Source organism: Eptesicus fuscus, chromosome 6 (assembly GCF_027574615.1).
Source record: "Eptesicus fuscus isolate TK198812 chromosome 6, DD_ASM_mEF_20220401, whole genome shotgun sequence".
Taxonomy (NCBI): domain Eukaryota; kingdom Metazoa; phylum Chordata; class Mammalia; order Chiroptera; family Vespertilionidae; genus Eptesicus; species Eptesicus fuscus.
In genome coordinates this window covers 28,288,890-28,406,737 of record NC_072478.1, presented here as the reverse complement: position 1 = coordinate 28,406,737, position 117,848 = coordinate 28,288,890, and the positions used below count along the sequence as shown (strand labels likewise).

Genomic DNA, 117,848 nt, shown 5'->3' with positions numbered 1-117,848 from the left:
GAGTAGGACTTGGCTCAGTGTCCTTCCTTGCTGCAGTTGAGGCATGGGCCCGGAGGAGGCTTAGCCCTTGACTTACCCTCGGTTGGAGGACCGGCACTCCGTTTGGGGTTTGTGAGAGTGGTGGCTAGGAGCTGGAAGGCCTCCTAATGGGCCTCAGTCTTGGCCTGATCTCGACTTTGATTTTGGATTTGGGTCTCCTTGTCTCTATTATTAAAGACCTTAAAGGTTAGGTTAACGAGGTCTTTTTGAGGGGTTTGTGGACCTGCAGTTGTGGCATATGTCGGGGAGTAAAAATGGTCAGGTCAGTGGGAAAGGAAACCTGAGATGCCTCTCAATCTGTGAGGCTGGACATAGAGAATGGGACGTGGATTCAGAATATGCCCTCAGTTCCTGCTGCCTTCCTCAGGGGTAGAGTGGACGCGAGAGTAGAAGAAGCTGTTGAGGAAGGCAGTCTTTGGGCCTGAGAATGAGTGTTAGATGGAAAGGCTGTTTTGGAGCTCAGGTTCTCAGGATTTGGGCTCAGGGACTGGGGAGAAGGCGGCTGCTGGTTCAGAGGGTCTGAAGAGAAAGAGTCTAGACGTTTTTCAATTTGAGAAAGGTCAGAGAGTGAGAAGGGAAATGGCCAGCCACCTGTGAATTCGTTTGCTGGAGGCCACGGGAGCGGAGATAAGGCGGAGAACACAGGGAAGGGGGGGGGGGGGGTTTTAGAATTCTCAGAGGTAGAAATGCCCCATCCTGCCTCCCAAAATGAGGGCGGGACCAGGAGGGACGTTTCAGGGAGACTGAAGCTCAGGAAGCCAACACCCTGAGGGAGAGGAAGGGCCTGTACATGCAGCCGCTGCCGCTGGTCAGTGGGTGGGACCAGTGTGTGCAAAGGAAAAAAAAGTTAAACGTACGCCTGGAGTCCTCCAAGGACTCCTGCACTCTGGCGTTGACCTGGGAAAAAGAGTGCTTAGTCAGAGAGGGGCAGGTTTAGGATTGTAAGGAGGTGGCGAGATTAAGACACGTGGAGAGAAACGATCCGCTGGGTTGAAAGAGTCAGAAGACAGAGAAAGGGGTTTGAGAGGACAAAGAGGACTTCCAGAGGAGGATCTGATGGGTGGAACCTGAGTAAAGCAAGTGGGGAGAAAGCCTGTTTGTAGGAATCTCGAATGCTTCCCAATCCGGTGGCAAAAATTATCTAGATCTCGGAGGAAATTGGAATTTTCAGGCCACAGAGAGACATTGTCGAGTTTATATTGTGGCCAGGTAGAGCTTCTTTGAAGTTACGAGAGGGTTTGGATTGAGAGGTTCCCTTGACCGGAGGGAAAGGCCACCGAGAAGTTGGGGAAGGAATAAGAAGCGTCCTTCTTTTCCCTCTGCCAACCTGTAGAAAAAAGGACGGGAGAAGGTTGCAAGGTCGTCACCCTGAACCTTTCCCGTGGAGTAGAACAGAGTTTTCCCGGCCAGGTACCTGGGCTTTCGTAGAAAGTAGAAAGTAGAACGTAGAACGTAGAACGTAGAACGTAGAACGTAGAACGTAGAACGTAGAACGTAGAACGTAGAACGTAGAACGTAGAGCCGTGTACGGGAAACTCTGAGGCCTTTCCAGGTCAAGGGAACCAGGGGTGGGGGTGGTTGGGAAAATCCCTGAAGCCTACCGGTTAGAAGGAAGCGATGAGATTCCCACGTGTCCTGGTACGGCAGGGTTTGAGGAGTGTTCTGAGCAGGCCAATCGACTCAGAACCATGCCGCCGAGCAGAGCCAGAGCAGGAGTCAGAAGCTCGGGGCTAGGTTCGAGGATAGTCCATGCTCACCCAGGTTCAGCACCATGATGAAAGATGAAACAGAGGGCCGGAGACCATGGGATACCAGGACACAGGCTTTATTGGCGATCACCCTGCCGGCCGCCTTCCAGAGGGGAAAGGGAAGAGAGAGAGAGAGAGAGCTTGAGAGAGAGAGTACCTTTTAAGGGGAGGAAAAGAGGGGACGGGGCTTAGGGCATTCAGCACACGCTGATTGGTGGTTTCATGTAAGGCACATGATTAGGGGCCTAGGGATTTAGGAATTGGGGGCTTAGGGTACATGGCAGGTGCTGATTGGTGGTTCAATGTACAGTCCATATAAGGTGTTCAGGAATGTCCGGCTGCAGGTGGAGTTTACGTCATACTCTGTCCATCAGTTGGGGGAAGGGAGGATCTATCAAGCACCGAGCTTGAATTAAACTCATTCAATCCTTTCCACGACCTCATGAAGGTAGTTACTGTCCCACTTCACGGAAGGGCAAACTGAGGCACGGAAAGTTTTGATAAGTTGCTCAAGCCACACAGCTAGGGTTCAGGGCTACCTCCCTGAGCGTCTGAGGGTCCAGCAGCTACAGGGGTGCCCTCTCCTCAGATGCTTGAGACCCCTGTCCCTACACCCTTTTGTTCCAGCAGCTATTACCCCCCTGCTTCCCTTTTGCATTCTCAGCCTTTCAACCCCATTAAAATGATCCCCTGTATTGAATCCACTCTGTGATCAAGCCCGGGAGGGCTGGGGTGTCCTGGAAGCACCGCTCACACCCTGACTCTTCCTGGGGATGGAGAAGAGTTGAGTCACCCCAGGTTAGCAAATGAGCATTAAAAATGGGCCCGGCCTGCGTGTCTCAGTGATTGAGCATCGACCTATGAAACAGGCAGGCAAGGTTCAATTTCCAGTCAGGGCACATTACCCGGGTTGTGGCCCGATCCCCATTGTGGATCATCCAAGAGGCAGCCGATCAATGATTCTCTCTCATCATTGATGTTTCTATCTCTCCCTCTCTCTCATCTTCTTCTCTGAAATCAATAAAAATATATTTTAAAAAAATCAAATAGGAAGGGCTACAACCCATCAATTTCATGACTTCTGCCTACCCTGGCAAAGCCGTCTCTGAGCCTCAGACAGCAGGTTGGAGATGTTCGGAGCTGGGGCTGTTACACTGGGAAGGACCCTAACGTGGATCAGCCAGGACTGGCTAGCAGGCGGTGGTCCGGTCCCTCCGTGGAATGTTTCACAGCATCAGAGGGACTGAGGCACCTAACCGATACAGGCAATGGAGAAAGGCTGCGGGTGGAATCAGCAGATCTGCAGGCTGATGTTTACAGCACGAGGGCAGCGTGGTCACAAAAGCAAGATCTAATTCAGTTTTTATAGGAACGAACACACACACACACACACACACGCACGCGCGCGCGCGCGCGTATGCATGTGTTGTGCTTTGTAGTGTGTCCCCTAAAATTAATATGAGGAAGTGCCAACCCCCAGGACCTCAGATTATGACCTTATTTGGAAACAGGTGGTTGCAGATGGCATCAGTTGTGACACTGGAGTAGGCTGGGCCCCAGAACAGTATGACTGATGTCCTTACTCAAAGGGGGAATTTGGACACAGGCTCACACGCACAGGGGAGAACGTCATGCGTCATGTGCTGACTGAGGCAGAGATGAGGTGATGTTTCTACAAGCCAAGGAACGCCAGAGATTGCCAGCAACCACTGCTTTCAGCAGGAACAGATCCAGACCAAGTCCTTGATCTTGGAATTCCAGCCCCAGATCTGCAAGACAATACATTCCTGTAGTTTAAGCCACCCACTTGTGGTGCTTTGTTCCAGCAGCCCTCGGAAGCTAACGTGCTGCGTGTGTGTGTGTGTGTGTGTGTGTGTGTGTGTGTGTGTGTGTGAGAGAGAGAGAGAGAGAGAGAGAGAGAGAGAGAGAGAGAGAGAATGTTTTACTAAGAACTATAAATGTAACAAGTTGATAATGGGGAATATGGTGGCCTTAATACACTAATCTTGTACAAATAAAATAGATTTGGGCAATATTTGCATAAAAACATTAAATTCAAAAACAAAAAGTTTAAGACATCCTGAATGGATCTCATATTTCTAGTATTTCTAGGGCTACAAATTGGAATATTTTTCCTGATTTGATACTATAAAAATTTCCAAATGAAGCATAGAAATGGATGCAAAGAAACTAACATGAGATCCTATGCCTTCAAAAAATCATAGGGCTACTGGTTGTACTGAAAGCTAGGAATTGAGAGAACTTCATGCCACCATGAAAAACCAATTTATAATTTGGGGACAAAAGGATATGCTTTTAGCCCTAACTGGTTCTGCTCAGTGGTTAGAGCATCAGCCTTTGGACTGAAGGGTCCCAGGTTCAATTCCGGTCAAGGGCATGTACCTTGGTTGTGGGCACACCCCCAGGAGCAGGTGTGCAGGAGGCAGCTGATCGATGTTTCTCTCTCATCGATGTTTCAAGCTCTCTATCCCTCTCCCTTCCTCTCTGTAAAAAATCAATAAATATATTTAAAAAACACACACACAAAAAAAAAAAACACAACAACCCAAAAGAATATGCTTTTAGATAAATGTATGAAGGATGTAAATGCATGAATGCTGCTTGGGGGTTGGGCTGTGTATGAATAGCACTAATTGGACTGAATACACTATTATTTTTTCTAGGAAATGTAGGAAGGCATTTTTTCCTCCAGAAAAAGTACAGGGTGGAGTGAAAGTAGGTTTTCAGTTGTGAATACTCGAAACACAGAGTTTATTCTTGAAGTATTATTTATTAATTATTGTATTATTTCCCATATGAACAACTGTAAACCTACTTTTGCCCCACCCTGTATTTATCTTTATTTGATGAATTTCTGTCATTAAGACATTGTTAGAATGAAAAGGAGAAGTGCTTTTTTTTCCCAATTACAATTTACATGCCATGTTATTTTGTATTAGCCTCAGGTGTACAGCATGGTGGCTAGACAATCATATACTTTACAAGTGATCCCCTGATATTTCCAGTCCCCACCTGGCACCACACATTGTTATTACAATATTATTGACTATATTCCCTCTGCTGCACTTTACATCCCCGTGACTATGTTGTAAGTACCAATTTATACTTTTCAATACCTTCACTTTTTTCACCCAGTCCCCTCACCTCTGGCAACCCTGTCTGTTCTTTGGATCTGTGGGTCCATTTCTGTTTTGTTTGTTTGTAGTGAAATCATATGGTCTGTGCTGTTCTCTGACTGACTTATTTCCCTTAATACTCTCTAGGACCACCCATGCTGTTGCAAATGGTAAGATTTCATTCTCCTTCTTTTTTTTCAATCCTCTCCCGAGGCTATATTTCCATTGATCTTTAGAGACAGTGGAAGAGGGAGGGAAAGACAGAGAGAAATATCGATGGGAGAGAAACACACCGATTGGTTACCTCCTGCAACCCAGGAAGGAGCCTGCAACCGAGGTACATGCCCTCAACTACAACAGAACCCAGGATCCTCAACTACAATAGAACCCAGAACCCTGACGCTCTATCTACTGAGGGAAACGAGCTAGGGCAGATTTCATTCTTTTTTATGGCCGAGTAATATTTCATTGTATTTATGTACCACTGCCTTTTTAAAAAATATATACTTTATTGATTTTTTACAGAGAGGAAGGGAGAGGGAGAGAGAGTTAGAAACATCAATGAGAGAGAAATATCAATCAGCTGCCTCCTGCACACCCCCCACTGGTGGGGATGTGCCCGCAACCTCGGTACATGCCCCCAGCCGGAATCGAACCCGGGACCCCTGAGTCCACAGGCCGCCGCTCTATCCACTGAGCCAAACCAGTTAGGGCTACCACTGCCTTTTCTATCCATTCCTCTATTGATGGGCACTTGGGTTGCTTGCATAGCTTGGCTATTGTAAAAAAAAAAAAAAAAAAAAAGACACCTCAATGAACATATATTCTTTCAAATTAATGTTTTGGGTTTCTTTGGCTATATACCCAGAATTGGAACCACTGGGTCATAAGGCAGTTCCACTTTTAATTTTTTGAGACCCTCCATACTGTTATCCATAGTGGCTGCCCCAATCTGCATTCCCACCAGCAGTGCACCAGGGTTCCCTTTGCTCCCCAACACTTGTTGTTTTCTTGATGACAGCCATTCTCACAGATGCAAGGCATTATCCCCCTGAGGACATGTTAATGGTTTTAGAGAGAGAGAGGAAGAGAGAGAGAGAGAAGGAAGAGAGAGAGGAGAGAAAGATAGATGGGTTGCCTTCCGGATGAACTCCAACCAGGGATTGAACCGGAAACCTAGGTATGTGCCCTGACAGGGAATCCAACCTGAAACGTTTTTGATGTCTGGGTGACTCACACTCCAACCAACTGAGCCAACTGGCGGGGGTGCAAAGCTCTTTCCTTGATGCCAAGGAGCTACAGACTGTTTTTCAAAACTGCTCTCAGAACCATTCATTTCTTTTGGATGTGCAGGAAGAGCCCTGAATTGCTTGTGTGGTACATTGGGAGTGGAAAAATTGTTTCTATGGCAACATCAGACTGTCAATCAAGCAAAAGAGGTGGGGCTCAGAGGGCGGATCTTTCCCTGTTTTCCAGCTTGCAAGTCTTACCTAGAATTTTTTTTAATATGCTGATTTATACTTTCAACATTTTTGTTAATCCTCACCCGAGGATATTTTTCCATTGCTTTTTAGAGAGAGGAAGGGAGGGAGGGGGAGAGAGAGAGAGAGAAATATCAATGTGAGAGCGACACATCAGTTGGTTGCCTCCCCAGTGCACCCGAGGCTCTACTTGCAACCCAGGTACGTGCCCTGGACCAGGAATCAAACTTGCGACCCTTCCATGTGTGGCTGGACGCTCTAACCACTGAGCAACACCAGCCAGAGCTGGCTTGCTGTTGTTTTTTTTTTAATATATTGTATTGATTTTTTACAGAGAAGAAGAGAGAGGGATAGAGAGTTGGAAACATCGATGAGAGAGAAACATCGATCAGCTGCCTCTTGCACACCCCCTACTGGGGATGTGTCCACAACCAAGGTACATGCCCTTGACCGGAATGGAACCTGGGACCCTTGAGTCCGCAGGCCGACACTCTATCCACTAAGCCAAACTGGTTTCGGCCTGTTTTTTTATGTCACATGTATCTCTCTGGTCATGAGTACAAAGGAAAAAGAAAGTGGCTTATGATAAGTGAACAAAATGAAATATGTACACTCATCACTGGGAATTTTCACCTGGTTCATATTTGAAAATGAAATGAAAACTTTAGTGAGAACATAAAAAGGAATACTATAGCCCTGCTAGGTGATTCAGTCTGTTGGAGTATCATCCTGTATACCAAAAAAGTTGCTGGTTCATTTCCTGCTCAGGGCACTAGGTTGTGGGTTCAATCCCCAGTCGGAGCGTGTATGAGAGGCAAGCCTTCGATGTTTCTCTCTGTCTTTCCCTCTCTCTTACACTCTCTCTAAAATCAATGGAAAATATCCTCAGATGAGAATTCAAAAAAAAGAAGAAGAATGTAATTAGAAATTTTGAATAGTTGTCTTTGCCCTCAGTGTTACCAATATTGTCTTTGACCGAAGCAGAGAGAGGCATGAAAGAACACACAGCTGAGAAACAACCAAACAGGACTCTGGGTTGGTCAAGACTCCAGGGCACACTCATCTTTTTGCCAGATTTAAACCACATAGCATATAATGCACCCATTTAAAGTGTGTGATTCTGTGGTGTTTAGTATATCTACAGAGTTACACAGCCATCACCACAGTCTAATTTTAGAACATTTTGATCTCCCAGAAAGAAACCTCATCCATCAGCAGTCACGCCTGTTCCCCTCCCCATTAATTCTTTTTCTTTTTTGGTACCAAAACCTGTGAAAGAACCACCATTCATACTTTATCCCCAGGCAACCATGAGTCGGCTTTCTGTCTCTCTGAATTTGCCTGTTCTGGATATTTAATATAAATGAAATCATACACTATGTGGCCTTTTGTGACTGGCATCTTTTTGTTGTTGTTGTTAATCCTCACCCGAGGATATTTTTCCACTGATTTTTAGAGAGAGTGGAAGGAAGGGAGGGAGAGAGGGAGAGTTAGGGTTAGTCGAGCCAACGCTCTAACCACTGAGCACTCCAGCCAGGGCAGGACTAGTATCTTTTCCTGAGCACCATGTTTCAAAATTCACCACTGTTGTAGCATAAGTCAGCAAATTTTTCCTTTTTATGGCCAATGACACTCTAGTGTTTCACATGACATTCTGTTGGACTACATTTTGGTCATCTAGTAATCAATGGATGGGCATTTGGGTTGTTTTTTACTTTTTGGCTCTTGTCAGTTCTGCTGCTGTGAACATTCTTGCATAGGTTTTTGTGTGGACAAGTGTTTTCAGTTGTCTTGGTGGATACCTAGGAGTGGAATTGCTGGGTTGCATGGTAACTCCATGTTTAGCTGCACCTGTGTGCTTAGAAAAGTTCAGGATTCATTCACTTAAGTCAATGAAAATGTATTAAGCAGCTCCTGTGGGCACTGTTGTATGTGCTAGGAATACAGCAACAAACAAACAAGCAGGTCACCACGTAGGCCAGGTGGCTCAGTTGGTTACAGCATCGTCCGGATATGCCAAGGTTGCAGGTTCCATTTCCGGTCAGGGCACATACAAGAAGCAACCAATGAATCATAAATAAGTAGAACAACAAATCGAAGTTTCTCTCTCTTCCCCTCTCTCTCAAACCAATAAAAAAATAATAATAATAAACAAGCAAGCAGCTCATATGGAGGAAAAGGGCATATGGAGAGAAAAAATAAGACGGGGTGTATGAAGTGGGGTACAAGCCAGAGAAAGCCTCACTCAGAAGGTGACCTTTGAGCAAAGGCCTGAAGGAGGGCAAGCCGTGAGCCAGGCAGACAGTCGCAGGGTAGGCCACCCAGGTGGGGGGAACAGAGAGTGCAAAGACGCAGAGGTGGGAATGAATGAAATGGATGTATTTGGAGAACATGGAGGAGCGGGAGAGTGGAGGGAGATGAGGGCAGGAGGCGATGTCTCACAGATTGTTTAGGGACAAATGGGCTCATCGTGAGCATCCAGAGACTGCTACTGGCATTCTGGGAGCAGAGGCAGCCTCCGCCCAGACCAGGAGAAGACCAGGCTATGCCTGGCCTCCTCCCTCCCCCCCCCCCCCGTCACCCCCCCCCCGCACACACACACACACACACATCCAAGGGCAGAACCTTCTGCCCCTCCAGCTTCACGAGGTCCTAGCAGCCTTCCAGTCGCACCACCTTTTCCCAAATGCTTCCAGCCCAGTTCCTCACCCCAGCCCCAGCCTGACCAGCCTCTTGGTCTTAGCCTCACAGCATCCCGGCCTCCCGGTCCTGGACATCGTCCATGTCCTCATTGCACCGGAGGGAGCGCAGTTTCTGCCGGGTCTCAGAGCAGGACAAGGCACAGAGGCGTGTCCGGGGCCCTAAATCCCGTCAGTAAACGGGGAAACTTTTCCACCGGGTTTGCAGGATGCTAAGAACTTGGTGCACCTCGCCCTGAGGCAAGGGGCTGCCCAGATGGTCCTTAACCCCTTCCTTAGCAACCTGCCCCCGTCCCCATGACAACTGGGGCGGGGCCGAAGCCGGTCGGGCCGGAGCGGGGAATCTCTCCCTCGGCGGAGGAGGAGTCGGTGCCGTGCCTACTGGCCCTTTAAGAGGCTCCGCCAGGCGAGGCCTCAAAGCGCCCCGATTAGCCCCGGAGCGGCCGAGCGCAGCCCAACTTGACGCACCGCCCGCAGCCTCCCTCTCCGCCTCCCACGCGGCTCAGTGGCCGCCCCAGCCAATCGCGGACCGGCGCGCCGACCCTCATCTGCATGGTCACGCCCCAGGGAAAGGGCGCGACCCAATCCCACCGCGCGGGGAGGCCGCCATCAGCTTGCCGGGGGCGGGGCGGGCGGCAGGGGCGGGCTCCGGGCGGTTGGTTGGCGAGGCGCCGCAGCCGAGAGGTCCGGGAAAGTTTCTTTGGAGGTGAAAACAGCTGCGGAACTCAGGGCCCTGCGAGGGGCCGGCGGTGCGGGGGTCTCGGGACGGGGACGGGGCTGCTTGCCGGCCAGGTGGGGAGGACCAGGGCCTCGCGGGGGCCGATCGCCCAACAAAGGATCCCTGGGGCGCCCGCCCTGGAGGCCTTGCCAGCCCCGGGATCCGGCCCCCCCAAGTGCCGCGGGCCCGGTGGTGTCGGTGGCTCGGGCGCCCCTTACCCAGCCACGCGTCTGCGTTCCAGGTGCGGCCATGTCCCACGGCCCGAAGCAGCCCGGCGCGGCCGTCGCGTGAGTGCGACTCCCCTTCCACAGCCCACGGGGGCGCAGCTCAGCCCCGCCCACCTTGTTGGAGCTCCACGACCCCGGCCCCAGGGTCTTGACTCCCCGCCACCCGGGAAGTCCCTCCCTTAGCGCCCCCACGGGCTTCTCCCCACGTCCGGGCTCCAGTCTCTCCCAGGGGTCCCCACTGCCCCCCTAACAGGGATCGGGTCCCTTCGTGCTGCCCTGTCTGCCGTCGGGGGTGATGAATGGGTGTGACCCTGGAGTCCTGTGGCTTAAGCCTCCCCCGGGGGTCCTTACTGGCTCCTGATCCGACCTCGGGACCCTGCCCCGCCCCCAGAGACCCCTGCTCCCAGGACTCAGGCCCCCCCTCTCTGCCAGCCCCACCGTCGGGGTGGGAGTGGGGGTGACTGGCGTTCCCGTGACTCCAGGCCGGCGGGCGGCAAGGCTCCTGCGCAGCATGGGGGCTTCGTGGTGGCTGTCAAGCAAGAGCGCGGCGAGGGCCCGCGAGCCAGTGAGAAGGGGTCCCACGAGGAGGAGGTGAGAGTCCCCGAATTGTGCTGGGGGAGGCTCCGGGTCTCCGAGCCTCACCTCAGACTAGATTTGAATTCGCTGTGGCTTCGCCCACTGCCCAGATGTCCCTCTGGACGTTGAGACCCCGCCCCAAATTAGATGCCACGCCTCACAAGGTCCGCTGCCACTCTAAGTCCAGGCCCCGCCCACTGCTTGCCTCCCAGGGGTCATGTGGGTCCTTCCTCCGGTGCAAACCAAGTCTGTATTACTGAGGCCACGCCCACAACAGAAACCAGCCTGTTCCCAGCACCTCTGATACCCCTCACTTCTATCCAGGGTTCCTCGAACCCCCTTCACAATCCTATCCCCTGACCAGGCCACACCTCCAGGCCTTCTGGGTTCTACCTGCTGGCTGGCTGCCTCACCTCTAGCCTCGCCCACGTCTTCCAAGGCTCCGCCCCGTCCCCCTCTGGGCCCCCCCCCAAGCCCCTCCCAACGGCACTGCTGGTTCTGCAGCCTGTGAAGAAGCGAGGGTGGCCCAAGGGAAAGAAGCGAAAGAAGATCCTGCCAAATGGCCCCAAAGCACCTGTCACTGGCTACGTGCGCTTCCTGAATGAGCGGCGAGAGCAGATCCGCACGCGCCACCCGGACCTGCCCTTCCCTGAGATCACTAAGATGCTGGGTGCCGAGTGGAGCAAACTGCAGCCCACAGAGAAGCAGGTGGACGGCAGGGGGCGGCAGATGGGGCCAGCCCGGGACCACTGACCTCCCCCTACCCATTCAGGCCCCCGCAGCCATATCCTGAAAGGTGTGGAGGGTTCTTCCTCCTGGAGAACTGACCGCCCATGAGGCCTCCCCAGTTTATGGGGGGTGGGTGGGTGGGGAGGGAGGGTAGCAATAGGGGAGACTAGACATAAAACTTAACCGGTGTGGTCACCCAACGTCTAAAAGAAGTAGGGGTGGGAGCTAGATTTTTATGTGAAATCCGATTTTCAAATCCTAGTAACTTAAAAACTGCATAAACATCAAGAAAAGGTAACAAAACCCATCACTGGCTTGTACCCTCATAAGAGGGATTTCAACAGGTAAAACGGGTGCTGGAGGGCAGCCTGGAAGTAGGAGTCTATAGTCAGACACCATAGAGTGGTGTGTAAAGGCTGGTGATGGGGTGGGAAGCTAGGAGGTACCCTGAGCAGCAGGCTAAGGGGCCAGGTTTTGTTTGGAGGGGAATAAGGAGCTCTGGGAATGTCCAGCACACTGAGATGAGTGATGGAAATGGGGGCCTGGCCTTGGAGGCCTCCTCTGCCCTGGGGCTGGGTCAAGCCTTCTCATGCTGCCCTGCCAGCGGTACCTGGATGAGGCCGAGCGGGAGAAGCAGCAGTACATGAAGGAGCTGCGTGCTTACCAGCAGTCAGAAGCGTACAAGATGTGCACCGAGAAGATCCAGGAAAAGAAGATCAAGAAAGGTGAGAAGAGCCCAGCCCCAGGCAGCTGAGTGCCTGCTCTGAGGGGTGAGCCTGGAGACCCCTCACCTCCCTGGGGTTCACATGGAGGTAGGGGAAGGCGGGCGTTCCAGGCAGGGGGAGCAGCATATGCAAAGCAAAGCAGAGTCAGAGGAGATTTGGGAGGCTGACCCTGCCCTCCTCCTTCCCCCACCAGAGGACTCGGGCTCCGGGCTCATGAATACCCTCTTGAATGGACACAAGGTAAGTGCCCTCCTCCAAGAAGAGCACCTAGGTGAGAAAGGTCTGGAAGTCTTTAGGCCCCTGGGTGAGGCCCGAGTGAGCCCGGACCAAGGCTCGTGGGAAGTGAATGGCCCTGCCCATCCTGTGTAAGTAGGGCAGCCACCCCCTGGGAGTGTTCAACAGACTCGGACCTCAGTGGCTCAAGGAGACCCCCCAGGCTTGGGGGATGTCCCAGAGAGCACTTGGATGCCCCTCACAATAAACATTGCCACTTGTCTTGTCCCAGGGCGGGGACTGCGACGGCTTCTCCACCTTTGATGTCCCCATTTTCACTGAAGAGTTCTTGGACCAAAACAAAGGTGAGCACCAACTAGGGCTCTTGGGGAACAGGTGTTAGGGGAGAGGGTGGGCCCAAAGAGGGCTCCAAGGCAAGAGGTAGGGAGTGCGAGTATTTACCCCTAAAGCCAAGCCATCTTCCTCCCCTGCCCCGTAGGCCCGGGAGCTAAAGGATGGGGCTGGGGCAGAGCAATGCCCTAAGGCCTGGTGCAGGGCACAGCTCGGGCACAGGCCTGGCAGAGGGGAGGGGAGGAAGTGCCAGCGCTGACCTGGCTCCCGCTGCAGCTCGGGAGGCGGAGCTGCGGCGCCTGCGGAAGATGAACGTGGCCTTCGAGGAGCAGAATGCGGTGCTGCAGCGGCACACCCAGAACATGAGCAGCGCGCGCGAGCGCCTGGAGCAGGAGCTGGCGCTGGAGGAGCGGCGGACGCTGGCACTGCAGCAGCAGCTCCAGGCTGTGCGCCAGGCGCTCACCGCCAGCTTCGCCTCGCTACCCGTCCCCGGTGCGGAAGCCCCGCCCCCACCCCCCGGAGTCCTGTCCCCGCTAACCCTGCCCTTCCTCAGACCCCACCGGGTCACCGCTAGTCATGTTCCTGGTGGCTCCGCCTCCTTGCCCAGCCAGCCCTTACCCCACTGACCCGCTCCGTATGACCACCTCCCTACCCCAAGCATTGCGCGCACCCGCCACTCCCCACCCCCACCCCCGTCCCACTGCTGCCGCGACCACCCCCGCCCCGCCCCACTCCTGTCAGCGCTGCTGCCCCGCCCTCACTGGCCCATGCCCAAGCCAGCCCCTCTCTCACTGACCCCATCCGTCCCGCCTTTAGTTGTTGTCTTTGGCTGATTTTGACTAATTTTCTCTCCCGGAGTAGACCCCTATACCTCCCACCACAACCTGTCCATGGCCAACCAACATCTTCTGACCCACCTTCTCACAACTGACCTTGACTCTCAGGTCCAGACGCCCTGACCCCTCACTCGACCCCCACGGACACGCGCCCAGGGCCCCCTCCCCAGGACTCCTCCCTTAAAGACCCCAATTCCCTGGAGCCCCAACCACAGCTACTCCAACACTGGGCTCGGCTGACCAGTCCCCTGCCACCCCCAGGCACCGGCGAGACGCCCACACTCAGCACGCTGGACTTCTACATGACCCAGCTTCACGGAGCCATCGAGCGGGACCCCGCCCAGCACGAGAAGCTCGTGGTCCGCATCAAGGAGATCCTGGCCCAGGTCGCCAGGTGTGCGCCGGGGCCTGCCCCTGGCTCAGCCCTGGTGGGGTGGCCCTGAATGGGGGACTGCCTCAGGCTAGACCTACCTTGGCCTGCACTTCCCCTTCGGTGGGATTCTGGAAATCCGTGGGCACTGCAGGGTGGGACCCAGCAGCCGGATCTTGTTCTGAGGGTCCCGCCCACTTGGGATTTACCAGGTGGGACTTATTTGGTGCTTGCGGCCGGAGGCTAATGGCGGAACCACGAGCAGCGGTACTGTGTTAATGCTGCTGGGTGGGCTCCACCTGCCAGCCCCTCTTGGCCAGTTGGACTCACTTAGGGCAGTGGTCGGCAAACTCATTAGTCAACAGAGCCAAATATCAACAGTGCAACGATTGAAATTTCTTTTGAGAGCCAAATTTTTTAAACTTAAACTATATAGGTAGGTACATTATTATTAACTTAATTAGGGTACTCTGAAGCTGGCCTTTGCTAAAAACTCAAGGGGCCAAAGAGCCGCATGTGGCTCTCGAGCTGCAATTTGCCAACCACTGACTTAGGGGGACTAGAACTTCTCCAAAGCTTCTTGGCAATTTATTCTGGGTGTTTTCTGGCTCCCCAGGTTAGATGGGGTCAACTCCGGGCCCCTACCCTGACATCTGTTTGGAGCTATTAAGGAAGGTGGCCTCTGGTGTCCCCTAGGATGGTGGTGGGGACTGAGATGACGGAGTCCCCAGTCATGACTCCCCTCCTCTCTCCTGTTGCAGTGAGCACCTATGAAGGTGTTGGTCAGCTCGTGGGGATCCAGAGAAGACCAAGCTCTGCTCGTGGCCCCCACCCCATGGAGGAGGGATGGGGGTCCACCTTTTGGGGCCAGGCCCAATCCTGCACCTTGGGAGCTCAGCCCCCTAACATTATTCTACACCATCCCCTAGCTTTCAACCTCCCCAGTACCCCAAATCCAGAAAAGTCACCCAACAGGCACAACACACATAGAACCCCATGGCCTCATAGAGCATGTCATACTACAGGGATGTGGGAACACCACACATGGGCAGCATGACCCAGGACACAAGGGGACCAACAGCAACTCTCAACACTGGTGTAGGGAGGGTGACACCGGCTCCAGTGGCTCCAGGGACCTGCCCCAGGACACAGGGCAGGGAAAACCCATACCTGACACACAGGGAGGGACTCCCCGAAGGTGCTGACCACAGTGCCCCATGCAAGCAGGCACACTGCGGGACATGCTCTCCTGCTTGGGTGAGAGCCTCTGCCTGTGTCCCTCGACTTCCTGCACCTCGGAATGGAGTAACTGGTACTGATCCCCTGCCCTCCTTCAGCTAACGGACGTCATGAAGGTGGCCCCTTTGCCACTGCTTAATCTGGACTTTTAAATTAAAAAAAAAAATAAAGTGGAATTTGAATTTCAAGCTTGTGAGTGTGTGTTTTTGTAGGGGGTTGGGCCAGAAGATGTGCCCAGGACTACCCAAGATGCTCCCAGGCCTGCCCTCCCCCAGCCCCTGGCAACCAGGAATCTACTTTCTGTCTCTGCATTTGCCTGTTCTGGACATTCCACATGGGGTTACACACTCTGACCTTTTGTGTCTGGCTTCTCTCACGGCATCTTTTTTCAAGGCCCATTCACATAGCAAGTGTCAGTGCTTCACTCCTTTTCTTTTCTTTTTTTTTAATATATTTATTGATTTTTTTACAGAGAGGAAGAGAGAGGGACAGAGAGTTAGAAACATCGATGAGAGAGAAACATCGATCAGCTGCCTCCTGCACACCCCCCACCGGGGATGCGCCTGCAACCAAGGCACATGCCCCTTGACCGGAATCGAACCCGGGACCCTTGAGTCCGCAGGCCGACGCTCTATCCACTGAGCCAAACCGGTTCCGGCAACTTCACTCCTTTTCTGAGTAGTATTCCGGAGTGTGGGTGGACACACTGTGTTTATTCGCTGATGGACATTTGGGCTTGGCCATTGTGAATTGTGCTGCTGTGAACGTTGTACAGGTTTTTATTTGAGTTCCTGTTTTCAATTCTCTTGGGTCCATCACCAGGAGTGGAATTGCTGGGTCATCTAGTAATTCCATGCTTAACTTATTGAGGAAACTCTGAGACTTCAGTGTTTAATGGAATATTTAAAACATTCTAGCCCTAGCTGGTTTGGCTCAGTGGATAGAGCATGGGCCTGTGGACTGAAGGGTCTGGGTTCCTGATTCTGGTCAGGGCCATGGAACCCAATTTCGGGCTAGATCCCCCAGTAGGGGGCGTGCAGGAGGCAGCCAATCAATGATTCTCATCCTTGATGTTTCCTTTTTCTTTTTTTTCTTTTTTTTTATTTTATTGATTTTTTACAGAGAGGAAGGGAGAGGGATAGAGAGTTAGAAACATCGATGAGAGAGAAACATCGATCAGCTGCCTCTTGCACACCCCCTACTGGGGATGTGCCTGCAACCAAGGAATCGAACCTGGGACCCTTGAGTCCGCAGGCCGACGCTCTATCCACTGAGCCAAACCGGTTTCGGCAATCATCGTTGATGTTTCTATCCCTCTCCTTTCCTCTCTGAAATCAATAAAAATAAATAAATAAATAAAACATTCTAAAACTTTTGGAGACTAATTTGACCAATACCCATGCTTCAGATTTAATTACATCCCCTCAAAAGATATGTCACAGTCCTTGCCCCAGGACCTCGGAATGTGACCTTATTTGGAAATAGGGTCATTGCAGATATAATTAATTAAAAGATGAGGTCATTGTAGAGTAGAGTGGGCCTGATCCAATATGACTGGTGTCCTTATAAGAAGATGAAAATTTGGACACAGACACAGAAAGGAGACAGCTGTGTGATGACAAAGGCAGACATTCGAATACCGCAAGCTGCTGAGGAATGCCAGGGATTGCTGGCCACCACCAACTTCTCCAGAAGTTAGGAGAGGCAAGGAAGGATCCTGCCCAGGGTCTGGGAGAGCTGATAACTTGATTTTAGACTTCTGGCCTCCAGAACTGTAAATAATAAATCTGTCTTAACCCACCGGTTTGTGGTACTTTGTTATGACAACCCTTGGAGACTGATAAAACTGGATATTGTCAACTCCCGTCCCAGGTGTGAGCTCCCTGGCACAGGTATCTCCATCCCAAATTTGGAGTTTATCATTCCTGGGCAGGTCTTTTTCATCCTTTTAGCACATGAATATGTCTTCCTTAAGGGGGCCATTTTGATCGTTTTGGGTTTTCATTTTTTAAAGGTTTTAATGTGTACAATTCTGTGGTTTCCAGTGTACTCACAAAGTTGTGCAACCATTGGCACAATCTAATTCCAGAACATTCCATCACTCCAAAAAAGAAGCCCTGTTGCGTTAAGCCTGTGGTCGGCTAACTGCGGCTCGCGAGCTACCTGCGGCTCTTTGGCCCCTTGAGTGTGGCTCTTCCACAAAATACCACGGCCTGGGCGAGTCTATTTTGAAGAAGTGGCGTTAGAAGAAGCTTAAGTTTAAAAAATTTGGCTCTGTTGACTAATGAGTTTGCCGACCACTGCCCTAAGCAGTCACCCCCAGTCCCTCTCTCCACGAATCCACTCACTGTGTGAGCATTTGCCTGTTCTGGACATTTCACATACATAGAACCACACACTGTGTGCCTTTTGTGTCTGGCTCCTCTCAGTGAGCGTCATGTGTTCAAGGCTCCTCATGTTGTGGTGTGTGTCGTGTTTTGTAGGCTTTAGAAATTTACGTACATTTTCTTACACCGCCCAAGGCCTTTCCCCATCCCTGTCTGGATTCGGAGATTCCTCCAGGGCGGGAGGCCCCTCGTTCACACTGGGTACAGCCTTCCACCACTGCTCACTGAGCCCGATTTCCCGATGCCTAGGGTGGTACTCCCAGGGGATTCTTACAGAGGCCTCCCGGTGCCGGAGCCTCCTTCCTCATCGGTAACCTGGGGCTCCATTTGTTCCCTCATCAAATATTGCCGAGTGCCGGCTCACTGTGTGCCTGGCCCCGGGCCCCCTTATACAGGAGGGGAACAGGAGACCAGAACCCCTGCCCGCCTGGAGCTGACGTTCGCGTTGGGAAGACAGGACACAAGAAGGATATGTAACAGTAACCTGGTTTGTCAGTGATGCTCAGTGCTAGGGAGAAAAAAAGAAAGCTGGGAAGAGAAATCGAGGTAGTTAGAGGAGGTGACATTTGAGCAAAGAGCTGAAGGAAGTGAGGGAAGAAACCACCTGGAGATCTGGGAGAAGAGGTCCCGGGTGGGGCAGAGGGTATCGTACAAGCAAAGGCCCTGGGGCAGGACTGTGCCCGGGGAGTAGAGGAACAGCTGAAGCCCGTGTGGGCGAGGAGGAGAGAGTGAGGACAGGGATGGAATGGGGGCAGGTCGTGCAAGGCCATATGGGCTGAGGGGAAAATCCCACTTTTACGGTGAAGGAGGTGAGCTCTGGAGGGTGGCGGGCAGAAGGACGGATGTGTCTCAGGTTATACCAGGGTAACCTTCTTCCACCGCTTGGGGCTGTTGCAGGGATTAAATGAGCGCGCTTGCAGAGTGCACTCAGCTGTCCCACTCCTTTTTTGTGATCCGTTTTTCCCGCTCTACAATCCAGCCCCCCGCAGACCGCCCAGCCTCCTTGGGGAGCGCGCAGCTGGCCCTGGCAGGGCCTGGACACCTGGGGCCGGGCCCCCCTCTCGGCACCCCGCGGTGTCGCCTTCCTGGGCGGCTCGGGTTCCTGGATCCCCTTACCCGGGCAGCTCGGCTGTCGCGCCCTGGGCCGGGGGAGGGGAGGCGGCAGGAAGCAGCGGATCCGGCGGTGGCGGAGGCGGTGGCCCGGGTCGCCTAGCTCCTCCGGCCATGGAGAGCGCAGCGGCCCGCGAGGCCCGAGGGGCCGAGGCCCCGCGCCAGCCCGCGCCCTCGCCCGCGCCCTCCGAGCCCCCCGCTGCGCCCCGCGCCCGCCCGCGCCTCGTCTTCCGCACGCAGCTGGCTCATGGCAGCCCCACAGGCAAGATCGAGGGTTTCACCAACGTCCGAGAGCTCTACGCCAAGATCGCCGAGGCCTTCGGGATCGCGCCCACCGAGGTGAGGACCGCGGACCCCCAGCGCCCGAGGCCCACCGGGCTGACCCAGGGTAAGGGTGGAGCTTGGACCGCTGGACTCGGGGCCCGGGATCTCCGAGACGCACCACTCAGATCCAATGGTGCCCATACACTGGGGACGCCCCGTTTGCGCGGCCTGCACCAAAGATGAGCAGGTCTAAGGGGTTAGTGAGACCCTAGATCGTCCGGAAACTCACTCCACCCACCCAGCTAAGGTGGATGCCAGCCCTCGGGGGAGCGCATCTGTGGCTCCTGGGCGCGGCTGGAGGCTGGGGTTCCAGACAGCACCTTTCCCGGCGGTACGTCGGAGGCAGCCTGGGTTACAGGCTGGGCTGCAGAGCGGTGCGCCTTGCAGCCGCCAGGGGGCGCCAGCGGATGCAGAATGGCCGGGAAAAGATGGTGGGGGAGGGGGATCAGGGCACCAAGGGGTTGGAACTGGACGTCTTGGGGTGGGGAAGGAGGTTTCTTCCTACTCATCCTGCTCCTCATTCTGGGGGCCTGTCTCCTCACCCCCGACCCCTGAAGATCCTGTGGGCTGGGCTCCTAGGCACCAGGTGACTGGGCCAGTGTCGGTGCTTTTTGCGCCTCGGTTTCCCTGTCAGGCCCATGAGCCCACCCCCCCGCCCCCCGTGGTTCTGCGCAGACAGTGGGGCGTGAGCGCTGTCATTAATTCTAAGCTCCCCCGCCCCTTGGGCAGATCTTATTCTGCACCCTGAACAGCCACAAAGTGGACATGCAGAAGCTCCTGGGCGGCCAGATAGGGCTGGAGGACTTCATCTTCGCGCACGTGCGCGGCGAGACCAAGGAGGTGGAGGTCACGAAGACGGAGGATGCGCTGGGGCTGACGATCACGGACAACGGGGCGGGCTACGCCTTCATCAAGGTGCGCACGGTGTGGGGGGCGACTTAGCCACTGCCCCTCTCTGGTCTAAGTGGGTTCTGCGGGGGTGGCCCCTGGAGTGACTCTGGGTCCCTGCAGAGGATCAAGGAGGGCAGCATCATCAACAGGATCGAAGCCGTGTGTGTGGGCGACAGCATCGAGGCCATCAACGACCACTCCATCGTCGGCTGCCGCCACTACGAGGTCGCCAAGATGCTCCGTGAGCTGCCCAAGGCCCAGCCCTTCACCCTGCGCCTGGTGCAGCCCAAGAGAGCCTTCGGTGAGGGCCACCTGTGGCCGTGGGGGCAGGCGGCGCGGGGCGCTCTTGGGGAAGTGGGTTCTCTGGATGCGGGGACAGTGGAGGATGGGGGGATGGGGTAGGATGGAAGGTTCTAGATGCCTCTGGTGACAGGACAGGGAACAGGTAGGTCGTCTCTATACTGTTACAGTCTATCTGGGGGGATGGGGGAGTTTGGGAAGATGGAGAAAGGATGAGGTGTTTAGATCTATTTTGTCCCTTGGTGGGAGCTTTTAAATTGCTGCTTTAAAGCTATGAATGTAAGGGGGCCTTTGGAGGATAAGAAAGTTCTAGCAAGTCTCAGCTGGTGGTTTCCCAGCGTTTACAAAGAGTGGATCCGTCCAGAACACAGGCCCCTCCATCACTCTGTCCCCTCCAGACATGATCAGCCAGAGGAGCCGGAGCAGCAAATGCCCCGTGGAAGCAAAAGTGACCAGCGGGCGGGAGACCCTGCGGCTTCGTTCTGGGGGGGCTGCCACAGTAGAGGAAGTGGTGAGTGAAGGGAGAGGGGCCTTCAGGGACTCTTACACCTACAGCTCTAACTCTGAGTCAGCGGGACCTAGGCTAAGACCTCCTTCACACAGCGCCAGCTTCCCCACCTGCAAAATGGGTCTTCAGGTGAGGCAGGGCAATGGCGGTTGTACAGAAGCATTGGCACAGGAGTCCCAGTCTGCTGGTACCCAAGGGGTGGAGCCTGGGAGGGGGCTGGGCTGGAGGGATGTGTGGTTCTGACCATCTGCTTTGCCCCCCTACGCCCTAGCCCAGTGAATTTGAGGAGGAGGCTTCTCGGAAGGTGGATGACCTACTGGAGAGTTACATGGGCATTCGGGACCCAGAGCTGGGTAAGGGGCCAGGGTAAGCCGGTGGACCCTGGGGGGAGGCCAGCCCACTGGGAGGACGTAGGGCCCCAAGGGGAAGTTGGGGTCCCAGAGCACTCTTACCCACTTTCCTTCCCACCCTGGCAGCGTCCACCATGGTGGAGACGTCCAAGAAGACAGTGAGCGTTCAGGAGTTTGCACGCCGTTTAGACTCCGTCTTGGGCGAGTTCGCCTTCCCGGACGAGTTTGTGGTGGAGGTGTGGGCCGCCATCGGGGAGGCCAGGGAGGCCTGTGGCTAATTTGCTCCGGGGCTGAGCGCAGCCCCAGTCCGGAGCCCAGTCCCCTGCCCCAGCCCTGCAGGCTGGTTCCTGAAGCCCAGCCCTGCTCCAGAGCCCAGCCCAGATCTGAGACCCAGTCCCCCTCTAGAGCCCAGGTCATCTCTGAGACCAAGGTCACCTCTAGAGCCCATACCAGTTCTGAGACCAAGCCCTGCTCTAGACTCCAAGCCAGCTCTGAGGCCAAGTTCATCTCTAGAACTTCATCTGGTTCTGAGACCCAACCCAGCTCTAGAACCCAGGCAAGCTCCGAGACCAAGTTCAACTCTAGAATCCATACCAGTTCGGAGACCAAGCCCAGGTCTGAAACTAAACCCAGCTCTAGAACCAAACTCAATTCTGAGACCAAGCCCAGCTCTGAGAGCAAGCTCTGTTCTAGGTCACAGGCCAGCTCTGAAGCTAAGTTCATCTCTAGAACACAATCCAGTTCTGAGACCCAACCTAGCTCCAGAACCCAGCCCAGTTCCAAAAGTCAGCCCACCTCTAGAGCCCAGGACAGCTCAGAGGCCAAGCCGAGCTTTGGCATTAAATCAAGTTCTGGAACCCAGACCAGTTTTAAGACCCAGCCCAGCTCTGGGACCAATGCCAGTATCGGAAGCCAGCCCGGCTCTATGACCAAGCCCTGCCATAAAACTCGACCTGACTCTGGAACTCAAGCTAGTCCCATGATACTGCCAGACCCGGACACCCAGTTTAGTTCAGGAGCACCAGTTAGTTCTGAAACCCAGGGGAGATTTAAGAATCAGCCCAACCACAGAAGCCTCTCCAGCTTAGGGTTCAAAGACAGCCCCCAAACTCAACCCTATTCACGAACCCAGACCAGCTCAGGACCCCAGGTGCACGTGGCAGCTCAGCCCAGGTCCCAGCCCTGCTCTAAAACTCAGTTTCACGCAAGTATCCACCCCCATTCTGGGGCCCAGTCCAGCTCCAGCGATGAGTCCAGCTCAGAAACTGAGCCCAGCTCTAGATCCCAGCCTAGTGCGACAACCAGGCCCATCTCTAGAATGCAAACGAGCCCTGGAACCTCATCCAACTCTGAGGTAAGGCCTGACTCCACAACCCAGCTCGATGCTGGACCCCACTCTCACTGCAGCACGAAGACCAGCTCCAGAACACCTTCCAACTCTGGGGCCCAGACCAGCTTCAAGGACTGGCCAATTTCCAGAGCTCAATCCAGGTCAGGCACCCAGCCCAGCTCTAGAAATCAGCTCAGTTCTGGAGCACAGCCTGTCTCTGAAATCTCATCGAGCTCCAAAACACAGTCAGTTGCTGATACCGAGTTGAGTTCCAGAATCCAGGTAAACTCTAGTGCTGGGACCCAGACCAATGCAATAACAGACTTAAGCTCCACAACTCCGTCTAGCTCCAAGAGCAGGCCCAGCTCCAGGACCCAGGCCTGCATGGCTCAATCAACTTCTGGGACTCAGCTCCTCTCGGAACCCCCCCAGGCCACCCCACAAGGCAGCTCTGGTATTGGTCCAAACTTTGCAAAGCAGATCAGCTCCGCAACTCAGCTCATCTCTAGAGTCCAGGTCAGCTCTGAGACTCAACTCAACTCTGAAACCCCCACCAGCTCAAGAATACAGCCCAGTTCTGGAACCCATCTCAGTTCTAGAATCCAGCCTATTTCTGGAACTAAACCCAACTTCAGAACCCAGACAAGTTCTGGAGCCGAGCTTGGTTCTGAGACCAAGCCCAGTTCTGGGGCCCAGACCAGTGCAAGAATTCAACCCAGCTCTGGAGCTCAGCTCAGCTCTAGAACCCAGTCTAGCTCTGAAACCCAGCTCAGCTCCAGAACCCAGCTTAGTACCAGGAATCAGTTTAGCTCTGAGAACCAGCCCAGCTCTGGAACCCAGACTAGTTCAAGATTGCAGCCCAGCTCTGACGCCCATCTTAACTCCAAATGCAAGTCCAGCTCTGGCACCTGGCTTAGTTCTGAGTCTAAGCTCAGCTCCAGAACCCTACCCAGCTCTGAAACTCAGGCCAGTTCAGGAATACAGCCCAGCTCTGGAACCCAACTCAGTTCCAGAACCCAGCCTGTTTCTGGAACCCAAACCAGTTCCAGAACCCAGACCAGTTTTGGAACCCAGCTCAGATCTGAGACTCAGCCCAGCTCAGACACCCAGCCCAGCTCTAGAACCCTGACCAGTGCAAGAATTCAGCCTAGCTCTGGAGCCCAGCTCAGTTCCAGAACCCAGTCCAGCTCTAGGATTCAGTTCAGCTCTGAGACTCAACCCAGTTCTGAAACTCAGGCCAGTTCAAGAACACAGCCCAGCTCTGGAACTCAACTCAGTTCCAGAACCCAGACCAGTTTTGGAACCCAGCTCAGATCTGAGACTCAGCCCAGCTCTGGAGCCCTGACCAGTGCAAGAATTCAGCCCAGCTCTGGAGCCCTGACCAGTGCAAGAATTCAGCCCAGCTCTAGGATTCAGTTCAGCTCTGAGAACCAGCCCAGTTCTGAAATCCAGACCAGTTTAAGAACTGAGCCCCACTCTGGAATCCACCATAGTTCTAGAACCCAGCCTGTTTCTGAAACCCAATCCAGCTCCAGAACCCAGACCAGCTTAAGAATCCAGCTCAGCTCTAGGAAGGGGCTTCGCCCACAGACCCCTGGCCTTGACCCTAGAACCCAGTCTGATTCCACTCCTCCAGCCCGAACTCAGCCCCCAGACCCACCACCAAGAGCCCCAACTCCGGCCCCCAGCAAAGTCTCTCAGCCTCAACCCCAGCCCGATGATCTGGTACGTGGAACCCAGGCCAATACCGGCAGAAGCCTACCGACACCCCACCTGGCCCCAAAGCCACAGGCCCCCTTGACTCGCCAGAAACCAGCCCTTTTACCTAAGCCCCAGGTGGGACCCCATAAGTCCACTCCACCTACCACATCTGTCACCCCTAGTTCTGCCTCCGGGGTGGCCCTCCTTCGGTCCCAGCTCCCTGAATCCCCAGCTCAGGAGCCTGCCCACTCCCCCATGCTCAGGGAGTCAGGAACTGCTCTGCAAGGGTCAGAGCCCCTCCCCCACCACAAGGAGCTGTAGTTTAGGGGTGACATCATTTTGGCCCGTGATGGGCCCCATCCCCTCTCCTTCCCTTCCCAGCTCTGGTCCCCCAGAAATGGCAGGTGACCTCATTCCCCCACAGGTCAGGGGAGGGAGAATGGAAACAGGCTTCAGTTTCATTGGGCCTGGCTCTGGGAGGTGTAAGCAGATCCCAGGTCTGGGGAAGGGAAGGGGGAAAGGGAGGGGCGGGGGTGGTTTGCTCTGCATGTACCTTGAGGGCTCCTGGGGAATAAAGGCACATCCCACCCCTCAGCCAGGTGTGTTGTGTTTGAGGGAGGTTTGGGGAGAGCAGAGGCAGGGCAGGCATGAGGGCCTGGGGGCTATTACAACACTGGGTGCTTCTCAAGCACCTACTATGTGCCAGGTGCTTTACTACATGCCAAGTACTCACTGTGCGTGGGTTCGTGCATTCACACACACACGACATTCCTCAAAACCTCAGTCATTCGTTCACTCACTCAGTCTTCTTTCAGCTCCTATGGTGGGCCAAGTGCTGTTTGTTCAAGACGCTGGGAGTCTGAGTGTTAAGTGAATGAACAGCTAAGTGATAAGCTTATAAGGGAATGACTCCATCTAGAATGGAGGAAGCGGGCGTCACTCCATGGCCTTGTGTGTGACTCCCACGCTTTTCCGCCTTGCAAAATGGGTTTAATACCAGAACCCTCTCTAGGGGCTCTACGGAGGATTCCAGAAGATTGGACTCAATAAGGAGGCGGGAGAGGAGCCAAACAAAACCCTGTCTCATCCTCTCTGCCCGTCCCCGTCCTCTTCCCGGTTGCCACGGGGATGGATAACAATCCGATGCACCAAACTTCAACAAGTGACGACTGACTCCCAGACCCAAAGGAAAGAAAGCCGGGCTGAGGTCTATTTTGGCAAGAGAGGGGGCGTCCTGCCCGTTTATATGGAATCTTTTCTAGACAGCGCTTCTCAGGTTGCGGTGTCAAAGGGGATCAAGTGTACCCCAGAGAATAGGTCATAGTCAGTGGTCGGAACCCCCCATTTCCTGAGGACTTCTGGAAGGGGAGGCTTACAAGTTTAATTGTCTGCAGATACCCTCCCTACACGCCCACTCACCCATCCTGACGTTGGGAGGGGCCTGAGAGAAGAAAGAGGCCTTGGAAAGGGGGGTCAGGGAAGAGTTGGGGAGCCCCCAGGGCTGGCGGAAGACAGCTCACAATCCTGCCACTCAATCTCTGCTCATCCTGCACTCCCAGCTCCTGGACTTCAGCGTGGGCAGCGGTGACGGTCAGGGAGGACCGAGGTTGAATGGCCGCTGTCTCCCTGGCCCTAAGCCACGGTGGGCCTCCGGGTGAGCTGGGGCTGCAGGGAGAGCGACCGGGCCCGGGCACTGAGGCCAGGGTGGAGGCGCCGGATCACCGCCCGGCGGAACAGGATGTACACCCAGGGGTCCAGGATCTGGTTCCAGGTGGCCACACGCAGGTAAATGAGCAGCTGTTTCTCCGTGGCTCGGGACAGCTGCCCGGCTGGGTTCATGTCCGGTGGGCTGCGCAGCACTGTCTGGGCGATGAAGACCTGTCAAAGGCCAGAGCAGTTACCCAGGAGCCAGGCCGGCCTCCAGCCCTGCCCCTCCACCAGCACCTCTGGTCCCCGAAGGGCTAGGGCTGATCCTGCTGCTGCTTTGCTGCGTGGCCGTGGGAGAGCTGCCTGACTTCTCTGAGCCGCAGCGGACGTGGCCACAGAACAGGCACTTCTGCTCCTCTCCGGGCAGATTAAACGTAAAGTAAGGTTTGCAGGTGTGAACAGTTGGGATTACTGTTACAACCAGCATTGCTATTCTATTAAATAGTTTATAAGCATTTCATAATATATTATAAAACTATAGCATAAAATTGTATATAGCCTTAGCTGGTTTGGCTCAGTGGATAGGGTGTCGGTCTGTGGACTGAAGGGTCTCAGGTTCAATTCCAGCTAAGGGCACATGCCTGGGTTGCAGGCTCAATCCCCAGTAGGGGGCGTGCAGGAGGCAGCCGATCAATGATTCTCTCTCCTCATTGGGGTTTCTATCTCTCTCCCTCTCCCTTCCTCTCTGGAAAAAAATTGTATATAATATAACCTATTTCATATTTTATTTTAAAGGATTTAATATAATTTGTTTTATAAAATGTTACGTCAAATAATTTTATATTAAAAATTTTATATCAAAATATTAGATTATTTTAACATATTTAATCAAATATTGAATTTACATTTAATATTACATAATATATCATGTTATTTACAATTATAATACAGTAATTATCTAATAATTAATATGTTGTTGATTATAATTATATAGTTATATATTAGTTAAAAATTTAGACATAATTATAATTATGTAATGATATATTATATAATATATAATTGATATAACTATTAAGTATTAATATATATTAACATATAGTTATATATTACAAGTACTTAACAATTATATAATATACAATATGTAATCATATATTATATAATTGATCTGATTAAGTATTCATTATAATACAATGCAATTAATTATAATGTATATATTTTATAATTAAAATTATATATTGTTAAATATAACTCATATTGTAGTAAATGCATTGTGTTAAAATTCTATTATATGAAAATCCTATTAAAATGGTTCCCTGAGCACTACTGTGTGCTGGGCAAGGCTGGGGACGCTGCCGGGGACACGGCAGCTGGCCCCGCCCCCATCTGGGGTCGTCTGTGTCCCGCTCACGAGCTTCTCAAGGACGGGCACCTCAGCGCTGGGACCTGTGCCCACATTTTCTCGGGGGGATGGGAACCTGACATGCATTCGGGATGAACTGAGGCCCAGTCACCAAGGAGGGCGGAAACCCAGGGCAGGCCCTGCACCGGCCACTCACCAGCAGCGGCATCCAGCAGACGCTGGCCACCACCATGATGCCCGTGAGCTGAGCCATCATCTCCACCTCGCAGTCCCGGGGGCGCTGCTGGGCGGCCTCCTGCCCGTGGTAGACGTGGCACAGGGTGGCCACGCTGATGGTGTTGAGCAGGAAGGACAGCCCCACCGAGAAGCTGCCCAGGAGCGCGAACAGCAGGCCGAAGGCCACGTCCCCGGGCTGGGGGCCCAGGGTGAGGAAGCACCAGGAGCCCGGGTACTGCACGGTGTAGCGGCCCAGGCCCAGCAAGGGCAGCAGGCCCAGCGCCAGCACCGTGGCCCACACCAGCCCCACGATGGTCCAGGCGCGGTGCCGGGAGGCGGCCGCGGGGCGGGAGAAGGGCCGGGTGATGCCCAGGTAGCGCTCTGAGGCCATGGCGGCCCCCAGCAGCAGCGGGCACAGGCCGAAGAAGACCATGGCGACACCCATAAAGCGGCAGAGGCGACAGCTGGGGTCCACGGCGTGCCAGTCGAAGAGGATGGCGTGCTGGGACACCACGATGGCCCCGGTGATCAGCAGCCCCATGAAGTCGGTGAGGACCAGGCCACAGAGGAAGGTGAGGAAGGAGGATCTCACGGGCGAGCTGCCCTGCCGTGCGCCCGCCAGCACGCTCAGGGCCAGCAGGTTGGAGGCCAGGCCCACGAGGCAGAAGGAGGCAGGGAACCAGGGGGAGGCGATCAGGCGCCGCTCCTCGATGGTGATGTTTGTTGGCCGGAAACAGGGGCCCAGAGCACTGTCATTGGGCCACATGGTGGCGGAGCAGGGTGCGGAGAGTCACCGCCCCATGGGGCTGAGGCTGTCGGTGCAGGCTGGCACTGGCCCTGGCACACCTGGTGGGGGCAGAGAGATGATTTGCTGGTGATTCATTCTGCATGTTAGTCAGAGTGACCCTGGTGAACTCCTATACAACCTTCAATGCCCCAACTCAACCCCTCCTTAAGGATGCCTTTCCCGACTTATCTCACTCCACACTCAGGTTTTACTGCTACTAGCTCTGTCCTGCCCTAGCATCAGTGACCTTCAATGTGGGGACCTGTCCTCTGGGGACACCAATTAGACTCTGTTGGGTCGAAGAGAAGGGCCACGAAGCCCCAGGTTTGAACTCCAGCCCTGGCACCTATTGCGTGGCCCCACGCAGGTGGTTTCTTCTCTCCGAGCTTGTTTCTCTGCTGGTCTCCCACTCAAGCCCTCGGTGGACTGCGGCGTCCGGGACAGATTTCAGCCACAGTGAGGCAGGACGCATCCCGTGTGGAGACGGAGGCTAGCTGTCGGCCAGAGCTCACTGGCTTTCGTACCAGCCCTGAGGTCAGCCTCGTGGGTCACCATCCATTTCTCATGAATGCATGAGGGGAGACCCCACCCCACTGGTCTTTTAGGGAGATCCTTCCTCACACAGGTTGAAAGTGTGTGGATTATTATTTTTTATTTCTTAATTTTTCGAAATCATGTGGATTCCTCCCCCCCCCCCCCGCCCCCATTTCTTGGCATCGCTTTTATAGTAGGAAACACACCCAGACATCCAGTTTCATTCTGGGAACAAAAAACCAAATCATTTGGAGCGACAGGTCCCCAGGGATGGGCTAGAAAAGGCAACGGAGGAACCTGTTCACTGGTGTGGGGCTGGGGGCGAAACCACAGGAACATCTGGGCCTGGCTGATGCCCAGTGTGAGTAAACCAGCCAGATGTGGGGACGTCAAGTAGCAATAAAATGAGCACATTCGGGGGACTCTTCCCCCTCCCCACGTGGGAGTCTGTACCTGTTCTTCAATAAATCTCCACCTTTGCTACACACACACACACACACACACACACACAAGAGAACATTCAGAAACAGCTCCCAGTTCCCCAAAAGGACACATCAGGGAAGATAGAAAGCCACATCCAGGTCCCCAGCCTTCTGCCCTAGGTACATCCCACAAGTCATCCTTGTGTTGGCAGTGAGGGGCACCTGGCCGAGAGATCAGAGTGGGCCACGGCGGGGAGGCGGGATCCTGGGAGGAACAGGGACGGAGGATCCAGGCAGTTAAAGCTCGTGAAAGTCCTTTGTTTTTGGCCGAAGGGGCAAACAGGCATAGAGAGGTCAACTAACTCGTTCAAGGTCACCCAGCCCAGCCCAAGCTGATCTGAAATTTAAACTCCGGCCTCATTACCTATGTGTGTTAGGGATTCAGAATTCTGCCCATTCGATGGAAGCTGGTGCCAGGTGGATGTGGGGGTTCACAATTATAATTTTCTCTAAGGGAGAATAAGATTTTCCAGAAAGTTGATCAGACCGGATTCAAACCCTGCCTTCGCTATATACCCTCTCACTGACCTTGGGCTCCCCATGTCCCCACTCTGAGCCTCAGTTTCCCTTCCTGTAAGATGAGGCTCATGGTGGAATGAGTGCATCTGGGTACAGGGCTTAGCACATTGTAGGTGCCCAGCAGGTGGCCACCAGCCTCATACCCATCTCCATAACTGGTGCCTTGGCCCAGCCCCTCAGACTCCACGGCTCCTTATCTCGTCTCATAAATTATCCAGCTCCTGACAGCTGCCCTGAGCTTCCCTCCCAGGCCGAGCGCCAAGGCCACCACCGCTTTGGTGGTGGCGGGGCCTCGCGTGGGGAAACTGAGGCCTGGGGCGGTGGGGTGGGTGGAGGGTGTGCTTCCCATGGTGACCGGGGACCTCAGTCCTCCAGCCCGGGTCAGGGGTGTGCACTTTGCCATCTCAGATTTGACTTGAACTTGAATTCCTCCTGGGACGGCACTCCCTCCTCCCTCGAGAGCTGGTATGTGCCATTTCTAAACATTCCTGGGGACTTGGGCTGCGCCTGCGGCCACTGCCCCGGGCTCTGCCTGGAATGACCGTCAGTCCCTTTGTCCCCTTGTCCCCACTTCCCTGTGGGAGCTCCTGCACACTCACTCACTCACCCGGGACGCACACCCTGAGATCTCCTCATCTCTCCCAGGTCTGGGAACAAACCTGTGACCCAGAGCCCACGGCCTAGGGGAGACTGGAAACTGGCATGCCTCCCTTTGGCCACAGTCGGTGGTTTCCAGTCCCCCCTCAGAGGGGTTCAGGTGATAGCTGCTGGTCTCAAGTTTCCCAGGCAAGCAGGCCAGTAGAGGCACCTGGCAAGGCCTCCCTTCCCTCCCACATTGGCCAGGAGAGCTGGCAGGGCCCCTAACTTATCGGGGATCGTTCCCATCCCAGCCCCAGGTCCAGAGCAACGCTGTGTGGTCCTCGGGGGAACTCCTCTCTCTCTGTGTGTCTCACGGGAGGCATGGACTTCAGATTCCCATCCCAGATTTGCTGGACAAACCCAGGATGCCATGGCCCGACAGCGGGCAGCTCTAGGCTTTGAAGGGCCAGGGTTCTGGAATTTGAATGAGCGCCCCGTTCTGGAGCCTGGGAGGCCCCCAGAGTCTAGAATTCCAAGGGCTGAGGTTCCAGAACTCAGACAGGAGTTTGGCTGGGTCCTGGGTTCCAGAAATCTGTGTCTCCACAATTGGCTCCTGCCCAGTGGAATGTGATATTTTGGTTTTGCCCACCCCACTCCCCTTCCCCCGCCTCCATCCAGCCATCCATCTCTCAAAAACCCCTCTTCCACTCACCACCCCACGTCCAGGCTTGTCCGGCCCGCCTGCCCCCGCGGCCCGGGCCCACCCGGCCTCCCCCAGGGATGACGCTGACCTCAGACAAGCTCAGATCGAAGTCCCCGATCGGCCACCGCCACGCTGGGGGCTCAGTGTCGCCGAGCGTCAGTTTCCCCCTCTGTGAAATGGGAATAACAAGGACAGTGTGGCTGCCGTCCACAGGCCCGCTTTGCTCCTGCCAAGGAGGCTTTGCTTCAGCTGTGCCCCCGCCTGTGTGCCCTTCCTGCACCTGGTCAGGAGGCACGCTGTGGGTGTCAGAGCCTGTCTCCTGGCCAGGTGCACAGGGCAGCCAGGCAGGGGCCGACACTGCGTGTGACCTCGCCGGCCCCGCCCTCGGCTGTTTCCCACGCTTCCGGTGCTCTCACTGCTGAGGACAGGAGATCAAGGATGTCGCCCTTTGGCATGAACGTGCAGGGGCCAGGCCAGGCCCTGCACCCGTCAGCTCCAGCCCAGCCTGTGCACCCACTGCCCACAGGGGACGCCTCCACACCCCTGTGCAGCCACAGACAGCCCTGCAGACACACCCACAGAAAAGCCGTGCTCCATCAGTGCCCAGGCCCACCCCACCTCCCCTCACCACAGGCTCAGTTTCCGGGAACTTTTCCTGTTTGTGACACTAACCAGGCCCCCACCCCAGAGGGTGAGGGAGGGGCCGCCACAGTCGGCTTGACGAGGTGGGAGCCAACCTCAGCCCAGACTCCCACGGCCCCTCAGCCTCACTTTCTTACTGGTAACTAGGTGTCCGAAACGTGCTCACCGTCAGGGCTGCCTGGAGGGCCACAAGAGAGGGCGGCGTGAGATGAGGGGAGGGACCCAGGCCATCTGGCCAGCGGCTAATGATGGACACAAGCGTTACCGTGGCCTGGCCGGCGTGGCTCAGTGGTTGAGCATCGACCTACGAACCAGGAGGTCTCGGTTTGATTGCCGGTCAGGGCACGTGCCTGGGTTGCAGGCTCTATCCGCAGTGTGGGGTGTGCAGGAGGCAGCTGATCAATGATTCTCTCTCATCATTGATGTTTCTAGCTCTCTATCCCTCTCCATTCTTCTCTGAGATCAATAAAAAAACATATTTAAAAAAAGGAGTTACGGTACTGTGACCATAAGGACCCATCATGGCGTGCACACATGCGAACACCTGCTCCCAGCCACACCCTCCCAGGGCGCAGGATGCTGAGGCCCCACACAGACTCAGAAACCACCCACAAGCACAGCCTCCACCACACGTGGCCACACACCGACCAGGACGGGCTGCCGGTCCAGACCTGGTCTCATGGGTGCCCAGGACGCCCAGCACCTGGCTGCTGTCACCCACAGCAGGGCAGGCCCCTGCAGGAAACACCCGGCCACACCTGCCCACCCCCAGGCCGCCCCCAACCTGGCCGGCCGCGTCCTCACCTGGCGATGACGAACGGATGGGACAGCGGGGGTCACTGTGCTGTCGGTCGGGAGCCAGAGCCCGCGGACGTGCGGGCGCTAGTCCGGGCCCCGGGCTCCTGGGGAAACCGAGGCACGGCGGAGGCGGGCCCGCAGAGGACTTGGGGGCTGCCACGGCGCCGGCGGCACAGGACGCCCCGCTGCGCGTGGTCCCCCCGGGGCGGGAGGGGCGTCCTCGGGGCTGAGAATAGCCGGGGCGGGGGCCCGCTCTGCGGACAGCACGCCGCCGGTCTCTCCTCGCCTCTCACCGTCTGTCTGTCTGTCTTTCGGTCTGTCGGTCTCTCATCGGCCCCGCCCCTCTGCAGTGGCCACACCCCTCAAGCCCGGGCTGGCTGATGGGGGTCAGCGGGAGCCCCCCAGCTCGCCCGGGAGACTGCGTAGCCTCCTGGGGGAGGGACGCCGAGGCGCGCCGGCCCAGGGCAGGGGTAGTAGCCGGCGCGGCCAGCACCGCCGCCAGCCCAAGCCGGGCCCCTCCAGGAGCTCCTTTGGCATCGCTCACCGTCCGGGCAGCACCGAGGCCGGAAGGGGGCGGGGCGGGGCAGCTTTCGGGCCAGACTGGGTGCTCCACAGGGTGCCTAGACCCCCACCCAGGGCCCCAGGGCCCCAGGGCTGTGAGCTGGGGAACCCACTGGGGTCAGGTCTGGCACCCAGTAGTGGGCCTGAGGCCTCTTCCAGGGCTGGGGGTTGGGGGTGCTGGGTGCTTAGAGGGGAGGGGCGACCTCTAAACTCTCCAGCCAAAAGCTGGGTGGGCAGCCTTCTGAGACAGGCTTTGCTCCAGGAAGGAGCAGGTGAGCTGAGAGGGCGGTGGGTGACTGAGGGGGAGGCATTTCCGGGGAGGGGCCAGTGAGACTGACAGAGGCCGCGAGGCACTGGGGCCTGGGGTGGGAAAGCCTGCTTTAGGGGTTGGGAGGTTGCTTCCCTCCCTCCCCCAGGGCCGGGAGGGGAAGGCCTGGAGTCTGTCCCTGCAGGAATGATTCAGAGGTTGAGCGGGAGCAGGGCTCTGGAATGGGCTCCCCAGGCAGGGCTGACTTCCTTGAAAGCCCCAAACACACTTGGGGCTCTGGGCCAGGGTCTCATCAGCCCACAGTGATCGGCTGGGCACAACGAGAGCAAAGGCCTGGTGCTGGACGGCGCTGCAGGAGGCTGAGAGAAGCTTCTTGAAGGCCCTTCCTGCCCACAGTCCTGGGGCCTCAGGTGGGTGGAGAGGATCCCGGGCTGTGGCCATGGAGGGGTAACCTTGGGCCTTCAAGAAGTTAGGACCTAGATGGCTCGGCCTTGAGCTCACCCTGCCCAGTCCTGGGGGCCTGGGAGGGCCACACAAGTGCAGGCTCTGAGTGAAGATGGACTCTAGCCTTGGACTCCCCTAGGCTCTGCCTGGAAGCCCCTTCTCTGGCTTCCCCGCCCACCATCTTTCCGTCTCCACGCCTTGGCTCACACCCCCATCCCTCCAGATGGCCCCTCCCATTCCATCCCATTGTCTGAGCCCCTGAGCAACTTAACCCTGACTTCTCTCTCTTTTTTAAATATATTTTTATTGATTTCAGAGAGGAAAGGAGAGGGAGAGAAACATCATTGATGAGAGAGAATCATCCATCGGCTGCCTCCTGCACGCCCCCTACTGGGGACCAAGCCTGCAACCCAGGCATGTGGCCTTGACCGGAATCAAACCTGGGACCCTTCAGTCAGCAGGCCGACGCTCTATCCACTGAGCCAAACCAGCCAGGGCTCTCCCTCTCTCTTTAAAAAAAATTTTTTTTTAAATTGATTTTAGAGCAAGAGGGAGAGGGAGAGAAAAACATCCATCTGTTGCCTCCTGCATACACCCTGACTGGGGATCAAACCTGCAACCTGGGTGTGTGCCCAGACTAGGAGTTGAACTGGGACCTTTCAGTGCTCCACCAACTGAGCCACACTGGCCAGGGCTAACCCTAATTTCTCTTGATTGGCAATGAGTTTCCCAACTCCTCTGCATCTGGCAGGGCCCTGGCTCCAAGGCCCCCTCCTCTGTCAAGCCTTGATCTCCAGCAGTCTTGCTCCTCCCCCTTTTTTGTTCTTGCTCCACTAGATCTTTTCTTATTGGTTTCAGAGAGGAAGGGAGAGGGAGAGAGAGATAGAAACATCAATGATGAGAGAGAACCATTAATTGGCTGCCTCCTCTACACCCCCCAATGGGGACCGAGCCCGCAACCTGGGCATGTGCCCTGGATCAGAATTGAACCCAGGACCCTTCAGTCCTCATGCCAGTGCTCTATTCACTAAGCCAAACCAGTCAGGGCTCTGGCTCCACTTTAATTCCTCCTCAAGGGCAACTGTGTGTCTGGCCCGTGTGGTGGGACAATTATGAGCCCCAGGTAGGACTGGAAACAAGACCTGCTCTCAGAGACCCTCCAGGCTAGAGACAGACAGAGCTGGACACAGCCCTAACCCCTTGCAGGCACGCGGGGCCAGAGGGAGGAATAGGGCATAGTGAGCCCGGAAGGCGTCCTGGTGCGTGGAGAAGGCAGGACTGGGGCTTTGTGGGATGAGTAGGGGTTTCTCGGTGCAAGAGACATGGCAGAAATCACATATGCAAGACTTTGGGGGCAAGAGAGAGCATGAGGCTTTGGGGACCTGCAGTGAGGGAAGAGGATGTGGAGCTGGGGCTCCAGATGGTGGGGGAAGGGCGGGGGGTGGGGGTGGGTGCGAGGTGGAGGGAGACTGTTCCATTCCCACTTCCTGTGCCTGGAGATAAGAAGGATAATGCTCCTTCTGGGAAGCGGCCAGGGCAGGGGTCAGAGATGCACACGGGCCTGGGAATTTAGTCTGGTCTGGATCTCACTGCAGCTCTGTAATGCAGGAGGTAAAGATGCGCATTTTATAAATGGGGAAACTGAGGCCCAGAGGGAGGAAATGACATGGCCAAGGGAAGCTCTGGGCTTCCTCCACCTCCTGGGCTGGTGGCTGGAGATCTTCAGGTCTATTTACGCCCTTCTCGTTAATGGGCACACAGGAGGCCTGGAGACACAGATGGCGGGGCCGCGGGGGGGGGGGGGGGGGGAGTGAGGGAAGGGAAAGTGTTGGGAGCAGAGGCTAGGCTTAGGATGTGCCCCCTGTGGCTATGGTTTCCGGTGGGGGCCTGGCAGGGAGCATCTATTCTTAGATTTGGACGCAGCTGAAGGCAGGAAGAAACGGGAGTGGCGGTTGGGGTTAGCTTAAGAAACATTGGTGGACCTTGGGCAGGGTGGGGGTGCTGGGGCAGCTGGATGGGTGTGGTGCCTCCAGTCTGCCCGAGGGGTGTCCTTGACACCCAGCTCGGGTCCCTGCTCAGCTCACTCACCTGTATGGTTCCCCAGTACCCTGCCCTGGGGGGACCTGCAGCCTCTCCCCCTGCAAGGCAGGCTCAACCCTCCTCTGCCCTGCGGCCCCCTCCAGGAAGCCTGGTGTCCCTTCGGAGGTCCCTCAGACCTGGTGCCTTCCCCCTGCTCCAGCCCGACTCCTTGGGCTGCTAGTGACTGAGCCCCTCTCCTCCCTCCAGACTAGGGGCTCCTGGCTAAACACACCCAGCAAGTCGGGCAGATGGCCACCTTCTCCCTTGGGGTGGACACATTGTCTGAAGAGGAATTGGGACACTGGGGTTGGGAGCATTCCTCTGGGCGCAGGTGGAGAAACTGAGGCTGGGACATGGGTGGTGGCCAGGGAGGTAGGGTTCTCCAAATTGGAGAAATCCAGGTTTGAACCTTGACTGCCACTTTCTAGGGTTGAAAATGTGGGCCAAATGGACACAAGTCCCGTTGTACAGAGCTGTGAGCGCGGAATGGGGCCTTACCCATATCCTGACCTGTGCCTCCAGGGTCTGCCCTGCACTCAGCGACAGGAGCACAGGCCGGGGACCCCTTGGTCGTGGCTGCCAGGGATTCTGAGGTTGCTCCATTAGCGCTATCTGCCCGGGCTGTGAAGGGGACAGAAATGGCCCTTGTGCTGCCACATGGCTCTTCTCCATCCTGGATCAGGCTGGGCGGGCAGCCAGGGTCTGAGTGTGGAGAGGGTGCTACTTAACCAGGTACATTTCCCCGAGTCACCCCCTGGCTTAGGTGAGCAGCTACTCACCGCCCAGCATCCATGGTCAAGTCCGATGACAAGCTTTAATGGGAGGAGAGGCTGTGGGGCCAGAGGCGGGGATAGAGGAAACTGACTACAAGCAGCTTCCGAAGGAACAATTGCTGACTATTTTTAGGTGTGGTTGTTTCTAAAAGGTCTTCTTGGTGGGGTTTCATGTCTTAGTTGTGACAAATGTGCCGTGGTTACAGGAGACGTTAACAATGGGGACAGGTGGATGTGGGTGTAGGAACTCAGAGCTATCTTTCCAGCATTTCTGAAAATCTACAAGTATTCTAAAATAGAGCATTTATTTTTTAAAAATGTACTCTTATGAGACCAATTAAATGAAAATAAACAAGATTTCCCCTCCCCACCTAAAAAAAAGTCTTTTTAGAGCAACAACCTAAAATATTTGCAGGTGAAACGGGGCACTGGCGGGGCTGCCTGAGCCGGGAGGTGGCACTTCAGGGTTCGGTGCGGTTCTTCCCCTCCAGGCTGGAAACGTCTTCATAACAGAGCGCGGACAGCCATGTTGCTGGGGTGGTTGGCCCGCTGTGCCGTTGACAGTCTGGGCGAGTGACTGTCCGTCTGAAACAGGACGAGGAGGGCAGCTCTGTGGTGGCTGGGAGGTGGCCTCGAAGAACACAGCTGTCCGAGGAGAGGGGAACACCCGGCCGCGTCGGGCACCGCAGCTGCACCCGGGGAGGCCGTCTCCTGGGCGCTCCTTTGCTCAGTGGCTGTGGAACGACTTCTCAGTGAGCCTTGGTTCCTGGACCTGTTGGTGGGTGACAGGTCTTTCGTGCCCATTTGGGGAGACTGACCACCGCCAGCACCAGGGGTGAGATGTCCGTCAAATGGTCTTTTTTGGAACATGCACAGGGTCCGGGTTCCACTGGTGTGGGCACTGCGGGAGGCCGCTGGGAAAGGGCCAGGAGCGTGGGTCCTGCAATAGCCGGCTATGTCCAAGGGCCAATCAATGCTCTGAACCTGGATTTCCTCAAAAGCTTGGTACCCCACGTCTGGGCCCCATGCTGGCACCCCCTCTCCCCGCCCCCCCCCGCCCCCAAGGCCTACATTGCAGGGCTTGTCTAAGATGGAACTTGGGCTTCACTCTGCCCATGTGGACAGGGAGGGTGGCTGACACTTGCTGGGTTCCCTGGGCGCAGAGAGTCCCCCCAGCAGCCCCTCCTGCATGTCAGAATCCTGGGCCAGCCCTTCCCAGTCCTCCCGTCTCGGAGGCAGTTCCACGGAGACTCGCTGTTCAGCCGGGGAAAGTGGGGCTGTGGCCGCCCAGGGAAGGCTGCCTGTCAGGGGGTCCGGGGTGCAGGGCCATCACCGCCGGTAGCGGTAGCGCTTGAAGTGGAACCAGAGCTGGAAGATGCCATTCGCGAACTGGCAGCGAAAGCCGTGGCGATGCGAGTACTCCCACTCGCGGTTGACGATCTTGAAGGCGATGTCCTCGTAGGGCGGCCCGGCGTGGAAGCGCAGGGTGGCAAAGTCCTTGTTGTCGGGGCAGGCCTCCAGGAAGTACTCAGGGGTGGAGCGCTTGTCGATGAGGTCGGGGTAGAAGATGTTGAACTTGTAGCCCTGCACGATCTTGGGGGGCGGGTTGTCGAAGTCGTAATGTGTCTGGTTGTACTTGTTCCACTCGAAGCCCGTGTGCACGCGGTTGAAGAAGCGTGGCTTGCGAGGCCGGTACTTGTCAGCCCACAGGTAGGCTTTGCCCGTCAGCGGCATCTCCACGCTGAACTGAGCTTCGTCCTGGCCCATGCCCTCTTTGGCCCGCCGGAAGAAGATGTCCTCCGCACTCTCGCTTGCGTCGCCTGTGGGAGGAGGGAGGCACCAGCGCTTCAGGTTCCTGCCCTCCAGGGTGGTGGCAAGGGCAGCCTGAGCCTCCCCACCGACTAGGCCTCTCACAGAAGGACTGAGGCTCAGGTAAGGCACAGGGAGTGGCAGGCCCTGGCTCCCAACTTGCCCTGCCTGCCCAGTGCCCCATCCTCCGCCATCGATGCTCACTGTCCTCCCAGTGTGGGCACCAAACGTACGTATCCCGCTGAGTGGCCAGAGAGCCTGGCGGTTAGAGACCTCCAGGGGACCCCGGGCAGGGCCTTCCTGAGGCTGTTCCTCTTCTGTACCCAGGACCATAGTAGCTCAGGGAGGCTGAGGTGCCCCCTCGGGGAGTAGCATAAGGAGCTCACAGCAGGGCTGGGCATAGGATGTAAAACCAACCATCGCCCCGGTCTGTTGGCTCAGTGGTTAGAGCGTCAGCCTGTGCACTGAAGGGTTGCGGGTGCGATTCCCAGCCAAGGGCACATACCTTTGTGGTTGTAGGTTCAATCCCCAACTCTGGTCAGGGAGTGTGTGGGAGGCAACCAATAGATGTTGTCTCTCTCACAACAATGTTTCTATTTCTCCCCCTCCCCCTCTTTCACTCTCTTTAGAAAAAAAAAAAAATCAATGGAAAAAATATCCTCAGGTGAAGACCAACAACAAAAAAACAAAACCACCCCCGCCCTCTACCCCTGCGAAAACCCACCATCCCTCTATCCTTGGGGCCAGCCGGTCACCAAGTCCAAATGAATGAATGAGTGAGCAGACAAATGGATGGCTGCTCATAGGCAGGGAGGGAGGGGACAGAAACAAGATCGCCATCAAGTGCCCTGGTTGGCTGCAGCCTCAGCAGCCTCTTGCCCCAACAGCCCCACAGCACACACCCGATGGCCTCACGGGGCGAATACCTGTGACCTGGAGCTGCTGCCGCGACAGCTGCAAGCGTTGCAGGTCCTCGTCGGGCTCCAGCACGTGGGCGTCCAGGGGCAGCTCATGGGCCGTGAGCAGCCGGGGGCTGTACTTGCCGGCGTCATAGTCGTCCAGGCTCTGCTGGATCAGGTCCTCCTCCATGAGCACGGCCTCCCCCTCAGCTTCCCCCTCTGCCGGTGTGGCCTCCTCTGCCTCAGGCTCCACGGGGCCACCCTCCAAGGAGGGCCCTGGGGGGGTCAGGGCCTGGTCCTCAGGCTCCAGGCTTCAAGGAAAGCAGGCAGGGCTGGGTGAGCGGCTGCCCTGACCCCTCCAGAAGTGTGTGTGGGGTTCATCCTGGGCCCCAGGTGAGGAAGGGGCACTTCTGGACTGGGCCTACCTGTGGCCAGGAGACGGGGGCTCCTGCTTGAGGATGGGGAACAGCGGCTCGCTCTCCACGCCCTGCTCCTGTTTCAGCTTGTAGAGCTTCTGCCGTAGCACGTCCTGGTGCCGCTCTCGAAGCCTGAAACATGGGCCGGTGGGTCACCCTGACTGGGTGTGGGAGGGTAGGGGAGGGGACCCCACCCGGGAGGGGACCCCACCCTCCCTCAGGCTTTCTCATGACCCCTCCTCCTTTTGCTGCTAGGACACAAGAGGTTGAGAGGGCAGTAAGTGGGTACACAAGCTGGGGCTCCAGCCCAGCATGGCCATTCCAGGGTCAAGGCTTTGGCCATAAAAATGGGACTTGAGGTCAGAAACCCCCATGCCTGGGAGGGGCAAGTCCCTGCAGCAGGGTATTCACATGCGGGTGTAACCCTAACACAAGGCTGGGCAGAAAGAGGCGGGGCAGGCAGAGAAGATAAATTTAGAGGCGAGTCCACAGCTAGTGGCAGGCAGGCGCTGTTTACACAGCAGTGCCAAGCACGCTGAGAATTTGTACACAGGGCGTGTGGGGCCAGCAGGAGGAGGGGACAGGCAGCCTGGGGGCCTCTTGCGATGCCTGTTAACCCTCAGTGAGACAAAGACCAGGTTCCTGGGAAAGGCTGTGAGGAAGGCCACTGGGGGAGCCCCTGCCTCACTCCCAGGGCCCTGAACCCAGGTGGGAAACGGAGCAGCTCTTCCCGAACACAGAGGTCGCCGTTGGCCAGGGTACTGGTCTGTGGCCCCCAAGATTACCCAGCAGGCCTGATGGAGATGACTCCTGTCCCCCAGGCAAGATCCCAAGAGGGACAAGACCCACCCACCCAGCAGAGTGCCTGGCTGAGGCCTGTTGCCCACTCACCTGGCACGTGCCATGTGGGCACGCAGCTGTTGCAGTAGGCTCTCCCAGTATCCCATGTCCAGGTTGGGGCCCCCGGCCCGGATCTTGCCCTCAATACCCTGGAAGATGACCTGCAGCTGGCTGTACGTCTTCCCTTTGAAGACCAACTGCACATCTGAGCTGACCGAGGTGTTAACGCCCTCTCGTCGTTCGCCTACGGTGAGGCAGGGGCCACTCAACACCAGGCTTGAACCCAGGTACCCAGTCTATCAACCTTGCCCACCACTCCCTTCCCCAAATCACATAGAAGAGCCAAGAGTGTCTGCCTGGTAGCTGACTGTTTGGAATTCAGATTATGCTATGCCAGTCCCAGCTGTGTGATCTTGGGCAAGTGGCTCACCCTCTCTGGGCCTCCGTTTTCCCTTCTATGAAGCCTAGCGAGATCATGCAAGTGAGGACTGTGCTGTGCCTGGCACAGAGGACACTCCGCCACAGCAGGAAAAACTGCTTGTTTCCCAGGCGCTGCGGGAAGTTCTGACACTGCCCCGAGACAAACAGGCCCCTCTGTCCTGCAGGGAAATCTGTTCCAGTATCTATCGCAGGCTGCAGGCCCAAGGACACATCCCTTCCCTCTAGACTGAAGGGCCCCTGAGGACAGGGCCAGATACTGCCTGAGCCTACGTGCTTTGGCACACCAGGCTCCTTGTTGTTTACCAAACATGCCTAGCTCCTGCCCCAGGGCCTTTGCACATGGGGTACTTTCCATCAGTAACACCCACCCTCAGCACTCAGCAAGAATGTACCTTCTAGCAGGAAGCCTTCCCTGACTACCAGATTGCTCCTTTGCCTGCACACCCAGCATGTGGCTTCCTGAGGGCCGGGACCTCCCTGGGCTTCCCATTGCTGTGAATAAGGAAGTGGGTGACAAGCTCAGGCTCCCGCTTGAAAGCAGGATTCAAGAACCACTGTCGTGGACACATGGTCACAGTTGATCAGATAAGGTTGAGAGGGACCCACGTCCCTATAGTCAACCAACCTTGGGCCCCGGAATCAGCACCTTCATTTCGCTGTGTACATGAGTCGCCCTTAGCAGCGCTGGCCTCAGTGGTCAACCTACGTGCTGAAAGCCTGCCCTTGGTCTATGGCAGGCCCAGAAATAACACAGGTCCACAACCAAATTCGGCAACAACCCCCTCACCAGGCCAAGCAGAGCCAAGTCCTGCACTCACTCAAATAGATGGAGCAACAGTGAAAACTTACAACCCAAACAAACAGCCCTGCTGGTGCTGTTCCCACAGAAGCTAAGAGCTGCTAAGTCATGTTTAAAGGAAGCCATGTCTTAGGCTTGGTTGCCACCTGAACAGCCACTGGTAGAGCTTTGGAAACGGGCAGACATGTGGGACGTCCCTTCAGCCTCTGAAGAAACACCCAGCTCAGGAAGTCTATATCCAGCCCCGCTGCCACGAGCCAGAGGGAGAGAGAAGCATTTCCTGACACACAGGGCATCAAAGAACTACACCTGCCTTCCTCCAGAAGCTACGGCAGGTTGTGCCCCACCAAGATGAGGGCACAAACCACAAAAAAGGGAGATGTGTGCCTGGTCGGCGTGGCTCAGTGGTTGGGCGTCAACCTACGAACCAGGAAGTCACGGTTCAATTCCCCATCAGGGCACATGCCCGGGTTGTGGGCTTGATGCCCAGTGGGGGTTGTGCAGGAGGCAGCCAATCAGCGCTTCTCTCTCATTTATGTTTCTATTTCTCTCTTCCTCTGTCTCCCTCTTAAAAAAAAAAAAAAGGGAGAAAAGGGGCTCCCTCACTGATGAAAATGAAGGGAGCCCAGGAGGGTGCTAGGGGCCACTGTGTTGGGGGTGGGAAAGGGCCCGGGAACAAGAAAAAGGAGGCCTGATCGGCTTCTCCATGTGTCTGAGCACTTCCCGATCCAGCTGGAAGGCTGGGGCGGTGGTGGAGTCAGCGCCGTACAGGCAGGGGCTATTTCCAGCGTGTGACACTAACTCATTTCTCTCCATGCAAACAAAGGGACAACTGAGCACCCAGGAGGTAGCTGACCAGCCAAGGTTACTGTGCTGCTTGTTGGCTGGGGTTTGCACCCAGAGTCCCGATCATAATTGTTATTCTGTCCACGGGCCTCCCAGCGCCCTTCCAACCAGTTCTACACCCAGTCCCACTGCCACCGAAGGAGATTTCCTGACACGTTTCTGACAAGAGTTTCTCTTCCTTTCTCCGGAAGTTAGTGCAGGATGTAACTGCTAAGAGGACGTGAGAAACAAAACTCCACTTACAAAAATAAAGGATATTTATCCTTTTCTAAGAGGAAGGAAATTGTCCAGGCCCACATCTGAGCTTCAAATGGCGTTTACACAGGCCAGGGGGAGGGGAGGGCTCACGTCCTCAGCCACCAAGTGGGTGACGAAGGATGAAGCTTGGCAACAGGGACGTGAGGTCCACAGAAGCTGGAACGGTTAAAGCCAGTGGCTTTAGGGGCTGGAGGGCGGGCCTGCTGCGGGTGGTCATGAGCTTTGAGAGCAGTGGCTCTCCACCAGGCCTTCTGCCCCCAGCGGACACGGGGCCATGTCCTTTCCCCTTTGAACGCACACATGGGGTCATTTGGATGAAAAGAAAACTGAGTTGAAGAAGAACGCCAGATGAACAGAGTGGCTGCAGGGGTTTCCCACCAAGCAGAGCCGGGTCCTGCTCTTCAACTGCGTCTTGGGAGAAAACTTGAAACCCAAACAAAAACCCTTCTGGTACTGCTTCCAGGGAAGGCTGCGCTGCCCAGTGATCATTTAAAGGAAGCCCCTTCATCCAGGGAGAGCCCTTTCCCACTACTCAGTGCTGCCCTCTGGTGGCTCCCACAGAGGCCTCCAGAGGGCTCTGGAGGGTCCAAAGGAAGAAACTGATGTCTGCAGAGCTCCTAAGGTCAGCTTCCTGTGGAACCACCCCCAGTGGCAACCCCCACCAATGCAGATGTGTCCCCATGACAACTCCCACCAATGTAGGTATGTCCCCCAAAGCACATCTGTTATCTTTCTGGTCAGCCGGCTTGGGGTTACCTGGGCCCTTGCCAGAGGCCTCCAGCTTGCGGAGCTTAGAGATCTCATCCTCCGTGATGATGGTCATGTCCCGCCAGAAGTCCACGTTCTTGCCCTGCTCAAGTTCCATGTACACCTGGAGGCGAAGGCACAGAGGGGTGGGGTGAAAGCACGGTCTTGGGGAGGCCAGGGTGTGGGTGGTGGGGCCGGGTGGTACCTGGATATCCTCCAGCAGGTCCTCCATGTCAGCCACCGTGAGGCCATTGAGGAAGGTGTAAGGCTCATGCATCTCCACAGCCAGGTCGTCGTCCTCGGCGCTGATGTACTTGGCCAGCAGGTCAATGGGCTTGGCCCGTCCATCCCGGATTCGAATCTTGGAGCTGCAGGGAGAAGGAGGCGGTGTCAGAGCCCAGGATGTGACCTCCCTCCCATCATCCTGCCAATGGGGCGACCAGTGTGGGAACCAGGGTAGGAGCCTAGCTGGCATTGGGTGGTGGTCAGGGAAGGCTTCCTGAAAGAAGAGGCGTCAGGTGGAGAAGTAAGACAGGTTAGTGAGGAAAACAGGCCCAGAGAGGGCCAGGGATAGGCGTGAACACGGGGTCTGAAGAGCAGCGGGTGGGAGTGGAGCCAGAGGGACAGAGAGGACCACTTCTCAATGGACGGGCTGCCTAGGCTGAAAGATCTAGAGCCTCAGTGCTGTGCCCGAGGGGACACACGTCAGAGGCTGACTCTAGTCTAACAAAAGGGGCGCCATGATCAGGAAGGTCCAAGCCCTTGGCCAGGATTGGTGTAGCCGGCAGGGAGAAGCGCAAGAGGCTGGGCTCCGGGTGCACATACACTGGGCCGCAGGCTCAGATACCCATGTGGCCTCAGATAACTCAACCCCCAGGAGCTTCACTTTCCTTCTCTATAAACACAGCTGACGAGCAAACACGCCTGTGGGCTGCAGGTGAAGGGACTAGCAGTTAGTGAGGCCCAGGGCCCAGAACACTCCCACTCAGCTTGTGCAGTTCTGCACATGGAGCCGGAGTATTCAGGGGTCTCCTCTGCACCCAGCCCAATGGGGGAGTCCACCAGCAACAGGTGTACACGCAAAACCAGGGCTAGTGCCAGAAAGGGACTTGGGGAGCGCCCCCCAAGAACACAATAGGCAAAAACCCTAAGGGTGAGGGAGAGCCGTGGAACAGCGGGTTCCAGGAAGCGTGAATAGCAAGTGCAAAGGCCCTGGGGCGGAAACAAGCTCTATGTGTTTGCGTCCAGAAGCAGGCTGGTGGGTGAAGGGAGGCGATACAGGGTATTGGTGAACCAAGGGTGGTGGGCAGCCCCCCCAAACCCCCACTTCAGTCACTGCACCGAAGCTTGGCCTGCTGGAGGTGGAAGTTGTCCTCCTGTTCCTCCCACGTCTTGAAGTGCTCCGCCTCCTTCTCCCGTTGCAGCATCTCCAGCTCCTGCTCACGCATGGCCTTTTCCCGTTCCCGCTCCAGCCTGAGCTGCTTCACCTGGGGATGCACACGGAGGATGAGGGCAGGACAGCTGGATGATGCGGGGTGGGGGTGAGGGGTGGGGGGTCTCGTGGGGCCTGCCCTATGCCCTCTCAGGCCATGGGATCCCCTAGGGTTGGGACTGGGACTATAACCCAGGCCTGGCCCCAGCCCGCCAGACTCTGAGCAGGAGAGGCCACCCTGAGAGGAATAGCTGAGAGTCAAGCCAGAGGCCAGCAGAGCCGATGTGGAGAGGAACAGCCCGCTGGAGACACTGCCTGAGCCCCTGGATGCAGCTGTGCCTGAAGCCAAGACTTTCCATGTAAGCCAATCAGGTTCTATTTGACTTAAACAAGGGCAAACCAGCCTTGGAGCCCCTAAGAGGGAAAGCTCCTGATCCCATGTGGGCAGGTCAAGCCACCTTCTGCAGCTCCAGTCGATTGTCCTCCTGGATCCTCTTGTTCCGCTCCTTCAGCTCTTTCTCCTCCAGGTGGCTGATCCCCTTCTTCTCCAGGGCCTGCAAGGGTCAACACAGGCCCGCTGGGTGAGGGGCCTCCCTTCCACTGCCCTCCCTGGCACTTCCATGAGGAAGCTTCGACACACTCATGTATAAAGACCGAAATGAGGGACCACAGCATCTGCTTTAGCTTAGAGGAAGGACCCATCCCAGGGCTCACCTCACTGCCTTTCATTAGAAGATGCCCTCCATCCCCACCTACAAATCAAAGCAATTTTATACAATCCAACCTACAAAGAGCCCTCTACTGTCAGTGAATGTGCTAAAGCACAGAGGAAAGACAGCTGGGCCCACTCCTGCAGGGCTCCTGGGAGTCTCTTGGGACCTGCTGGTTCTTGTTTCTCATAGAAACCTAGCTGCACCCGCTGTGTGTGGCAAAGTCTTCCCCTGGGGCAAACTCCCCAAGGCCAGGTTGGGCTGAGAAAGACTCACTGGAGAAATGCCTGAACAGGTACGTGCATGCCCCAGACTATAGCAAGCTTGTTCATTCGAATTTATTAAGTGCCTACTGTGTGTCAGACCCTAGGACTGCCCTGTGAAGCTCAGTTTGGCAGGAACTAGCCTACTTAATAAACTAGCAATATGCAAATTAACCATCACTCTGCTACACCCACCAGCCACACCCACACCCAATCAGAGTATGCAAATTAACCCCAACCAAGATGGCTGCCACCACAGAGAGCAGGAAGGAGACTTGGGTTTCCCCGGCAATGGAGGAAGCCAAGCTTTTGACACACCCTGACCAGCCCAGGCCTCCACTCAAGGATACAAAGTTTCAATTATAGAAGATAAAAAAAAAAAAAAAAATGGCAGCAGCCACGGAGCTGGAGCAGGCTAGGGTTGCCCCCGGCAATGGAGGAAGCCAAGCTTTCCACCTGCCCTGGCTGGCCTAGGCCTCCACTCCAGGCTACAAAGTTTCAATTATAGAAGATACATAAATTCCAACAGAAATGGCTGCCGCCAAGGAGCGAGCAGGCTTGGCTCCGCTCAAGGCTACAAAGTTTCAATTGTAGAAGATAAATAAATTCCAGATACCAGGGCCTCCGCTTGGGTCACTGGGGGGCGTGGCTGGCCTGCAAACCACCACAGGCCCCTCGCCCAGGCCGCCCCACATCCCAAGGGAACCCCCCACCCTGATCCAGGACACCCTTCAGGGCAAACCAGCTGGCCCCCACCCATGCACCAGGCCTCTATCCTATCTAATAAAAGAGTAATATGCAGATTGACCATCACTCCAACATACAAGATCAAGATAGCTGCCCGCATGTGGTCAAAGATCCTGCCCCCATGTGGACCAAGATGGCCACCACAAGATGGCCAGCAGGGGAGGGCAGTTGGGAGGGACCAGGCCTGCAAGGGAGGGCAGTTGGGGGCAATCAAGCCTGCAGGGGAGGGCAGTTAGGGGTGACCAGACCAGCAGAGGAGGGAAGTTGGGGGCAAACAGGCTGGCAGGGGAGCAGTTAGACATCAATCAGGCTGACAGGGCAGTGGTTAGGGGGTGATCAGGCTGCAGGCAGAAGTGGTTAGGGGCAATCAGGAAGGCAGGCAGGTGAGCAGTTGGGAGCCAGCAGTCCTGGATTGTGAGAGGGATCCCAGATTGGAGAGGGTGCAGGCTGGGCTGAGGGACACCCCCTGCCCCCGTGCATGAATTTCGTGCACTGGGCCTCTAGTACATTATAAATTAGGGTGTGTATTTAGAAATTATCTTTGCAATGAGACCTTCCTGGGACTGCTTATTTATTAATTATTTTTTTAATCCTCACCCAAGGATATTCTTTCCATTGATTTTTAGAGAGAGTGGAAGGTAGGGTGGGTGGGAGGGGTGAGGGGGAGGAGAGAGAGAGAGGAACATCGATGTGAGAGACACATTGATTACTTGCCTCCCACATGCACCCCGACTGGGGCCAGGGATTGAACCTGCAACCCATGTACGTGCCCTTGACTGGGAATGGAACCTGAGACCCTTTGGCGCACAGGTTGATGTTCTAACCACTGAGCACACCGGCCAGGGCTGGGCCTGTTTATTGTGGTCACTGCTGCACCACACCTGCCTTCGTTCTCCCCTCTTGTACTTTGCTAACTTACTTATTACAGTTTGTCTCCCACACGAGGCTGCTGGCCCCACAGGGATAGTGATTTTTGTCGCCCTTGCTTGTAGATATGTGCCCAGGGTCACAAAGGACCCAGCACCTGGCAGGTGCACAATACTAGTTTGTTAGTAAAGTGCTAGAAACGCAGAGGCAGTGCCCTGATAACGACTACCCGGGCAGCTTGGCTGGTGTCACTCAGTGGCTGAGCATTGCAATCTATGCACCAGAGGTCATGGTTCAATTCCCGGTCAGGGCACATGCCCAGGTTGTGGGCTTGATCCCCAGTGGAGGGCGTGCAGAAGGCAGCTGATCAATGATTCTCATCAACAATGTTTCTATCTCTCTCTCCCCCTCCCTTTCTGTCTGAAATCAATAAAATTAAAAAAAAAAAAAAAAAAAAAATACCAAGGGGACCTGGGGGACCAAGGAGGCCAGGAGGGCCTCTCTGAGGAGGGACCATGTCAGCTGAGATCTGGAGGATGAGAAAGAACCAGCCATGGAAGAGGTAGGGAGTGTTCTAAGGCAGAGGAATGGTGAGTACAAAGGCGCAGGTGAAATGGGCTCTGTGTTCAAGATACTGGTAAGAACCCAGCCTGAGCCGAAAATGGTTTGGCTCAGTGGATAGAGCGTCGGTCTGTGGACTGAAGGGTCCCAGGTTTGATTCCTGTCAGGGGCATGTACATTGGTTGCGGGCACATCCCTGGTGGGGGGTGTGCAGGAGGCAGCTGGTCAATGTTTCTCTCTCATCGATGTTTCTAGCTCTCTATCCCTCTCCCTTCCTCTCTGTAAAAAAAATCAATAAAAATATATTAAAAAAAAAAAAAAAAAAAAGAACCCAGCCTGAGCGTGGGCGATGAGTGGAACTGACCCAGCCTCCAACTGTGGCCCCCGCCCTCTCCCCCACTAGTGACGGGTACTGTGCGGGGTTGGACTGTATGTCCACGTCTCAACACCTGGGAGCTGTGAATGTGCCCTTATTTGGAAATAAAGTCTCTGCAGATATAATTAGTTAAGATGAGGTCATACTGGATTAGACTGGGCCCTAATTCAATGTCTGGTGTCCTTATAGGGAGAGGGAAATTTAGACACAGATACAGAGGATGACGTCATATGAAGATACCGACACAGAAGGAAGACAGCTACTGACAACAGAGGCAGAGACTACAGTGATATAGCCACAAGCCCTGGTTGCTCCTAGCAACCAGCAGAAGCTGGAAGAGATAGGAAAGGTCCTTCCCCAGATCTTCCAAAGGGAGGATGGCCCTGCTGACACCTTGATTTCAGACGTTTGGCCTCCAGACGTGAAAGACAAAGTGTTGTTTCCAGCTCTGCACCCAAGGCCAGGGCGGCAGGTAAATGACCAGTGCGTAATGTTCATCTCAAGAATGAAATGACAGCTCCGAGCTGACAGAGGATAACGGTGGAATCCCACCTTGAATGCGTGACACTAAAACCTATTCTCCAGTCACAGTGAGGTTAGGCTGGTTTGGGGGTCAAAGCATGCCTGAAATGTTATACTGCAAGACACAGTTAACATAGAGTAAAACCTGGCAAAACCAGTGTATGTATGTGTGTATGAAATAAATTCTGCATGGCAAAATGCAATCTGGGAATGTGTGCTGTGAGTGCTAACTAACATCTCTTGACATTGAGGTTGTAAAAAGTATACAAACTAAAAACAGTAAGGCAGGAAAAATTTGGCACAAGCACAGAGCTAATCACCAAGCACTTCGTGGCCGTGACTGGCTCACCTTGTTCCATATGAAGGTGCCCAGGAGGTTGTTGTCGCCGAAGGGGTTGTCGGTGTTGGTATAGCCCATGTATTCCTCGCCCCAGCCCATCTTCTCCCGCTTTTTCCTCTCCTTGGCCTCCTTCTTGGCCAGGCGCCGGGCCCGCTTCTCCTCAGGCGTCTCGAAGGCCTTCATCAGCTCCTCCTGCTGCTTCCGCTCCTCACGTAGCCGCAGCCGCTCCTGCAAGTCCTGTTGGTGGCTCAGGGCCGCAGCCACGTCCCTCGAGCTCTGGGAGTGGTCCGGGGATGCAGAGCTGGATGAGGAGGAGCAAGAGCGGGTCCTCCGGCGGCGGGCCCAGCGGCCCTGGTGCTGCCACTGCCGCTCATTGCCCGAGTCAGACTGAGAGGACTGGTCCTGTGAGCGCCACTGAGGTGGCTGTGGGCTCCGGCTCTGTCTTCCTCGCCGCTGCCACTGGTCTTCCTCTGAATCCGACCTGGGAAGGAAATCCGAAAGGGTTTGCTCACTGCTCGCTGGTCAGTCATTTGTTCAACATACATTTAGTGAGTCACTGCTGTATGCCAGGCACTGTTCTAGGTTCTGGGAACATAGCATGACAAAAACATTGACGGTCCCTTCCTTTGTGGGACTCACATCAACAAGGAAACACACAGTGTGACATGTGATAATGCTTTGAGCTACAAAGAAATGATGTAAAACTAGGGGACAAAAGGTCAGAGAGGGTCTCCCTGAGGAGGTAACTGGAGGAAGTGGGTGAGGGAGCTATGGGGAGATCTGGGTGGAGGATGACCCAGGCAGAGGGCGTAGCACGAGCAAAGGCCTGGGCAACAATTTACTTGGTGTGTTCAGGGAACAGCAAGGAGGCCTGCGTGGCTGGAGCAGAGTAAGCGAGGGGAAGCGTGAGGGGATGAGGGCAGGGAGATGGGCTGGGGCTGGATGGCGCAGGAGCAATGAGTTTGAACCAACGTGGCCGGTTTGGCTCAGTAGTTGACCTTTGAACCCTTTCCCTTTCTCTCTGAAGTCAATAAAAATATATTTAAAAAAAATAAAATGCCAAAACCAGTTTGGCTCAGTGGATAGAGCGTTGGCCTGCGGACTGAAAGGTCCCAGGTTTGATTCCGGTCAAGGGCATGTACCTTGGTTTCAGGCACATTCCCAGGAGGGGGTGTGCAGGAGGCAGCTGGTCGATGTTTCTCTCTCATCAATGTTTCTAGCTCTCTATCCCTCTCCCTTCCTCTCTGTAAAAAAATCAATAAAATGTGTTAAAAAAAAAAAAAAAAAAGGGGGGGGTTGAACCAGAAAATCTGATCTCTCCAAGGTGACAAGAGAGGGCTTACAGGAGAAGGTGGTGGTTAAACTAGTCATACAGATGGGTAGGAGAAAACTGGAGTAAAACTGGCAGCAATAAAGGGCCAGGGAAGGGCATTGGGAATAGGGAACAGAATGGGCAAGCCCCTAGGGATAGATTCTTTAGTGTTTAGAGGCCTCTGAACGAAGAGAAGAAAAACTAAATCTGTCTTTAGTATGTTAAATGTTCCACCTATTAAGCTCACGTCAAAAAATCTGGAGACTTCCAGTCAAGATGGAGGCATAGGTAAACATCATACTCGAATCCTCCAACAACCACATAAAAATACAACTAAACTATAGAACAACCATCATTCAGAAACTCCTGAAATCTAGTTGAATGGAAATCTCTTCCTCTCTCTCTAAAAAATCAATAAAAAAATATTTAAAAAAATACAACGAAATATCTGGAGGTAAATCTTGGCTATGGAGGTCCCCTTCCATAGCTCAACCCCACACCAGCTCCTCGCCACCCCCTGCCCAGGCCTTTCTGAAGAGGGACCATGTCAGCTGAGATCTGGAGGATGAGAAAGAACCAGCCATGGAAGAGGTAGGGAGTCCCCATAATTCTGGCTGTAAAAACCATTGGGGATTGTGGCTGAGTGAGACTGGGGCTGCTGGAGTCCCAGGTCGTTCCTCTTAAAGGGCACATGCCTGGACTTACTTGGACTCACTCCCTCTGAGCGCCAGCACTGGGGTAGCAGCTTGAAAGGATCCAGGGACATGTGGGGAGGAACTGAATTGTCTGGCATCAGGGCAAGAGTTGGGGGTGCGGTTTTTTACCAGGCAAAAGTGCTGGCAGAGGCCATGGTTCCCCAGAGTCTACAGGCAGGAGCCACATCTGAGTCTCCATCAACCTGGCTCGAACTGTTTGCCCCACCCTGGTGATTCCCTGAGACCCAGCCCCACTTAACTTGCTGACCCATCCAAGCATTTCCAGTGGCTTTTTCCATACAGCTGGCCTCTCCTGACTTAGGTTTTGGACTTTCCTAAAATCTCTAAAAGCAGCAGCAGCTGGCCTCTGCATACTTTCTGCCTCTTGCTAAGTGGCCCCAGGCCCGGCTCTCGCAGCAGCCTGCCTTGGTTCACAGCTTGGCCTCTGCTGAACACCTCCAGGCCTAACACAAGTAGCAGCCATCTGCAGATCACTCTGTAACTCGCACCAGGTGGCCCCAGGCAGGGCACAGATGGTGGCCAACTTTGCACTTCTGGGAGGTCCCAGAGCCAGTGCACCTGATGGAGAGCTTCAGAGGATGCTGGATTACAACTACAAACCTACCACCTCCACGAATGACACACTAAAGGGGTGGACTCGGTGAGCACCAAAGCCCCCTTGAAGCAAGTCCTGTTCCATAAGGTTGACTTCTGCACAGCAGCTCCTTTACTGTAGTTGGAGCTGGTCCTTGGAGCTGATTGGACTGGGGGGTCAATCCCTTCCAGTGACAGCAACAGCAATCAAGACTCAACTACAACAGGGCAGTGCACACAACCCCCACTGGGGCAGAATTTTAGTAATTATTTTATGTGTGTCATGATATGAAAGAGGTTGAAAATTCCTGGGGTGAAGGAGTAGGAGACAATGAGTGTCTGTAGAGAAAATCTTGGGTCCCCATGGAAATATTGAGGACACAGGTGAGTAAACTTGGGGGTCACAGTAGACACGAGAATGGCCTGAGTGTCACAGCCTGTTAGGGACTGAGCCAGCACTGGGACCCAGGTCTTGGAGTCAGTCCCCATCACTGTGCTGGTTCCTCTGTGCTGGAACAAACTCAAGTCAATTCTGGCAAGGTGTCCCATCTCAGAAGAAAAGGACTGTGGTCCCTGGAGCCTAGGAGTCACTGAGTTCTGCACCTGTCATCAACAGCTCTCTCACACCCACCTCCATTGGCAAGTGTTGTCACCTCTACTTCCGAAATCCCACTAAACTCAACCCACTCTCTCATTGTGCCTCCCACAGTCTCCCTCTCCTGAAGGCCACCATCATCTGTTGCCTGGACAACTGTATTGTGCTCCTCCTCCGTGGTGTCACTCCTGCCTACCTCCTCAGTCCGTGCCTTCTTCACGTGAAAGCCAGAGAGAGTTCTGCAAAGTAAGCCAGACCACGTCACTCCCCTGTTCACCATCCTCCCATGGCCCGGTACTTCCCTGCGAATAATGGCCAAACCCTTCACCACGACAAGAACCTGCACGATCTCATCTCCCATTCATTACCTTTGTGTCCCCTGCCTCGCTTACCGGGCTCCTGGCAGTCCCTCCAAGCACCCCGTGACCTGCCTGGAATACCTCTCGCTTTCCTTCCGCTGCCTGACGTCCATTTCTCCAGAAAGCCCTCGCTGGCTAATTCGGGGATCACCCCCCTCCCCAGGGCAGGAGCTGAATCCCCGGAGCTGCTCACGCAGCGACCCCCACCTGCGCTCCCGGCTTCGCCGCCTCCGTCGCCCTTCGTCGTTCCGGCGCCGCCGGTTTCGCCGCCCATGGCTCCCGCTCCGATTTCGGCTTCGACTCCCGCTCCGGCTCCGCCGCCTTCGGCCCCTGCGACCCCTGCGACCCGTTGACCGCGAGCGCGAGCGTGTATCCCGACCCATCAGCTGGGACGATGGCGGCGGCGCAGACGCAAATATCCGGGGCCTGCGCCGGGGGCTTTCCTCCGCCGCGGCGCGCGCCGGGCTGCCCCGTCCGAGCCTGAGCCGGGAGGTAAGAACCCATCCCGCCACCCTATCCGCGGGGACTCTAGCGCCTTGGAACCTCCCGTCTCCTGCAAACGTGGTCCGCGTTACACACCCCAGCCGGACTGTCCGGGACTCGCCCGTCAGGCAGTGCCAGGAGCAGTCCCGTGTGGGTCCTCGTGCCTTAGGACCGGAGGCTCCCAGAGCTGTGCGAACCCGGAACTGTTAGTGGGGCGGGGTTCGGAGAGACGGGACCAAGAAGGGGCGGGTTCAGGGAGGAGGTGGAGCCTTGTGGGCGGGGCCGAGAGGAGGCCTCTACCGGGAGCGAGGACTCCTGGCGTGTGTGGGCGGGGAAGCCCCAAGACCATAGGTTCGAGTCCTGACCTCTCAAGATGACAAAGAGTGGGAGCTGGATGGAGACTAAAAAGCCTCAGATGTTGGGCTGACCTTCTATGAGAGTCACCATCATGCTGCACCATTCGTCAATGAATAGTTATGTACTTCAGCGATTAAGCTTTAAAACAATCTTGGATGACTCTTTTAGTCTCCCTTCAACCCATTTTATAGATGGGGAAACTGAGGCTCAGAGAGGGGAAAGTCACTTTAACACCCCTCCCTCGATCCCAAAGAGGTAGCTGCAATTTGAACTGGGTGGTCCAGCTTTGTTCTGTGGGTGCTGGGGATCCATGGGAGGGATAAATGTGGGACTGGCTGTTAAGGGTAGTCCCTAGGGCTGGTGGGTAGGATGAGTCAGGGGATAGGACGGGAGGCTTGGAGATCTGGAGGACCCCAAAGACCTGCTCCGAGCTCTCCCAGCCCACCTGAGGATAGTACTTAACATTTTCAACTAATTCTTTATCTTAAAATATAGCTTCATAACCACCCTAAATGCTGGCGTTGTATGCTCTACTTGTGCTTGGTACCAAGGTGCCAGGTGGGGTGGTCTTCCAAAGGATTCCTTCTAGAATCCCTTATCCTCAAAATAGTTCTGTTTTTCCTTGATCAGTACTATAGAGGCTTTACACAAAATTGCTGTCCCATGCTAGATAACTTTATGCAAATTGTTAAAGAATATATACTATGAAAACAAATTAGTACTTATATTGTAAATATATGCAAAAAAAATGTCTTCCAAAAGAAATAACAGAAGACCATCTCTGGCCACCCCGATGACAACCCTGCTTGTCATGGGATATGGGTTGTACCAGTGAGGCCTGGCCCTGAGATCTTCAAAATGCAGATGCATCTGTGAGAGTATTTGCATTTTAATATTTGAATGTAAGGAAAGTACCTTCTAGATTATCGGTGTGTCTAGTTTATATGTGAGCTGAGCCATTCTGCATCTGCATCTATGATTATAACTGGGTTTCCAAGGGCTCACTTACAGACAGGTCTGACTTTCAACGCAGTGCTTCTTAAACTGGGAGTCTGGTAGAAATAGTTTCCCTTTAAATGGGGTCCATGCATTGCTCAGTATGTGAGCCATTTTGGGGAGTGTTTGTTCCTTTGAGCTGGGCTGCAATGATATCAGAAGCTTTTTATTTTTTGTTAATCCTCACCCAAGGATATTTTTCCCATTTATTTTTAGACAGAGTGGAAGGGAGGGGGGAGAGACAAAAGACAAACATCGATGTGAGAGAGACACATCGATTGGTTGCCTCCCGTATGGGGCCAGGGATGGAGCCTGAAACCAAGGTACATGCCCTACCGGCTAGGGTGATGTCAGAGCTTTTAAAAGTTTTTCGAGGTGAACTGAAACCCAGGAGGCCACAGCTATTAAGGCCATTAAGACATTTGGGTCCTGGCCCTGACCGAGTAGTTCAGTTGGTTGGAGAGTCATTCTAATATGCCAAGGTTGTGGGTTTGATCCCCAGTAAGGGCACAGAATCAACCAATGAATGCATAAATAAATGGAACAACAAACTGATGTTTTTCTCTCTCAAAGTGATCAATAAAACAAAACATTTGGGTCCTGTTGTTATTTTAAATCTCCTGAGGGTTTATGTTTTGTTCAAAGCGGGTCCTCAAACTCCCAACCAGACCACAGGAACACATAGAGAGGCAAAGAGGCGGCAGATGTTTATTACCCGATTTATTAGAGAACTCTTCAACATAAAAAGAGGAAGGGGTGGCAGGGAGGGGCCCGGGGCTGCATATGAGTGTTATCAGGGCCAGCAGTGGCTGTAAGGTTACAGAGGCGCCCAGGAGGCTGCGCTCCGGATTGTCACATACTAGACCAGGGGCTGAGCACGCGGAAGCCCCGGTAAGAATTAAGACACACAAGGTTTGCAGTTTCGTTGTGTTTTGAAATCAGTTCAGCCATAAAAACAAGGTTGGGATGGGGACCGTGGGCTGTGGTGACAGTACCATGGCAAGAGACCCCATCAGGGATGGGAGTATTGCACTAAGCCAGGTGGTGGAGGGGGTTGGGGGTTTGAGAGGAGGCTGGCAGGGGACACACAGAAGGTTCTACCTTGTCAGCCTCAAGAAATGCCTTTCATTTTTACAGTACAGCAAGCCAGACGCTGCCCATGTTCTCAGCGACAGCGGCTATCAGAGATGAGTCAGGAGAGAAATGGGGGCAATTTACAGCTTTCCATCTTTGGGGGGCCGGGTGGGTGACAGCTAGGTGGGCTGATCCAGGCCTTCCCAGGGGTCTGAGGAAGGCCATGGGTCCACTACAGTTATAAATAAGGTCTTGCCTTCCTGCCCGCCCCCCCGCCCCACCCCGCCCAGAAAAGAATGGACAAATGCCTCCCATCAGCACAGTCCTGGGACAAAGAATACAACACAAAATGGGTCTCCAAAGGGGTCTTCCTGACTTAACATGAAAACAGAAATGTCACATCCAGGAGGTTTGCAAATTTCTCCTACAAGTCAGCATCCAACCACTGCATTTGTTCTGTGATTCACTCAGGAGAGCCCAAGGGGCCCAGCAGGGACTGGGGCCTGATGGGGCCACAGGCAACTCCCTTGCTCGTTTCTGTACTGACCAAGGATGGCTTGGACGCAGGGCCCACTGCCCCAGGACTGGGCTGCTCCACTGGTCACCCCCCCCCCACCCCCGGGGCTCAGGATGTCTCTGGTGCCCAGCCTCTGGGGGCCTGGGTGGTGACTCTCACGTTGGTGTTTGGGTGACGCAGCTGTCCCCGTTAGTCCTCCAGGTCTGAGATGCGCCTCAGAAGTCTGCCTGGCTTCTTGGTGGGACTGGTCAGGAACAGATTGGTGACTTGTGGCCAGAGTGTCTGCAGACAGCGCTGGTCTGCAATCCAGGTGAGGGTGTTCCCCAGGGTCTGGACAAATGCTCCTTGGGGAATAGAGAGAGAATGCTGTCTTGCAGCTGGTCCCCTTCCCCAGCTGCACGGAGGCCCCTGCACAGACAGCAAGAGGAGAGCCTTCGGGGTGCAGCCTGGTTCTCCAGGGAAGAGTGGACAGCAGCCAGATCAACAGGTTCCCTCCAGCAGGCTGTCTGAGGTGGGATGCGGAGGGACCTGCATAGCAAGAACCAGCAACAGTGTATGCAGCTTGCAAAGGACTCAAAAAGTCAGATTCCTAGATCAGCGAGTTATCTAGCTGTCTCAGGCTCCACCAGGGAGGCAGGTACTGGGGAGAAATTCTTCCAAAAGATGTGGCTTCTATTCCGGGCCGGTTCCCAGCTGTTCCCATGTGGGCCTGAGCTGGTGGGGGTCCAGAGTGGGCAGGGGGCAGCCATCACTGACATTTCATCTCAGGAGGTGAAAGTGTGTCTAGGTGGAGGTGTGGGAGACTTTGCAAAGCTGTTGGCTACAGCAGCCCCTTCCGGACACAGCAGGGTATCCGGGCAGTCACCCAGTGGGGCTCTGGGCCCAGGAATGGCTGCCCCTGTTGAAGATGACAAAAAAAATACTGTTTTTCATTAAAGAACGTTTCCTTTAATCTGCACAGGTGTCTTCATCAATTAAAAATGAAAGAGAGGCTGCCCACCCATCATGGGGGGACTCTTGCTGCAGAGAGTCTGTCCCTCTAGGCCTTGTGCCTGCCCATGGGGAGGGCCCCTGCTCCAGCTCTCTGGAAGTCCTGTGGCTGAGGGCCCAGCTGCCTCCTCTGAGTCGGATGTTTTGGAAATCCTTCTTTGAAAAGGTGTCTCCCATCACTTGGGCCCTATCTTCCAGACACTAAGCGGTCCACATGGATGAGAGACGTTCACAGCCCTGAGCTCCATCGAGAGAGGGGGTGGCCGCGTGTCCATATTCTGGTCACTGCCAGGCTATTTCTGCTCCCAAGTCACCTGGGAGGCGGGGGTGGTGGGAAACATATGCTGAGATGGAGGAGTCAGCAGGGTGGTGAGCCACTCCAGGCCACCAGGCGGCCTCCCCCAAGGACAGATGTCCGGGCACCCGGCCCACAAACCTGAGCTGAGAGCAGCTGCTGGGCACAGGCTTGTGGCTTCCAGAGGGGCCCTGGGAACCAGTGGGGACCTGGTGGCCCTTCCTTCCTAGGTGTCCTATCCAAGACAGACAGAGGTGGAGCAGGGCGGTGCCTGCGGAAACTCAGAGCAGGATTTTCACCTGGAATGGCTGGACCATGGGACACAGGTCCTCAAAGCCAATGAGCCTGTTCTCTCAGCAAGACACATGCAAGCATAGCAAAGAACCAAAAAGTGCATAGAATGAAGTGTCTTCTTTCCCACTGTGTGTGTGTGTGGTTGTTTTTTGTGTTTTTTTGTTTGTTTGTTTTTTGTAAAAAAGCAGCCGTGTGCTGCCGTCTCTGTGCAAAGAGTAAGGACCCAAAATAAATACATGATTGGAAACTCAGGAAGGTTCACAGTATCACAGGCGCAGGTAGTTGACGGAACCGGGGTCATTGCTTTGCAGCCCGGAGCATCAGTGACCATCGCCAAGGGGAGGAGGTGGGCGAGTGAGATCCAGTGGCAGCCAGGTGGCGTCTCCTGTGCTCTGGGCCAAGCTGGGCTGGCCAAGTGTATGCTCCACTCCTATGGGTTGGTGATTCGTAGAAATTACTGCAGAGGGCAAGAGAGGCAGGTGAGGGCGAGATGAGCCATGGCTGGCCCCCCCACCCACTGGGCCTCCCATGATGTGGCCTGGCCATGAGGGCTGGACACAGACCCCAAAATACTTACCCATGGGCCACCACACAGTAAGAGCCCAGGCCTACCACTCCCACCCCAGACCTGTTTCCCCCTCTGTCCTTGGGGTGCTCTCAGCCCCAAGTAGGCCAGGCTGGCAGGCCATGGGCACACTTACTGTGTCGCTCTCGCCGTCGGAGGCTGAGTGGGCCTGTGCGCTATAGTGGAGCGGGGAGTACACCCAGCTCCTCTCATCGGTGGGCTGGAGGGCGGGCAGGCGGCACGTGCAGGAAGGGCGCAGAAGAAGAGCAGGGTGTGAGGAGGCACCAGAGAGGTGAGAGGGAGGAAGGAAGAAACAGAAATAAAAGAGGCGGACCCCCAATGCAGGACAAGTGGGCAGCTCGGCCCCCGGCTGCCCTCTCCCTGATGGGGACCTGCCCCCAACCTGGATGGGCCTTGAGATGGGCAGGACCGGGGTTGAGTGGCCTGAGCAGGCAGGGTGGGCAGCAGGAAGCGGTGAGTGCAGTCAGGGCGTGCCGGCGGGGCGGGAGGAAGGGTGGCTGGAGCTTGGTGTACTGTGCTGTCCTCTTTCCTCCTCCTGCTCTGCCCACCCGTGACTCCTAGCCCAGCAGCACCCCAGCCCAGACCCTGCCTGCCATGCAAGCTCTGGGGCGCCTGAAGGTGCAAGGTGGCGGTGGCCTAGTACTCTTCCAGCTGTGACTGGGGAAGGGGTTCCCCATTTTGTCATCAGATTGGGGGCAGGCGTGCTTCCCTGCCAGGTTTGCTCCCATCTCAAAAACCTCCCTGGGCCCTGGAGGCCTCCTCAGCTGTCTTCTTCCTTCCTCCTCTCGCCCAGGAGCCCCCACTCCTGACCTTCAAAGCCCTGAGGCCTGAGGACCTCTACTCCGGCCCAAGCCTCTGTTGTGAGCACACACCTGCCCTGGCCACGTCCACCTGGCTGTCCCCAGGCCCTAAACCTACCACAGCCACAACCAACAAGCCCCAGACCCACCTCTCCTGCACTCACTGCCCCTCAGAGCCTACCTGCTGCTTCCCCCAACTTCTGTGTCTGCTCAACACCGCCTTTCCTGCCGCTCTCACCGGCCAGACCCCTGTGCCCATCTGTGGACTAGCACAAAGGCACATGGCGCAGCGGGACAAGACACTACTGTAGGCCCCACTCATTCCTTCACACGGCGATGGCACAATACAAAGCCCTGCTCATCGGCAGCAGCTCGCTCCGCCTCCCCTGCCCGCCTGGGAGCCTGGAGGCCAGGCTAGGCTGTCTGCATCCAGTGCCCAGCACAGGGCGGCTGCAGGAGGGATTGACACCGACCTAGCTGCCCTGCTGGGACTCAAAACGTGAGAAAAGAGGGTCCCATTGAACCCTCTATAGAGAGCTGGGTCTGAGGGAGGGAGGGACCCAGAAACTGAGGATGACCCCACTAGAGTTAGGCCAAGGGCACATCTTTCCTGCAGGCCTGAGGGCCCTTCTTGCCACTCATCCAGACTTCCTGTCCTCCCATCCAGCCTCCACACTTCGGTTTCCACTGCGCCCCCAGCGAGACACGCTTTCCTCTTCATTCCCACACCCCATGTGTCTTTTAAAGTCCAGGTCAACCCCCTCCGGGCACCTTTGCAAACTGCTCCCCCCAGGGATCCCTTGGGGGCTGCTGTGTGTCCCCAGCTGATGGGTCATGAAGTCACCTCTGGGGGATGGCATCCCCATCTTGGGAGGGCAGTGTGGCAGGAGGGACTGGCGAAGTAGTCTTGATACCCAGTGGCAAGCAGGGGGGTTGCTGTTGGGGCCGTGGTGTGAGCCTCCTCTTGAGAAAAGAAACTCTCTCCAGTTCTTTACCCTGTTCTACCCATTCACACTGTGCGGCTCTGGGCAGGTTACTTGGCCTCTCTGGGCCCTTCATTAATTGTTTATAATGACGATAATAGGACTGATAAGGCCATTGCTGCATGACATCTACACAGCGTCCCACTGGGTGGATGAGTGTCGACTACACACGGAGGCTGGACTCAGAATTTGTCTAAACTGTGTGCTCTCGTGGGCTCCCTGAGGAGCAGGCCTCAGTTATTCCATCTGTGAAATGGATATGAAGATACTAGCTCCTCTCTCTTGTAGCTAAGAGCCAGCTTTGCAGTCCCTCATTGACCCATTGACCATCCCCATCAGAAGGGCAGATGCCCCTTGGGGAGCCATCAGCAGGAAAGTCTAAATGAATGAGAAGTGTCCGCCTGACTTGTCCCTCGCTTGGAAGAGGTGGCCTGGGGCTGGGGTTCAAATGTAGATTCCACCATGGCGAGGCCCGCTGACCACCAGCCGTGCACCTGCTGGCCACTGATGCTAACTTCACAGGAGATTAAGTGACATCCCTGCAGGACAAACACAGCAGGGCACCCTGCAAAGTTGTCATGATTATTTTCCCCAAGTCCCTTCTCAGAGGAAGAGGGACGGCCAGGCCCTGAGGCTCCTGGCTGCCCCGGGCAACGGGGCGGGGGCTGGGCTTCCTGGAGGCCTGCTGTGGTCACTTACAGTCCCCGAGGAGCTCAGCGTCATGGCCCGCAGTCGGCGATGCCGGGGAGAGTAAATCCAGTACCTCCCATCCGTGAACTGGGTGGGCCGGGAGGGCGGAGGAGGCAAAGAGAGGACAGGATGAGGGGACAGGAATGCAGAATCCAGCTGAGGTCAGGAAGGTCAGGTGGGGAGGGTGCTAGGCGGGGCAGGTGAGCCAATGGCAAAGCAGTAGGAGAGTTTGGGGGTGTCAGGGTCACTCTGTGGCCTCTACCTTCTCTGCTGCCCTTTGTGGCCCAGCCACCCACTCACAGGACACAGCCCAACCGCCTCACACAGGATTCGAGAGAACAGGACACCAGTCAAGCCCCCAGGGATGGGAAATGATGGCTGGTAGGGAGGATATGCATACAGTGTGCCCCCTACAGTTCCTGGCAGGGGCCCTGTGACCCAGCAGCACTGGCTCAGGACAGCAGGGTGGTGGTAGTTAAGAAGCAGCGATAGCAGCAGAGGGCCAGGCCCACCCAGGCCTGGAGGTTTGAGGCCAGGCGCCAGGACCAGGGCAGGGGGCAGCCCGCAGCTCACCTTCTCTTGGGGGGCAGAGATGAAAATGGAGGTTTGGGAAGAGGTCAGGCAGCTGGGCTGCAGCATCTGGCACTTTCCGTTGCAACTGGGGCCATCTGACCCCTGACCCACCATCGAGGGCCAGTGGACTAGACTTTGCAGGCTCCTGGCCACCCAGTACCTACCTCACCCAGGCTCCTGGCTCATCTAATCTGTCTGCCTACAGGAGATGCAAGGCGGGGAGGTGACCCCAGATTTGGGAGGGAGGCCCCAGTCTCCAGGACAAGGCCCCTTCCTGCTCTGATGAACCCCGCCTTGTTCAGGAACAGCCGCATGTCCTCGGCCAGGGAAGAAGACAGCATGAGGCCCATCTGCCCCCTGCCACATTTCCCTTGCCCCCTTAAGGACAGAGCCCACCCAGCCACACCCATCACCCGGTAGGAGAAGATCCACAGCATTTCCAGCACAGACCAAGGACCAGGGGCCCATTGGGGCTGAGAGCGTGAGGACTAGGGTGATTCCCAGGGGGACAGGGTGGCACAGCTGGGGCCTTGGCTCTTGCCAGGCAGTGGTCAGAAGGTCTGGGGAGCAAGGCCCAGGGAAGTTTCCTGGCCGTGGGATGGCCTGGCCTGGGTATGAGGCGGGGCGCTCACATACCACGTGAGTGTGCAAGTGTTCAAGAGAATACCATGTGAGTGCCGTGAGCATGTTAAGAGCAATGTGAGTGTGCAAGAGCATATGCAGGTGTGTGTGTGCCTTCCAAGTGTGTGCCTCTCAAATGTGAGTGTGTGAGCATGTCCATATGTCAGTGTGAACGTGTACAAATGTGGGACCGTGTGCTTGTGAACATGTGTCCACATGTGCATGTGTATAGACATGTGTACACGGGTATGATAGTGTGTGCAATGTATGTCCATGTGTGTGAGCATGTCAGCGTGTGTGCAATGTATGTCCATGTGTGTGAGCATGTCAGCGAATGTGCATGCATGAGCACATGTGGGTCGAGGGCCCTGTGATGAGAGCCCCTGGAGGACTTACAAAGTAGATGTCGGTGGCGGGCGTGTCCTCCTCATCCGAGGCCTGGCTGGCGGGCTCTGAAGCCTGGCTGGCGGTTTCAGCTTCAACAACAATGGCAGAGGGACAGGCCGGGGAAGCCTCCACCCTGGGGACAGGGCAGGACATGGGAGTCCTGGGGCCAGACTCTCAGCAGTACCATCCTTTTCCTAGCCCACTCCCTCTCACCCTCCTGCCCCCTCCTTCATCAGTGTGTCACCAAGGAGACAAGTCTTAGGAAGCCAAATAAAACCGAATACCCTCCATTTGTCATGGCCCAGGTAATAACTGGCCTACCTGGACCTCTCCCCTCAACACAGGCACACAAACTGTCCTGGCCTTGCCACTTATTCCCACTGGACCCTCTATAGAGAGCTGAGTGAACGTAAAGCCTCACTTTCCTTCTCTGAGCCTCAGTTCTTCATCTGTAAAGTGGGGACATGCAGGTGTGAGCACTTATGATACGCCGAGCCTGCTCAAGAGCCTTGTGTGAATGAATCCACTGAATCTCCCTTGCGAAGGGTTTGCTGCTGTTCTGTATCACAGATGAGGAGACTGAGACTAAGAGAGAGGGTGAGAATCATGCCCAGGCCTCAGCTGAAGGCTATGAGATTGCTATGTAATTTTCATTTCATGAATAAATGACAAGCTCTAAAGTGACAGGAGTATTCCTAAGTTGTTCTTCAGTCATGTTTCAGGTCAGGTTGTTTTTCTGGGCAAAGACTGAGTCATATGTTACACTGCAAGGCTTCAGTTAATGGCAAAAAAGCACAGTGGCAGAGACTGGAGTGTGCCGTGTGCACGTGTGTGTGTAAAATAAACTCTTAATGGCAAAGTGAAGCCTGGGAATGTGGTGTGAATGCTAAGGCCTCTTAAAATAGAACAGCAAAAAAATAAAATAAAATAAAAATAGAATAGAAATTTTAAATTATAAAATTAAACAGACCAAACAGATGAGAAATAAGTTAAAACATAAAGAAACTGAATGACAACAATTAATACACTGACAGAACAGACAGAGAACTTTCTATTCCCCGGCAAAAATACACATTTCTCCCATATGTCCATGGATATTAAAAAAACAAACAAAAATCTAACGTTGTACTTGACATAAAGACTTTAATCTGTTAAAAAAATAGCATAGTTTTTTTTAGGCCACTTTTCAACTCAAAAGTAAAATTAGAGTTAAGTACTAAAAGGGTAAAAAAAAAATCCTTAGGTACCCAGGAGTGCAGAGACATTCCTAAATAAACCTCAGTCCACGGTCTCTCTCCCTGAGCACTGCTGATATCAGGGCTGGGTCCCTCTCTGTGGGGGGCTGTCATGGGCACTGTGGGATATTGGGTAGCATCCCTGGCCCCCACCCACTCAATGCCAGGAGCACCCCCATTTGACAACCACAGATGTCCCCAGACATTGCCCAGTGTCATCAGGGGGCAGGACCACCCCCAGGTAGTTGAAAGCCTCACTGCCTTAGATCAAAGAGGACCTTAAAAGGAAAATCATTAACTATCTACATATGAGCCAGCATAAAAAGGAACTGCTTCATGTCAAAACTCTTGGGACAGCAAAAGCAGCACTCAGAGGAAAATGCATAGCCTTAAGTGCCTCTTATTAAAGAAAGAAAAAAGGAACTTAAGCACTGAACCTAGAAGAAAAAGAAACAAGTGAGAAAACAAATCCGAAGTTAGAAGAAATAAATTACCGATGAGTTAAAGTGCATGAAACAAGAACAAAATATGAGAGGAGAAAGGGTGCCTAAGACCAAAAGGGGTCTTTTGAAGAAACTGGCCAGTCATCCTCTCACAAGTACAGGTAATAACTGGCCTACCTGCGAGGAGAAAGAATCGCAGATCACCACCGAGGTATAATCCCTGGACTGACACATTAAATGCAGCTCTGAGTGAAACTGTGCTCCCCAGCACCTCAGTTCCTGAAGCCCCATTCCCATGCCTCTGCTCCCCAGAATGTGGACTAAATTTCCCAGCCTGCCTTGCTGCCAGCTGGCCATGTGACCATGCTCAGCCAATGAGATTGGGGCAGAAGTTGAGTACAGAAACCACGCAACAGGAGAGCATGGACCACATGGACTGGATGGTCACTCACCCCTCTTCCTCCTCCTTGGGGACCACTATCTCCACACTGCACGTGGGCTCCACCTGCACTGTGATCTGCTGCAGGTCCTCCTCTACGCGTGCCTCCTCCTGGGGCCTGGAGGCAATGGGATGACATGCTCAATTTCCCTCCTCACCCACCTCCACGTCCCAGGAACTCCAGCTGAGCTCTGGGCAGGTGCCGATTTCAGTCCCATGAGGTCTGAGGTGCTGTCTCTAGGTGCCAACCAACCAGTGCCCAAAGCTGGTCCAGCTCAGGCCTAGTCCTTTTGGCTGCCATGCCCACCTGGGGGCTTGGAGGGGACAGCAAATGACCGTCCACTTGGGGTTGTCCTGGGACTCTGGCACCACAGGAGCACAATGAATGACTGGCGACATGAATGCTGCCCCCATTCCTGGTGTGTGTGTGTGCCTTCCACACAGGACCTGAACTAGAGGTGGGGTGATTTGGGGGCCCAGAAGCTGAGGCCCCTGGTGTAGGCTGGTCAGAGTCTTTGGGCAGCCAGCAGGCAGCTGGACAGAGGGAGATGTACTTTTCGCTAAATGTGCTTTGTACCATGACTTTCTTTTCAACTGGCAAGAATTATCCTCCCAAAAACTAATTCTGGAGAGCAACCCCTATTCACTACAGTTGTGTGACAAGATCAAACAACTGGGAACAACCCAAGTATTCCTCAAGAGCAGGAACAATCTGTTAGAAGGAAGAGAACTGCCCGGCCAGTGTGGTTCAGTGGTTGAGCATTGACCTAGGAACCAAGAGGTCACAGTTAGATTCCCAGTCAGGACATATGCCTGGGTTGTGGGCTTGATCCCCAGTAGGGGGTGTGCAGGGGGCAGCTGATTGATAATGTTTCTCTCTCGTCAATGTTTCTATCTCTCTATCCCTCTTCCTCCCCCACCTCTCTAAAAATCAATAAAACCATATTTTTAAAAAAAGAGAAGGAAGAGAACCAGCAAAGGCTCATAGCAACAACCTTCATCTGGAAAGTGGCAAAGCAAGGAACCGGGGGCACAGAGCCACAGCTTTTGTCAAAGCAAAAGGGAGAAACAGGCCTGAGTGTGTTTGCTTGTATATTCATAAAATATCTCGAGAGAGAGAGGAAGAAAACATCTAGGCTGGTGCTCCCAGGGAAGGGACTGGGCATAGAGCAGGGGCAGGCATCTCACTGTGTGCACTTTTATATCTCTTAGAATAAAAAAGAAAAAGGATTCACAGGTACAGGGGAGGGGGGCACCCAGGTGGGAGTGAAACACAAAGTGACTTGAGATTCTGTGTGGCTCTAGAGCCTGAAGATGGATCGTTAAAATAAATCTGTTCCCAGGAAAGAGGGGCTCTGGGTGGAAATGTGAAGAGGTGAGCTATGCAGCAGGGAAGGGGAGGGCGGAAAGGTGGGGGGCAAAGGAGTTCTGCAGGGAGGAGCTGGGGAGACTGTGGGGACTAGAGAGGAGACTGGAGGGGAGGGGGCTAGGGTCTCATCTTACCGGCTATCCTGTCCCGAGGACTGTGTGCGCCGCCTTCAGAGAGAACACAAACAGGTGGAATAGATGGAACAGACAGGGAGGCCTCCCCACCTGCCCCAGCACCAGGCCCTGTGCTGGCCCCTCCTCTTAGGAATGCAGCCCTGCCTCTGAGCTGCCCCCACCTCCTCCTTCTGCTCACCTGTACCTTGGCTGCTCTGAGGTCTCTGAGGGGGACCGCTCTGGGATGGACAGGGATGTGGAGGACAGGGTTGTGGCGATGGATGCAGTGGTGGCCTCCTCAAAAGAAGGTGGTGTGCAGGGCAGGAGGTCAGGCCGGCCTGTGGGGAGGAGGCAGTGGGTACCTGTGGGAGCCAGGCTCCCAGGGCCTGCTGCAGGGACTCGGCTCTACTGCAGCTCCCACTGGTCACTCCCACTGTTTCCCCAGCACAGGGAATTCCAGTACCTTCCTGCTGCTCTCAAACTAAAACCCAAACTGCCTCCCTGCAGTCCTGCCCTACCTGACCTCATCACCTCCCGCCTCTCGCTCACTCTGCTGCAGCCACACAGGCCTCCTTACTGTTCCTCCAACACGCCAGGCACCGTCCTGCCCCAGGACCTTTGCGCATGCAGTTTCTCCCCTGATGCTACTCCCCAGCCCCTCCCTGACTGGAATCTTTGACCCTGGTTGCTTGGAGAGACCTCGAGAACATCAGGCCCAACCCCACTGAGCACTTCCTCCTTCCTGGTCTCTGTGTCCCCTCCCAGGGCGGTGCTTTCTATGCTTAGTTCTCCCTGCAGGTCTTCCTGGGCCTTGTCCCAGCTGTCCCCTACCCCCTAGGTGGCCGCAGATGTTGAACTGGAAGGGGACCCCTCCCATTCGGGCTTAGCCCAGCTTCGGGGGTCCCTTTCCTCACACTGCATTGCTATTGTTGCTCCCTGCACCCCTCCCCCTAACCCCTTAGGGATGGTGTCTCTCCCCAGCAGCTGCCTCATTTCTCCTGTTACACATGTGCCCACTTCCACTGCCCAGTCACCTTCGTCCTCCAGCGTGGGGTAGCTGCGGGCCCCCCGCAGGTCGTACTGCGCATCCTCCCGCTCACTGGGGATCTGGCTGGCTGAGAAGGCAGCTGTGGGCCCCAGGGGTTTGACTGCCAACAAGGCACCACGGCCCTTCTTGGATGGTGACGACTTCAGGGCTGGGGAGGGAGAGTGGTTGATGCGCTTGGGGCGGCGACAAGGCAGGGACCCACAGACCTCCGTCTCTCCTTTGCATGAAAGTGTGGTGGGCACCAAGGGGCCCACCACCTGTACACACGGCCCTCTGTTCCAGTTCCAGCCTGTTCCTCAAGCCTGGGGCCTGGCGGCAAGGGGATGACATTCTCAAGAAGCAATGCTCTTCTTGGAGAAGCCCTGCCCTGCTTCCCACCTGGCTCTGCCCGCCAGCAGAAATGGAACCTAGCACCTCCACTCTTGGCCCTCCAGAAACAGCAGCTGAATCAGCAGCTGCCAGTGTTTATTGGAGCACTTTGGGGCCTCATCCCTTTTGTCCCAGCCCACCATAGCTGTGGTCCAACATTCAAACAAGAAAATGGGAAGCCTTGGGGAGTACAAGACTCAGCGCCAAGCACCTGGTCCCAAGCCAGGCTGTGTGGCCTGGAGGAACATAGCTCAGCCTCTCTTGACCCCGGCATCCTCGTCTGCAACAAGGTCAAGCGAGGCAGGGAACCCCGTAACACTCTGCACCAGGCCTGGCCTGTCATCACCCGTCACCATCCTCTCCTTGCTCCCATGGTGGCTAGCGCAGCTCCCAGCACACACTAGGTGCTCAATTTTCCCGTTAGGCCAATGACCATCTCAGTGCCCACCGAAGTCACATGTCCTCAGTGACAGAGCGAGGCTATGGGCAGCCCTGCTGAATGCTGGCGCTGGACTTGTATGAAACACATGCTGCCCTCACAGCTCCGTGCAGATGGGGAAACTGAGGACTGTGATCTCTGCTGGCTCGAGGTCCACACAGGCAGAATGAGGCGGAGCCAGAACCCAAATTTGGACATGGGCACCAGGCCCTGTGCTGACCTGTGTGGCGCGGCTGCCTGACTACCCTGTTCTCGGGACCAAGTCCCTGACGGAGCCCTGAGGCTGACCAAGCAGCAGAACGAGGCACCCTGGTTCACCGCACTCTTGGCTGCCTGCTCGCCTCTCTCCACACCCCCGCTCCCTCCTGCTCAGAAGGCCAGGGCAACTCACAGGAGTTCTTCCGAAAGACTGTGTTGCTCATAAACTTGAAGAAGCGCTCGGCGTAGAAACTGGGCCGGTGGACAGAGACAGTGTCCTGGGGAGAGAGGTGGGGGCCCGAGGGCAAGCAGGGGTGTGAGCACTATGGCTCCCTGTGTCCACAGGACAACACAGAACAGACCACTGTGGGGGGTGGGATGCGCCTCCTCTGCGGAGGGGAGAATAGGGTCACAGTATGGGGCTTTTTGGAGGGGACCCAGGGAATCAGGTAAGAGTGGCAGGAAGAGGTGTGGAAGGTTTTTACATTTTAAACCTATCCGTATTTTTAATTTGTTGAGCCATGTGAATAATTATTCAAAGAACAAATAGCTATTCAAAGTAAATGGATAAATATCAAAAGTAAGGAACCAGAGGGATTTTGTAAAGCAGGGGTGTCAGAGCATGGTCCAACACCTGTTTTGTAAGTAAAGTGTTTTTTGTTGTTGTTTTAAAATATATTTTTATTGATTTCAGAGAGGGAGATATGAGAAACATCAATGGTGAGAGAGAATCATTGATTGGCTGCCTCCTGTATGCCCCACACTGGGGATTTTCTCTCATCATTGATGTTTCCCCTCTCTCCCTCTCCCTTCCTCTCTCTGAAATCAATTTTAAAAACACACACTTTTTTTTTTTTTTTTTTTTTAAAAAGAGCCTCCTGCTAGTTGGCCACCTGGATCTTCTCAATGCATATTCTGGAAGCTCCCACTTGACCCTCCAAACACTCTCTGAGGGGTGTGGAGGATTATAGATTGGGATCTTAGCATTTTACAGACTGTAGGCACACGGATAGCCCGTAACACTTTAGTATGAATTGTTCTGAAAAGGGGAGTGCCATAGAAGGAAAGTTATCTACCAGGGCTGGCTGTTGCCAGAGTTGGACCAGGGGTGTGCGGGCTGCCGGGGTCCCACAAGTGGGCTCTGTTTGGCTCCCAATGGTTGGTTCTCACAGTTTATTTAGAATGAATCCACTGCCGGGGTTTCCACATTGACAGTGCTCAGGAAAAATTGCATTGCAAGCTTTTCTCAAACAACAGAGATGTTCTGCTGGAATGAGCCACATGCCCCCCTGGCAACAGGAGTCAGAGCTGTGTGGTGCTGCCCCTGGGCCAAGACCCTCTCACATTGCACAGTTCCAGATTTTTCTTTGGCTGCCCCTGACTTTCCCAGTCAGGCTGTCCTTGGGAAGCCTTTCAAATCAGCGTGGGGGTCCCCTCCTTCAGGAAGCCTTCCTGTATGTATCCCTCGTAGATGGCTCAGACCCCCGGACCCCTTGCCCCGTGACTGTCTGGTCACAGGGCCACCTCTGCTGTACAGCTACTCCGGGAAGGGGGGACAGTCTCTCAGTTCTCTAGCAACTGTGCCTGGCCAGGGAGATGGTCACTGCACTTGTGGACTGACAGATGGAATGAATGAGTGAGTGAATGAATGAATGATGCTCACCCCATCGTGGACAAGTGCCTTCCAGGTGTGTTCCAGCTTCTTGATGAACCTGGCAGAGAAAAAGCACCCAGAACATCAGCCAAATCTTTGGGTCCAGGAGTTCTCTACCAGGGCAATCCTGTCCCCAGAGGACACTGGGCAATGTTTGGGGACATTTGTGGTCATCACAACTGCAGGTGCTCCTGGCTCCAAGCAGGCGAAGAAGCCCTGGTTTAAAGGAACTAAGGCTGTCAGCTGCTTCGGCCAGAGGCCACCTACCCACTTTCCTGTCCCCACCTTGTCCCCTGCCCTGCCTGCTGGCAGCTCCCACCACTGCTGATCTGGAGGAGGAAGTGAAAAGGCCAGGGTGCTTGGCCCTCCGCGGCGGACAGACTGCTAGTGCCTCCCAGAGCCTGCCTTTCCTCTTTCCTCCTGGCCTAGCCTGAGCCAGGCTCCTCTCTGCCAGGACCCTATAACACATCAGGGCTGGGTACAATGTCATCTCCCCCATGCAGCCTTCCTGGACTCGCCTCATCTGTTTGGGGAAGAAACCCTCCTTATGACACTACTACCCCCACTTACTTGTTGCCATGTGCTGCCTACTCCCTCAGCTCCCCCTCCCCCTGGGGCCTGGGCAGAAATCCTGGCTGGCTACTTCAAAAGCTACCTAACCCTGCTCCAACCTGAGGGAGATGCCTACAGGAGACAAGGCCAGCCCTCCGATATGAAAACAAAACAACACAGGCTGTGAAAGTTGAAGGGCAGGAGCCAATTTTTACAAAGTAAGTCCTCACTTATAGGTTCTGAGACTAACGGAAACAATGTATAACAAAATCAACTTTACCACAGGCTAAATGATATAAACATGAGTTATGTTCCTAGGCATCTCAGCAATGTTATAATGCAACCATGTGGAACGAAATGATGTTGTTCAAGGACCTGCTATATTTAAAAAAGAGAAGCATGCAAAGAAGAAATCGGCCTTGACCTGTCTCCGACATCACTGAGTCCCTAGGACAAATCTAGATTCTGGGGGCGGAATCTCTGCGTTGGACCAAATGCACCCTTTAGGGCTGGGGAGGAGGGCAGCCAACAGGAGCCTTCCCGAAGGCTAAGAGAGCCTTGCAAGCAGACAGCACCCAGCTTCCCTGAGCAAGTGCACCTGGGGGGACTGGCACCCACCTGTAGGACTGCAGGATGTCGATGATCCCGATGTGCAGCAGCAGACGCTCCCCTCGGCCATTCACGGCGGGGATCCCACCCATCCTGGAGAGAGAGGAGCCCAGAGCGCCATCACCCACACATCCAGGCAAGGCAAGAGGACCAGGGACTGGCCCCGCCTGCTCAGGACCAGGTGGGAGGGGGCTGGGGCTCCAATCCTGGTCTGGGACTTGGGAAGAGACAAGGCTGAAAGGAGAGAGGAGCCTGGGGGTCCAGAATCCACATGAGCCCGGGCGGTGTGGCTCACTGGTTGAATGTAGACCTATGAACCAGGGGGTCACGGTGTGATTCCTAGTCAGGGCACATGCCCAGGTTGCAGGTGCGATCCCCAGTAGGGGGCATGCAGGAGGCAGCTGATCAATGGTTCTCTCATCATCAATGTTTCTGTCTCTCTCTTCCTCTCCCTTCCTCTCGGAAATAAATAAAAATATATTTTAAAAATCCACATGACCCCTGTAGATGGTAGCTTGGCTGGGCCTTCAGCGGGGGTCCCAGCACAGGGGACCCCCATCTTGGCATGGGATGGAGCAGCTCTACCAGCCAGCTCATATTCAAAGCTGGAGGCCTGAGGCTGCTGAGGGGTCACAGCTAAGAGGCCCAGGTGCACACACACATACACATGCACGTACATGCAGGCACACGCACATACACACGGTGCACTTGCATGCACTCATGCAACTTGCACACATATACATACACACAGTTGCACACAGTTACACTCATAGTGCACACACACACACTTGCATAATATGCATACATATGCACACACACACTCCCAGGCAGGACTGCAAGGGCTCTTGAGTGCAGTTTGGGGAGTTAATTGCCTCACGTAGCCTCAATCCTGAACATGCCCAGCCCAGATGGTTAGTGAGGTTACACGATGTAGCAGCTATCCTGAAGCCACCATAACCCAAACCCACCAACATCAGGCTCTGCTCACTGCACTCCATGCACCACTGAGCTCACCTGCATGCCCTGCCATCCCCTGCCAGGCCCTGTGCAGATCCTACAAACATGCCAGGATGGTCTGAAGTCAGGGCCAGCTGTGCAGTGCCTTTGCACATGCCACTCCCTCCCACCTTGCTCAGTCGTAGCCCTGTGCCTGGTTCCTCCTCTGCCTTCCACAGCTGGTGGCCTAGTGCAGTGGCCGGGCTGGGGTCAAGCCTCGGCCCCACCACCAGCTGGCTGTGCACACAGGATAGCTATCTCCATCCCACCTCTGAGCCTCTTTCCCCAGCAAAAGGTGGGGAGATGGCCCCTCCTCCTCCAGGGCCCCCGTAAGGTCAGAACAGGGTAATGTAGGTAGTGAGTCCAGCTGGTTCCCAGCATGGTCAGTGCATGGCTCATGGACAATCTTGACTCATCTATAGCAGTTCTCATCTGGGATGACTCTGCCCTTAGGGACATGCCTGGGGATATCTGTGGTTATCACGACTGGGGGTACTGGTAGCATCAAATGGGTAGGGAGCAGGGATGCTGCTCAGTACCCCACAGCGTCCAGGAGTGCCCCACTGAGAACGGTAAGGCCTCAGTGTCCACAGTGCTGAGGAAGGGGACATGCCACAAGTCTGTCCCCCTGACCAAACCCACAGGGCAGGATCAGGTTGGGAGGCGGAGGCTGAGTCAGGCGACAAGCTCCTCTCTATGACCTGGCCATTGGCATGGCCACCTTTTATCTTCGGGGAAGCAACGCTCTCAGTCCTGCCCACTGGGGGGTTCTGGGTTGGTATCTTGCTATAAAGGGGCTCTCTCATCCCGTCATCTCCATATCCTGTGCCACCTTTCAGCATCTGTCTAGTTGTGCTTCACACAGTGGGTCCAGCAGGAGGGAGGGGACCTCTATGTTTCCCACGTGGATGGACAGTGGCCTGAATCCGCAGATCAGTGTCTGCCAAGAGGGAAACACCCCGGCCATAGCTGTGCGTCATCTGACCTGCGCCAGGCCTGGTGGGCAGACACTGCTGTGCCTGTGTACAGACCAGGAACTGGCCACAGACAGGCTTCTGCCTGGTTTGCTGTCATTGCTCGCCTTCTGTGCCAACTCCCCTGCCCATGTTCACACCTGGCAAGAGGGTGTGGGTAGAGACAAGAGCCGGAAGCCCTGGAAGCCCCGCCAGCCGCACCACCTACGTGTCATCCGTCTCGATGGCCTCCCCACATGCGGCCCCGCCCTGGATGGACTCCATGGCTGTGGAGTAGAGTGCCTTCTGACCGAGCGGCCGCTTCTCATCTGTCGTGCTCTGGGCACCCTCAGCCTGCCACTCCCGCTCCTGCTGGTCGATGTTGTGCACACCCAGGAGCAGGCTGTAGTCCATGATCTTGAAGCTCTCCAGCACCTACCGAGTGTGTGTGGGGGAGAGCGTCAGGACACGCCCTGTCCCCATGCCCCTGCCCCCAAACCTGGTGGTGACTTCAAGCTGCGCAATCTGCATCTCTGTCCATTCAGTCTCCACAGCCACGCAGGGAGACCCTATCGCTATCCCATTTCACAGACAAGGAGACCAAGGGTGGAAGGCCAGGCTGTGCAGCAGGCAGATGCAGCAGAGCTGGGACTGGCCCCATAAGGTGGCCGAGGGTGTGGGTGTAACCCTAGGCCAGGCTGCCTCTCTGAGCCAGGACAGAAAGTTTCCTCCCCTGAGACAGAGCAGCTGGCTCTGCGCTCCCACTTCCCTGGCGCCAGTTGGGGAGCCTGGGTGCTGTGGATGCAACACCCAGTCCAGCCCCACGGTGGAGTCCAGGCACATGACCATCAGGCTCGGGGAATGAGCCCCCAGACGCCGAAAGGCCCTGAGACATCCAAGTGGTTTTCTGGTGACACTGTGTAAAGTTTTCCACGGGGTCTGGGAGTTGGGGGCAGGGGGCTGAGGGGACAGGGACACAGAGCAGAGGACAAGAGAGGACCCAGCCCAGCCCCTGACAGCTGAGGATCTTGGCAGGGACGCCCCTTGCCAGGTCTCTGTTTCCTCATCGCTAGAGGGGGGAGTGGCCTGACCTTCCAGGCTGTGGGAAGGGTGGGGGTGGGCGCAGGCAGACTGAGATTGTAAGAGCTCATGAAGACCCTGCAGAGCATTCTTTATCCCTAAAAAGCACCTACTATGGAAGAGAGCAGCATGGAGCCAGTGAGTGCTGGGTGGTGGGGCAGGTTTGGACTGAGGTGCCTGTTAAGAGCCATGAGAATGTGGAGCTGCTTCTGTGGGTTTGGGTTGTGTGGTGAGAACACAGTCTGATTCAGGACACAGGGATGAGGGGAGCAGAAGGGAGCCTGGTGCCAGGCTATGGATCTCGGGCTCACACTGCACTGGCGTTCACCAGCATCGCCGGTTCAGATGGGAAAACCGAGGCTCAGAGAGTCTTAGGACCACACAGGGGCATGCGTCCCCAAGGTCCCCACCCTTAACCACCTGCACTCGCCAGGGCAAGGGAGCCTCTCGGGCCCTAAGTTCCTCCTTTGCAGTGGGACTGGGGCAGCGGGGCTGGGGCCACAGGCTCACCAGGCAGTCCCGCTGCAGCGTCTTGACGAGCGCAGAAAAGGTGTCAGCGTCCAGCAGGAGTCCCTCAGGCATGTCCTGGATGAAGTCCAGGTCCTTGTAGGTGGGGATGCTCTTCTCCCGTTCCTTCTTGCTGGCCCGCCGCTTGTATGTGGAGCCCTTGAGATCAAACTTGAGGTGCATCTTGACCATGCGTGGCAGGATGTTGTTCATGACCACCACACGGATGTTCTTGCCCCCGGACTGCACGCAGTACAACCCATAGAACTTGGGCAGGAGCGTCCGCGGATTCTGGTTGAGGTTCTGGGGGGGGTATGAGAGAGGGGAAAGTGTCGGTAGAAAGCAGCTAGGAGGCCACGCTCTGCCTGGTAGCCACTCCCACACACCCTGGCCACACACACAGCCACTCAGATCTCAGGCCAGAGGTCACCTCCTCAGGAAGCCCCCCTGACCGACCACCTCCTTCCCCAGCACCCCAACTTTACCCGGGTCACATCAGCCAGTTTAATTCTCTATCTCCCCATCCAAACGGAAGCTCCAGGAGGGGCTGTTTCTACCAAGCCGGGTCCAGAGACATGGCCTTTCGATAAAGAACTCTATGGGACCCCACGAGGTGTCTGGGCCCAGCTTCCCACCAGGTCAGACTAGGTGTCCCTCTTCCCCAGCCCACCCGGGGGTTCCCCAACCCCAGAGCAGGCGTTGGCAAACTCCAGTCCGAGGGCCAACTCCATCCAGCTGCCTGTTTTCATACTAATGGTTTTATGTTAGTGAAGAGTTGAAAAAACATACAAGAAAAATAGCATTTTGTGACATAACTTCATAAAATTCACATTCCAGTGTCCATAAATAAAGTTTTATTGGCACTCGGCCTGCCTGTCCGCTCAGGCGCTGTCTATAGTGGTGTTCCTGCTGCGATGGCAGAGCTGAGCTGTAGAGACAAGCTGTTGGCTCACACAGCTGTCTGGCTCTTTACAGAAAATCTGCTGGTCCCTGATCTAGGGGACGCAGGGGTCCCACCAAGATCACACATGGCAGATGAGGGACGCCCTAAGGGGAGATGGTCACAACCTGGGCAGAGCACCCAGAAGGGTCTGTCCCCATGCCCACCAGGTCTGCATAGCAGGGCAGTCGACACTCAGGAGCCCACCTGAGTATAAGGACCCCCACTCCCAACCCTGCCCAGGGGCCTGATATGCCCTTTTGAGTCCTGAGTCATACCAGAATGGGGATGCCCAAGCAGCTGGTCCTTTGTGAGGTGCCAGCTGGTGGCCCAGCTCCTCTTCCCCCTCTGAGTCACCAAATGCTGAAGCACTCTGTCCATAAGCCACAATTTCTGGACCAGGACTCAGGGACATCAGTGGGGTGGAGAATGGGAAGCCAGAGCCTAAACAGAAATTCCTGCTCACAAGTGTGGGGGGATTGCCTGAGGGGGTCTCTGAGGGTGAGGCCATGAGACCCAGGAAGAACCTTGGGGACCCATCTGCCAGGGCCTTAGAGCCTTTGCTCCTGTGAAAAGGAGCTGGCTGGGTGTAGAGCGGAATTGCTGCATGTGCCGAGAGGAAGAGGGGTATATAAGGCTGAGGGAGGCAGACAGGGGCTGGAAGGAAGCCCAGGGCACTGCCCCCAATCCCTGGAACCTTGCGGGAACCCATGACCCCTACCATGTAGTAGCCGGGCAGCAGTTTCTGCAGGAACTCTGCCTCTTTGTGCATCACCGTCTTAATGATGAACTCATCGTCGCTGGTGACGTAGAAGAGGGAGCCGCTGGCGCCAGGGTTGGACAGCTCGATCAGAGGCTCATTGCACAGCGAGTACTGGAAGGGGAGTGGTGAGTGGGTGGGGGGTCCCATCTGTGATGAGCTCATAGGAAACAGTAACGTCTGCTTTGCTGGCAGGCTCTCTCCCTCCCTCCTGTGTTGAGGGAAAGGGAGCCCCAGCCTACAATCAGCAAGGAACTGAGTCCCGCCAATGACATGAGCTTGGCATTGGACCCTTCCCCAGTCTAGTGTCACATGAGACCCCAACTACTGCCCACCTCTTGATTACAACCCTGAGCAAAGAACCCTGCTAAGCTGCACCCAATTCTTGATCCACAAAAACTGTGCGGTTACAGCCAGGTGGTGTTTTGAGCCACTGAGTCTGAGCTAACTTGTTACAAAGCAACAACCGACTAACACACCTACCAAGTAATCATCTGGCCGGATGCCGAAGAGCTCCCGGAAGTAGCGGAAGGCGACAGGTGCATAGGTCTTGAACCTGAAGTCCTGGAAGTGGTGAGCGGGAGTAAGGTTGCTGCCTTCACTGTGGAGGAAGGAGGGAGGAAAGCCTGTGAGGGATGGTGCCTCTGGTGCTGTGCTCCACGGCCTTCCCTAAGTGGCCACACTGAAAGGCAAGTTGAGGCTTCCAATGGGACCGAGCGCTGTGGCCAATCTCAGGAGACCCAGTGTCCACTCTCCCCTCCTTCCTTGGCAAGAGTCCACAACGTGGCTGAGCACATGACCACCTGTAATGGGACCACTTCCCAGCTCTCTTGCAGCTAGGTGTGGTCAAGTGACTGTACCCGGCCAATGAGCTGTGAGTGGGCCAGAAATGATGGGTGTCATTTCCTGGTTGTGCCCTAAAGGAAAGGGGAATGTGCTACCCTTCCCCTTCTCCTTCCTGCTGTTAGAATGCAGATGTGATGGCAGAAGCCTAGGCAGCCATCTGGGCTGCTGATTAGAAAAGCTGCATATTGAGGATGGTGGAGCAACAAGAAGGAACCCAGGACCCACCTGACCAGCCCTGGATTGCCTATAGGTTTTGTGTGTGTGTGTGAGAGAAAGAGAAAGAAAAACAAACTTCTATCTTTTTTCCCCTATTAAAAAAAACCCCACTATTACATTGGCTCTCTCTGACTCAGCAGCAAACTAATATCCTAATGGATACCGAGTCAGACCTCAAAGTCAAACAGACACCAGTAAAGGCTATTTGCAGCGGAGAAGGGAGCTCAGAGAATACGAGGCTGTTTTGTATGACAACACTGTGTCTGTTGGGGGAGCTGTTGGGAGGCGTGGGAGCCAGGCCTACCTGGGGAAGAAGATGCTCTCCACGACATAGAAGTCCTGCATAAGCACATCTCGCTCTGGCTTGGAGCTCAGGTTGCCCACGGTGTAGCCAATGCCCAGCTGGATGGCCCCCTTCAGGGTGGAAGATGTGGTCTGTGGGGAAAGGTAGCCACATCAAGACCTACCCCTGTGCCATCCCCTACCCCAGCCCTGGGCCCCAGGGTCCTACTAGCATTTATTACAGATTTGTGGGTCTCAGGCTAGTCACTTGGCCTGCACACCCACACAGCAAAGAAGTGGGTTGGCCAAGATGCCAATACAATCTCTTATGACACCAAGGCCCATTTTCAATCAAGATTCTAGAACATTCCAACATCTCAAAACTGCCCTGATGTAGCAGGAGTCTATCCACCATTAGGGTTGTTTGGAGGAAGGGGGCACAACGTATGGAGAGACACCCAAACTTCATTTCTGTAGACCTGGGTTTCTTCTACCCACTTTCTAGGTGATTCATATCATCATGATCAGAGAGCAACATTGGCTCTCTGTGCCTCAGTTTCTCCATCTGTAGCCAGGAACGGAGATGACAGTGTGTTAGCTCATGTGAGTGGTCCGGACCAAAAGCTGCCTATGCCTAAGAAGCACTCGCTGTTTGCACTTTTCTTATCACTGTGGTTTACGGTGTCACTGCGCTCTAAGCAGCATGTGCATCACTGAGGAAAGATATCTCAACCTTCAGTCTCTGATTCTGGGCCCCAGCATGCCCGTCACAGGTGCAAATAGCAGGAGGGCAGGCAGGAGTTAGCTTCTGCTCCTGAGCAAGTCCAGCCTCCTGTGTGAGGGTCTCACAGCCTCCCGTTGCCTCTCCTCCTGAACCTCCTCACTGAGAGGGCCTGCTCTACCCGCCATACTCAACCGCCTCAAGATGCCATCAACTGAACACAAGTTTCTCCAGGGGAGATACACAATGGCCAACAGCACAGGAGAAGGTAATCAATACCATTAGCCACCAGGAAAAAGCAAATCAAAACCGCAGTGAGATACTACTTCACATGCACTAGAACGGGTGTAATCAGAACGACAGACACGTGCTGGTGAGGACCAGGAGACACTGGAATCCCCGTGCCAGTCGGTGGGAACGGATAATGGGGCAGCCACTGTGTCAAACAGTCTAGTAGTTCCTCAAATGTACACAAAGAGTTTCTGTGTGACCCAGCAATTCCACGGCTAGGTATATGCTCCAGAGATAAAAGCATGTCTATAAAAACTTGCACACAAATTTTCATAGCAGCATTATTCATAACAGCCTCAACGTGGAAACAACCCAAATGTCCATCGATGGGTGAATGGATAAACACAATGTGTTCACCCACACAGTGGAACATCACTCGCCCATGAAAAAGAATGAAGCACTGACACTCACTACAATGTGGATGGACCTTGCACACAGGGTGCTCAGTGAGAGAAGCTAGATCCAAAAGGCTATATATACAATGTGTGATTCCATTTATGTGAAATGTCCAGAACAGGCACATCCAGAGATGGGAAGTGGGTAGGGGGACAGGGAGTGACTACTAATAGGGATGAAGTATCTTTAAAAATATATATATCCTATAAAATAAAGACATAATATGCAAATTGACCATAACTCCACGTCAAATGATGGCACCCAGAGCCAATAAGGCGGGAATATGCAAATAGAGGTGACAAGGCGAGAGGCGGAAAGGCGGCTCTGGCTAGAGCAAAGGCGGTGCCGGGAAGAAAGGCCTATTCTTGCACGAATCTTCATGCATCGGGCCTCTAGTATGTATGTGTGTATATATATTTATTTTTTTATTTTTTTAAAATTGATTTCAGAGGGGAATGGAGAGGGAGAGATAGAAACATCAATCAATGAAGAGAGAGAATCATTGATCGGCTGCCTCCTGCATGCCCCCTACTGGGGGCTCGAGCCTGCATTCTGGGCATGTGCTTTGACTGGGAATAGAACTGTGACCTCCTGGTTCATAGGTCAATGCTCAACCACTGAGCCACACCAGCCAGACCGGGTGGGGGTATTTTTTAGGGGAGATGGGAATATTCTAAAATTAACTGTGGTGATAACTGCACAAATCTGTGAATACTCTGAAGACCATCTAATTGTACGCTTCAAAAGGGGGAAATCACATGGTGCGTGTACTCACTCTCAGCAAAGATGTGTATCAGGAAGTACAACTGAGAAAGGGAGGACTAATGGCGGTGGGGTCCAGGCTCCCTGCACACTCTCGTGGCCGGGCCTGGCTCAGAGCTCCCATTACCACCTCAGCGCAGCCCTGCTTTCCGGGGGAGAAAGGGGTAATTTCCTCCATCACTAGATGAGCCAGGAGGCCTGGGAGCTGAGGGCTCACCCAGGTAACAGGTGACTCCTGGAACCAGGAAGGCCGTGCAGCCTGTGTAGCCTCAGAGCACATCACTAGGCTGCCTGAGAGGATGACACGCAGCAGGGACCTCGCCAGGACTGAGGGGCCCATGACCTTCAGTGGACACTGTGTATGTGCGTGTGGGGCAGATGGGTCCCCTGAACTGCTGAGAGCCCCCCTTCACTCCGCCTCAGCTGGCTAAGGGCAGCGGAAGAACCTTTTTGTAAGTGGTTTCACCAGATGCGTCCACACCCCGATGGCCCAGCTTCCTCCCGTGACCAGGGCCCGGCTGTCCAGTCATAGATGGGGCCTAGAGAAAAGAAAACAGGAAGCATTAGCAGTCAGCAAGGAGGAGCCACTGAGGCCCTAACACTCCAGAAATTCTGGCAAGAGAGGAGCTTAGTCACCGTGCCCAGCTGGAGCCAGGGCTGGGCCATATGGGTCGTGCAGGGGGAAGTGGGGACGGAAAGCTGTGTGGGCAGGCTGTACACCCAGTGGGCAATACCTCACATCCAGAAGGGCCCACATGCAGACCGGACCACCAGCTCCTTGAAAAAGCTGGAGGCTGACAGCCCCAACCACCCAGGCCTAATTTTAGGGTCTTTCCCTCAGTTCTGCTGACATTGGAGCCAGGTCATTCTCTGTGGGGGAATTTCCTGGGTACTTTGGGCGATTAACCAGTATCCCTGGTCCCAACCCACTCAAAGCCAGGAACAACCCCAGTGTGACAAGCACAGATGTGCCCAGACATCATTCAATGTCCCCTGGGGGCAAAACATCCCTCTGGGCTGAAATGATGACAAACAGCATCCCCTCCTGGGAGCAGGCCCAGCTCGTGCAAGCTCTAGGGGACAGCTGTGGCAGGTGTGACATTGGCCATCCCGACCAACTTGTGTGAAAACTACGGGCCCTCATGTGTGACGTCACAAGAGGGAGACAGTGGAAGGGGCAATGGGAGCCTGGAGGGGCACAGAAGCCAGTTTAGAATCAGGGGCCAAGGCCAGCCAGCAGACAGGAACTGAGTGCCTCTTTGGTGGCTCCACCTGTCACTGACATTTAAGAAGTACCTACTATGTATCTACCATCATTCAAAAACCTCACATAGTCCTTTCGGCCACCAGCCCAGCCAGCATTGCCCCACATTAGTTCCGGCAGCCCTCAAATACCCTCCCACCAGCCATCACTCCTCAGCTTGGCTCCAGTGTGTTCTGCACACTGGCCACTAGGGGGCAGGATTCCCTCAGGAACCTTTTGTTGCTGCCCCTGCCTCACACCTCTCACTGGCTCCCTATTGCCCTTGGAGCCCCTAGGCCCACCCATCTCCCTCCCACTGTCCTGCGATCTCAGTGCACTGCAGGGCCCCAGCAAGTGGACAATGCCCTCCTTAGAAGGACTCACACAGTGACTGGCATCAGGGGATAGGGACAAAGGATGCGTAGGCGGGACTCCTGCTGCCACAGGTGCAGACAAGCCACACCTGGGCTGCTCCTCCTGTAAAATGGGGCTCAGACACGCCCCTCCCGGGCCACCTTCTGGAGTGACAGGAAACTAACCGCAGTGGGGACCCCACCTGTACCACCCTCGCTGAGGACAGGCAGCAGGGCCCACGAACAGCATGGCGGCATATGTGCATGAGTGGCTGTCACCAGGGAAAGCTCTCTAGGAACATGGCTGGAAGAGGGTGAAGACAGTGGGCTCGCAGGTGTGGAGAATGAAAAGGACCCTGTGCTCGTACGGGGGCTGCTTAGGGACACTACACTAAAGGTGCTGCTAGTCAGGCACCAACCTCCTGGCAAGATCCTCAGGGACTGGCATTTGCCCGACTTCCTTCCCACCTCTCGGGCCTCCCCTTTCTGGCCTCCCCCTCCCTTTCCCTCACTGGCCCAGGGCTGAGTTCTTGGGCCTCATCCCTCCCCCACCTGAACCCCTCCCTGAACTCCCCATGCTGGCAGGTGGGTGGGATTTTCACCCATCTCACATCTGCCATCATTTGGGCCCCTGAGAGGTACAGTGAGGTGCCCAAGGCCACAGAGCAGAACACAAGCAGGGCTGGGTACTGTCTTCTGGAGGAGGCAAGTCAGGATAGGACCCACAGACACTCACCTCCGTCAGGGCCGTCTTTTTCTGGGCCAAACCTGAGGAAGAGAAGGGAGACTTCAGACTGGCAGCAGGGAGTCCAATCCACAGGGCCTACCACCAACCTGCACCTGCCCATGCAGGGGCTCCAAGGGGGTTCGGGCCACTGACTGGATGCTGGGTACCCCCCAGGCAGGAACAGCAGGAGAGACCACCCGCCAACTCTGACCCACCATTTACCCCAAAGACGTCAGGTCCTTATTGGAAAGAACTAAGGAACTGCATTTACAAAGTGCCACCCTTCCTCTGCTGGTAGGAGCAGGGCTTAACCAGGAGACAGCTGGGTCACAAAGAAATCAGGGGACCCGGAGGGTCGAGGTCGGGATGATGCTGTGGGGAGGGCCCAGGGCACTGGGGAGCCATGGTCAGTAAGCAGTGGCTGGGGCCCCAGGACAGAGCAATGCTGCCAGCTCCATTGGCCCTGTCTCCGGAGCCAGCTATGGAAAGCCAGCCAAGGTCTGGTTTTACCACATCTTCCAGGAGCGCTCCCCTGGCCTAAGAAAGCTCCCAGTGAGAAGGCGGGCAACTTTCCTCCTTCAGGACCATTCCCTCAACTCCGGTTCCCAGAAGGGAGGCCGCAGGCCCGCCACTGACCTCTGTGCCCTGGTGTCCTCACCAGGAAAGTGGCTTCTGCTGAAGATCATCTGTTCAATGAGGGTGGTCAGCAGATTGCCCCCTCCCCACAAAAGGTATCCACATCCTGATCCCAGAATGGGCTTTGCAGGCAGAACTGAGTTAAGGCCCCTGGGATGGGGATGACCCTAAATCCCCAGTGGGCCAGTGTCATCATAGGGTCCTTATAAAAGGCAGGCAGGAGGGGCAGAGTGAATGGTGGAAGAGGCTGCGTTGCTGGCTGTAAAGATGGAGGAAGGGGCCACGAGCAAGGATGTGACGCCTCTAGAAGCTAGAAAAGGCCGGAAATGGTTCTTCCTGGAGCCTCAGGAAGGAACCAGCCCTATCCATACCTGGATTTAGCTCAGTGAGACATGTCAAACTCCTGACCCCAGATTGGTCAGAGAATAAATGTGTGTGGTTTTAAGGCAAGATTGCAGTGATTTGTTTCAGCTGCAACAGGAAACTCATTCACTAGGTGTCACCTGGGGGGAAGCAAGTGATGACCAGGACAGGCCTGGCCACTGCTCTCGGGTGAAGATTAGCAAAGAAGATCTTGGGCTTTGACCCTGAGGGAGGTTGGGTGTCCTCGAAGGCTGTGGCTTGGCCATGACATAGGTGCTCACAGGCGCCCTCTGGTGGCTGCTGGGGATGACAGACTGTGGGTGGGTGTGGGGGGTTAGGGCAGGAGCCAGGGACCAAGCAGGGCAAGAGGACTGCCTGGTCTAGGTGGGAGCTGATGGGGTGGACCAAGGTGGAGGCTCAGGAGCGGGGAGAAATGGGCGGATTCTGGAGAGATCTAAAGTTAGGACAGACAGGCTGTACTCACTGGAGGTGGAGTGAAGAGGCAAGGAGTCAGAAATGACTAAGGATTTTGACTGGAGCAATTAACGGAAGGAAGAAGCCGCCAGCTGACAGGGGGATGGGCAGGAGCAGGTTTTGGGGGGATGGACAGGCGCACTGTGAATGTGTTGAGTGTGAGACCCCTGTGAGCCCTCCACGTGGAGACATCTAGGGACAGCTGGACCCCGAGTCTGAAGCTCAGGGGAGCCCTGGCTGGAGACAGGACTGTGGGTGTCATCAGGGTGCAGACAGAGCTGGAACTCTGAGAGTGGACCAGGCAGCCCGGAAGGGTGAGGGTCAGGAAGGAAGAGAGAGGGAGACCAAAGGGGTCCTCAGAGAGAGGCAGGCCCAAGTGAGGGGTCAGGGGTCAATCTTACCCAGCAGAGGAGGAATCCTCTCTGTTCCAATCAGTAACAGTTGCACATTGTAAAGGTACAAAAAATGCTGAACTGTATGCTTGAAAGTGTGAATTTTATCGTATATGAATTCTCTTTCAATTAAAATAAATATAAAACAAACCCAAGCTGACACAGCCATAGGTGCAACCAGGGCAGCAGGGGTGGGGACTCGTGTCCTCTTTTAGCCATGACCACCACCCCAGCCGCACCCTGAGTGCCCACCTGTGTATGTGGGGTGCTGAGACACCCTAGGACATGGTCCAGATGGGGAAAGTGAGGCTGGGGCGGGGGGGGGGGGGCAACTGGCTGAGACTAAGTTCACAGCCACAGGATCCGACAAAGGGGACTCTGGGCTGGGGGACAAAGCCAACAGACTGAGTCACTACCCAGGGCCTCAGGGTGGCTGGACTAAGATGGGAGTCAGGCCAGACCCTTGGTGCCTACTCGCAGATGTCTGAGACTCCTCACCCCGGCATCCTGGCCCAGGGACGAACCTGGGCTTTGGCACATCCTGAGGCTCTGCCGGTGGCAAGTGGGGGCCGGAAGATGCTGGGAAGCTGACATAATATTTTTATTGGATGCCCAACAGCAGAACAATTAATGGTCTGCGTTTGGGGTGTGGCGAGGGCAGAGGAGAGAAGGCAGGAAGCCAGTGGTGGACCAGGGTGGAACATTCTAGACCTCGTGTGGGGGCCCCTGGACCCAGAGCCCACCCAGTGGTGACCACCTGAGTCTTCTGCAGCTCCAGGTCCTTCGTCCCAGGGCTGCCAAAGTAGGTCCAACACCGAGGTGCTGGCCTCCTCCACAAATCATACCTCCTATGTCTTCCTGCTTCCCACCCAAGGTGTCTGAATTCTGTGGGGGGCGGTGCAAGGAATGAACACACACCCACCTCAGGGCATTGGCACTATGCCATTCCTTCTGCCCAAAACAAGCCTTCGCCAGGTCTCCCCAATGCCAGCCCTTTGGCCTTCAGGTCTCAGCCCAGCCTCCCCTCAGAGTGGCCACCTAGTCACCTCCCTGTCCTGTTACTCAGGCCACATTCCCGTTTTGCCATCTGCATGTCCTCACCTGCTCTCTGAAATTCCTTTTCTTAACCTCATCATCTGCCCCTCCACAGCGTGATGCCTGTGAGGGCAGTGGCCCTGTAACTCACGGCCTCCAGAATCTTCAGAAGAGGGGCAACGGCTCAGGGATGAGTCTGTTGCAAGAGGTCATGCAGCTGTAGGGGGTGGTGGTCACTCCACTGGTTGGGTCAGGCTGGGGGTGGCAGAGACCACACACAGATGTGGAGCTCCTCCCAGACCAAGACGGGACCAATTATCTTCTGAATGAGCCACCCCATTTTTTTCAAGTAATTAATTTTTAAAACTAACCTGGAGGAGGCAAAGAGCCTGACACGTAGAGCTGGGAGAACAGACCCTATGCAGCCCCTACCTCAGGCCAAGACCTGCCCAAGGCACAATTGTGCTGCCTACAGGTCTGGTCCAGCCACTAGCAGACACCTATGAATGCTTGTTGACTTCTGATGGACAAGGGACAGACAGATCGAGGGACAGACACAGTTCTCCCCCCTCTGCACACACAAGCCTCGGCAGGAACTGCTTCTTTTACACACACACACACACACACACACACACACACACACACATATACACACACATTTAATTGATTTCAGAGAGGAAGGAAAATGGAGAGAGAGAAACATCAGTGATGAGAGAGAATCATTGATAGGCTGCCTCCTGCATGCCCTCCACTAGGGATTGAGCCCGCAACCTGGGCACAAGCCCTGACCGGGAATTGAACTGTAACCTCCTGGTTCATAGGTCGATGATCAACCACTGAGCCATGCCAGCCAGGCCGGAGCTACTTCTTCACATGTTCAATGTGGAAACCAAGAAAGAGAAGCTCCCAAAAATCTGTGGGCCCCTAGAACCAAGGAAGGGGGCTTTAACATATGTCCTTCAGCACTAGGTTCTACCTTTAGTCTGTCCAGAATGTGCCACTGCTTCCCACTCCTCTCAACTCCATCATCGCTCACCAGGACCAGCAGTCTCCACAGACCTTGACCACGCTCCAGTCTGTCCTCCTCACAGCAGCCACCAGAGGCCGCCTGTGAGCAAGAGTCAGGTCCTATGTCTGCTCTGCCCACAGCTCGGGAGAGCTCCGTGGGGTAAAAGCCCAAGTCCTCCCCTGGCCTACAAAGCAACTGGAGCCTGCAACCCTGCAAAGCAGGAAGCGGCACTGGGGGCCGGCCACAGGCCCACCTCCCTGATGAACCGGAATGGTCTGGCCAGGCTTTGGGCACAGGAGCACAGTCCCTGGAGAGGATACAGGAGGTGGTACTGAGGCAGCACTGCATGGGCACAGCAGGGAAGGGAGCTGAGGCACTCAGCTGCCTGAGTCAGACACCGTCTCACTTAATGATCTCATTTCACTATCGCATTTTACAGGCGGGAAAATGGGTTTGGAGAAATTTAGGAAGTTACTCAAAAGTGAAAAACCAGACAATCGTATCTCAGAATCCAGAAAAGCAATCAACAAAATTTAACATGAACTTGATATTCAAAAAAACTATTAAGAAACTGGAGGGAAAAAAAAGTGAGGGTTTCAGGAAGAACGGCCTTTACTTAAAAATAATTCAAAGCAGCCCTAGCTGGTTTTGCTCAGTGGATAGAGCAGCGTGTATAGAGCAGCGGCCTGAGGACTGAAGGGTCCCAGGTTCGATTCTGGTCAAGGGCATGTACCTTGGTTTCGGGCACATCCTCAGTAGGGGGTGTGCAGGGGGCGGCTGATCAATGTTTCTCTATCATCGATGTTTCTAACTCTCTCTCCCTTCCTCTCTGTAAAAAATCAATAAAATATATATTTTAAAAAATAATTCAAAGCAAAAACTCATGGCAAACAAATAAATATCAACCACAGGATGAGGGGAGTGGCCAAAAGCTTCCACTGTGTGTGTAGGGGCGGGTAGCACTCACCAATGCAATAAGGCAAGAAAAAAAAGGGGGGGGCCCTAGTTGGTTTGGCTCAGTGGATAGGTCGGCCTGAGGACTGGAGGGTCCAAGGTTCAATTCCAGCCAACGGCACATACCCGGGTTGCAGGCTTGATCCCCAGTGTGGGGTGTACAGGAGGCAGACGATCAATGATTCTCTCTCATCACTGAAGTTTCTCTCTCTCTCTCTCCCTCTCCTTCCTCTCTGAAATCAATAAAAATATCTTTTTTTAGAAAAAGGGGGGGGATGAAGATTGGAAAAACAAAATTTTAGAAAATCCAAGAGAACCAACTGACCAACCATTAGAATGAAATGGGGTGCAGCAAGGTGACAGCCTACTTACCCAAGATCATAGTGCGAGTGTGTGAGAAGAGGTGGAATGTGGGATTTCTGCCCTCTGCACCCAGCCCTGCTCTTTATAGGCAACCTTTCCCTGGTTTCATGCTAGGGTTTATTTCTATCTGAAATCAATAAAAATGTATTTTAAAACTTACTCTAAAAATAAAATAAAAATAAATAAATATGTTTTAAAAATAAAGAACTTTCACATTTTAAGGTATCTCAGACTTTTACCACCACTATTAGGTTGGGAAAGGCTAAGAATTCTAGAGTTAATAGCTGATCAGAGTAGTTAACATTGCAAAAACATGTTGAAATATATCAAACTCTAGTTAATGATACACACACTGAAGTGCTTACAGATGGAGTATGCTGATGCCTGCAATTCTGAAGTACATCTAAAGTATTAGCTGGAAAGAGGGAGGGATAGAGGAGGAAGGGAAGGAGGAGGGGAAGGGATGGATAAAGTGAGTACAGCAAAATGTTAATGATAGGCTCCAAATGGTAAGTAGTGTTTCCATTTTTCAATTCTTTCAACTTTTCAGTGCAGTTGAAATTTTTCTCTTTTTTTGATATATTTTTTTACTTCAGAGAGAAGGGAGAGGGAGAGAGGAATATAAACATCAATGATGAGAGAGAATCATTGATTGGCTGTCCTCTGGGGATCAAGCTGGCAATCTGGGCATATGCTCTGACCGGGAATCGAACTGTGACCTCCTGGTTCATAGGTCGATGCCCAACCACTGAGCAACACTGGTCAGGCACGGTTGAAAATTTTCTTCATGTAATGTTCCTTCAGGTTAAAGGTAAATTGTGATCTTTGATGCCAATTTTCAAGCATTGGAGAAACACATTTTTAAAGCAGATTCTGCCAAAGGAATGTGAGTGATCACATGGGTAGTAGTGGGCACTACTGGAGCACCTGTGCCAGGCTCTGTACTACAGGTTTCACACACACTGGCTCATCACATTCCCACCTCAGGGCCTTTGCACTTGCTGTCCCTCTGTCTGGAACAATCTACCCCACCTCTCTACACACTAGCTTCTGTCCTCTGTCACTCAGGTCTCAGACATTTGTCTGGTGTCACCTCCTGGAGAGGTCTTTCCTGACCACACATTCATTCACTCATTTATTCCAAACTCAGTGAGTGTTTCCTGGATGCTGGGCCCTGTTTGGGGAATAAAATATATGGAGGGGACTAGCTCTTTGTTTAAATATAATGTTTAATAAGAAAATATTTTAAATATCCAGGAAAGGACAGAATAACATAAAAGATACCAATATATCACTGTGTAGGTTACCCATATCATTTTTTGTTTATCCTTTAAGTTAGGGGTCGGCAAACAGTTTGTGAGGGGCCAGAGGAGACCCGGCGGAGGCCAGAACAGGCATCCAAGGTGAAGGGAAGTGATCTGTAGGTGGTTCTCAAAAGGAGCGATTCTGCCCCCAAGGGACACTCGGTGATGTCTGGGACATCTGTGGTTGTCATGACTAGAAGTGTTTTTAGCACTGATAGGAGGCCAAGGATGCTGCTCAGCATCCCACAGTGCCCAGGATGTCCCCACCCAAGCCAGAGAGTGACCCAGCATGCCGTCAGCAGTGCCAAGGGGGGACCCTGAAGTAAATGCAGCGATATAAAAATGTAGAGGACAGGAAGTATGTGGGTGTTCATTATATTATTCTCTGGATATTTACAATATTTCATAATAAAATATTTAGTTGTACTGTCCTATCTAGTTTTGTCTTTTTTTAAACTTCCTTATAATAAAAAGCTATAACACATACACATTCCCCATACAGGCTGGTGCCTTACCAGCTATGTCTCCAACCCTCCTGAAACCAGCAGAAGGTAATCGTCCTTGGACCCACTTTACGGCTGGGGAGATTAAGGCTTAGAGGTCTGGGCGAGTTCAAGGCCAAGGAGCTGCAGGGGGTGGGGTGTCCCCTACCCTCCACACACCCTGAGTCCCTGCAGCAACCAGCCACTCCCTCCAGAAGCATTTTGGAGGCTTGCCTGGACTCTCCAGGTGGAGCTGCTGCTTCCTATGGGCTCCCAGGCTCCTGGGCCTGCATCCTGAAGCCACCTGTTCACCTGTCCTGGTCTCAAGTGGGCTCAAGGACAGAGTTCCTGGCGGTTCAGCACTGGCCTAGCACGGAGCGCTGCTGGCTCACCCATTTGTTGGCCAACTTTTTTTTTGTTTGCTAATCCTCACGTGAGGATAGTTTTCCATTGATTTTTAGAGAGAGAGGAAGGGCGGGGGAGAGACAGAGAGACACATGGACTGGTTGCCTCCCTGACCAGGGCTAGGGATTGAGCCTGCAACCGAGGTATGTGCCCTTGACTTAAATCGAACCTGGGATTCTTCAGTCCCAGGGCCAACGCTCTATCCCCTGAGCTAACCTGGCTAGGACTGTTGACTGAATTTTGCTGTCTTGGATACAGACATGCCAGATTGTGTGCTATCTCTGAGCCAGTGTCACCCACACTGTCACAGCCAGGGGGACTGGTATTCTTACACAGATTTGGGCACTGGGGCAAGGAAACCTGCATCCATTCACACAGGGCCCCTGGGCTCACTGTACCAGCCCCAGCCTGGGCACTCCCAGCAGTGGCCCGCCTACCTCCGACTGCCCCAAGTACTTCCATCTGCCTCCCTCCCTCCCTCCTGTTCCCCCTAGCCCAGCCTGGTGCCCCCTCAGGGGTCCTTCCCTCAGGTCCTCCACTGTTGAGGTTCCCTTGCACTCCTAGGCCCTAGGCCCTGGGCCCTGCTGCTCCCTGCACCTCTTCCTTCCCACCTCCCCTAGACTTGGTGAATGCTTCCCTGTGCTTCACCTGGGCCCCTCCCTCCGATACTCCACCTGTCATCCTGCCTTCAGTGGTCTCTGGCTCCCCTGAGAGCGCCACAGGGAAGGCCTCCTCTCCCTCACCCACTCAGTGACCCTGCACCAGCCCAGTGCTGGGCACCGATCAGACCTCACTGAGTATCCAATGAGCAAGGAACCTGGAGGGCTGCATGGAGGAGGCTGTCGATGAGCACCATCAGGAGCCTCAGGAGAAGACTTGTGGGAACAGAGCTCACTCACTCATCTTGTAGTCATTCCCTGGAGCTGGACAGCTGACTGAGGGCTGAATGCCCAGCAAAGCCACAGCCTGAGGTGCCTCTGGCCTGCCCTGACCCAAGCAATATCTGTCTCCTCTTTTCAGAGGGGAAAACGGAATCTCAGAGAACAGTATTAGGATGTTTTGTGTTGAATAAAAACCCAACTCATACTGCTTGAAGAAAAAGGTGTATGAGGAGGATATTTATTAACATAACTCGGGCCAGCAAACTACCCTGTGGACTAAACCCACGCACTGTCTATTTTTATAAATAAAGTTTTATTGGAACACACCCACTCATGTACAAATCTCTACAAGGTCAGAATTGAACAGGTGTGACAGAGATCAGCTGGCCTTTCACAGAAAAGCTCGTCTGACCCCAATATAACCAGAGAGGTCAGAGGTGATTGGCTTCAAGTCTGGTTAGACTTGGCACCTGAGGACTCTGTCTCAGTGCTGCTGTCCTCCCTGCTGACCCCCACTCCCCCTTAGGCAGGTGCCTGACTGCCCCTCACAAAGTCCAGGGCTGGTACTAGCTGGTTTGGTTCAGTGGATAGAGCGTCAGCCTGTGGACTGAAGGGTCCCGGGTTTGATTCCTGTCAGGGGCACATGCTCGGGTTGTGGGCTCGATCCCCAGTAGGGGGCGTGCAGGAAGGCAGCCGATCAATGATTCCCTCTCATCACTGATGTTCCTATCTCTTTCTCCCTTCCTATCTGAAATCAATAAAAATATATTTTTTAAAAAGTCCAGGGCTGGGCCCATGGGTCATGTGTAGGGCATATACAGCTCTGGCTGCTAGGCCTGGGTCCCCCCATTCCAGGAGGCAACAGCACTCTGCCTGGCTGTGGAGGACAGGGGTCCCCCAAGGGGACACTAGGTTCCAACAGAGAATATGCAAATGCAGACCTCCACTGAGGAAGGGCAACAGCCAGATCCCAGGATGGCTGGACAGAGCACATCCAGGAGAGGGCTCCTCCAGGAGAGGGCACCCCCCACCGATGCGTGGCGAGGATCATGCGCTGTCTCAGGGCCACGTGAGAGGTTTCTTGGCCCAGTTTTCCTCTCAGATATATTTTTACTCTCCAGCAGCCAGGCTGGCCAAAGACACTGCGCCTAAATTCCAGAATGCTGAGAGCTACAGGGCCCCCTTGGTCTGGCTCTTGCCGTTCACAGGGTGGATGCTCACGTTCCATCCCAGGCCCAATTTCCCAGTGGGGCTGGGTCTAGGTTTTCAGAATCCTAGGACGAGCTGGCTTTGTTTTACACCCAGGCAGAGGTGGCAGGGCTTGCCCAAAGTCCCACAGAAAGTTAGCTGCTGCCCGGCTGGTATGGCTCAATAGGTTGAGCGTTGCCCCATGTACCAAGAGGTCACTGGTTTGATTCCCGGTCAGGGCACATGCCTGGGTTGCGGGCTCAATCCCCAGTGGGGGGAGGGGGGTGCAGGAGGCAACCGACTGATGTTTCTCGCTCTCCCTCTCCCTTCCTTTCTCTCTAAAAGTCAATAAAAACACACTGGGGGGGGGGGGGGGGGGGGGGAGAATCTTGGCAGCTGAGCCAGCCTGGAACCAGGCCTCAGACACTTGCATGGGCTCTGGGATTATTATTCTTTAAAATATATTTTATTGATTTTTCACAGAGAGGAAGGGAGAGGGATGAGAGAGAAACATCGATCAGCTGCCTCCTGCACACTCCCCACTGGGGATGTGCCCACAACCAAGGTACATGCCCTTGACTGGAATCGAACCTGGAACCCTTCAGTCCGCAGGCCGACGCTCTATCCACTGAGCCAAACCGGTTAGGGCTGAGATTATTATAGGAACCTGTATGTCAAGGGTTCCTCTGTGCTAGGCATGCAGTAACTGCTCAACTCATGCCTCAATCTGCCCCATGAGGCGAGGGTAAAACTTCCCAATTTTACAGATGAGAAGAGGGAGATTCTGGAGCCAAACAAGCTGCCTGATGTGGTGGCCAGCCTCCAGGATGACCCCTGGTATCCACATCCTCCTACGATAGCCGGGGGGTATGACTAACAGATATGGCTAAAGTGCAGCATGTGACTTCTGACGCAGGGTCATAAAAGACACCATCACGTTTACCTTGCTCTTTTCTTTGAAGTTTGTCCTTACTTCATTAGAGATCCATAACAGAAAGTTTGAGTTTAGAATATGCATAACCTGACAGACTAAAAATCGGTTTCTATATACCTGTACATGTGGGTATTTATTTTTAAATATATTTTTATTGATTTCAGAGAGGAAGAGAAAGGGTGAGAGAGATAGAAACAATGATGAGAGAGCAGCATTGATCAGCTGCCTCCTGCACGCCCCCGACTGGGGAATGAGCCTGCAACCTGGGCACTTGCCCTGACTGGGAATCGAACCCTGACCTCCTAGTTCATAGGTCAATGCTCAACCACTGAACCACGCAGGCTGGGCACATGTGGGTATTTAAATGTAAATTAGGATTAGAATAGAACTAAATAAAAATTTTGTTTCTCGATTGTATGGGGTATATTTCACATGCAGAGTAGCTCCATGAGGCTGGTGGCTACACACTGGAGAGCACAGACACAGACTTCCATCGATGTCAGAAGTCTTACTACAGTGAATAACATAAATTGATGAACAAAAATAGATACAGAGACACAGAAGCATGGAACAGACTGACAAACCTCAAAGGGAAAGCAGGGGAGGGTGGGGGTAAGAGATCAACCAAAAGACTTGTATGCATGCATATAAGCATAACCAATGGACACAGACAGTAGGGGGACAAGGGCATGTGATAGGGCGCGGGAGCGGGCGGGGAGAGGTCAATGGGGGGAAAAGGAGACATGTAATACTTTCGACAATAAATAATTTAAATTTTAAAAAAAGTTTTACTACAGAGTGCTACTATAGACACTTATTTGAAATGATATTGGTGAACATCCAGAAACTTTCTTGCATTTGCATATTTCCACCAAACCTTCAAGTTTAAGGAAGAAGAGGTTTTGTATGTAATTTTTAGCCCTAGTGGGAATTTGTCAAATTTAATTTTCTGTAAGAAAGATGTGTGATAGTATCTGCCTCATTCTTTACTCTTGCATGTATGATAACATCCTATATAATAAAAGGCTCATATGTAAATTGTCCCCTCAACCGAGAGTTTGACCAGGAGTTTGACCAGGGGGCGGGACCAGCCGGCCAACTGCTCGCGGCCCCTCCCCCTGGCCAGCCCACCCCGATCAGGGCAGGCCAGCGGGACCCCACCCATACACAAATTCGTGCACCCGGGCCTCCAGTATAAAATAAGTATTTAATTGGATATTTATATATATATATCTTAACATTTTATTGATGTCAAATGTCATTTTATTGAGGTCAAAGATCCTGCCCCCATGTGGACATAAGATGGCCACCACAAGATGGCCAGCAGGGGAGGGCAGTTGGGAGGCACCAGCCTGCAAGGGAGGGAAGTTGGAGGCGATCAACCCTGCAGGGGAGGGCAGTTAGGGGTGACCGGCAGAGGAGGGAAGTTGGGGGCAAACAGGCTGGCAGGGGAGCAATTAGGCATCAATCAGGCTGGCAGCAGAGTGGTTAGGGGGTGATCAGGCTGGCAGGCAGAAGCAGTTAGGGGCAATCAGGAAGGCAGGCAGGCAAGCAGTTGGGAGCCAGCAGTCCTGGATTGTGAGAGGGATAACCAACTGCCCATTTAGGCCCGATCGCAGTGGGATCGGGCCTAAATGGGCAGTCGGACATCCCTCAAGGGGTCCCAGATTGGAGAGGGTACAGGCTGGGCTGAGGGACACCCCCCCCCTCCGTGCACGAATTTCGTGCACCGGGCCTCTAATTGAATAATAATAATGTTGTACATATGAAACTTATATATTATTAACTAATGTTATCTCCATTTAAAAAAATACATCATAAATCCAAATGAATTTAAGAGCTGAAACTATACAACTCTCAGAAGAAAACGGGTACATCTTTATGACCTCAGGTTCAGCAGTACTTTCTTAGATATAACAACTAAAGTATAGCAACCAGACAAAAAATAAGATAAAGTGGACTTCATCAAAATTAAAAATACTTAAGCAGCCCTGGTTGGTTTGGCTCAGTGAATAGAGCGTCGGCCTGCAGACTAAAGAGTCCCGGGTTCAATTCCAGTTAGGGCACATACCTCGGTTGCAGGTTTGATCAGGCCCCAGTCACGTGCAGGAGGCAATTAATCGATGTGTCTCTCTCACATCAATGTTTCTCTCTGTCTCCCTCTAAAAATCAAGGAGAAAATATCCTCAGGTGAAGATTAACGAAAAAAGAAAAAAAAATACAAGCAAAGGTTCTGAAGAAACATTTCTTCAAAGAGGATACACAAATGGCCAATAAGCCCATGAAAAGTTGCTCAGCATCATTAGTCATCAGGGAAATGCAAATTAAAACAACAGGGAGCCCAGCCGCAGAGGCTCAGTGGTTGAGCGTGGTTGAGAGTTGACCTATGGACCAGGAGGTTGCGGGCTCAATTCCCAGTAGGGGCATGCAGGAGGCAGCCAATCAATGATTCTCTCTCATTAGTGATGTTCCTATTGCTCTCTCCCTCTCTGGAAAAAAAACACAGGGAGATACGACCTCACACTTGCCAGAACCACTAGAATGAAAAAGATGGACAATAACAAGTATAATGAGGATGTGGAGAAATCAAAACCCTCGTGCACAGTTGGTGGGAATGTGAAATGGTGTGGGCCACTGTGGAAAACAGTCTGGTGGTTCTTTGAAGGGTTAAATACAGCGTTTCCATGTGACCCAGCAGTTCTGTTCCCTAGGCACCCACCCAAGAGAAATGAAAACATCTGTCCACACAGAAAGCTGTACATGCGTGTTCACAGCAACATATTCACAGTAGCCAAAAGGCAGAAACAACCCAAATGTCCATCAGCTGGTGAGTAGATAAACATAGTGTGGTCCATCCACATGCTGGAATCTTACGCAGCCATGAAGAGGAATAACAAACTGAAACTTTCTACAACGTGGATGAATTTTAAAAACATGACCCTAAGTGAGAGAAGCCGGCACAAAAGGCCACACAGTGTGTGATTCCATTTATGTGGAACATCCAGAACATGTAAATCCAGAGACAAAGTGGGTTTAGTGGTTATCAGAGGCTGGGATGGTGGGGTGGCAAGTGACGATTATGACTGCTGATGAGAGCGGGGCTTCTTTTCAGAGTGCTTAAAAGCCAGTCATAAAGGACAAATATTATGTGATTCCACTCGGATGAAGTCCCTAGAGGAGTCAGATTCATAGAGACAGAATGTAGAACAGTGGGAGTCAGGGGCTGAGGGAGGGAGGTGGGAAGTTATGCTAATGGGAACAGGCTTCCTTTTGGGTGGTTAAGAATGCTTTACCATTACTGTAGTATCCTGCTTGAAAGCAGAACAGTTTTGTGTTTGTTTTTAAAAATTCATTTCCTTTTGTAACATTCTCAAACACAACTATGAGAAGTGGGTTGTCACTCTTGGTATTTTACCTGGAAATATCTTTCGACAAATTAATCAGTTCATTAGGTATGTTTTCTTTAAAAAATAAAAATAAAATAAAATGGACTGTGGTAATGGATGCACGATGCTGTGAATATAGTAAAAACCAATGAATTGTACACTTTAGGTAAAATGTGAATTGTATCTCAATAAAGCTATTACCCAAAAAAAAGTCTTTAGATAAAAAGTCAAAGTGCAGAATAAAGTACACTTTATAAACACAATGGGAGGAGGTGTGTGACCAGGGCAGCTGTGCATGGCCGAGTGCCTCCCAAAGGGACAGAGAAGCTGGTAACAGAGGTACCTGGGGGCGGAGCCAGGCTTACATTTTGTCATGAACATGTGACGTCTTTCCAAAGTAAGGAAAAGAAAAATCACAAGAAAGTGCTGAATTCTAAGGGGGGGGGGGGGGGGGGGGGGGGGGGGGACTGCCAATACACAGGGAGATACTACCTCACACCTGTGGTGACAGGACAGGACGCTTTTGGGGAAGAGCAAAGGGCTTGGTATGGCTGGTGGATAGGGTGCAGCTGAGGGCTGAAAATGGAGTAGGAGGTAGTCCCAGGGGCAGAGCCCTGACAGCAACCTACCCTGGCCTTCCTCCCCGACACCGAGATCTGCCCACCAACTCTTTCTGCCCACCCTGTTCCTCACCCTCCCTTGATCTCCCTGCACAGAATGAATGCATTTCCAGAGTGGTAAACAGGAAGCCTTGCAGAGGACGTGGGGGTGGGGGGAAGATTAATCCAGAACTCTGCAGGCCCCAAGCCGCTCACTCGACAGCTTTCCAAAGTTCCAGTGTTCAAGAAAAACAGAACCTTCACTACTCAGGCCACAAACATGCCCAAACACCTGTGTGTGCCCAGCACAGGCCCTGCCACCGAAGTCCAGGGCCCAGGCTCTGGGCAATGCCAGCCCACAGGACAGTGGACAACCACCACTATGCATGGATCCAGGAGGCTGTGGGAAGGGCTACGTGGGGCAATATTGGTTGGGGGAATTGGACCAGCTTCCTGGAGGAGCAGGCAGAGGACAGGAAGTGTGCAGGGTGGAGGAGGGATGAGGTAGGGATGGAGGCTCATTCTCAACGGGTCCACAGGTGAAAGGATTCGGGCAGCAGATCAAGGTCCACAGAGGACCTGTCAGCCCTGGAAGGAAGCTTGTCCAATCACAGGTCCTCTGGTGACCCTTCTGTCCCCAGGTCTCTAGGTGCTGGACTGAATTCTAGAGAGAGAACAAACAGTTCCAGCTCAGGACAATTCTGGATTAACTGATGAAACTGTGAATACTGCACCTATATTAAATTTTCTACACTCGACCCCTGCACTGAGCCAAGAAAATATCTTTGCTTATAAGATGTTAGAGGCCCGGTGCACAAAATTTGTGCATGGGGGTGGGGGTGGGGGGGTGTGTCCCTCAGCCCAGCCTGCACCCTCTCCAATCTGGGACCCCTCAAGGGATGTCCGGAAAAAAAAAAAAAAAGAAAGAAAAAAAAAAGGGATGTCCGACTGCCCACTGCAATCAGGCCTAAACGGGCAGTCGGACATCCCTCTCATAATCCAGGACTGCTGGCTCCCAACCGCTTGCCTGCCTGCCTGCCTGATTGCCCCTAACCACTTCTGCCTGCCAGCCTGATCACCCCCTAACCACTCCTCTGCCAGCCTGATCAACGCCTAACTACTCCCCTGCCAGCCCGATTTCCCCTAACTGCCCTCCCCTGCTGGCCTGGTCACCCCTAACTGTCCTCACCTGCAGGCCTGGTCACCCCCAACTGCCCTCCCCTCGGTCACCCCTAACATGCCTCCCTTGCCAGCCTAGTCGCCCCTAACTGCCTTCCCCTGCCAGCCCAATTGCCCCTAACTGCCTTCCCCTGCTGTCCTGGTCACCCCTAACTACCCTCCCCTGCTGGCCTGGTCACCCCTAACTGTCCTCACCTGTAAGCGTGGTCACCCCAACTGCCTTCCCCTCCTGGCCCGGTCACCCCTAACTGCCCTCCCTTGCTGGCCTGGTCGCCCCTAACTGCCCTCCCCTGCTGGCTTGGTCGCCCCCAACTGCCATCCCCTGCAGGCCTGGTCTCCCCCATCTGTCCTCCCCTGCAGGCCTGGTCACCCTTAACTGCCATCCCCTGCAGGCCTGGTCACCCCTAACTGCCCTCCCCTGCAGGCTTGGTCACCCCTAACTGCCTTCTCCTGCAGGCATTGTCCCTCCCAACTGCCCTCCCTTGCTGGCCTGATCGCCCACAACTGCCATCCCCTGCTGGCCATCTTATGTCCACATGGGGGTGGCCTTCTTTGACCACATGGGGGCAGCCATCTTGTGTGTTGGAGTGACGGTCAACTTGCATATTACTCTTTTATTAGATAGGATACTAGTGGCCTGGTGCACGAAATTTGTGCACATTAAAAGGGAATTAATTAGAGGAAATATTTTAATATTGCTATTTGCCCTTTCTCTATAATAGAAGTGTCAGAGATGAAAGAAAATTAGTAAAATGTATATGAAAATCTCTCTCCTGTCAGGGTCTGGGACGTGCCGCGGGACCTAGAGTCAAGTCCCCGCCCACCACCCACACGCACTTCGAAAACGCAGGAGACCCAGACCCAGCCGGCCCCACCCCCATTGAGTGAGACCCAGACCCAGCTGGCCCCACACCCGTCAAGGCCCGTCAGGTCCCCCGGCACGGTGCCGGGGCGGGGGGTGCAGCCTGAGGTCCCACTGGGCGAGAGGCACAGTCTGAGGTCCCCATCAAGCCCTGCCGGGCAGAGGGTGTGACCTAAGGTCCCCCGTCAAGCCCCACCAGGCAGGGGGCGCGACCTGAGGTCTCCTGGCCCAGCACCAGGGCAGGGGGTACGGCCTGAGGTCCCCCATTAAGTCCCACTGGGCGAGGGGCATAGCCTGAGGTCCCCTGTCAAGCCCTGCTGGGCAGGGGGCATGGCCTGAGGTCCCCCATTAAGCCCCGCCAGGCAAGGGGCGTGGCCTGAGGTCCCCATCAAGCCCCCTGTCAAACCCCGAGGGGCAGGGGGCGCGGCCTGAGGTCCCTCACCCCAGCCAGACACCATGCAGCCTCAGGTCCCTGCTGTTCAGTCATGACGTTACAGCGTCCTGACTAATTTGTATTTTCCTCTATTATATGGATAGATAGTTGATGCTCATTACTCACGAATTCCATAGCTTCAAACTCACCTTCTGGCTAAAATTTATTTGTAATCCCACATCAATCCTCATGTGGCTTTCACAGTCATTCACAGACACATGCAGAGTAGTGCAAAATTTGAGTCACCCCCACATGTACCCAGCAGGGGTCAAACCAGGCAACACTCTCTGCCTTTTTGCTTCAGCTCTTATACTTTACGCGTCCTTTTCATGGTCTAGCAAGTGCCACTTCTTGTACATTTTTGTGCTTTTCGTTGGTGATTTGCTGTTTAAAATGTCTCCCAAGTGTAGAGCTCAAGTACTGTCTAGGTTCCTAAGCACAAGAAGCTGAGATGTGTCTTAAGGAGAAGATGCATGTGTTAGAGCTTGGTTCAGGTGCAGCTATAGAGCTGGGAGCACAGTGTTAATGAAGCTACAATGTATATTAAATAAGTGTCTTTAAACAGAGACACAGACAACACAAGGTTACTTATTGATTAGCTGAGAAAATGTAACCAGAGGCTTGCAGGAATCTGAAACCCACATTTCCCCAGGAGCAGTGGTTCAGTGTTGGAAAACTCAGGACTCATGGCAACACTACAGAACAGAATTACTGTGAACAACGAGAGTCAACTGTACTTATGCATTTAGGGACATACGGGCATCATGTCTGCAATCATAGGGCATCATGTCTGATTTTCCAATGGCCTGGCAAACACACATATTCAGATAATGCAATGAGGCAAGACATTAACAGCTGGGGAACCTCAGTGAAAGGTATCACAGGTGTTCACCTTCATATTCTTGCAACTTTTTCTTCAGGTTTGAAAGTTTTCAAAATACAATAATAAAAAGGAATAATATATGTAAAGACAGGCAGGTACAGGCACAGAAATAAAATACTAGAATGACGGTCATTACTTTTGTAGAAACAGAGAGGGAGAGACAGAAACAGTCACCTTCTACTGCATACGGTTTGGCTGTTGCTTTTTCACAGTAAGCATGTTATTACTTGTCGTTTAAGACACGCCTGCTGCATGAGACACAGACAGACAATACGGGACAGAATAGGAAATCCAGAAATAGACCAGCCACATACAGGAGTTTGGTATATAATCAAGGTGGCATCTCAAATTGGTGAGGAAAGATTATCGAGAAAGTGGGGATCAGGTAACTGAGACACCTGGAAAAGCCTGAATCAACTAAACCCTTATATGTCTTATACCAGGATAAATTCCAAATATAGTAAGAATTTAAATGTTTAAAAATGCATTTATAGAAGTACTAGAAGAACTTAATTATAACCGCTGAACAGGGAAGACTTTCCCATCTATGAAACTGAACTGGGAAACCATAAAAGGAGAAACTGGTAAATTTGACAACAGAAAAACAAAACTACCTGCCTGGCATTAATAAGCAGTGTAAGAGAAGACAGAGAAAAGCTACTCACACTTGTATCATAAATTAAAAGAAAAAAGATCCATAGTATATACAGAGTGCCTACAAATCAATAAAAGCCTGATAGCTCAATTGAATATGAGAAAGACACAATTATACAGATCCCAGAAAATGATTATGTTCTCAGATGTGTATGATTAAATGCAGGAATAGGGCTGAGCGATAAAGAGGGATCAGTAAATGTGGAACCAAGACAGACGGGAACTGAACCCACAGAGCTCACTTAAGCAAAGGCAACAAAGATCCAGCTTCTGCGATGGCCCTGACTCCCTAGTGAGTAACGTTCCATTTTCCAACTCTAATAAAAATACAGCCGAAACCGGTTTGGTTCAGTGGACAGAGCGTCGGCCTGTGGACTGAAAGGTCCCAGGTTCGATTCCGGTCCAGGGCATGTACCTTGGTTGTGGTAACATCCCCAGTGGGGGGTGTGCAGGAGGCAGCTGATCGATGTTTCTCTCTCATTGATGTTTCTAACTCTCTATCCTTCTCCCTTCCTCTCTGTAAAAAATCAATAAAATATATTTTTTTTAAAAAATACAGAATACTATAGGGATGAGAGGGTAGATGTGAGTCCTCCCACCAGTCCTGTCACCGTCGGTGTGACCTGGGTAGGCAAGGCACTATATCACAGCCTTGTATTTGCTCCCTTTGCTGGAAAAGATATATATATCTATATATATAAAAGCCTAAGCGACCTTTAAGACCAGTCGACAGAACAACTGGTCGACCAGTAGTTATGACATGCACTGACCACCAGGGGACAGATGCTCAACGCAGGAGCTGCCCCCTGGTGGTCAGTGCACTCCCACAGCCAACTTCCTGTGGCTGGCCAACCTCCTGCAGTCCCTCCCCTCCGCCCAGCTGAGCTGAGCAAGACGGCCCGGATCAGCCCGGATCCCCAGCCAGGCCGAGGGACCCCACCTGTGCACAGATTTGTGCACCAGGCCTCTAGTATGTGTGTGTGTGTGTGTGTGTGTGTGTGTATATATATATATACTTATTTGTTAATCCTCACCCAAGGATATTTTTCCTATTTTTTTTTTTAAGAGAGAGTGGAAGGGAGAGGGAGAGACGGAGAGAGAAAAATATTGATGTGAGAGAGACACATAGATTCGTTTCCTCCTGCACGTTCCTGACTGGAGTCTGGGATGGAGCCTGCAACTGAGGTACGAGCCCTTGACTAGAATCGAACCTGCTGACACTCTATCCACTAAGTCAAACCGGGTAGGGCTGGAATATATTTTTAATAAAACAAAGATGACACAGTAAGAGGAAAAACAGTATGAAGAGCTTTCACTCCTATTCACAAGATAAATCCAAACTGCAACTATGCTGAGATGTCACTTTGCACCCATAAGATTGGCAAAGATTAGAGAAATGGACCAGACACAGACGCTCTCACCCACTGATGAAGGGAACTCAGAACAGTCCATCTGGTTCTGGGTTGATCACTTTTTTTTTACTGTCTGTATTTTATGATGCTGACATTTCAGGGGCTCGCAAACCTGGGGGACTGCCTCTCCTGGCATTGGCCAACTCAGAGATCACAAGCAACTCCCTGTGAATGCACCTTGGATGTACAAACCAAGCAATCCACACCCCCCAAACCTCCTTATCTAACTCTCTCACACAAGCCCATATCCCCCTGCCCCAGTCACCGTAGGGCCAAGTACCAGCTGCCCCTCCATGCAGAGCCCACTGAAATTATTCAAACCAGCCCATCGTAAGCACTCAGTGTACCCACTCTGCCTTGTCCAACAAATCCCCAATAAAGGCCCTGCTTTCCTCTTACCACTCTGCCTCCTGGTGCTTCCCCATGTGTCCTGCGTGCCCCTCTCATCTTGGGAACCATGAATAACAAACTCTTTCTCAATGGCAGTCATCTCCTGATCTGTGGACCTCATCACACCTGATAAAAACATCCCAGCCTAACCAGCATGGCTCAGGGGTTGAGCATTGACCTCTGAACCAGGTCACGGTTTGATTCCTGGTCAGGGCACTTGCCTGGGTTGTGGGCTCGATCCCCAGTGTGGGGCATGCAGAGGCAGCCAATGGATTCTCTCTCATCATAGATGTTTCTATCTCTCTCTCCCTCTCCCTTCCTCTCAGAAATCAATAAAAATATATATTTTAAAAACACACACACACACACATCCCAGGCCCTGGCCAGTATGGCTCAGTTGATTGGGCATCATCCTGTGCACCAGAAGGTTGCCAGTTCGATTCCTGGTCAGGGCACATGCCCAAGTGGTGGGCTAGACCCCTGGTAGGAGGTGTGTAGGAGGCAGCTGATCAATGTTTTGCTCTCACATCAAATTTTCTGTTTCTCTCTCCCTCTCCCATCCTGTCTCTAAAAATCAATTTAAAAATTGTAATTAAAAAACAAACAAACCCACACACATCCTAGGTACATTTCAATATAGGTAGCACCTTTCAAAATTACACAGGCATGGAGGGAGCCTCTACCCAGCAATTCTGCCTCCAGGAACTCAGCCAACAGAGATGACCCTGCAGGTGACGCTTTGCAGTATGATTAGAGCATGAGACTGGTCACCACCAAATGTCATCATCTGTCAGGGACCATCAGGATATATCATCCAAGCTGTGGCCCTTCTGAACGTGACAGGAGGCCCTGTTAATGATACTGAAACCACGGCTGTGGACTAGGATTCCCATGTGCACCTCTTGCCAAGTGAATGGGCACATTCAGGGCGACACAGCCCCACCACTTAGGTCTCTGAGTGATTACGATGAGCTCACTTCCCTGATGACCCACCAGGGACACTTGGCATAAGCAAGAAATGAGCCTCTGGGACAGGTCACTGAGTTGCAGGGATGTTTGTCACACAGTGGGTCCTAAGGCATCCTGACTGATAGAGGCCAGGTCACACAGTCAGGACCAGGGCTGAATGGGCTTGCACGAAGCCAGGAGGCCAAGGGGCCCTAGAGGTAGCCCGCCCAGACCCTATGCTGACTGAGCGGCGCAGCATGGCCACCCAGCTGCCCTACTGGAAAGCAGGCACAGAGTGCTGGTCCAGGCCACCTAGCCCAAGTTGTGTGCCTCTGCTCCCCACTTACTGAGCTTCTGCCACATGCTGAGCCCTGTTCTGAGCATTTCCTGGGCATTGATGCATCTAATCCTCATGTGAACCACAGAGAAAGCATGTCTGTGATTCCGTTTTGCAAATAAGGAAACTGAGGCATAGAATAGCTGGATCACTTCCTCCGTGACTTGCTGGACCCCACTTCTTGGCTCTCCTTCCATGTCACTTTTCTCCATCTTTGCCGCTCCCTTGGTCCCCTCACTTGTTCACACACTGTACCATTCTCCTGCCAAGAGCGCCTGATGCACCTTTGGCTAAGACATGTAAGGAGACATGTGCAAGAGAAACACAAACCACAGAACACGACCAAACCCAAACTTCCCTAAAACCTTCAACAGCAACCCCATGCATGGGTGATAGAAAGGAGACAATTGTGACAAAATGTTGGAGTTCCTTTCTTTTTTATGAATATATTTTTATTGATTTCAGAGATGTAGAGAGAGAAATAAACGCATCAATGATGAGAGAGAATAATCAATTGGCTGCCTCCTGCACACTCCCTACTGGGATCAAGCCCCCAACCCCAGCATGTGCCCTGACCAGGAATCAAACCATAACCTGGTTCATAGGTTGATGCTCAACCACTGAGCTATATCGGCCAGGCAGTTGGGGTTCCTTTCTTCAATCAAAGACAGAAGCCAGGTCCCCAAAACTTTTCCTTTCTACTGGTTCAGGCATTTGGGGCCTCTTGGGTGGACCCCACTCCCTCTGGTGCAGTCTGATGGGGCAGGAGGGGCAGTGCTGGGCAGGGCCCCAGGGCTAATCCCTTTAGTCAGTAATCTTCTACATAGAAGCATTCCGTGGCTCAGGCTGTGAGTCCAGCTGGCAGCAACAGGAAAATCCCCAGTGGGGTCTCGGCCTGCTCTCACATGTGGTGACATGTGACTTGGTCAAGGTGGCAGGATTTGGGGACAAGACCCCCTTAGAACCTGGGCCTCCCCATCTGTAAATAGCCAGGTCAAGCAGATGTCAGTTAAAGAAGGCCGCCGGGGGCTGCAGACCTCGCCTATTCCTGTCCCCCTGAATCCTTGGGGCCCCACTGCCCTCATCTTTAGAGGAAAAACCAAGGTGAAAAGCAGGAACCTCACTTGCTCAGAGGCATGCTGTCCAAGGTCAAGGCAGGGGTCTACACAGGTCAAGGCCCAGGCCACGCTGCCAGGTCAGTAAGGCTCCACATGCCTTGGGGGCCTCTGAATAGCACCCCCTCCCTCCTCCCTACTCCTCCCACATCAGTGCAAGCTCAGCCCTCCTAAGACCTGCTCCTTCCTGGGCCCTCCCCACCCCACCACCAACTCCAGGGCACACAAAACCCTCCTGGGTTCCTCAGCTCCCTTCCAGCCACCCCACAACCCTTCAGCCCCGTCCCCACCAAGCAGCCAGAGCGTGCTCTGCAAAAGTGACTCGGTGCATACTGCCCTGCTTCAACCTCCCAGCACCACCAACTGAATTCAGAACAAAACCAAGGCACAGAGGCAGAGCCACGTCTCCGGCCCCATGTGGCTGGCTGTGCCTCTCAGCTCCTGCCCCACACACTGGCTTAGCTTCTGCTGCTCAGAGGCATCACACTCATTTTGGCCGCAGGGCCCCTCTGCCTGAAAGCTCCACCCTCAGCTGCTGTTTCTCACTCAGGTCACCTCCCCTCCTGACCTCCTACAGCAGGCCCTTGTCACTCATATTGCCACAACATGTTTCACTTCCCTCTGCACACTCACCACTATCCAGCATGGTTTTACTCAGGAGTCAGCAAACATTTTCCATAAAGGACCAGAAAGTGAATATTTTCCACACTGCGGGCTATAAGGTCTCTGTCTTGAAACTCAGCTTTGCCATTGTGGCATGAAAGCCGCATAGACAACATGTGAGTGAATGGGCGTGTCTGTGTTCCAATAAAACCAGCTGTGGACTTGTCCAGGGGGCCACAGATTGTGGTCCCTGGTCTTATCTGAGAGGCCGCCAATCTGAGAGGCCAGAGGGCAATGGAGGAATCCTCCTGGTCACTGATATGACTGACCTAGGCACCTAGAACCCCATATGGCCCACAGTAGGTGCTTGATAAATACTCAATAAGCATTGTTCAAGGACTAAGAGGCAACTGCACGTCCTCACATGCTCTGAGTCCCACAGCCAACTCCAGCTTGTGCCAGGCTCTGCAAGAAGCAATTTATGACGTGCAGTTAGTTCCCTTTGACTCACGTGTGGTCCTGAGGAGGGAAAATCGCAGTGCTCACATGGAGCCAACTACATGCCAGGCACCCTTCTAAGACGTTTGCACGTCAATTCACTTGGTCAAGACCTATGAGAAAGGTAGCCATCACGCCCATTTCACAGACAGAGACACTGAGGTGGAGTGTCCCCAACTGGTTAAGGTGGTCCAACTCTCAAGGCCTCTCCACGGAGCAGATCGAGGCTGCCAGTCCAAGTCACTTCTGTTGCATTCCTAGAAAGTGGCCAGGGCGGAATTCAAACTGGGAGCTTCTGTCTCCTAAGAACACAGCTTACTCAACGAGGGATGTTGCAATCCCTGGTTACCATTAGGTCACAACTTCAGAGAAGGCCTCCAATGATGACACCTGCCCCACCCAAGGCACGCTGACCCCTCACTGTTCTTCAAGCACACCAGGCCTTTGCTTGAACTGTGCTGTCTTCCTACTCTTCTCTCAGGCCTCCCTCAAATATCAAGGGAAGCCTCATTGAGGAGGAGATATTGCAGCAAAACCTCCAAAGAGCCAAGGAAGCAAATGATAGATAAGGAGGATGAGTTTTCTAGGCAAAGGGCATAGCCTATGAAAAGACCCTGGGGCAGGACTATGCCTGGTGTCTTAGAGAAACAGCGAGCCCTACATGGCTGGAGCAGAGTGAGCAAAGGTGAAAGAGGGAGGAGATGAGGATGGGGAGGGGATAGGGGCATGTTGTACAGAACCTTGTGAATCATGGGCAGGGCTTGAGCTTTTACCTGGAGGAAGCTTAAGAGTCCTGGAGGGTTGTGGGCAGAGAAGGAATGGGACCTGACTCAATTTTTAATGGGAGCCTTCTGGAGTGGGCTGTAGGGAGCATATGAAGGGATGGAGGACTAAGCCAGCAATGGATGGGGGCTGGACCAGGTGGAGGCAGAGGAGGGGAAGTGGGTAGATGCTGGGTCCATTTTGAAGGCTGAGCTGACATAATTTGCTACCAGATTAGATGTGGGAGGGGTTGGGAGGTCTGGGAAGAAGTCGACTGTGCTGAGATATCACGGGAACGGGAAGGACAGGAGGGAAATGGCCCCGAAACAACAGACCACAGCTCAGCACAAAAGCCCACAGGCTGCTCAAAGGCCCCACAGTTGGCTGTGATAGTGTCCAAGCCCCAGGAACCAGGTGCCCCACACAACTCCTAAAAGCCAGTGGAGAGCCCCAATCAGGCCTTCTCTGGACCAGGACGCGGGAGCCCAAGCGTTTAAAGTAACCAGATTCTAAATACCAAGATACGTTTCACCTCCCATCAGATTGGCCAAAAAGGCAGAGGCTGATAACATCCGAAGCTGGCAACACTGTGGGGAGACAGTCTCTCTTGGCCCCTGCCACACCTTCCTGGGAAGCCACCGGGTATCTGATAGTCATTTTTCAATCTACTAGCCCCTGCCCAGCCATTCCAAGGTGGGACTCCACCTTCTAGGAACTGAAGCACCCACATGCAAAAGCAAGCCATTTACTGCTTGTAACAGCAAAAGGCAACTCCAGAAACAACCTGAATGTCCCTCAGCAGGAGGCTGGTGAATCAGCAATGGCGGGTGCCTACAGCAGCTGTTGCTAACATTCATCAAGCACTCTCATCCCATTTTACAGAGGGGGACACTGAGGGCTCAGGGAGATCAAAGCATTTGCTCTTCAATGGAACCCAGGCAGTTAACTCAGGGATTCCCACCCTCTTAACCACGGCACATTATTCTTCCTCTCTGAAAAAAATAATTGATACCAACATGGGGGAAAAATCCAAACTATTAAGACAAAAAGCAAGCAACTTACAGAATAACAGGCATAGTACAGTGGCTCTCCACCAGGGTGACTATCTCCAGGGGACCATGTCTGGGACATCTGTAGTTGTCACAACTGGGGGGAGGAGCTCCTGGCATCGGGTGTGTGGGGGCCAGGGATGCTGCTCAACACCCTCCAGTGCCCAGGGCAGCCTCCCCAAAACAAAAAATTTTCTGGCCCAAAAAGCCAATAGTGCCCAGGAAAGAGACCCTGGAGTAGCATGAACCATCCTGGTGAAGAATGTGCAGACCTGTTCATGTGTTTATATAATTGTACAGCAATAGGAAAAGGGAGGACAGCTCTTACCCAAACTTCACAGAACTTAGGTCAGGAAAAGTGGGTTTGGAGGGGGAGAGGCAGCCCTTTAAAGAGTAAAATAAACGATTAGCTGGGAGAGGCAGATATCTGTGGATTTCGGTGACAGGCAGGGAGGGCCAGCCCATATCTTCCTGGCCCCGTGCTCAGACCCAGCCACAGCCCGCAGCTGGGATTTGATCGGTCCCTAATCAGCTGACCTAACCCCTGATAAGACCAATGTTTGCTCTGCAGCTTTCCAAGGGTCTGGGGCTATTTTGTCTCTGACCAGTCCGGCCAGAGGGCTGACAGCAGAGGTCAAGGTGCTGAGGAAGGACCTCGCTGGGGCCCTCAACCACGTGTGGTGCTAGCCAGGCAAGGACACCGGCTGCACCAAGGCGGGGCGACCGGATGGTCGGAAGGAAACAGGTCATCCACCAGGCAGTTCCAGATGGCAGTGGCAAAGGAAGCAGTGGGAGTCTTCCAGAGCCCAGGATGCTCACTCCGGCTCTCTCTTCAGACACCTCTCCCAACTCCCAGGCAGCACAGCATCTCCCTTTGCCAAGAAAGCTTTCGGAGGCCCAGGGGAGGAGGATGGATGCCCAAGTGGGTGTCTACAGGACTCCGCCCATAAAGGCGACATGGGAGGAGCAAAGGGTTCTTTGGATCAGGAAACTTCCTATTTGGGAGCTTGTGACCTCAACCGAGAAGGAACCGCAGTGGCTCTGCTCTGTACTCCGCCCCAGGTAAAGGGGGCCTATAGCTGGTGGGGCGACCTCGCTCCCTACACCTGCTCTGCTGGAGGGTAAGAAAGGCAGGCCAAGGAGAGGGGCAACCAGGAGGCAGTGGTCCTTCACGGCGACAGCAGACCCCCAGCGTCCGGGGAAAAGGCTTAGAGGGGCCTCCTCTTCCCCGTCTACTTAAAGAGCCCCAGCACTGAAAATGCCTGGAGATGTCATGCCCTGAGCCCCCTCCTGTGAGAGGGAGGTAAACTGAGGACCAGAAAGGGAAGAAATGGCCAGTGCACCAGAGCTCGTTCTGGTGACTTCCACAAAAAAGAGAGGAGATAGTCTGGAGGCAGACCCAGAAGGCCACAAAGACCATCGCTCCTCCACCCCAGCTACCCCGGGCCTGCCCGACCAGTAAGATTTGCCCATAGGCTGACCCTTGTGAGGGGAAGGGGTGAGGCCAGGAAGCTGACACCAGCAGGGCGTGTGGCCCGGAAGGTGGGTCCAGGCAGGAGGGCACATCTGGTACAATCATGCCCCACCTTGGAGACAGGGCCCCCTCACTGGGAAGGGGGTGCTTCATCATTCCACACTCGCAGAGCAGCCCCCCTCCCGGCGAGACTGGAAGGCTGTCGTCCCCGAGCGCCCTCAGCAGGAGGCGGACCACTCACCCACCGCGCGTCCTAAGTGGGGGTTTCGCCGCCCCAGAGATGAGGACCGATCTTCCCGCACGCTTCCAAAGCAGGATGCTCCACCCAGAGCCTCTCAGAATGGGGCCCTGCACCCAATCCCGCCCCCGGTCCGCGTCCCCCGACAAGGGATCCCGGGGATAGGCGACGCCACTCCGAGCCCCCCAGGCGGGGCGTTCCACCTCCCTCGGGCCCAGGGCAGGTCCCCCGGCCCAGTCGGGGGGCGTTCCATGACCCCCCGCACCCCTGAGTGGAACGTTCCGGTCTCCCTGCCGCGGGTCTCGGCGCCCCTCCGGCACTCGGACGGGTCCACTGGGCCCCGGCGGGGACGGCAGGCGGGTCCACTCGGGGTGCACATTGAGACGCGAGGTCCGGAACCGTTACCTGCAACCGCGCCGCTCTCCGTGGACCAGGTCGCCTCCGAGGTCACGGTCCCCCCCTCGGCACTCTCCGCCTCATCCGGCACTTCCAGCTCCATGGCCGCGCGCGCGCGCGGACCCGCTAGCGAGCGGGCGGCCGGAGGTTAGGACTCGAGGTGCGGCCGCCGCCGCTGAACAACAACCGCCGCCGACCGGAGGATAGAGGGAGGGAGCCGAGCCCAGGGAGCAGGAGGAGGGCCGGGGACGCGGCCAGGCGCTACGCCAACACGCACGGCGCGCACCGCCAATCGGAACTCGGGGGCGGGGCCTGAGTGCGTCCCAAACCCCCGGCGCGCCTCGAGCGCCCCCACGCGCCCAGGGCGTGGAAGGGCAGCGCCATTCCAGTTACTTAACATTGTAATGGTATTATTATATATGAAAATAAATAATCCTTACAATTAATAAATTACTTATTACCATATTATAAATAACACACATTATTGTGTTAAATATTTTAATATATAGTAATTATAATATAAGATTTAATTTTCATGCACGATGTAAAATTATATGGGTTATGATATGTTATTACTAAATATAATTAATATATTATATAAATAGTATTAATTTATAATGTAGAAATGTTATATATAACATTATTTATAATATAACGATAAATATACATAATAATATTAAGTAATATTATTAAATAATATACATAATAATATTATTAAATGCTGATCTCAGTGCCAAAGCCTTTGACATGCAAAATCTCCATAAGTTAGGGACCTGTTTTTCACTATTAGTTATTTCCAATATCTAACACAGAACCTTATACCTAGGAAATAATAATTATTGTATAATACTGATCAAGCCAATAAAATCTATTGTCATTCCCATTTTACACATGAGAATTACACAAAGAACCATGCTGTCAATCAGTGTATTTATGTCTGAAGAATAATTGTATCACTGTTGTTATTAAAGTCTAATGGTGAATTTATTAATGATATGATTAGACAGTTATTAATTGTGAGGTCATGATTTGAGGAGTAATAAATGCTGCTGTCAGTAGTTTTATTCATAACTAATGGTTTCTGATGTGGGGGAGTGGGTGGGGTATAGGTGGGGGGGCCCAGACGTCCTGCTAGTGAAGGACGGGAGCTGGGATGTTTTCACTCAGGCCTGCCTGACTCCAAAGACATGGTCCCTCATCATTGTCTGGGGTGCTGGGGAGACATCACCCTGGAGTTTGGTAGAGATGCAGAATCTTGTACCCCACCTCAGACCTCCTGCATCAGAAACTCCTGGGGTGGGATCCCACCGTCTAGGTTTCAATGAGCCCCCTAAGGCAATGTGCATGCCTGAGAGAGTTTGAGAAGCACTGGTTCAGACAACTGGAGAAGGGCTGGGGGTTGGATTAGTGATAAGGATCATGAAAATGAAATTAAAATTTTTTTTTCAGGTTTAATTCTGAACCTCTCCTGGTGGGAAGTCAACACTAAAACTGAAAAATCAAGAAGTGGCAAAAACAGGCATTATTTAGAGATGCAGAAATGAATGTCAAGATATTTAACTTAAACTAAGAAGACAGCCCCTCTGGGAAGGGAGAAATTGTGGGGTGACAATGTCACTGCTAATTTTAACAAACCTGAAATAGAATTCAACTCTTTAAAGTGCATGTGTGTATAAACTTTAGTTTTTTTTAAAAAAAATGAATATGTAAAGAGAAAAAAACAAGCTGGTGCAAGAGGGGGGTGGGGGTGGGAGGGGACAGGAGAGGAGGCAGGGAATGGAGAGGAGGGAGGGGCCGGGGACTGGGTGGGGCAGCGGCTTCTGGTCCTCTTGATTCATCCTCCCACATCCCTGCTCCCTTATTCCCGTTTTATTATTTTTTCTTATTTATTGACTAGAAGCCCAGTGCACGAAATTCGTGCACGGCGGGGGGTTGTCCCTCAGCCCAGCCTGTACCCTCTCCAATCTGGAACTCCTGGAGGGATGTCCGACTGCCCGTTTAGGCCCGATCCTGGTGGGATCGGGCCTAAACGGGCAGTCGGACATCCCTCTCACACTCCAGGACTGCTGGCTCCCAACTGCTCACCTGCCTGCCTTCCTGATTGCCCCTAACCACTTCTGCCTGCCAGCCTGATCACCCCCTAACCACTCCACTGCCAGCCTGGTTGATGCTTAACTGCTCCCCTGCCAGCCTGTTTTCCCCCAACTTCTCTCCTCTGCCAGTCTGGTCACCCCTAACTGCCCTCTCCTGCAGGGTTGATCACCTCCAACTGCCCTCCCTTGCAAGCCTGGTCCCTCTCAACTGCCCTCCCTTGCAGGCCTGGTCCCTCACAACTGCCCTCCCTTGCAGGCCGGGTGCCTCCCAACTGCCCTCTCCTGCTGGCCATCTTGTAGTGGCCATCTTGTGTCCACATGGGGGCAGGATCTTTGACCACATGAGGGCAGCTATATTGTGTGTTGCAGTGATGATCAATCTGTATATTACTCTTTTATTAGATAGGATAGAGGCCTGGTGCACGGGTGGGGGCCAGCTGGTTTGCCCTGAAGGGCGTCCCTGATCAGGGTGGGGTTCCCTTGGGGCGTGGGGCGGCCTGAGCGAGGGGCCTGTGGTGGTTTGCAGGCCGGCCACACCCCCTGGCAACCCAAGGGGAGGCCCTGGTATCTGGAATTTATTTTCCTTCTATAATTGAAACTTTGTAGCCTTAAGCAGGTGAGCCCGGCCAGGGTGTGCGGAAAGCTTTGCTTCCCCTGTTGCCGCCGGCAACCCTGGCCTGCTCTCTCAAGCTCCATTCTGCTGCCATTCTGTTTGAATTTGTTTACCTTCTATAATTGAAACTTTGTACCTTGAGTGGAGGCTTAGGCCTGCAACGGCTATGGAAAGCTTGGCTTGCTCTGTTACCTGGGAAACCTTGCTCTCTGTGGCTGTAGCCATCTTGGATGGGGTTAATTTGCATACTCACCCTGATTGGCTGGTGGGCGTGGCTTATGTAGTGGAGTGATGGTTAATTTGCATATTACCATTTTATTAGAGAGGATTTTTAGAGAGACAAAGAGAGAGGCATTGCCTTGTTGTTCCACTTATTTATGCATTCACTGGTTGCTTCTTGTATATGCCCTCACCAGAGATCAAACCCTCGACTTTGGTGAGTGGGGAGGATGCTCCAAGCAACTGAACTACCCAACCACTTTTCTGGTTTTACAAGGTGGAAGACTGAGGCTGCCGGCTGGGGCCAATTGCCTGGTTTCTGGCGCCCCCTCGTGGTCATATATGCTATTAGCATCAACGCTAGCTACCAGCTAGGAGGGACCCTTGTCACTCCCATTCCCCACCCCATATTCCATTCATTCATTCGTTCGTTCATGCATGCATGCATGCATGCATTCATTCATGCCACAAACACTTATTGAGCACCTCCTGTGTACCAGGCACTGTTCTAGGCCACGGGGATACAGTAATGAGCAAGACCAAATCCCTGACCTCGATAAGGTGACATTCTAGAAGAGAGATAAACAAGCACAAATTTCAGCTGCTAATAAACCCCTTGAAAATAACACAGATGTGACTCCATGGCAATAGAATGTGATCGAAAAAGACAGGCTCAATATCTATTATGCATTAAGCACCTATTCCAGCACGGCCCAAGAACTACAATGCAAGCCAATGTGATGGCCAATTTTTTTAGATTTTAATGATTGATTGCTTTTAGAGGGAGAGAGATATTGATTGTTGTTCCATTTGCTTATGCATTCATTGGTTGATTCTTGTATGTGCCCCGATCAGGGATTGAACCTCCAACCGTGGTATATTGGGAGGACGCTCTAACCAACTGAACTACAGAGCCAAGGCAATACAAGCCAATTTAAATGTGAAATCTTAACCGTTAGCCCTAGCTGGTTTGGCTCAGTGGTAGGAGAGCTGGCCCTTGGGCTTAAGAATCATGGATTCGATTCAGGTCAAGGGCACGTACCCTGGTTGCAGGCTCGATCCCTGGCCCAGGTTGGGGTGCGTGCAGGAGGCAACCAATCAAAGTGTCTCTCTCACAGTGATGTTTCTCTGTGTGTGTCTCGCTCCCTCCCTTCCACTCTCTGAAAATCAATGGGGAAAGAAATATCCTTGGGTGAGGATTAACAAAAAAATGAAATCTTAGATGTTATTTTAAAATTTCTACTAACCACAATATAAAAAGCAAAATAGAAAGTGGTAAGTTTAGTTTAACCATATGTCTTATTTAACCCAACATATGCAAAATATCATTGCAACATAGAGTGGATATTAAAAGTAACAAGCTCTGTGGTACATTTGCACTGTGGAATACTATGCAGCAGTAAAAAGAAGGATCTCTTACCCTTTGAGACAGCATGGAGGGAAGGACCTGGAGACTATTATGCTAAGCGAAATAAGCCAGTCAGAGAAAGACAAGTATCACATGATCTCACTTACATGTGGAATCTAATGAACAAAATACTCTGATGAACAAAATAGATCCAGAGACATAGGACCATGGAACAGACTGTTGAATCTCAGAGGGAAGGTGAGGGTGGGTGGGTGCATGGGGAAAAAGTCAACCAAAGAACTTGTATGCATATAAGCTTAATCCATGGACACAGACAAGGGTGTGGTGAAGGCCTGGGGCAGGGGGTGGGGGCCAGCTAGAAGGGGGTCAATGAGGAGAAAAGGGGGACATATGTAATACTTTCAACAATAAAGATTTTTTTTAAGTACCATGTAAAAAAATAAGAAGTTCATCCGGTGTGGCTCAATGGTTGAGTGTCGACCCATGAATCAAGAAATCACAGGTTCGGCCGAAACCGGTTTGGCTCAGTGGATAGAGCGTCGGCCTGCGGACTCAAGGGTCCCGGGTTTGATTCCGGTCAAGGGCATGTACCTTGGTTGCGGGCACATCCCCAGTAGGGGGTGTGCAGGAGGCAGCTGGTCGATGTTTCTAACTCTCTATCCCTCTCTCTTCCTCTCTGTAAAAAATCAATAAAATATATTTAAAAAAAAAAAAAAAAGAAATTACAGGTTCGATTCCCATTCAGGGCACATGCCCTAGTTGTGGGCTCAAATCGCCAGTAGGAGGCGTGCAGAGGCAGCCAAACAATGTTTCTCCCTCAACAATCTCTCTCTAACCCTCTCCCTTCCTCTCTCTCTAAAATCAATAAAAACATATTTTTAAAAAATAACAAGCTATTTTACATTCTTTTGGGAGTACCACATCTTCCAAATCTGGTGTGTTTTTTATACTTAACCACGTCTCATTCATTGGGATCAGTCACCTGTGGGTAGTATCTAGAAGATGTGGACCTACTGTGTGCCCTGTCCTGTTTTACGCACGTTAGGGACATTTATTCATTTACTCACCCTTCGAAACTCCCCTAGGAAGTAGATGCTAGTGTTTTCCCCATTTTTTTAGATGAGTTACCTGAGGAGACCCAACGCTACCCAGCTGGGAAATGACTGAAGACTCTTGGCACAGGAATCCGGATGGTCACTTTGTAGCACAAAAGCAGAATTTGCTCTCAGATCTGCAGGGCAGGAAGGAGCCAGCCCTGCCACAATGTATGAGATGGCACACGTGGTGGCAGGCACGGCAAACGCAGAGGCTTGGCAGTTCCCGCTGCCAAGGGACCAGAGGGGAGCGGGAGGGAGCCAGGAGGAGTTTCATTCTTTTATTTCTTCATTTATTCATTCAACCGTTCCCCAGGACCAGCCTATAGGTGCTGGTCCCAGTGCTGATGTCAGCAAGCGGCCCAGGGGTGAATGGCCCAAGCTGGGCACGACTCGGTGTCCCTGGCCTCCGGGCGAGCAGGGGTTAAGGCCAGCTGCTCCCACGTGAGAGCACCTTACGACAGAGCCACACACCCAGCCAGCCTCCCTGTCTCGCTCACACTGCCGGTCCGCCTGTGCACGTCGCATGTTGCCGTGCTGGTTCCACTTGGCACGGGACCTACCAGCCTCCTGCTGCCACAAGAGAGGAAAAGTTGAGCAAACAGGTGGGGAGGACAGAGCTCCAACCTCAGGTTCCCTCCCCACCCCCATGCCAGGCGGGCACCCAAGCCCAGGCCCCTGCTGCCTGCCCAGAGGCCTCTCAGCCTTCGAGAAGGGTAAGTCCCCGCTCTGCCCATCATCCCGAAGCCATTGCTGGGGCCAGAGTCCCCAGCACGGGGACCTGGGACCCCAGATCACCTTCCCACAGCTCCCCTGAAAGCAGGAAACTGACACTCCTGCGTGGGCACTGACATAGTTTCTAAGGGATTATCTGGCTGGCAGCTACTGCCCCTGGCAGGCAGCCCAGGACGCCAGAGCCAGAGACCTCAAAGGGTCATTGTTGGCCCCGGTGATGCCAGGGGGCCGAGGGGCACGGACTGGTCTCTCTGATCCTCCAGACGAAGGACGGGAAGTCCGGCAGGGAGGTGGCCGGCGGGGCAGCTTGGCACCTGATCAATGTGGGGGCCTCCCGGAACGTCTGAGGAGTCTTCTGAGGTTTGCATGGGCCTCCCGCCACCGCTGGCACCTGCGGGAGCTGGGGAACAGGTCCCGGGGGCGTCTTACCTTGCTCCTCTTGAAGGTGAAATGCAGGAGGGGGTGGGGGTAAGCGAATGGTTGTCCCCACAGTCCCCAGAGCAGCCTGTGGGCAAGGAGCCAGGATGGTCTTTGGGCGTAGAACCTAGAGAGGAGAGGGGATGGGTGGCAAGGCACTTTTCTGGGTCATTTGCTCCCAGAAGTGCAGGACAAAAGGAGCTTCCTGAGAGCCGGTGTCTGATCGCGCCTCAAATCTCTCTGTCCGGGACCAAGTGGGTCCCTTGGGGCTGGGAAGGCATAGGCATCTGAGACACGGGGCACAGAGTGGGCCTGGCATTTGGGATCACCCCAGGGCAGCATGATCATGGAGCCCCAGGGAGCAGGGAGGCTTGAGATTTGGGGGGCTGTGGGACTGTGAGGGATAGGTTTTGACTGAGACAGCCTCCAGCCATTTCTCCTATCTGGATCTCAGTTTTCCACTCTGTAAAGTGGGTATAAGAGCCACCAGACAGCAGGGCTGCTGAGAACACACGTCACAGGGTCAGCAGTAGATGCTAGTCATGTGGGGGCTGCGGGGAAAGGGTGTCTCACTCAAAAGCAGACCTCAGGCCAGCCGCTTTCCTGTTTTATTCTTTTGGGGGTACCGCATCTCCCAAATCTGGTGTGTGTTTTATATTTAACCCTGGCTCAGAGAGGGGCAGCCACTTGCCCAGGGCTGCACAGCAAAGTTTGGCTGTCAGGCAGATGGGAGTCAAAATGTAGAGAGCAGGAAGGTCTGGGGGCTGCCCATGCCCCCTGACCAACGCCCCAGGCTCAGCATCTTATAAATTTCCGCCTCCCTGGCTCAGTGCTACCGTGAGGCCCTGAGTTCTGGGGAAAGTTCACTCTCTAGTCTGGGTTTCTGTTCTTCCTCCTCGTCCTGGTCCAATGCCAGAGGAGCAGTGTTTGCTCAGGGTGGAGTCTGACACTCTTTGGAATGGACTGAGGTTAATTAGTGGGAGATGTGATGGGAGGAGGAAGTGCCCAGGGACTGAACCTGAATGTATGGAGCCTACTGGGTGCCGGGTGCTTTTCTGGGCTTTGGGTATTCAGAAAAGGTCCCTGATCTTGTGGGCTTGTATTTTGGCGGAGAAAGACAAAGAAACAAGAGACATAATAAGGAAGTAAACCACCCTAAACTGTATCCTGAGTCAGAGAGTGGTCAGTTTCACAGGAAAAAAGAAGTAAAAGAAGTTCAAGAAATAGGAATGAAATAGACAGGAAGACATTTTATCATCTTAAATAAAGATTAGGGAGGACCCACTGGATAAGACTTGAAGGAAGTACTTGGGGCATTCCAAGCAGAGGTAACTCAGTGTAAAGGCCCCAGGGCAGGTGGCTGGAGGAACAGCCAGGAGGCTGCAAGGCTGGAACAGAGTGCGTGAGGGGGAGAGTGGGAGGAGGTGAGGGCAGGAAGGGGATGGGGCAGGTCGTGCAGGACCTTGTGGACCTTGGGGAGGAGGACGTGGGCTTTTACTGGAGGGAGTGGGGAGTCCTGGCGGGCTGTGGGCAGAGGACGGACCAGACCCGATTCAGGTGCTCACAGGTGCCCTCTGGTGGTTGTAGGGAGAACAGACTGTGACAGGAAAGGGCAGGAGCCAGGGGGCCAGGGCTGAGCTGACTGGGTTGGGTCCAGGTGGGCAATGATGGGAC

General features: G+C 53.9%; 6 protein-coding genes and 1 long non-coding RNA gene across 13 annotated transcripts; 3 read left to right on the top strand and 4 right to left on the bottom strand.

Annotated features, from left to right (window-relative positions):
• The first annotated feature begins 9,754 nt into the window (after positions 1–9,754).
• Positions 9,755–15,276, top strand: HMG20B (high mobility group 20B). Its single transcript, XM_054717515.1, has 10 exons — positions 9,755–9,810; positions 10,064–10,109; positions 10,532–10,640; positions 11,130–11,333; positions 11,959–12,079; positions 12,273–12,319; positions 12,585–12,657; positions 12,920–13,135; positions 13,741–13,873; positions 14,611–15,276. The coding sequence occupies exons 2-10, from the start codon at positions 10,072–10,074 to the stop codon at positions 14,621–14,623; spliced, it is 954 nt and encodes a 317-aa protein (XP_054573490.1). The 5' UTR covers positions 9,755–9,810; positions 10,064–10,071; the 3' UTR covers positions 14,624–15,276.
• A 3,423-nt stretch (positions 15,277–18,699) lies between these two features.
• On the top strand, positions 18,700–21,236 carry GIPC3 (GIPC PDZ domain containing family member 3). The gene is made up of 6 exons (XM_008150633.3): positions 18,700–18,924; positions 19,639–19,824; positions 19,921–20,101; positions 20,499–20,611; positions 20,880–20,961; positions 21,085–21,236. Exons 1-6 carry the CDS (start codon positions 18,700–18,702, stop codon positions 21,234–21,236), a joined length of 939 nt encoding a protein of 312 aa, XP_008148855.1.
• Positions 21,237–22,205: 969 nt separating this feature from the next.
• LOC129149574 (tyrosine-protein phosphatase non-receptor type 23-like) lies at positions 22,206–24,310 on the top strand. The gene is made up of 3 exons (XM_054718360.1): positions 22,206–22,312; positions 23,302–23,469; positions 23,788–24,310. Exons 1-3 carry the CDS (start codon positions 22,206–22,208, stop codon positions 24,308–24,310), a joined length of 798 nt encoding a protein of 265 aa, XP_054574335.1.
• Positions 24,311–25,232: 922 nt separating this feature from the next.
• TBXA2R (thromboxane A2 receptor) lies at positions 25,233–32,535 on the bottom strand. Of its 2 annotated transcripts, none has more exons than XM_008150632.3 (3): positions 32,263–32,535; positions 27,193–28,058; positions 25,233–25,867 (listed from the first exon to the last, which is right to left on the bottom strand). In XM_008150632.3, the coding sequence occupies exons 2-3, from the start codon at positions 27,976–27,978 to the stop codon at positions 25,622–25,624; spliced, it is 1,032 nt and encodes a 343-aa protein (XP_008148854.2). In that variant the 5' UTR covers positions 27,979–28,058; positions 32,263–32,535; the 3' UTR covers positions 25,233–25,621. The 2 variants fall into 2 exon arrangements, with proteins under 2 accessions (XP_008148854.2, XP_028015037.2); XM_028159236.2 differs by lacking the exon at positions 32,263–32,535 and adding an exon at positions 30,905–30,967.
• A 4,908-nt stretch (positions 32,536–37,443) lies between these two features.
• On the bottom strand, positions 37,444–53,363 carry CACTIN (cactin, spliceosome C complex subunit). Its single transcript, XM_008150629.3, has 10 exons — positions 53,017–53,363; positions 49,264–49,735; positions 45,327–45,422; positions 44,778–44,923; positions 43,642–43,804; positions 43,446–43,560; positions 40,397–40,589; positions 39,515–39,637; positions 39,117–39,400; positions 37,444–38,201 (listed from the first exon to the last, which is right to left on the bottom strand). The coding sequence occupies exons 1-10, from the start codon at positions 53,190–53,192 to the stop codon at positions 37,711–37,713; spliced, it is 2,259 nt and encodes a 752-aa protein (XP_008148851.2). The 5' UTR covers positions 53,193–53,363; the 3' UTR covers positions 37,444–37,710.
• A 1,987-nt stretch (positions 53,364–55,350) lies between these two features.
• LOC129149423 (uncharacterized) lies at positions 55,351–56,634 on the bottom strand. The gene is made up of 2 exons (XR_008556314.1): positions 56,396–56,634; positions 55,351–55,823 (listed from the first exon to the last, which is right to left on the bottom strand). It is a non-coding gene; the product is annotated as an uncharacterized LOC129149423 (long non-coding RNA).
• Positions 56,635–57,070: 436 nt separating this feature from the next.
• PIP5K1C (phosphatidylinositol-4-phosphate 5-kinase type 1 gamma) lies at positions 57,071–109,855 on the bottom strand. Of its 6 annotated transcripts, XM_028159230.2 has the most exons (19): positions 109,644–109,855; positions 82,006–82,037; positions 80,120–80,212; positions 77,526–77,656; positions 76,643–76,760; positions 76,121–76,273; positions 74,463–74,762; positions 73,102–73,307; positions 70,933–71,016; positions 69,772–69,820; positions 68,302–68,386; positions 67,089–67,250; positions 66,254–66,392; positions 66,076–66,108; positions 64,586–64,690; positions 62,465–62,588; positions 60,884–60,961; positions 58,517–58,600; positions 57,071–58,272 (listed from the first exon to the last, which is right to left on the bottom strand). In XM_028159230.2, the coding sequence occupies exons 1-19, from the start codon at positions 109,735–109,737 to the stop codon at positions 58,270–58,272; spliced, it is 2,073 nt and encodes a 690-aa protein (XP_028015031.1). In that variant the 5' UTR covers positions 109,738–109,855; the 3' UTR covers positions 57,071–58,269. The 6 variants fall into 6 exon arrangements, with proteins under 6 accessions (XP_028015031.1, XP_028015034.1, XP_054573486.1 ...); XM_028159233.2 differs by lacking the exon at positions 60,884–60,961; XM_054717511.1 differs by lacking the exon at positions 60,884–60,961 and having other exon boundaries at positions 66,260–66,392.
• Between the last annotated feature and the right edge of the window lie 7,993 nt (positions 109,856–117,848).

Coding starts and splice junctions, on each gene's coding strand:
- HMG20B (XM_054717515.1), top strand. CDS start 10,072: ATGTCCCACGGCCCGAAGCAGCCCGGCGCGGCCGTCGC. Junction 10,110..10,531: donor CAGCCCGGCGCGGCCGTCGC/GTGAGTGCGACT, acceptor CCGTGACTCCAG/GCCGGCGGGCGGCAAGGCTC. Junction 10,641..11,129: donor AGGGGTCCCACGAGGAGGAG/GTGAGAGTCCCC, acceptor CTGGTTCTGCAG/CCTGTGAAGAAGCGAGGGTG.
- GIPC3 (XM_008150633.3), top strand. CDS start 18,700: ATGGAGAGCGCAGCGGCCCGCGAGGCCCGAGGGGCCGAGGCCCCGCGC. Junction 19,825..19,920: donor CGGGCTACGCCTTCATCAAG/GTGCGCACGGTG, acceptor GGGTCCCTGCAG/AGGATCAAGGAGGGCAGCAT. Junction 20,612..20,879: donor CTGCCACAGTAGAGGAAGTG/GTGAGTGAAGGG, acceptor CCTACGCCCTAG/CCCAGTGAATTTGAGGAGGA.
- LOC129149574 (XM_054718360.1), top strand. CDS start 22,206: ATGAGTCCAGCTCAGAAACTGAGCCCAGCTCTAGATCCCAGCCTAGTG. Junction 22,313..23,301: donor GAACCTCATCCAACTCTGAG/GTAAGGCCTGAC, acceptor ACTCAGTTCCAG/AACCCAGCCTGTTTCTGGAA. Junction 23,470..23,787: donor CAGCTCAGTTCCAGAACCCA/GTCCAGCTCTAG, acceptor CCATAGTTCTAG/AACCCAGCCTGTTTCTGAAA.
- TBXA2R (XM_008150632.3), bottom strand. CDS start 27,978: ATGTGGCCCAATGACAGTGCTCTGGGCCCCTGTTTCCGGCCAACAAAC. Junction 25,868..27,192: donor TCTGCTGGATGCCGCTGCTG/GTGAGTGGCCGG, acceptor GGCCTTTGACAG/GTCTTCATCGCCCAGACAGT.
- CACTIN (XM_008150629.3), bottom strand. CDS start 53,192: ATGGGTCGGGATACACGCTCGCGCTCGCGGTCAACGGGTCGCAGGGGT. Junction 49,736..53,016: donor CGGCGAAGCCGGGAGCGCAG/GTGGGGGTCGCT, acceptor TTTCCTTCCCAG/GTCGGATTCAGAGGAAGACC. Junction 40,590..43,445: donor GGCCTCTGGCAAGGGCCCAG/GTAACCCCAAGC, acceptor GCCTCACCGTAG/GCGAACGACGAGAGGGCGTT.
- PIP5K1C (XM_054717513.1), bottom strand. CDS start 109,737: ATGGAGCTGGAAGTGCCGGATGAGGCGGAGAGTGCCGAGGGGGGGACC. Junction 74,763..76,120: donor TGCTGCCCGGCTACTACATG/GTAGGGGTCATG, acceptor TACCCCCCCCAG/AACCTCAACCAGAATCCGCG. Junction 60,962..62,464: donor CCGCCACCGACATCTACTTT/GTAAGTCCTCCA, acceptor CGGCCCACCCAG/TTCACGGATGGGAGGTACTG.